Source organism: Malaya genurostris, chromosome 3 (genome assembly GCF_030247185.1).
Source record: "Malaya genurostris strain Urasoe2022 chromosome 3, Malgen_1.1, whole genome shotgun sequence".
In the NCBI taxonomy this organism is placed as follows: domain Eukaryota; kingdom Metazoa; phylum Arthropoda; class Insecta; order Diptera; family Culicidae; genus Malaya; species Malaya genurostris.
In genome coordinates this window covers 74,697,764-74,840,829 of record NC_080572.1, presented here as the reverse complement: position 1 = coordinate 74,840,829, position 143,066 = coordinate 74,697,764, and the positions used below count along the sequence as shown (strand labels likewise).

At 37.0% G+C, this 143,066-nt stretch overlaps 2 protein-coding genes and 1 long non-coding RNA gene across 7 annotated transcripts; 2 read left to right on the top strand and 1 right to left on the bottom strand.

Moving 5' to 3' along the window:
* Nucleotides 1–16,169: 16,169 nt before the first annotated feature.
* On the top strand, nt 16,170–17,391 carry LOC131437477 (uncharacterized). The gene is made up of 4 exons (XM_058606850.1): nt 16,170–16,274; nt 16,328–16,433; nt 16,493–16,706; nt 16,763–17,391. Exons 1-4 carry the CDS (start codon nt 16,257–16,259, stop codon nt 17,103–17,105), a joined length of 681 nt encoding a protein of 226 aa, XP_058462833.1. The 5' UTR covers nt 16,170–16,256; the 3' UTR covers nt 17,106–17,391.
* Nucleotides 17,392–30,379: 12,988 nt separating this feature from the next.
* On the bottom strand, nt 30,380–137,652 carry LOC131435469 (glycine receptor subunit alpha-4). Of its 4 annotated transcripts, none has more exons than XM_058603385.1 (9): nt 136,895–137,652; nt 99,219–99,867; nt 63,598–63,674; nt 62,400–62,499; nt 62,127–62,281; nt 46,942–47,019; nt 33,808–34,104; nt 33,524–33,753; nt 30,380–33,458 (listed from the first exon to the last, which is right to left on the bottom strand). In XM_058603385.1, exons 2-9 carry the CDS (start codon nt 99,275–99,277, stop codon nt 33,003–33,005), a joined length of 1,452 nt encoding a protein of 483 aa, XP_058459368.1. In that variant the 5' UTR covers nt 99,278–99,867; nt 136,895–137,652; the 3' UTR covers nt 30,380–33,002. The 4 variants fall into 4 exon arrangements, with proteins under 4 accessions (XP_058459368.1, XP_058459369.1, XP_058459370.1 ...); XM_058603386.1 differs by having other exon boundaries at nt 137,073–137,652; XM_058603387.1 differs by lacking the exon at nt 46,942–47,019.
* Nucleotides 105,108–106,483, top strand: LOC131435470 (uncharacterized). Of its 2 annotated transcripts, none has more exons than XR_009230503.1 (3): nt 105,108–105,919; nt 105,989–106,136; nt 106,201–106,483. It is a non-coding gene; the product is annotated as an uncharacterized LOC131435470 (long non-coding RNA). The 2 variants fall into 2 exon arrangements; XR_009230504.1 differs by having other exon boundaries at nt 105,110–105,919; nt 106,019–106,136.
* Nucleotides 137,653–143,066: the final 5,414 nt, after the last annotated feature.

Below are 143,066 nucleotides of genomic sequence, written 5' to 3'. Positions count from 1 at the left end.
CAAGTTAGTCAATACATAGGTACATATAACCTCATGTTAGTCATTCATAATTACTAATATATTCAAAGTGTAAAGGATTCAACAATCCATTACGTCCAGTCTTTTTTACAAGCCAACGTAACGAGAGGTAAGCCCACTGCGCTCAATCACTGAAAAAAGTTTTGGTTTCTATGAGTCGGTATTTCTTGTTATGCTTTGTGCGACGGTTCGTTAAACTGAAGCGGATGAAAAATTACTTTATGGCGCTACATTTCACCATAAGTAGCAAATGCATTTTGACATTAAACGTGTGCATTTACTTCAATTCAATTCAATAAGACAAATAATATTGTTTACATCCAGTTTTATAAAGAGTTTGATGCAATTCAATTCGCAAAAGACAATAACAATGTTCGCTATGTGGAGCACGAAAACGTTAAGTACAACATTCCAGTATATATGAAAGATAGTGCTATAGAAGTGCGTGTGCATGATCTTCCCTCAAGCGTCATCGATCCTTATATGCACAAAACTATGTCCCAATACGGAGAGATTCTCTCTATAGGTAGGGTCTAAACGATGAAAAAAAAAATCATAATTTTTGTTATTTTTTCCAGAATTATCGTTGAACAAAATAAATTCCAATGTTTTGCATGATGAAAAGCATCATTCGAACAATATTTTGTAGTATTCTTTACGTTTCGTCTTAGAATCGTCAGTGCAGAGCAGTTCAAATTAAACTGCTTATTCACGAAAAAAAAACCGCTATTTTGTAGCTGTTAAACCTCCCCAAAGTTACAAACAAAGGAAAGGAAAACGTTGGGGTCTGGTTTTTTATATGTACAAAGTGTGTGCAAAATTTGAACAAAATTGGTGCAGTAGTTTTTGAATGACGATGGACACGGACTTTCAAAACCTGCTTTCGAGAAAAACGCGTTTAAAGTTTTTTGTCTGCAAAATTAATGGAAACAATTTATTACTCCAGGGAGCCCGTAGGGTCTAACATTTTCAAAAAATCCTATTTTGTTTTTTATAATTTATTACAATGAAACATTTCAAGAATGTTTTGTCAAGTTTTGAAGTCAATCGAAGTAGTAATCTTGGGCCTGAGCGCTGAGCTCTTGCTTCTTCGCAGAATGAGATAGCCATAGATAAAGGTCCATAACTTCCAGAGTCTCGTTCCAATAGGCTTGAAAATTTCACAGGATATTCTTGAAATGTTTTACTATAAGAAAATATAAAGAAAACAATAAATGACGCCCCTTAAATATCGAAATCCGTATCGCAAATATTTACAACGATTTAATTGCATACATTTGGGATATTGAAAAGTGTCAATCATTAGAAATTTTGTTTGCCTTGTTCCACATCAATGGCTGGAACAACTCCATAACGCTGTCTTTGTAGTTTTTTTTTCGATTAATACGGTTATTTCTTAAGGCAGTTTCCATTAGTTATTCTTTGCCGTAGCATCACTTTTACATAGTATTCTTATCCTAATATAATTCTAATATAGTCACAACGATTTGAATTTAATAAAACACATTCCTCTTATTTTTAACTGCTATAAATTATAAAATAAGCTGTTATTTTTATACATTTTGTTAATAATTGCATACCCTACATCGAGTTTGTTTGTATCATTACATCATTTCATGTACAATTGCATACATTTGGGATATTGATGTAATTTCGTCGATTACAAAACAAATACAAATCAAAGCAAACAAGTTTTTTCTTGAATATCATCGAACAGAATGTTCGCTAGTGAACTTTTCATAACTGATTTTTTGCCATGCAAACTCAGTTTCAGTGAGAGTCGTCAAAAAAAATCAGTACTGAACTTTTCTGCAGTGAGTTTTCTGATCGATGATTTTTTTTGTCTAAAAAAAGAATTTGTGAAAAATTTCAGTTGCAATTTTCGAAATGTTGATTTTTTGCCAACGCTGGTTATTACTATCGTAAGAGTTATTATAAATTATGAAATTCCGATGTATATTTTTGTGGTGATGTTTAAATCAGTGCTGTAGTTGCGGTTAGTCACAGTTAGTCAGTGACTAACCAGCTCTTGAAACTAAACCGAAAAAAATTTTTTTGAAAATTTTGCAATTACTGATTCAAGTAACCTGAAGGGTGCAAAAGAAATAATAATACAATTGAAAAAGGTGATTGCTCCCAGGGCGCAGGGTGAAAGTAATCTTGATTATAGTAAAATATCCTTCTGAGGGCGCAAATCATTATTTATTTTCAATCTAAATAAATAACATATTGTATGGATAATTTGGAAGGGCGCCTTGGAAATGATTCTAAAGCGCAGATTCACGGTAGGAGAATTGGAAAAGGCGCCCACATAATTGCTTCCAGGGCGCAGAATGAATGTAATCTTGATTATAGTAAAATATCCTTCTGAGGGCGCAAATCAATATTTATTTTCAATCTAAATAAATAACATCTTGTATGGATCATTAGTAAGGGCGCCTTTGAAATGATTCCAGGGCGCAGACTCACGGTAGGAGAATTTAAAAAAGGCACCCACATAATTGCTCCCAGGGCACAGGATGAAAGTAATCTTGATTGTAGTGAAATATCCTTCTGAGGGCGCAAATCAATATTTATTTTCAATCTAAATAAATAACATCTTGTATGGATCATTAATAAGGGCGCCTTTGAAATGATTCCAGGGCGCAGACTCACGGTAGGAGAATTTGAAAATGCACCCACATAATTGCTTCCAGGGCGCAGGATGAATGTAATCTTGATTATAGTAAAATATCCTTCTGAGGGCGCAAATCATCATTTATTTTCAATCTAAATAGATATCATCTTGTAAGGATAATTTGGAAGGGCGCCTTGGAAATGATTCCAGGGCGCAGGATGAAAGTAATCTTGATTATAGTAAAATATCCTTCTGAGGGTGCAAATCAATATTTATTTTCAATCTAAATAAATAATACCTTGTATGGATAATTTGGAAGGGTGCCTTGGAAATTATTCCAGGGCGCAGACTCACGGTAGGAGAATTGGAAAAGGCGCCCACATAATTGCTTCCAGGGCGCAGGATAAAAGTAATCTTGATTATAGTAAAATATCCTTCTGAGGGCGCAAATCATCATTTATTTTCAATCTAAATAGATATCATCTTGTAAGGATAATTTGGAAGGGCGCCTTGGAAATGTTTCCAGGGCGCAGCATGAAAGTAATCTTGATTATAGTAAAATATCCTTCTGAGGGCGCAAATCATTATTAATTTCAATCTAAATAAATAACATCTTGTATGGATAATTTGGAAAGGCGCCTTGGAAATGATTTCAGGGCGCAGGATGAAAGTAATCTTGATTATAGTAAAATATCCTTCTGAGGGCGCAAATCATTATTTATTTTCAATCTAAATAAATAACATCTTGTATGGATAATTTGGAAGGGCGTTTTGGGAATGATTCCAGGGCGCAGACTCACGGTAGGAGAATTGATAAAAGGCTCCCACATAATTTCTTCCAGGGCGCAGGATGAAAGTAATCTTGATTATAGTAAAATATCCTTCTGAGGGCGCAAATCAATATTTATTTTCAATCTAAATAAATAACATCTTGTATGGATAATTTGGAAGGGCGTTTTGGGAACGATTCCAGGGCGCAGACTTACGGTAGGAGAATTGGAAAAGGCGCCCACATAATTGCTTCCAGGGCGCAGGATGAAAGTAATCTTGATTATAGTAAAATATACTTTTAATGGCGCAAATAATTATTTATTTTCAATCCAAATAAATAACATCTTGTAATGATAATTTGGAAGAGCGCAATAGGAATTATTCTAGGGCGCAGAATCACGGTAAGAGAATTGAAAAGGGAGCCCATATCATTAATTCCAGGGCGCAGGATGAAAGTATTTTAAATACATTAAATAATTGTAGTGAGGGCGCAAATTATAACTTATTTTCCAGCTAAAAAAATCTTGTAAGGATAATTTGGATGGGCGCCTTAGGAATAGTTCCAGGGCACAGAATCACGGGAGGAAAATGGAAATAGATTTCAGGGCGCATAATGAGAATATTTTTGAATACATAAAATGATTCCAGTGAGGGCGAAAGATTTTATTTCTTTTCAAGGTTAATAAATAACATCTTGTAAGAACAATTTGGAAGGGCGCACTAGGAATGATTCTAGGGTGCAAAATCACGGTAAGAGAATTGAAAAAGGCGCCCATATAATTAATTCCAGGGCGCAGGATGAAAGTAGTTTAAATACATTAAATAATCGTAAGAAGGGGGCACAAATTATTACTTATTTTCAAGCTAAAAAACAACATATCGAAGGATAATTTGGAAGATTGCCTTAGTAATAGTTCCAGGGCGCAGGAAATGGGAAAAGGGCGACCTATACAATAGATTACAGGGCGCAGAATGAAAGTATTTTTGAAAACATTAATTGATCCAACTGAGGGCGCAACTTATTACTTATTTTCAAGCTTAATACATAACATCTTGTAAAGATAATTTGGAAGTGCACCTCAGGAATTATTCCAAGGCGCAGAATCACGATAGGGAAATGAAGGAGTGAAGGATGAAAGTATTTTTAAATATATTAAATAATCCTAGTGAGGGCGCAAGTTTTTATTTGTTTTCACGCTAAATAAATAACATTTTGTAAAGATAATTTGGAAGGACGATTTAGGAATGATTCCAGGGTGCAGGGTGGAAGTATTTTAAAATACATCAAATGATCCAACTGAGGGCGCAAATCACTATCTATTTTCAAGCGAAAAAAAATCTTGTACGCCTAATTTGGAAGGATGCCTTAGGAATGTTTTAAGGGCGCACGAATCATGGTAGGAGAATTAAAAAGGGTGCTCTTAAAACTTATTCGGGCGTATGGTGGAAATCTTTTTAAATACTGTATGTAATTCTACTGAGGCGCAAATCATTATTTATTTTCAAGCTAAATATATAGCATAAGTAAGGAGTGCCTCAGGATTGACATCAGGGTGCAGAACGAATTTTTTTACCTTATACTACAAAGCTTTCGAAAGCATAAATGGAGCGCAAATTATTTCTTTGTTTGTGAGTTCTATAAATAGAATCTCGGGAGGAAGCAATGCACAAGTCAGCTTTGAGCAGTGCTGCCTTAACAACAATTTTTCTAACAGTTATTATATTCAAACATAAAATATACTAGCATTTATAACTGTTTGTAATCTTCATTAACAGCTTTTAATAGTTTTAAGTTGACTTTATTGAAAAATTTGACAATAATGAAGTTTTGAATAAGAAATGATGAATTTCAATAATTTTGAACGAGAAGAATTTATATAAATACTGGCATCTTTTCTTAAAACTCAGCCTTGTATAATGGAAGGTCGGTATAGTAGAATTAATTACCACATGAATTCAACTGATGGGGGTTTCATTAGTATTTTCCAATTTCTTATATGCTTCTGAGATGAGACTTTATGAAATTTTATCATTTTGATTAAAGACCTACTCAATACATAGTGAGGTAGTTCACCATTCGATAACATGAACAAAAGCATTAAATTCACTTGTGAAGAAGCAAATAATAGCAGACATTTTCATCATGAGGAAGACGGAAAACTTATTCTTTTTGATATATAGAAAGCTAACTAATACGGAAAGTATTATACGTTATACTTCTAATCTTTCTCATCAGCATAAAATGGCAGCTTTTCACCATGATTCATTGAATGCATAACCTAGATAATGGAGCAAATGCGGTAAGAAACGAAAAAAATACATTCTCGATATTGGAAAGCTCAATTCGAAGCAATTAATTCAAAAAAATTTTGATGAAAAGAAATACTGTTGAAAAACAATCACTTCCTACTTCAACCCAACCATCAGAAAAATTAAAAATAGTTTTAATAGATTTCAGCCATGATATTACACATCTGCCCAAAACAAAACTAAAAGGTTTTGGTCTGGATTTGGTATTCCGTAAGAATAATACTAGGATCTACATAAGACCATAGAGATACTTTGAAAAAATCCGGATCATATAAACAAATTGCACTTCGGAGAAATTAGATAAAGTTATCATTCCATTAAAATTATATGTTAAACATCTAACCGATGGAAACTAAACGTAGCTGAAAGTTTAAGAATATATGTAAATATAAACATTCCAATCGACCATTTATTTAAATGTAACTTAGCAAAATGAGTTATCTGTAAGATGTAAAATGATTCACCTGTACTAGTACAAGAGAGATAGCACCGCACTTTCCTCCCACTATTAGTATCTGTGTCTTTTACTATTTCGTGACATTAGTGGGAAATAGTTAGGAAATTTTTAATATTGTAGAAATAAATGGAATTTATTTTCTTAAAAAGCTATCCACTAAGCGCTAAAATAAACATTTTCTTCTGAATTTGATGTGATATTCGTATTTATCGGTTACTCAATTTGCTTAGTATTGGTCGCCTTAAAAGTTAAAAAATCAAAATCGAAAGCAGATAAATATTCCTATAATATCGAAAAACATACTGAAATCGAAAAGAGATATGGAATTTCTCTAGTTGATAACAAAACTTATTCTCAGTTTAATTTTACTGCCAAATAACAAAAACAAAATTGAAAAACATAATCAGTTATTGATATGCTCTGACATTACTGAAAACACCGCGAACAAAGGCTAAAAATAGAATGGGCAACTTATCTAAATCTCATCCGGGAATTTACATTTTAGTGATTTTATTCGCAACAACGAAAAAGAATTCTGTGATGGATTCATACATAACTGGTTTCGAACTTCGGATCTCCCGATTTCAGAATATCTAACTCAATTAACGCTATAGACTATGATAGCCACTTAAAGACTTCATGATTTTTTTCAATGATATGAAAAGCTGTATTAATTCGAAAAGCTGTTTGCTGGTATTTTCTGTCAATGTATACTCGTTTGTGTACAAGACGCGTAGTACGAAATTGCATACATTTAGGCAATTTGACTAAAATGGAAAATAATCAATCGCCAAAATATTGATAATGAACTAGAGTAGACTGGATTATAATATTGTGCCGCGTATACGTTAGCTGTACCCAGCATGTATTAAATGACATTTTTATGAATAAAGTTGTCAGTAGATAGATTCTACCGGCATGAGCTCCATTCGTCGTTGCCATTAGGGTATGAATAGATACTGTATTTCATGGATAGTGAGACGTGCTTTTTGTTTTTCTCATTTTGAAAACTATGCAATAATTGCATCAACCATCTTCTAAAACGAGGTTCAGTTTCATAGGGTATCTGTACCCTAATTCATCTCAGGTTTACCACTAATTTAACATTTTAGGATCATTACTAATAATGATATCTGCTGTCTTTGATTAATACATTGCACTGTGGGGAAAAAGGATGAAAAACGCGACTTTACTCAATAATTTCATAGAAATCTTTGAAAATATTTTCAAAGTAGGTTTATCTTATGTAGAATTGACCGTAGAATCGATTGATGACAATTAGAATAGCCACAAAATTCACTGTCATGGCCGTTTTGCCCAAATTTTTTCTTTTTTCCTACCTCACTAACTGTAAAACCCTGAAAAATGTATTCGGCTAATGACTCCTGACATTTTTATTAGTTTTATAAATAGATTGCTGTTTGTCAGAACGATTGCAAAACACTGTTTTCTGTCTTACTCCAAATCATTTTCTTCAATCAATTATGTTAAACCAAGATAGTTCGATGTTACGCACATAGCCCTACAAATTAATTAACAGGTAGTTTCCATGATCCCATGAATCGTGCAACATCGTTCTACCCCAATTTTCCTTCAAACTTAATTTTAAGTTCAATTCTGATTTACGATCCTGAAGCAGAATCAATGCGACCTAGCCATAGTGGTCCATATTACTTAGAAAACTTCAGTGATCTAAGTACATACAATGGGAATAACAATACTAGTTCGTTTAACCCGTTTTACTCCAATTAATTCCATAAATCGTACCATTAATTAAACTTTCTTTCACATTTCAAAAGAAGGCTTACTGCGGTTGATCAAAACCTACTGATATTGTGTAGAATACCATGAAAAGTAGATTACAAATAGATTCAATGACCGCACGAATCATGCTATACCGTGTTACTCCAATTTATCCTATCAATATTGGTGTGAAACGGTATAACATGATTTTAATTTTAAGTTCTTTCTAGTTCTTCTTTTTTTTTTGACTGATATAATTTTAATCAACCGCAATAAGAATGCGATAGTAATTTTAACCAATGATACGATTTATGAAATAAATTGGTGTAAAACGGATTAAAAGGGCTAGTACTACCAATCCTATTGTATGAACTTGGATTTCTGCAGTTTCCTACGTAATGTGAACCAATATTGATAGATCGTATTGGATCTGGTTCTGGATTGTAGATTAAAAACGGTACAACGAGTTTCCTGCTGTCATTAAAACTATATGCCAATGATTTGTCAGACCTTTTTACATCAGAAACATTCTATTCGGTCTTCTGAAACTTCTTCTGTGATATGTTATATAGTTAAACTTTATTACAATCCAGTACAAAAAGAAGGGTGGGTAATGTCAGAGACATACTGGATGACTTGAATAGGAATTAAACTGGTACACTCCCGAATATCAGTTAGTGAATCGATTATGTGAATTGTGCAAGCTTTCCCCTTCTTTACTAGAGTTTGAAACGATGCACTGCACTCAAGTACGGATTAGTTACATCAAACGTTCTGACATACAGTTCAATATTATGAAATATTTATATAGTTCTTCATGATAAAAAAGGAGGACGTATACGTTCAACTTTTTTATTCAATACGAAAAGTTTTGAAATTTATATTAATGCAAATATAATGAACATTAAAACATGTGACACTACCAAAATCCAAATAAAAAAGTCGAGAAAAAATGCGAAAATTTATCAATTAGAATCAATTAAACTGTAAACCTTCACTAAACTGGTTATATTCACTTCTGATTTGCATAGGTATTTCAACAGATAAGTATTTCTAATAGTCCTTTAGATAATATTTAAATCCATTAGAAGGGCTGATTTTGCGTAATATTCCCCATCGTTTTCCACTTATTTTGTTAGAATACAAACGATAAGCAGTAGGATGACGCAATCGATCTGCTTTGAAGGGATTAAATACTGAACGCCATTGATGAAATATCGAACTGAATTCTTGATACTTGAACCTGAGCTGAACGAAATATATCAAGTATTATCGTTTTATACCTACCCAGGTACGAGAAAAACGTCATGACTTTTCTTTCGTTTATACCAAAAATTTCAGAACACTTTAATTTTGAATTATTTGTGATTATGTCATACAACTGAAAATGTTATCATAAATTGATGATGATATTTCTGATGGCATGTAGTAAAAATTATGTTGATACGTTAGATACAACAAGAGATACTCACGATTAAAAACTTATTACTCTCTCAGAGGGGAAATTTGTAAAAGGAGCCTTGTAGTCGACGACAAAAGGGACCTTGAGGTAAAATGAACATGATAGCATTTAGTGCGGTCCTTCTAAGTACGTAGAATCGATTTTACTGACCATTTTACACCAAAAAATGCTTTGTGGTCATCTGCCTCCAAAAAGTCGTAGCGTTTTTGATCCATTTTTCCCTACTGTGCATTGGTTCAAAGAATAAGAAGAAAATATATGCATTCTGCTCCGATTTTCACGTTTTCATAACAGAAGTATAGTTCATTTTCACACTAATTTTGATTGTTAGGGCTGCTTCGGCGAAGATATTGGCTCCGAATGCATCATATGTGTGCTGAAGACCGAGTAATCGGATAAATACTGTGATGTCCTGACTAATGAGACGACTATTGGTTCAACTGCCCTATATCATTTGAATTAGTCTAGATGGCAAAATGTTCGTGTAGGTGTGTGTCAAAATATTTGACAAATTTTTCACAATAATTGCTTGGCTAATTTGCATAAATTTCAATTCAAACGAAAAGTATTATATCAGTTTAACTGAAATTTCAATTGAATTTTATCTGAATCTTACAACGGATTTCGGGATAATAGGGTGATAAGTGTTAAATATTTCAATTTCCACGAATATTTTATTTGAAAGTGACAGTGCAAAAATACGCAAAATCAATTTGCAGGTCTTGTTAGTTCATGGCTAAATACAATTCGTTGAAACAGCTGTTGCGTTCTTTATTCTTTTATTTCTGATAAATTTCCTAACCAAGAAGACTTCCGGATCCGGAAAATTTTTTACCATCACTGAAAAAAGGGCGAAAATTTTCTAATTCCACCTCAAATTTTCTCCAATTGATAGTTTTTATCAGTAGACGGTCAAACAAACCGATTTCGGTTATTCTTTCAACAATCGAAGAAAATTATTTTGAAGAATACTACAGTATTATATATGATAGTATGATTGGTATGAGAAAAGCATAATTACACCAGTAGGTGGATTAAAACAGGTTTTTGGTATCGCCATCACCGCAATCACTTTTTCAGAGATGGCCGAACCGATTTTCACTAACTTAGATTCAAATGAAAGGTCTTGTGGTCCCATAGCTTGTTATTTAATTTCATCAGGAACCGAATTTCGGAGTTACAAGGTAATATGTGAAAATGAAAAACCTAGTGCTGTAATGACGTCTTTTTCATATTACTAATATTTTCAAAAACATGACTAGAAGATTCTGTCAAATTTCTTTTTTTCAAACTTGAATAAAATCAAAAACTTTCTTCGGTATAAACTACCATCACCGTTTCAATTTGTAAACAGTTATGTCAGATTAACCAAGATCATCTTATTTAAATTAGAAATTAATCTTTAGCACGCGAGATTTATCTGGGGTAGTAGCAGATATCTTAGGCGAAAACGACATAGCAAAAAGTTTCATCGAGTTAATAACAATTGATCGCAGCCTCCACAGTTTCGCTTCTGCATTGATGAACCAATTCTTTCCAGCTTATATATCCCCCATTCTTTCAAAACCATCGTCTCCGTTAGAGGAAAGCCAGTAAGCCAGAATAGTGTCTTTTATTTTTAGCAGAAAAAACTGGTGAGTAATGTCAGACATAACTGGATGACGTAAATACGAATAAAACTGACATGCTTTTTCTACATATCTGAATATCGACAATCACACGTACTAGTTGACTTGCAAACTTCCAATGCGTCACTTGCATAATTGTAACAGTAAAATTTTACGGCGACCACATGAGAATAATATGACATTAATTACAATAACTTACTTGTCAAACCTGTTTCAAAAACACTAATTGTATAGCGAGTTGATAGAATATCCACAAACCAAAAGCCGTCATCTTGGATTTTATGAATTTTAAAATATATATTATTAATAACAACTTGTCAAGCGCGGAAAAATGCCAGTTGTAATTCCTTATAAAAAGATTTTGGGCCATGAACCGTGGAATTGAAACATATGCTTGATACAGTGAAGAACAATCCGGGACAGCTGCTAGGAATGAATGCCGTCTTCAATCTACAATTTTAAACAAACTAAGATTGAAATAAGTTTTCACAGAATTATCAAAACATGCACTATTTGATGCTTCACGCAAACTTACGTGAAAAACATGTAATGTTGTGAGTGTTGACAATTATAAAAAAATAAAAACTCATAGAGCAAACAATGGTAACTTCAACCAAGAATCATTAAATGGCAAAGTATGTCCGTTAGTTGACTGAGTCACCCAAGCCGCTGATGAGTAAATGGTTCATACAAATTTATATAGTCCCACTTGCTAACCAAGTTCAAATTACGTCAATTTTTGCGTCTTTTGACAATTTATACAGTAAAAATATCTGAAAATTTCTCAGTTCAAAAAAATCTTGTGATTTTACATCTTATAAGAAGCACATAAATGAAGCGTCATGTTTTAAACTAATTTATATGCAAGAACATGTAGAATTGTGTGATATGAAAATTAAATGGCTTGAAAACGAATGAAATAAAATACAAAATATCGATAGCAGCTGCGCGAGACTTGAACAAAAGAAGCATCAGATCTCAAAGCGCTCCAGTTAATCGACTGGGCCACAGAAGCACATATCTGCTTAGTGAATAATTGATACCTCTAAACGCATACAGCGTCACTTGGTAGCCAAGTGCAAATTACATTAGGAGCTAGTAAAATTCTGCTCGAGTGGAATATTGCGTCAATCGACATATTAAGTTGTTATGAATCGTATCGTTTGTAGAATTGTGTCACCTGTAAAATTTACAATTTTTTTCTGTGTTAATAAAATGGAATCTTAATGCTTACAAAAACAGTGAAAACGGAAATCTGCATTAGACACAATTTTCCATTAAATGTAACATAAATTTTAAAAAATTTATTCGCATATAAATATTAAATTCGTTGCCGTTAAATTTTTTATGCAGAGTAAACTTTAAAGTAGATAATTCTCCATTTTCTTTCTATCAGTTGTATTTTCCATCATGATTGATTGAAATTAACATGTTTAGCGCGTAAATTTCACTTACTTACACTTACTTACTTTTTGTTACATCTGATTCAATTCAATTTTACAGGTTTCTTCCAAACTGCGAAGTGGTATCGGTGCAAAAAGTGTAGCACAGGTTTAGTGCAATTGGCAATTGGTTTCAGTACATCCTCCACTACACACGGGGTCTTTTACGTTATCGATGAGTTCTACATCAGTTTAGGTTGCACGTTAGGCATGATCTAATATTCTCAAGTACCATGCATTTGGTGCAATATGCAATTTCAAATGGTTTTTGATGATAGACGGAAACATTAGATCACAAAGCACACCAGATAGTCGACTGAGCCACAGAAACACATATCTGCTTGGCTGTAAATTAGTAAGAATTATGTCACCTGTAAAATTCATAATTTCTTTCTGTGCAGTTTTGAAGAAGTAGATTTTGAACTTTATCTCAAAATCACACAATCGGAACTATTATTTGAAAGAATAATAAATACAGAAAGTGGAAATCTCAACACCTGGGTACTTAGAAACATTAACATTCAGATTATGATAACACTTATGTCTGTTACAAATGAGTCTTCATGGTTGATTTGTGTGGCAATTGTAGAGCTTCAGGAAACGTACAAAAGAGTTAAAAATGAGTTGTTGAGGAAAATACGGCGCCTCGCTCGCAACAAATGAGTCTGATAATAGAACTATATAACTGTTGTATACAAAAATACGAAGATGAAGAAACAGCAAACCCCGTGAGAAAATCTAACTTCAGTCAATTGCAATGCGCCCCTGTACCACGGAAATCCAGGCGCCCCATCAACAAAGTCAACGACTAACCAATTAAATTTGAACAACTACGGCACTGGTTTAAATATTATTATTTTTTCGCCTATACTCCCTGTTTAAAGACTATACTTTTTTTCAACCGTAGCACCATATTGAACCAAAATCAAGCACCGGCAACAGACGTTCGTACCACCTGGTTTCTTCAACACGGTTGGGTATTCATGCTCATTCGGGTTCGGTGCCGATGGACTCGATTGTGTTTTAAAATGCGAGCTTCGGTGTTGGTTTTCGTTTTCTTTACTGTATGTACCGAATCGAACACCGCGCGCTGTGTGCATTGTTCGTTGGCGGTGTTGTGTTTTCTTCTTCCGTACCAGCATGCAGAGATGTACATCTCCTCTGTGTGACGAAGAGCAAGAAAAATTTCTCCCCTCGCACTGACAACTTCAACGAGAGCTCTTCTCTTTCACATATACACACCACTGTTGTAGAAAGTGTGCACGCATTATGAGTGCGTTTGTTTATTTCCTTTTACCTCCTCCACTGAATCGCACCAAAGTGCTAGAGCATTAGCTAATAAATTCTCTGAGATGGATGCAGATACTTTCACAGAGGTGTACACGCCGGTGAGCACTCTGTTGTATGGTTTGCGTAGAAGAAGCGTGGGCACGCAAAATCAGCAAAATAAAACAATTTATTGTTAAATTTTCGGTTTTCAATGTAAATTTTTCATAACAAGGCCAGATCTACTCTCTATTAATTGAAGTTCACAGAAGTGTTCGCTCACCATCACGCGCCAGTGATCACTTGGGTGTATTTAGGCGAGAGCACGTGAGAGTGATTCGTGCGAAGAGAATGTTATTCTCTCGCACCAGCTTCTTTCAACACAAGCACGCACTCAAAGTCTGTCTGTCTGGACACTGAGAAGAAGTGCGCTTTCCTCTTTGTGTGGAGCGGAGCAAATGTATCCGCAGTGTATAATTGAAACCTACACCCTGGTGTATCACTCTAGTGAAATGCCATCTCTGCCAGCATGTACTAGTTTTGCTTTGCCACAATGACATACATGTCATTTTTCTGCTGAACTTGAATGGACCGAGCTCTGCCGTGCATACTAGCATAAGCATATTTAAACTTCTCTTCGCCAAGTTTGTATTCAAGTTTTGCATGCTTGCAGTTATCCTTATAGCGTTAAGTTCTCTACCATTACTTCCATTTTGCGTTTTCGATAATCAATGGAGTTTATTTTATTTAAATCAGAAATCACCTAAAATTTACGTTAGGTTAATCGCAAATTTCTCAGGTGAAAACGACATAACAAAAAATTTCATCCACACTCGCATGACACATGATCAAAACAAACCAATTAAACTTCAAATTGTTTTATAGCGCTTTGTGTCTTGTTGTCACAATCATGTCACATTTGGCTTATATTTATCGGCCTTCTAACGACAGTTCGACATGTAGATGGCGCTGTTGTACAAACGATGATGTTTTCAAATGAAGCTGTCAAAATACAAAGAAAGGTTTATTCTATTGTGAATTTTTATTTATTTGTAGTTGAAATTCGAATAATCAAAGAATATTCTATTGTAATTAGGGAAAAAATATTGATTTCTATCAATTAGAATTTCAACCAATATTTTTAATATTCCGCTTGAGAATAAATCTAAGTTTTTTGCTTTCAGAATGACCTACAGATTTATAATATTGACTTTAATTGTTGACACCGCTCTGAAATAATTGGTCTGGCCGTTTATTCCATCATTCCATTTGTTTAAACCTTTAATTTTGATTACGAAAATTGATGACGTAACCTCATTTAGCATCAATATCTAAATATAGTTAAGTATTGAAGAAATTAAAGGTTTTTTTTATGCACAAGTTGAATGAATGCAAAAGTTTTACCAATTCCGTAGGTTTGTTTAAAGAAAAATTACTATGTTAGTAACTACTTCCGCATTCAATACTCGATTCCTATATTGCTCTATGTGATAATTTGATAAAAACATCATCGTTTTCTTGGTCCATAAAGTGAAACATAGAAGGCGCGGAGTTGATTTGAGTTTAGCGTTTGAAAGCCAATAGATTTGCTTGCTTCCCTACAGCTTCGCTTTTGTATCGATTGACCAATCATAGCGATGTTTCCCAGCTGATAGATCGCTTACTCCTTCAAAACCATCGTTTCCGTAAGGGAAATCCAGTAAGCCAGCATAGCGTCTTAGATTTTTGCTAACAAAATAGGACACTGCTCGCAATTAATCAAAATTTCAATCATATATAATTGAAAAAACGTGGCTTGATACATTCAAATCGGAACTTACAAATATTTCCATTCAAATGGTGAAATAATATTAATAATTGATACAAAATTGATTGAGCTGTAAGTGTTCAAAAGCTGACCACATTTCTACGTGTATTTTCCTTGATCAAGATACTCATGAAATTGAAAAATTTTCACTTATCGCGCTGTAGTTCCGGAACAGGAAGTCAGATGTGGACCAAATATTCTAGACATTTTTGAAGAACTTTAAACCGGATCCAAATTAAATTCAATAGCAGGATCTGGGACTGTAATAACTTTTATTTAAGTCTAAGTTTGTGGAAACCGGTTCAGCTATCTACGAGAAAAGTGAGTGCATAATTTTTTTTTACATGCACAGACATTTGCTCAGCTCGTCGATCTGAGTCGAATGGTACATGACTCGGTCTTCCGAGGCTCGGTTGAAACGTTGGTTTGCACAGTAATTGCATAACCTTTCTATATGAGAAAGGTAAAAACCGCAAAACATCATTGTATTATGTTTCTAAGCTCATTATCGGCATCCTTTATCAGGTTGTTTGGTAGTTTTCTCGTGATTAACCGAAATTCCCTGTTCTGATGTATTCGGGAAATTTGTAAACGTAAACAAGTGCTCGTTATCAGCATCATAAGACAGTAGGTCACAAGTCTTGACTATCTCGTCAGGGTAAAGTCGTTCCAGTTTCCATTCAGTACTCGCCTGGAGAAGGTTTATTTCAGTAACAATTTATTTTCTAAATCAAAATGACGACTATTGTCCTAGTAAGAAAATTGTTTTCATCTAATATACTCTACTAATACTTTGTTATTTAAAGGGAATTATGCTACTTTTAGTAGCGTGTAGTGCTGACACGGATACCTTTAAAGTTAATGTGAAGGATTCGAATGCTCAAATGTATCACCAGCAAAGTGCAAGGGATGGTAAGAAGATGTCATATGGGATGAAAGTTTTATTTGATTCAATGTTTTCGATTCAACAGGTCAGTTCACCTATGGGTACAGAGTAAATGACGAAAGCAACCAATTTCAGCATAAGGTAAAAGGACCCGATGATGTAACGTACGGCTGCTATGGCTATGTGGATCCCACAAATCGCAAGCATTTAGTTTATTACGTGGCCGATGCAATGGGATATCGAATAATATTTCCAAATCGTCCGACAAAAATTTTTGTAGCGCGTATTACTGACAGCTTGTAAGTATTATGCTTTGAGTGATGTTTTACTAGTCATCGTACATAAATGATTGCAGTAACAAACTTGATGGATCCTTGAAGAGTAAACAATACGACGAGAAGGTCGTTGCCTGGAACGATCTCTATCTGCCCGAATCTTGCTTCCGTCTGGACGAAATATTGTCACAAGCAGGCTCTTCGGTGCATCCACAAGTGGTAAAACCGCCAAGAGTATCACCGACAACGCCGGTAACGGCACCAGTTTATTCACCACAACCGGAACTTCCAAGACCTACACAGTATCATATTCCACCTTTCGCGGCAAGTCAGCCGAACTACAACCCGTCCGGATCCACGCTGCAAACTACTGAAACGTATGACCAGGAATATCAAACTGGTATGTATGGTAGCATTATATGATAGTTCATTATACCATACAGTGTTGACAAATTCTTGTTAAATTTCAATTTAAAATTATCAAAGCGAAAATTTGCGATGTGAGGTCAGCAGCAGGTAGTCGTAGGAACAGGAACTTCAACCGGCGTGTGCACAATATCATGCACGTGTTTCTCGCAACGCAATTGGGTTGAGTTTTGGAGTGTGTTATCACATATCTCAAAGTAGCTTAGTTGGTGGAGCAACTCCACGTTAAGGAGAAGATTACGGGTTCGAGTCCAGCCTCTGTCGATTTTTAGGCATACATTTTCTCGCTGGCAGTTATGAAAAATAAAAAAATCCTGTTCATATTTTGGTAGAACGTGATATTTTCGATGCACGTAGGGTGGTCCAAATAGTGATTTTAGCGACGAAAGGCTCCTTCAATTCCAGCTGGTTGATTACACTGTACTATTTGCATTTAAACCCAAATGAAACGCTATTCAGCATGAATTAGAATTATAAAGGTAACAGGAGTGCAGCATTGTGCATGTCCCAAACACATAGCAGGAGCAGCGTTTGTCTGACGTGGTTGAATTGGCGTAGCGATAGCCTGCGCTCCTGTTTTTTTATGTGTATGACATTCAAGCTAAATTGGCTAATGTTTTCTAATCAACTGCAGAACATGCTTTGTGATTGTCCCTTTATTACTGTTTTTATTATCATTAAACTATTATTAATCACAGCTCTTGCTGCTTTTATTAATAACTAGCTGAATTACCCCAGTTGCTCGGAAATGTTTCGTGAAGGCAAGGCCGAAAAAAATTCTCGAAGTTATCCTGTTTAGTAAATACTCTGATTGTAGTGAAACATAACTTAGACGGAAATCCGATTGAACAATACTCCGTTCATGTTCAGATTGCGAATGATCAGTATCCCATCTCAGATCTCACAGTAATCATAATTTCCATGGTATTCTCGAAAAATTGGGTCAGTTTTATATTTGAACCCTTTTGTTAGAAACATTTAAAATACCTTTTTAGTAACATCCGAGTTTCATATGTATATGTGCTTGTAACGTACTTCCGTACTTCCTCGTCACAACCGATCTACAATACCTTTGGCTTCCATGGATATAATCACTTGCTACTCCCTCCTCTTTATAAAAATTTTTATGACATCATGAATTGCTAAAAATTTTCCATCTGATAATGATTATTTTATAACGAAAGGCTGTTTAATATCATAACTACATTCGTACTATAGAATAACGTTTTTATATAATTTATTTTACCAAGGCTTTAACCATTTTGGTCGTTCATCGGGTAGAAAAACCTATACAATAATGATTCAGCCAATACAAATGTTGTTGTAATCTTATTTTCATCATCTTGAGTCGACAGTTTTCTTAATTTACATAATAATATGCACATTGATTCTATGATTTCAACAATTCAGATCAATGTTGAGGATACTTACTCCCCCTCCCTCTTGTGAATATTTTTGTGAACCTCACTTAGTTGCTAGAAATATACTGTACTCGTAAAGAAGTACCAATTTTTCGTGAAACCCGATTCATTTTCCCTTTCACTTTCCATGTTCGGGGCACTTACTCCACTCTCTCATCCTCAAAATAACCTTATAATCTATTTTGATTTAACTTCCTTTATGTTAGTGAGCTTACTACAGATCTCCTCCATGATTATTTTTAGTAGTGTAGAAAGTATCTGTGCTTTTCAAAAAATATCGATTCCCACCTTTGGTACATGTGTCAAACTTGGTGGCGATTCGTTTAGTTGTTTCGTAGTTATGCTGAGATTTAAATACACTCGCGTTTATAGTCAGATAAAGATTATTTTCCCTTAGTTCTTTGATTTTCCCGGCAAAATGGAACCAGATCCTTTGAAATTATTTAAAGAAAATTGCGTTGCACTCGAATTAACAACAGCAATACGATCTACTACGACCTTGAAATTCTTGCCACTCTCTTGTTTTACAAAAAATGGGAGATGAAAATTTATTTTCAAAAACCTCTCCTTCTAGTCTAAGTGTCAATTCTCTTCAAATTACATGAATTTCGTCATTGACCCTCTCCCTCCATGTTAAGAACACTTGCTACACACTTTCCCCTCTAAAAATGTCATGATCATCTCTGAAGAGCATTTGATAGCAATCCGTTCAGTAGTTCCGGAGTTGTGCCGTTACAAACATTACATCCCTTTTTAGAATACCTTATAATCATATCTAAGTTGCGCAAAAAGTATCTATGGTCTTCAAAAAGTATCGATTCTCGTCAAATTAAATAATTTTTTTCATGACCCCTGTTAAGGATACTTGCTACGCTCCCTCCCCCATAAAAAAAACCCTTACAACTATCTCTGAAGAGCAAAGAGCAGCTATGCCAAGTGTGATAGCAATCCGTTCAGTGGTTTCGGAGTTATGCCGTTACATCCCCTATTTTAAAGGCACTTGCTACATCCACCCCCCCATATATATCATATCTAAGGTATGGAAAATGTGCATGATCCTCAAAAATTATCGATTCTTGTCAAATTTTATGATTTTTTCATGGCCCCTCCTGTTAATGATACTTGCTACGCTTCCTCCCCTATAAAATATCTTTATGACTATTTTTGAAGAGCAAGAAATAACTGTGCCAAAGGCTATAGCAGGATAACCATATGAAATCTGCCCCCAAAGGGAATTCATATTGTTATACCACATTCGAAAGGTCATAGACTGGAAACAATTTTCTCAAAGTTTCAACCCTTTAACTGCCATATTGACGGAGCTAGGGTGGTTCTATTGATTTTTATTTTATTTGATTTTTGAAGAAACTGCTTCTCCGAAAAATTTGAAAAAAATCAGGCATGTTTAAGGCATTATGGGGATGCTTCACAATTTTTTTCAAAATTTTTGAAGATGTATTTCTTTTATTAAAAAATACTAGAAAATTTTGAAACATATTTTTTCCCTCTTCCAATTTTTGCACCACCCTGGATTTTTTAGTGATAAATAAAGAATTTTTGGACATGTTAAAATGGTATGTTTTCATATTTTTTAAAAATGTGGACGACCAAAATATTTAATTTTTTCTAAAAAATCAACAACAGTCGACCATGCGTTCCCATCATATTCTGAGAAAAGGAAACGCATGGTGCTTTATCTTAGCAGTTTCTAGTAGTAGTCGACCATGCGTTCCCATAAAGTTCTCTTAAAACGGAAACGCATGGTGCTTTGTTCTAGTAGTTTATGATGCAACTCAAGCGCAGAGCTTAGAAATCAAAGTAACGAAAAGAAGGAAATGAGTATCAACCTTTGCATAATACATACACGATCATACTTCGGGTACAACCTAGAAAGCTACAAAGCGAGAACTTACTGGTATGTGGTTTATATATGAATGGTAGTAATATATGAACGTTGCGAGTATCACACATATGCAGTTCGGTTACGGCAGTCAAGAACTAGAGCGAGTGTCAGTTTTTTACGTGTTGCTGATGGATGTAAAGAAAGAATAATGAAAGAAAGAATGAAAATTTCATTACAGTGTCAAAAGTTATCATAAAGATATGTTATCGAGGGATGTGTACAGTTTTCTGGAAAAATGTATAATAAAGATAAAGTTGGAGTTTTGTGTTTGAAAACTTCAATCGAATATCTTTATGATGGTTTTCATGGTTTGTAGACTGAGAGCGCTGTATATTTTTTTTATTTATTCGAAAATTTAAAACAACAACAGATATAAAAAATAGTGATGCGTTATTTTTCATTTTTGAGTTATAACTTTTGCATAATTTCAAATCAAGCATTTATCGACCATGTCTATTAAAAAACTTGATTCGCTGAATCGATCTCTTTAATTTTTGGGTATATTGTGTAGAAAGCTCCATATTTTCCAGAAAATATCTGAGAATACATAATTAACTCAGTAAGTGATTTTCATTCTCAGAGGAACGCTTCCAGGTTTTTACAGGTTTAATAATTTTGTTCAAATTGCGAACGGGAAGTTCTAACAAGATAATATTATCAATCCGAGAACGAGAGCAACAAGTATCGGAATAGAAGCTTTTGAAAAGGATGTTCTGCCAAGTAATTTCGGATTTAAAGCTTTATCACGAGATGACCCAATTGAGACACACAGATCACAAACAAGCTATTCAGGCCGGTAATAAGTCTCATTTTTAAAAGCTTACAAGTACTATATCGAGTACACTACAAATTCGACTGGATATTTGGGAATCCAGCGCCGTTGCTGTGAATGCGTTTTTGGCAATAGAACTGTTGGTTGCTGTTCACACGAGGCCGCCATTATTCACTACCTTTCCTTATGCTCGGTTTTTATCCAGAATTGTGAGACCGGCGAAAATATTGTCAGAAATGCTTAAATCAGAACAGCTACCAAATGACGATGATAATTCTATAGAATGAACGAAAAGAATCAGAAAGAAAATGTGTGCATTGAAACAGCAATGTATTTTTATAACATTTTTATCCCATTTCCTATTTAAATGAAAAATACAGTCAATAATTTACAGAAATTTTTTAGTGACCTTTCTTACATGAAACTTCTTAATCATTTCATAAAGACAATTGAAGTTTCAATTTAATAATTGACCCTTTTGAGTCTTAGTTCTGACTCCTACTGCGTCCATTAGTTCATCCAATAGCAAAATTTTATTAAAAATGATGTGCCGATAAAAAAAATCTCCAAGTGGGTTATGAAATCAACCACAAAATGTATAAAAATTTCAGCTTATTTTAAAATTTGTAGCAGTTCATCGTTCATATGCTTTATTAAACTCAAATTGATGTGACTATATTAGTATTATATTATGATAAGAATTCTATGTAAAAGTGATGCTACGGCGAAGAACAACTTATGTAAATTGCCTTAAGAAATAAACGTATTTATGGAAAAACAATTCTAAGAAATCAATTCCAACCTTCATCAGTGGCCACTTTTGTTTGACACCAATATAAAAAAGAAAAAATTATATTCACTGCTGTTTCAACTCGCTATGTATTTAGTGAAATGTACAGAGCTGGCAAAAAGAAAACCGCGTTGTACGAGACCCAACAGTGCAAATCGATTTGACCTTTTCATGAAACACTATCGAATCATCGAATTATATACAGTCACTCGCTCTAGTTCTTGACTGCCGTAACCGAACTGCATATGTGTGATACTCGCAACGTTCATATATTACTACCATTCATATATAAACCACATACCAGTAAGTTCTTGCTTTGTAGCTTTCTAGGTTGTACCCGAAGTATGATCGTGTATGTATTATGCAAAGGTTGATACTCATTTCCTTCTTTTCGTTACTTTGATTTCTAAGCCCTGCGCTTGAGTTGCATCATAAACTACTAGAACAAAGCACCATGCGTTTCCCTTTTAAGAGAACTTTATGGGAACGCATGGTCGACTACTACTAGAAACTGCTAAGATAAAGCACCATGCGTTTCCTTTTCTCAGAATATGATGGGAACGCATGGTCGACTGTTGTTGATTTTTTAGAAAAAATTAAATATTTTGGTCGTCCACATTTTTAAAAAATATGAAAACATACCATTTTAACATGTCCAAAAATTCTTTATTTATCACTAAAAAATCCAGGGTGGTGCAAAAATTGGAAGAGGGAAAAAATATGTTTCAAAATTTTCTAGTATTTTTTAATAAAAGAAATACATCTTCAAAAATTTTGAAAAAAATTGTGAAGCATCCCCATAATGCCTTAAACATGCCTGATTTTTTTCAAATTTTTCGGAGAAGCAGTTTCTTCAAAAATCAAATAAAATAAAAATCAATAGAACCACCCTAGCTCCGTCAATATGGCAGTTAAAGGGTTGAAACTTTGAGAAAATTGTTTCCAGTCTATGACCTTTCGAATGTGGTATAACAATATGAATTCCCTTTGGGGGCAGATTTCATATGGTTATCCTGCTATAGCCTTTATGATTCCAGTTTTTAAATGAAATTTACGTAGGAGAGGATGGTTCAGAGAATTTTTTTTCTTTTGATTAAAGCTTATATCTAACGTCATAAGCTCCACGAGTCGTAAAAAGTAAACGTATTTTAGAAATAACTAGTCAGCTTAAATTTGCTAATACTGGAAACAGCTTACGCATGTTTTAGTCACAGATATATAGGCTCGAACAAAATTTTTCAAAATTCGGTGTAAATTTCAAATTTGCTATACGTTGGAAACACTACTACCACCTACTCGGCTATTCGCCACGATGTTTCAAAACGTTCCACTACGTTTCGGAACAAATACAAAATCCTCCTGCCTGTTATATAAATAGTCCAACTACAACAATTTTAACACTTATCACACAATTTCCCTAAGTGTTAAAAACAAATTTATTTCCATGTCGCATAAATCATATAAGAATTCGACAAAAATAAACTTGCAATTTTAACCAACAGCAAAACAAAAATCTAGCGTGAAGTGAATGTTACACCCAAAATTGTAGCACATGTGAGCTGCACCCAAATCTTGTTGGCACCTCGTGTCGATCGTGGTGACATCTGCAAGTGTTCGCCACGCTGCTTGAGCAAATTTTACAAAAAAGTCCATATGTGAGAATGAGTATCTATTATCTGTGTTTTAGTGTTCCTTCAAATCCCGGATTCCAAAATGAAACAATTTTTCAGGATTACAAAATTGTTATAAAACGTAAGCTATGGAATTCGTTCAAACTTTTTTTTGTGAAGTTCCTGATTCGTCTATAGATAACCTTAAGCGAATGACTTGCTAAATTTCCTTTTTGTATTACAAGGCAAACACATAAAATTCATTTGTAATTCTTATGTCTGAAAGTATTTATAATTCTTATGTCTGAAAGTCATAATCACTTATTGTCCGAGTGAATGAAACAATTAATTTACTAAATAGTGAACAGTTATCGAATGTTACTCTAATTGAACCATTCATGAACTGTAGCAGAAACAATGATTTGAACTTTTATATACAAGATAAATTTCAGTAGTTTTGACTAGTGATCCTATGACCAGAGATCAGCGGAGAGAAAAACCACAGATCTGGTAACAAGATAAACATAACCAAAATTCTGGCACCGCTTGCACTTATCTTTGTGTGCGAGAAACTTTTTGTATATTCGAGTTTGTTTTCTCGTAAAGTATCACACTTATAGCAAAAAAAAATCAATTGTATCCATCAGTTTTGCTCAAATTCAGAGATAAAAAACATTTGTAAATTGTTTCACGATTCTTTCAAATATCATATACTTACTATTTCTTCACTTTTGTGTGGGGTCACCTCATTTGAGATGACACCGATTGATGGCACAGTAACTTAGCTATTAGGTTTTGCACGAACATGTCATAACCTCACAAAATGAACTTTTTTTGACAGTCGACGTGTATTTATTTACAGTTTAAAAGTTCATCAGAGGTTCATCGTTCGAATGTAAAAATTGCAAGTCGCCTCACACTCAACAGATTCATTAATATATCGCTCCTTGATGCTGGAAACACATACAGGGCAATCTTTTTAGTTCTTTTCACTTTGGAATACGTTTTTAACAGGTACTTTTTCGTCATTTTTCAATTTTTAACTTGCAGTCGCAAAACAAAACAAGTACACGGCAACTGTCAAAGATGAACTTGATTCATCGGCAGTTCATTTGTGTCGTCATCGTGCAAAACCTAATACTGCCAGTTGATTTTCGTTTATAGTCCAATGAACTTTCTTTTCACTGAACTACAAGTGAAAACCTTGCTGAGAGACAACGTGGAGTCGCCAAAATAGGGATGAAAATCCTATCTTTCTCGTGAAATACTTAAATTTTCACCGCACTAACATGATACAACATGCTCACTCGTTGAGGGTTTCACCGGAAGTGACTATTTGGTATCAATACTTCCCAGTGATGGTGAATAACGAGCAACAAGACGATTGTAAACAAGCCGATTGGAAACGCTTTTGACAGCTCAATTGGAATCATAACAGAGAGTTTTAACATGGAAAGAAGCAGGGTTCGATCGATAGTGTGCGTCAGAATAAAGATAACGACAATTCTTTAAAGACGTTCTTTTGACAGGAATGATCTATTCACAGCACTTAAGTGGTACTCCTTTCACTATCCTGGTTAACATCTTTTCATGAACTAGCTAAATTAATTTATCACATTCTGGCTTATGAACTACTATATATACCTAGGCGTTTTGTTTTGTTTTGAGTAAAATAGTCTGATTTCAAAATTGTCCTAAACGACAAACCTACTTAAAGCTATAGCCTTTTAATTTGAGTTTCAATAGCTAAAGTTATTATTTGGGTTCGAAAGCCATCTTTGCGCAATTTCGTTTGTGTTGGTTTTTTGTTGTTTTTCTTGTATGTGTGCACCGCAAGATTTTGTGAACGTAAAAGGCACAGCGTTCGATGATCTGTTGAATTTAGTATTGTTTGCGTGGCTTATCTTATTCTGTTTAATCTAAAGAGTATTGTATTGTGCTGAACTAGTTTTGTGTGGTATGAATGTTGGTTTTAATTTTAGTTCTGCTATCCCAGCGACTGGAATGTGTAACCCTTTTTTATATTTTAGTGATGTAAGGTACTTATTGCTTTCACAGCGTTGTTCGAATATTCAGACAGAAGAATCCTTTTTTTCATAAGCGTCTAACCAGAGTTTTCGCAGATCTTTAGGGCCAGGATCAAGTTACTACACGAATTGATTGATAAAGTAATACCCTAGATAAGACGATGTTTAAATTTTACTATTACATTGTTTGAACTTATGCAACGTAAAATTTATTCCCATCTTTTCCATCCGGTTAAGTATTAGGACAGCTTCGTGCAGGGACGCTACTATTCTTTCATTTGTATTCAATGCGTGTATTCACACTTAGTCGGCTTAGTACTGACACGAAACGATGCGGGGCTGGATTGGAATGTGTTTTTACCTTAAATCGCAACTGTCTTTGGCCGTGACTTCGATCATCAGGAAATATTCCCTGTTACACCACTTTCGCTACATTCATTGCATTGCTCCTGTTTTGAGTTACTCCCACATTATCGAAATGACGGAATGAGCAATGAATTCTTATTCGACTGCATGATTTTTCAGTGCTCGATCGGTTCAGTGCTAGAATTTTCGCCTGAGTTGGCTGCTCGATCAACCTGATTGACAGTGACATTATAAATGTCATTGAATATTCGCTCATTTTATGAATGTGTTAGTGTGAAATTTAAGCGACTTAAGCCATTTCACTACACTCCAGCTAGAGGAATGGATGATGCTGACTAAGGTAGGCCGTTTTGTTAATTTCCAGCGAATTTCAATAGTTTATGTTGGGATTCTAAGAAGAACTGGTTATTTACTAGTTCTGTATATCCGAAAAACATGAAGATTTAAATTTGTATATTCAGTTATATAATGTTTTCGTTTAAAAATAAAGTGAAAATCAGCACGAAAAAGTGCAAAATCAGGAAAGAAGAAGAAGAAGACGAATTGACTATTCAGTCCGCATCTTCTCACTCAATTCCGAATGATTTCCGAATCAACCGGTTGTAGGCGAACCGGTTCATTCGGAATCGGTTGTTGCACTGCAGTTGGAATTGATTCGGAATCCATTATGATTTCCACATGAAATTCCGAATGAAAATTTCTCGCCGATTCGGAATTGATTCGGAATCCATTCGGAATTCATTCGGATCTGATAATGTGGGCTGGATTGACACAAGCGATACTAGTTCGAATATTATTTAAGAAAAAAGACGACAATGGTAGGAAAGTGGCAAAAATTCCACACTTATGTTAATAATGTAAGGGCATATTCAGTAGTGTTCTAGTTCTAGATGCATAATTTATGTCAGTTACAAAATTTAAATCTGAAATTTTATAACAAGAAAAACTGGTAGTCCCAGCAGTGTTTTACTCGTATTTAAAATATACAAAAAAGACCAGTTTTAAATTTGACAGAAGTACTGGTCGAATCAATAAAACTAGAATGGCTTGCTGGGGATACGTTTGTTCCAGCTTCTGCTCTATTATAGATCATCCAAATAGAAAACGAATTGACAATTCAGTCCGCATCTTCTCACTCAATTCCGACAGATTTCCGAAGCAACCGATTGTAGGCGAAATTCATTCGGAATCGGTTGTTGTACACCCAAACCTCCGTTTACGTAAACTTTTTTTACGTTACCTCTTTTTACGTAACTCTTTTTACGACATAAATCCCAAATAACGTAAACTTTTTTTACGTTGAAAATACTTCGTAAAAAGAGGCTTTTGCATACAATGAAAATCGTTTCCAGCTCATTTATATTCCATGGAAATCAGTACAATATAGGTATTTTCGGAACGGGTTTGATGAGTAGATGTCGGAAAACGATGTTTGAGGTGGTTTTGGATACCAAGATGGCGACTTCCGGTTTATTGATATTCCTCAAAAACCCTTTCAATATGGGTATTTTCGGAACGGGTTTGATCAGTAGATGTCGGAAAACGATGTTTGAGGTGGTTCTGAATTCCAAGATGGCGACTTCCGGTTCATTGATATTCCATGAAAACCCTTACAATATGGGTATTTTCGGAACGGGTTTGATGAGTAGATGTCGGAAAACGATGTTTGAGGTGGTTCTGGATACCAAGATGGCGACTTCCGGTTCATTGATATTCCTTAAAACCCCTTAGATGGCGACTTCCGGTTTATTGATATTTCTTGAAACCCCTTACAATATGGGTATTTTTGGAGTTGGTTTAGTGCATATTACGTAGAAAATAATGTTTGAATATTAGTGGATTTCTGATCGTATCCTATATTGTATTAATATTTTCGAAATGGGAAGAGTCGCTTAAAACAAACTATATTGTGCCTCTAAAAATCACGTGATATACTGTGAGTCCAAGTGTTTCACTCTGTACTCCAGTACTTTCACACTTGATGAATAAAAAATTTATTGTAATCCGTCCAATGTAATGTAAAATTATATTGGCTATATTTTGCAAATGTTATTTAATTTAATTCTTGAAACCCCTTATTTTAATTCTCAATTTATTGAATAACTAAGGTTTTCATTGCTTAAGTCATAGTCCTCCATTGATACCTTCCACTATCTATATATGTAAGACATGGTGACTGGTAATAGGTGTTACACCCGAAAAGAGGTGATAGTAAACCTTTCATATAGCCAAAATTTGTACAGGAAGGTGGGTCCAAAAATCATCCTCAATGAGTTTTTGCCAAAATCAATTTGATTATTGTGTTTACTCTCTAATATGGTCGTCAACGTTTCAAACATATACCGAACGCTTTTGGATGGAAAACTGTGGTTATTTAAAAATAGAACTAAAATGTCTTAGTTCATCATTCATCGAGCTGAGTTGAATGATATATAACGATAAGTGTCACCGAGCTTTAAACAAATTTTTATTTTCATTCAAATCTATATTCTTTCTATAGAGAAATGCAAAAATAATGGAATGTACACGACTCAACAGTGATCAAAATCGAAATAGATGTTGAATATGGTTGACAGTGCTAAACCATATGATGTACGTTTTCTTAAATCGGTCAGTCTAAACCGGAGCTTTATTGTTTAAGTGTAGGAAATGTACTTGTGAGATTGTTTTATGCCTCACCGCCTTTATAACAGGAATTCGAGTCAAAATTTAGAAAAAAATATTGAAAAGTACACTTTTTGTGTACTATTAAATCCGTAAAGAATATTGAAACATTTGCAAAAAACCTGCCGGTTGAGTAAAATATGCAGCTAAAAAATAGAAAACTTTAGAATTGAAAACAGTTTTGTTAAATGTGTTTTGCCTTTCTCGTATAAAAAGGTTATGCAAACCGACTTTCTAACCGAGGCCCGGAGGGCCGAGTGTCATATGCCATTCGACTGAGTTCGTCGAGTACGCAAAATGTCTGTGTGTATGTGCGCATGTGTATGTAACGTTTTATTACACTGAATTTTATAGGAGATGGCTGCACCGATTTTCACACTCTTAGATTCAAATGAAAGGTCTTGAGGTCTCATACAAAATGTGAAAATAAGTACACCTTATCTCCGGAACTTTTTCCGGAGTTGAATAAACCGATTTTAACACACTTGGATCAGTTAAAAAAAACTCTTCAGGTCTGATACAAATTCCTGAATTTTGTTTGGATCTGACTACTGGTTCCGGAGTTATGAGTTAAATGTGCAAAAAAAAAAATAACAGTTCAGGTATTGAAATCAGTCAACGAAAACGAAAACAATATTAAATTGAATTTGGAATAAAATTCCTGAAGTTTAGTTCAAACAACTTTGTTCCTAATATTGACTCGTAAAATCCATTCCAAAAGTAACAATATTATAAAAGATTCGACAGTACGTCATAATTACTCAAACAACGTTTAATAAGAACTGTTATTGAAACTTGTTCCGAAAACATTCGATTTGCTACGGGTTTCGAGAAACACCATCATGGATTTTGAAATGACTTTAAACATCATTTTCTGACATCTACTCACCATACCCGTTCCGAAAATACCCATATTGTAAGGATTTTCAAGGAATACCAATAAACCGGAAGTCGCCATCTTGGAATTCAGAACCATCTTAAACAGCATTTTCCGACACCTATTCATCAAATCCGTTCCGAAAATCTCCATATTGTAAAAGTTTCCAAGGAACATCAATGAACCGGAAGTCGTCATCTTGGAATTCAAAACCACCTCAAACATCATTTTCCGACACCTATTCATCAAACCCGTACCGAAAATACCCATATTGTAAGGGTTTTCAAGGAATATCAATGAACCGGAAGTCGCCATCTTGGAATTCAGAACCACCTCAAACATCATTTTCCGACACCTATTCATCGAACCCGTTCCGAAAATACTCATATTGTAAGGATTTTCAAGGAATATCAATAAACCGGAAGTCGCCATCTTGGAATTCAGAACCACCTTAAACATCATTTTCCGACACCTATTCATCAAATCCGTTCCGAAAATCCCCATATTGTAAGAGTTTTCAAGGAACATCAATAAACCGGAAGTCGCCATCTTAGAAATTTATGCTGCTTAGAACATCCTTTTCCTGTAAATACTCGTAATTTTTGTTCCATAACTATCCAATATATTATACATATCTAATACATATTATACATATCTAACACATAAGGAAAACTTTTTTTACGTTGAAAATTCCAAATAACGTAAACTTTTTTTACGTCGAAAATTCCAAATAACGTAAACTTTTTTTACGTCGAAAATTCCAAATAACGTAAACTTTTTTTACGTCATAATTCGATTTACGTAGTCCCGATTATTACGTAAATGGAGGTTTGGGTGTACTGGAGTTGAAATTTTTTCGGAATTCATCATGATTTCCACATGGAATTCCGAATGAAAAAAAAAAATCGAAATCGATTCGGATCTGATAATGTGGGACAGCGCAACATGATATTTTGAATGTGATGCCGTGCGATGGCGTTGCTGAACTGAAGATTAATATTCGCTTCAAGCTGACAGGGTCTGGTACAGGCCAGCAATCGCTTATGCCGACTGGTACGCGACCGACACATTTCCCTCCAGACGACGGGCTATATCTGCCAGGAAATTTTTCGGCATTCTATTAGAATTCCGGCAAGGAACTGGCAACAAAGCAAAAACCTTTTTCCAGCAGAGAATTTTGCCTAGCGGTTATTAACGGTTTTGTTTCTGCCAGAATCTTGCCATAGAAGACTGGCAGAACCGTTTTGAATCGGTTCTACAGTTCTAGCTTCTTATTTCAACCTCATTTACTTGAGATCAAGTTATTATTAGATGCGTAGAAATATATCCAACCAATAAGTTTAAAAATATTACTAACGATATCGATTGAACAGTAAGTGTTCAAAAAATGACAACTTTTTTATACTTTTACTTGCTTGAATTTTTAATATACCCCTTATAAAGAAAACCAAATTGTGTTCCTCACCAAAAAAGAATAAAAAGGTTTCTTCAACAAATTTTCCGATGTCAAACACTGTTGAGTGAAACTGGGCCTGGTTTTACAATATTACTTGTCAAGATTCTGGACCCGAAACTGGGCCCATCATATGCTAATTCCATATCCAGATACGGTTTCAGTTTCAGCATCTGGCCCCGGACCGGTAATATAGTAAGTCCAATTCCAGGTTCAGGATTTGGAACTTACAGGTAACATGCCAAATCCAAGATTAGGATCTGAACTGCATCAGTGCTATGGTAAGCCTGAGTCCAACGTAGAACAGGATTAGTAATATTCATGATTCATGAATGGATGGATGGACTTGAATCTGGATCCTATACCAGATTTTTTGACCTGGACCAGGATTTCGCTTTTGGAACGGAATTTTGAGCCTGGCTTCGGGATTTGAATTTTGAACTTGGTCCTGTATTTTGAACCTGAATTTTGGACCTAGACATGAATTGTGAACCTGGATCCGAGTACTCCACCTGGATCTGAACCATGATTCTGGATTCTGGATTCTAACTTCACTTTTTGGGCCTGGGTTTAGGACTCGGCTAATAATATGTCCCTCATTACATAAAAACCATCGTTAGAGCACGGCAAACGCAAGCAATTTACTTTGAGTACAACAAGAGATGTTCCCGGTCAAAAACTTTTGACTTTCTCACAGAGATAGTTTTGAAAATGCGAATTAGTAAAGTAAGGCTACTGTTAAAGTGCGAGCGTCACGCGAAGTGATAACGGTACATCGCATTGAACCACTTCGCTTCAGTCCAAAATTCATGAAAATATACAATAAAGAAAAGTCCTGGCAATACAATGCATCTAAATGCACATCAAAACGATAAGATATATCGTTACCTCTAGATTCAGTATGAATTTAATATGAATGACACATTGTTTTCCATATAGATTTCAAACGAAACACTGATAACCTAATCAAGCATTTTGCATATACGATCGTGCAATTTTTTTTTATCAGTGTAGCCACTTTAGGTTGCTGTCAGAATTAAAGCGATTTGCGATGCGATGTCAAATTCGTGCGTGCCAAAATAGTAGCACTGCGCCTTCATATAATTGACATTATATATTGAAAGTGATGCCGTGCGATGGCGAAGCTGAACTGATTGATTGAAAGCCGAGTAATTGGCAAACAAATATTGCGACTCTAGAAATGAGATGACTATTGGTGCCATGACCCAATATTTGATCAAAACAGACCTGTCAGAGTGAATGCGATGCGTTATCACTTTGTTCCGTACCGCGTTCCGCTCTCATTTTGACAGCATCCTTAGGTTGCTGTCAGAGTGAAAGCGTCACGCGAAGCGTCTGGAAGCGCGTGTGAGCTAGTTACATTTGATCAAAGCAAACCTGTCAGAGTGAATGCGATGTGAAAACAGTACATCGCATTGAATCGCTTCGCTTCGGTCCGCGTTCCGCGCAAACTCTGATATCAACCTTAGGTTGCTGTCAGAGTGAGCACGGAACGCGAAGCGATGAGCTGTTATTGCATTCATTCTGACTGGTTTGCTTTGATCAAATGTAATTAGCTCGTATGCGCGTCCTGACGTTTCGCGTGACATTTGCATTCAGACATTTTGTTTGGATTTATGACCATTGTAGAAGTCCAAAAAAACTCAAGTTTTAGGGATTAATTTACCATAAAATTAAAATATTCAGATTTGTGCGTGGACTAAATGTGAATACATTTGCCAGTGAACCTCATTCCATATTTATACTATTGATTTTGACTAATTCGTTGCAAAAAGGAAAACAATTAAGATTTGTCATTTCCGATCTGAGTTCTTAGGAGTGTTTTAAGCCATACTTTATCGTTGAATATTGTGATGGAGACCTAAAATAGACCTTTTAGTAGATAGTATAAAATATAGTGTGCAAAGTGTGCTACAGGAGTTTCGTTGGATAAGTAGGGATGTTGAAAATATAAAAAGAGCATAGTTACTTTCTACCACTCCCCAGTCGATCAAGATGTTTTGAAAATTAGTATTGGCCAGTAAAGTACGACAAAAACGAGAAATAATCCGGGAAATACTACTCGCGACATTTTGTCAATCTCACGCCACATAATCTTCTCGATGCCTGTGTCCGTATCGGTCCAAGCTACGGAGAGAATACTTTGCCTCCGTGTTGGTTGTTTGGCCATCGGAGGTTGCGGTCCTCCGTTGCCCTGCAGCGATACCTGACCAGGGGTAGTAGGCGTTTGTGTTGGCTTTCGTGGTCGAACGCTGACCGCACCGCCTTCCCAGTTCGCAACCGTCGCGCACTGGCCCTTTTCCATTGCACTAATTCGCATTGGCAATACCTTCGGTACTTTGTTTACCTGATACTGGTACTGCACATCCAACACCTTCACAACCACAAACTCAGCAAGCGCAGAGAACACAAACATCATGCAACCAGCCATCCAGAGATCCAGTGCCTTCAATGTGATAAAGATTTGAATTGGTTAAAAATATATCCAACATAAATTTTTTGTTGACTTACCTTGACGTAGGCAACAGGAGGAATATCTGCCCGCATTCCAGTAAACATTGTCACCAGTGTTAGCATGCAGGTAACTAATAAAGTCACTCGACCTGGGATTGCATCCAAACCAAGCCAAAAACTAAACCATGAAAGCATAACTACCAAGGTTGAGGGTGCAAAGGTCTGTATCAAATGATGACCAATTTGCCGCTCAAATCGGAAATATACTGCCAGGCGAGAAAAATTTCCTAAAATTTAGATCCTTAAAATCGTGAAACTTTTCAAGTTCGCCAAGTAGTTACCGTATTTCTCCGGCATGTAACCGTCAGTCTCCTCTAACTGTAATGGTTGGCCAAGGTTGTACTGTAGCAATTTGAGCTCAGGATTCAGGGTGACACCGTTGTCGGCCCACTTGAGCCGAATCTTTTGATTGTGATAGGAAAAACTCTCGATGTAGATCGGACAGATCTGGATGTCCATTGGGTACAGTTGAAACTCCATCTGGCAGGCGATGATGGCATGCATCATACACGCGTAACGCACGGTTGAGTTTTTGTACAGGGTTACCGATGAGAATTTGTGCGTCAGTGTTGCGATTTCTGAAAGTAAAGATAGAGTGACACCATCAGCAACAGGTTTATGGCTAGCAAGAAGAATTGCATTGTGATATTGTGACTCTACATGTGAAGCAGTTGTCCGATGCAATTAATTTATATACTACTAGCTTGATTACATGACTGTCAGACTGTGAGTGCTCGTACAAAGTTACGGTGATATAAGAGTTTCCAGTTCAAAAAAATTGGTAATAGAACTTCAGAGATGGTTCCGAGTTCCATCAGGAAAATCTGAGTCGAGTTCAAACCATATCGACAGCTCTAGTCGGTGGAGAGAATACTACATAGTTCATCGTTATCAATAGATTAAACAAACAAATGAGGTGAAGAGGCTGTTTCGATCTTTTCTGTCTTCGATAATTGTTGCGACACTTTCTACTGCATTAACTTTTCCATACTTACCTTATATTTAGCAGCTATAGGTCTGGGATATCCTTTACCATATTGACCATACATTTCCAATTAACTCAGTCTATGCTTGCTCGTCTCTTGCCACTCAAGGCTCGAATATTTCGTAGATCTCCTTCGACTGGATCGATCTATTCTTCCTATTGTTCTTTATTCATCCGTATCAGATTCAAGAACCATTTTTACTGGGCTATCCTCAGGAATTCCGGAGATATGCCCAGCGCATCGCAGTCGTTTGCGGTGCGTTAGGGTGGGACAAAATATTGAATTCAGCTCCACTAAACTTTTCGTGTTTCTTTTGGGTTCCTTAACCACCATGCAAAATTTTAGCTCACTCGATGAAACTTCCGCAGAAATCACCTCTGTCTAGTGTCTGGATTACCCAAAGCTAGGAGCTATAATCCCATACAAACTTAAAACCTCGGGCACGAAAATATAGTTTTACCGATCGAGTTAAAATTTTGCATAGTTCTTCAATTTTTTTCCATACAACCTTGTCCCACCGTACTGTGCGTACTTATGGTTCTGAAAGTAGCTATTTCAATTCATAATTTATATACCGTTTCCAAGTTTTGTTTTCCATTTGAACTCCACCATACATAGTCTGCAGCACCTTTTTTTAGAAAACAGAAAGGGCAGGCTAGTCCGCTGCCAATATAGTCCAGATATCTTGGACATAGATATCAACCGATCTAGTTAGTGTTTCGTATATTTCTCGATTAAAGAGTTTTGTTGAGTCGTGCAATTTCTTGCTAAAATACGCCTCTGTTTTTCTCTGCAAGTGTCGTTCTTGGTGGTTACCAGTGAGTTCAAATGTACGAATTCGTCAACTAACTCGATATCGTCTCCGTCTATCAATATTCGTGTTAGGAGACGTAACGTTTATTCTCTAGAGTCTCATGCAACTTGTTCCCGATGCATTTATAGTTTGTCCGATTCACCAGACTTTTAGTCTAATGTATGTTTCCATCATGATCTCGAATTTGAGTGTCGCACTGCCAACGTCGTGAACGAAACCGAATAGATTTTTTTTTTGGAAAATTGCACTACTTGTTCCATACTTCTCTCTATTCGTATCCGTTTCCGAAACTCGAAAGGATGCGAAAGCATCCTTGATACTCCCAATTGTGTTATCTTATCCGGAAAACCGTTTTCGTCTATAATCTGCCATATCTGATATTGATCGATAGTATGGTATGCTGCAGCTTATCGCCCATTTTGTAGATAGGATGTCATCCATACATGCGGTAGAATCTCCTAATCCCAAACCTTAAAAAACTATCTGCGCTTTAGCAAACACCTCTCCTTTATGTTTAAAAACACGCCTGACAATTGATCAATGCAGCAGATATTTTGTTCCTTTTTTAAATAAATATCTATTCAAATATGAGTTAAAATTAAATTTTTAATATTCAAATTGGGTGTTCAGCCACTAGTGGTGACTTTTTAGCATTATTATATACATGATTTGGTTATTACCATGAAGACATCATTTGCTTCCGCAATTCTTTGATTTTCGTGTGAAGAAAATTGTAAACCTACGTGTATTGTGTAATCAGGAAAAGGAACTTATATACTAACTTACTAACTAATACAGAGAGCGAATCGATTCAATTGAAGATTGCATCGATTTTTGTCGGAATATTATTTTGTTCCTTAGTTTACTAATCTCTTCACTTATAACCGAAAGATTAGATGCTGAGAATCTTTCGTCGATTGAATGCGCACCCATATTGATTCCAGTGTCGTTCTGAATCTTGTGTTTCGACATTCGTAGTACTACTTTCATCTATCGAACACCTCACACTCGTTATTATGTATTCCAGGGCTGGGAAAATGAAGATTGAAAAATCGTCAAATCGAGATCAGTGCCGAAGAAGATCACTTGTGATCTTTAAATTACATCGATCAAAATCGGTACTGACCTTCCGTCACACAAAATCGGTAGTGATTTTGAGCTCAAATGATTCTTGATTTATCAGGTGTACAACTTTGCTTCCGCCGTTTTCCGATAGGTGGCTGTACCGGCTGAGGCTGGTCAAAACACATAGATGATAATGCCTTTAAAGTGAGTGTGTACAGTGCCTAACGAATTGTCATCGCCGTTTCAGTGACAGTTGTTCTTGTTTTCGTATTATTCACGCTCGAAAAGGCCTGTTTATGTACCCAATTTTCGCCATTTGCGGGAAGTTTTACTTTTCTGTTACAATTCGAAAAAAATGCAACTGAAGCGCATCGAATGCTTTTAGAAGCTTACGGTGATGCTGCTCTGAGTAAAAGAACGTGTCGGGAGTGGTTTCAACGTTTTAAAAATGGTGATTTCGATGTCGAAGACAAACATGATGGTGGAAGAGAAAAAACCTTCAAAGATGAAACCATCACAGGAGATCGCTACCGAACGCTACTGATGCGCTTTAGTCGCGCGCTAAAAGAAAAGCGGCCACAGTATCAAGAGCAACATGGCAAAGTCATCCTCCAACACGACAATGCTCGGCCTCACGTCGCAAAAGTGGTCAAAAAGTACCTGGAAACGCTGAAATGGGAAGTCTTGCCCCACCCGCCGTATTCTCCAGATGTCGCCCCTTCTGACTTCCACCTATTCCGTTCGATGGCACACGGCCTGGCTGATCAACATTTTCAATCCTTCGAAGAGTTGGATATATGGATTGCTTCATGGATAGCGTCAAAAAAGGACTCCTTTTTTCGAGCCGGGATCCGAAAATTTCCGGAAAGATGGGAGAAAGTTGTCACTAGCGACGGACAATACTTTGAATAGATGTAGATCTATAAGCACTTTTTCGCAATAAAGCTTTAAATTTTGAAAAAAAGAAACGGCGGAAGCAAAGTTGTACACCTAATATGTAAAATCAATCATTGGATGATTCGATCAGCCTTGAGCGTTGTGGTATAAAATCACATACGAGCAATTTGAGCACATATGAGCAAATCGTTGAGGGGTATGAAAATAAGTTACAACAGTAATCCTACAGAATTTTATAACTAAGGATAACGCATGTCAATTAGACTTTTAAACTAGATTTGGGAAAAAAATACCGGTTTCGTTACGGCGCGATTTACGTAGTCTCAACATATGTTCTCGTTTGATGTACCCCGTGTTTGATTTCGCAACCGGTTGTTTGATTCACAATAAAATGAATACTAGATGAAAGGAAATGAATGCTGTATGAAGGTTTCATGAAAAAAATAATCAGTTTGGATCGTAATCACATTGATATTGTAAATTTGACAGCTTTCACGACGCAAATTTCTATAAATTGTTCAATTGAATTTGAATTTTGATAGCTTTAAATCCAGATATGATAGTCTTGTTTTTAGCTAAGGTACACAATATTGGCGATCCGAAAACTTTTCTAAAAGACGATTGCACAAATGAATTTGATTAGATGATTGTGCAAGCTCAATCAAGAACATTGAATAGAACGCATTCAAAAGCAATGGAAGAACACATTTATTAACAGCCAGGAGAAACGTTCGCTGCTGCAATAGATATTATCCATTAGAAATTGTTATAGTACTTTAAGCAAAATGTAAGAATGAATAAATCAACCCATATTTCAAGTCATTATACCAAATATTCCTGAAGTAAGCGCATTAATCTATACCGTAGGGAATACCAATGGGAAATTTTCTTAATTACCTTACCCGGTGAACGACCGCAACTAGGTTAAAACCGGGTATAAATAAACGATATAATGATAATAATAATTAATTACCTTGTGCGAAAATTGTGTTGAAAATTGTTTGTTATGGTTGTTGAACAAGTTCATAAGATACCAAATCAATCAAATGGTTATGGTGTATTCTTAGCAAGTACCGAATTCTTGCCGCATGTTGATGCTACAAAGAAAATCGCCGACCACTCCATCAAGAGTTTATCTATGTTTATCCACGTCTCTTTTCTTTAATGTTTATTAAAGAAATTGAACAATTAATATATACAGAAAACTGTCCAATTTCTTCTCATTTATCTTAACTTGATTTGAACATGGAGGACTGAATTTTAGCCCATAATGTTTTTTAATTGACGTATTAGGAAATTTCAGTGAATACATATTATTGTTCCTTGTTCGTAGAATATTTGCAAGAAACGGCATCCCTGAGTGAAAATAAAACGGCTTATTAATAAAGTCTCATTAAATCTATAGATGAAGGATAGGTGCAAGTATGGAAATACGTATGATAGTTCGCGTATACATTGCTCAGTGAGCTTTAGATTAGGTTAGGTGACAGATTCTCTTTGTTTACTTTCTTTCTTTCGATTATTACGATAGCAATCTTTCTCTCTAACAATTTGCAGAGAATAACAACTAAAACTATCATTTTTTTATTTTATAATAATTGAAAGAGAAAGTTAACAAAGAGAAACTGCCATTTGCACTTAAATCCTAATCTAATGTTCATCGATTTCTGTCGTCCCACGACAAAAAGCCCTAACAGCAAATAAGAGCCTCTCTTTGTTTACTTTCTCTTTCAATTATTACGGAGTCAATATAGAAATTTCTTTAGAGCTTCCAATCAAGGATGTGTAATGCGTTCACGAACGGTCCTAAAGAACTAGTTCTTCTCGAAGAATGAGTGAACTAGTGTTCTTTATTAAAGAGTGATAGTTCTTCCACAGACTAACAGACATGACACTATGAGTAAATTCTAATAAAAATAATGTGTAGTATAATGTATAGTTTCGATGTAATGTAAATCATATTTAATACCAATCTTATGCAGTTAGAATTAGAGTGTAGGATGTACTGTTATGTTACCTGTTTGCAGTCAGCGTGTATGAAAAGCTGACCTTCCTAGCAACACTGTACCCCGGAAGTGGTGTTTACGAGGAAGTCAGAGAAAATCATTGTACAGTTAACCTCGATCGCGTACGCACGTAAAATAAAGTCCGTGCGAACACCACGTGTCCGTATTTAATTCTCTCTGCTACAACTTCAGAAGTGGGATCGATAAAATGGCCAACCGGCTAACCAAAGACGAATTGATGGAATGGCTGCAAGAGCGGAACATCGAATTTCCAGCTTCGGCGACCGTCCGGCTTCTACGTACATTGTATGAGAGCCACATGCCTCGTGCAGAGATGGAGGAGGAGCAAGAAGATGACGAGGAACAGGAAGCCAGATTGGACGAGCAGATCCGGATTCTGGAAAAGAAAAAACAGCTCGCAGAGTTAAGAAGAGAGCTGGCAGTATGTGAAACTCAAGTCGTTCGACCGGCTGAATTCCAGGATGTGAAATGTGTGATACCGATGTTCACTGGCAGTGATTTGTGTGTTCCGGAAAAGTGGATTTCGGACTTCGAGAGGGCTTGTGATGCCGTTCGAAGAGATGGAGAATTCCGTCTGAAAAGTGTACGGAGACTCATGGAACCGGGAACGGAGGCAGAATGGTTTCTGCGAGTTGACCGTTCACACTCATACGAAGTTCCGTGAACACTTCTTAGGATGTTTTGGACATCGACTTTCTATGTCAGAAGTTATCGATAAGCTACGGAGAACCACTTTCAGCACCTGCAAAACAACTGTAGTGGGCTACATTCTTAGAATGCAAGAGATCGCTTCATGTGCCGATATTGATGAAGCGCTTACAGTCCAAATGATAGTCGACGGATTTCAGGATCGTACCGCTGATATTTCGGTCTTGTATCCAGCAACCAACTTATGCATTTAGCAAGACGATACGCCCAGCTCCGAGAATTACGACCCAGCTCCGCTCGTATTACTTCAACGTGTTCATCGAAGAAACCAAAGCCTAAAGACGATTCCGAATTAGGACTTCGGTGTTATAACTGTTCGGGTGAAGGACACATCTCCGCTCGCTGTCCAGAACCTCGACGAGAGCGAGGATTCTGCTTCCGGTGTGGATCTCAGCAACACGTCATCAGGAATTGCCCTCGTCCCGCGCCACAAAATAAAAACAAAATGGCACTCGTCGACGACTTCCGTCAGAACTGCCAGCCTGATGCTATCGGGGAACAACTGGGCGGCGAAATCGCCCAAATTAATCGGGTAAGTGTCACTTTCTTATCTGGGGGGAAAGTACATCCGTTAATTCTCGTCTCGCTTTTCGACACTGGCAGTCCGATCAATCTGGCTAAACGTTCGGTTATCCCGCATATTTTTACGCTGAAGGAAGAAAAATATAGTGGATTCCGCAGTGTGGGGAACTTTCCGCTCTGCGCTTACGGCATCGTTTCGGGTCGTGTTACTTACGCCAATCAATCTGAAATACTGGATTTTTTCATTGTCCCAGATCATTTTATTACCTACCCCCTACTACTAGGGAGAACCTTTTTGAAAGCCTTTGGAATTGCTTTATTTAACAAACGAGTTCACAAACCAACAGTTGAATTGAAGAATAAAAATTAAATTCGAATTTCCGACAGTTTATTGCATTGTATGTTTGATTTATCGCAACCGAATTCCGAAAGAATTAATGACGACTGCCCCAGGTGTTCTAATTTCCCCCCGGAGGCGTTGACTGCTTATGCATTGCCAGCAGCTTATGCATTGCCAGATATTTACGCTATCGAGCTAGGTGATGAATTAGGTATTGATCTATTAAGGAAAATTACTTAGACACACCATGCATTCCGGAAACAAAACACGCTTACGAAATGAGACTGAAGTTAACTTCCGATATTCCGATCAGCTTTGGACCCAGGCGGCTATCATACAGCGACAGAGTCGAAGTAGACCGAATAGTTGATGAACTGTTGGCCGCCGGCACTATACGACCAAGTAATTCTCCGTATTCGTTTCCGATTGTACTTCAAACTAAGAAATCAGGGGAGCGACGGATGTGTGTAGATTATCGAGCCTTGAATAAGATTACTGTGCGTGACAGCTATCCGATTCCGCTTATCGACGATTGCTTAGAACGGGTTGAGAGGAAAAAATACTTTTCGGTTTTGGATCTGAAGAATGGTTTTCACCAAGTGAATATGAGTCCGGAGTCAGTTCCGTACACAGCATTTGTTACTCCCGGTGGGCAATACGAATATGTAAAAATGCCTTTTGGATTACGAAATGCCCCAGCAGTCTTCCAGAGATTTCTCAATATGGTACTTGATGAATTCATTAGAGAGGGTTCCACTGTAGTCTATATGGATGACGTAACGATAGCTACCAACACCATCTCCGAACATTTCGATCTTCTGGGACGCGTCCTCAGAAGATTAGCAGAATTCCGCTTAGAAATAAAAATGGAAAAGTGCCAGTTTTGCTTCACTGAAATTGAGTTTTTAGGATTTACAGTGAATAACCAGGGAGTGAGACCAAATAATTCACATTTGGAGGTTATGAGGAATTTGCCATTTCCGTCGGATGTCAAGCAGTTAAGCAAATGTCTTGGGCTATTTTCGTACTTCCGCCGATTTGTTCCGTCATTTTCAACCATTGCAATTCCGCTACGCGCTCTTACGAACCCCGGAGTCAAGTTTACTTTTGATGAAAAGTGCAAGGAAGCATTCGAAAATACGTAATACGTAATAAGCTGGTCTCTTCCCCTGTGCTGGCCCTGTACAATCCGAATCGTGACACAGAGTTGCACTGCGATGCGAGTAGTGAAGGTTTTGGTGGCATATTGATGCAAAGACAGGACGATCTTAAGTTCCACCCCGTTGGATATTTCTCTAAGAGGGCAACTACCGCCGAATCTCGCTATCATAGCTTCGAGCTCGAAACCTTAGCAATTATATACTCACTTCGGAAGTTCCGAATCTACTTGGAAGGTATTCCGTTCCGCATCGTGACAGATTTTAATTCGCTTACGATGACTTTGAATAAGAAGAGCATTAATGCTAGGATTGCTCGATGGGCTTTAGAGTTAGAAAACTATCATTACAGTATACAGCATCGCCATGGCAGGTTCATGAATCATGTCGATGCTCTCAGTCGCCTCCCTTCCATTGCTGATCCAACTGTTTCCGCCATTAATCCCGATGACATCTACTTCCAGCTGCAAGTTGCACAGAGCCGTGATGCAACGATTGTTAGACTCCGAGAAGAGTTGGAAAGGGGACCAGTTAAGAAATTCTCGTTAGATGATGGGTTGGTATACCGATGCACTCCAGGGGGTACTACGCTGTTTTACGTCCCTAGTAGAATGGAAAATAGCATCATCCGTCATGCGTACGAGTGGCAAGAAAGGATGAAGGAGCTAAGCCATAAGTGACGGTACGCAACTCGTACGTTTGAATGAGGTTGTCAGGAGAGAATCTCCATAAAATACGTTGGAATGGGGCATCGATGGGGTGTACAAGCACTTGTCGGTACATTTTCTCTACGTCTCCAACTAGGGCGATTGGGTAGCTACGGAAACGAAGAATTATGGTAAGTAGATCGTCTTGAACAACTGGTCCAACGCAGAGAGCATCATTCAAGGAGTATCCGGAAGAGGTTTTTGCCGAGCCGTCAAACACAACACGAACTCTGGTAGAAGTGCTTGATTCCTTTATTACCGGATGGTGGGGTAAATAATACGCCTTGCAGCAATTATCATCATTGGGTTCTACTAACTGCATATGACCCAGACTGAGGTATTCCTTCATGAATTGATGGTATTCAAATTTCAAATTGAAATTACGCTCTAAGCGTGCTTCTAAATAGGTAAATCTACGTAAAGCGTTCGCTTTGGACTTGCCTAACAAAACATCGAAATCTGGCTTTCGAGGTAAGCGTACAATATATCTTCCTTCATGGTTTCTTGCAACTGTTGTTTGATAGAGAGACTCACAATGGCGTTCTTCCACAGAGAAATTATCCTTAGTTGTCAGATCCTCCATTTTCCAAAACTGTTCCAACGTTTCCTCCAGGGTAATCATGGACAATGCTACTACGTTGCAAGTTGGTGCTGTATTTCGCTTATATGAGCCTTCGGTTGCAGAACCTGCCACAATCCATCCAAATACACTGTCTATCAGAAGCGGTAGATCATTATGAAGTTGCATGCGAGCTGCTGTCGGAAACAGCGCGTAAAAATGCTTGGCACCGATAACCAAATCGATCGGTTGGCATTTATTGAACGATGGGTCTGCTAGAAATACGTCCTTTGGAATCATCCATCCAGCTGTGTTTACATTTTGGGCTGGAAGATCAGCAGTGACTTTATCCATTACAAGAAACTCAATTCCGAAAGAAAAGTTCTCCTTTCTGGACGCGATATGTGTGAAAACTGATTCGCGTATTGGTTTACACATTTGTCCAGCTCCTTGAATAGTAACGTTAACGGGATTTCTTTTCAGACGAAGTATTCGTGCCATACGCTCTGACATTAAATTTGGCTGCGATGCACTATCCAGCAATGCGCGCGCCGGATGTGCTTGACCGTATGTATCCATCACGTTTACGATGGCAGTGAGTAAAAATACATTTTCTCGAGGGTGTTGAACTGAGGCACTCGTTTCAGCCGAAAGTACCAATTCCGTAGCAGCAACACTAGCTTGTTCACATGGTTCTGTAGCGATCATTTTAGTGGAAAGGGTAATATTTCTCGCACGTGAAGAACCATCATTGCTTGTTCTTTGGTTATTGCTGGTTTGTTGGTCTAAGTGCCAAAGAGTATGATGGCGCTGATTGCACTTCTTGCAATTCACATCACACGGGCAGTTGCGCACAAAATGATTTCCTTTCATGCAGTTGTGACAAAGCCGCTTAGAGTTGACCAGTTTCTGGCGTTCAGTCATCGACAGTTGGATAAATTTTTCACATCTAGGCAGGGAATGCGATTGGTTGCAAACGGGACATTTGATAGATGAACTGGCGGTAGAAGCGTAGGAAGACATGCGAAACTGTGGATGTCTTTTGAAATGATTAGATGATATACTGTCACTATTGTTAGACGTATTTGAAATAGGGTGCTGATTGACAGAAATGGACTCTAGAACTCGGGTTTTTCTTTGCAAAAATTCTATTAAACACGCATAGTTTGGATTTTCGACAGTCGAAGCGTGGTCTTCCCAGGCTTTGAGGGAATCATCATGGAGACGAGTACATAGCAGATGCTCGAGAATGGTACTCCATTAGCCTGTTGGTTCTCCTAGTTGGTGCAGAATTTTCGTGTGTCGCTCGAATTCATCTACTAATCCATGTAAGGTAACTGCGTTTTCTTTTTTCATACGTGGGACGTCGAAAAGTGCTTGCAAATGTCGCTTTTTCAAAAGATAATCATTTGAGTACCGTCCTTCGAGTGGTTCCCAAGCCAGATGGTAGTTGGCAGAACAAATGGCGATGGACTCAATCAGAGAGGCAGCCTCCCCCTTGACGGCGGCTTTCAAGTAGTGAAATTTTTGAATTGGCGGAACGTCAGCATTATTGTGGATCAGTGCTAAGAAGGTGTCATGGAAGGTAAGCCACTGTTCATAATTTCCATCGAACTCCGGAAGCGAAATGGTAGGAAGTTTGATACCAGAGAGAGCGGAAGTTTGAGGGCTACTAGTGGTAGGAAGCGGAGTCAATTTAGTAAGAAACGAAGCTTTCATTGTAAACAGCCTTGGCTCGAAATTGGCACGAATGGATGCATGTTGCGCCTTACCTCCTTCGTCGGTAGTTTCATCTTCCAGTTGAGCTTGAATTTCCTCCAGGGTAGTCCACATATTGTTAAGATACTCAAGCCTCAATGGCACCTGTGCCGCATCCCGGTGCTCATCATAATTTTCCAGAAAAGCCTCAGCCCGACCCAACGCATCCATCATGGTGGCTCTCCTTGAATGTAGTTGAGCCAATCTTTGTTCGTCGGCCATTTTGATCGGAGCAGGTTTTCAGGAACAACGAGATCGTCGTACTGTATGAATGGCGATGTTGATCTACAGAAAAAGACCGCAGTAGACCCGGAGGAGAAAATTGAAAAGCTTGGAAAGGTACTCACCTTTTCCAAGGCAAGTAATGCCTTGAATTTATTATCAAATTCAGGAACAACAAAAGATGGTAATGCCAGCGATGAATAGTTTGTAGTCCGTTAGGTCCACTCAGAAATCTGATGAACTGCGAGTCAAATCGAGATGACGGTGGTGTAGATTGCAGGTACCAAACGAACTCCGAAATTTTAAACAAAGATAATCGCGGAAATAAAACAGGAATACGAATATTGCTTTCCGTTATCGAGATCGTCGAAGCAGGAAACTTGTACATGTAAAACCAGAAAAACAGAAACGGAAATCTAGAGCGCACCTGATGGCATCTATTAAAATTTGGACAGAAACTAACCTTCTGCCTGATTATATCAGGCCTTGCAAATATTTTCCAAAGAAATACGTCCAAATTTATGATGGCGACGCTCACTGATTCTCAGACGCTGAACGGCGTTGGTAAGATGGCGTTCCTATGTGCATCAAGCGTAATTGTCGCTCAGTGAATCGGCAATGGCGACCGTTTGTAACTAGATCCTGGTCACGGCACCAACTATGATCGCGCAATCGACCCTACGTTGTGTTTTCTCCTATCGATTCACCGATCCACTTCAGCGGAATAAGGATATTTCATATATCGAGACGATGTTCACCGCTTGACGGCCAAAAAACTAATAAACTTTATTCCAATCGCATCTAATTAATTTACCTACTAAGCATCTAACTCGAGTAACAGTGTATGTGCGGAACAGCTGAAAATGGAATACAATGTTTATGGCAACTTATCGTTTTACTGGTATTACTACAGAAACATCTTGATTTACTATCAAATTCAACAAGTAGTCAAGTGTGCATGTACCATAGTTCAAACTATTTCAGGGAATAACGACAGTACGGAAAGTTTATTAAATTTACTCTAAATTTTATCTCGGATGTTTTTAATTGATATTTCCGATAGATACTCTTATAATTCCAGAAGGTGAAGATAAAAAACTGCTCAGCCCGCTTTCCACACTTTCATCGACACGAATTTGATTTGAAATTTTATAAAGTTGAATTTATTCGAGAGTTCATAATTTTGATCGTTTTTCGTTGACTCTCACGTTAAACAGATAGAAAAAATCGATTTATGCATTCACTTAATTGAAATTTAACCGTGAAAGTACACAAGCACCGCTAAGCACATTCCACCTGGGTTTTTTCACCTGCAACCGGTATAAACAATGCAATTTACAACCGGTGACGTGCGACCGCGTGCAAATTCTTTTACCGGAAACAGTTATAAACCAAACGATTGCAGAACCACAACGCCCACAAATATATACAAAAATAAAAAAATGAAAACAACTGGAACCGGGTAAAGGACATGAAACATGTCGTGAAAAATGACGTGATTTTTGCAGCCAGAGCAGTTTTGGAGCAAAGAAGAAATATGAGGGAACAAAATCAAAACTCTGTGGAGGTGTTGGTGGTGGTGGTGTTGGTGGTAGTAGTGTTGGAGGCCCAAAATCAATAGCTGACACTCAAAAATATACTGTTTCTACTCACCTTGCTGTCGCATCGATGTCATACAACTGATTTTGCCACATAAAACCCTATTAATACCTTGATTTACAAAAGATTGACCTGCAAAAATGGTTCATTTTGGATTTGAATTTGATTGTTACATGTTTGTCGCGCGATTGATTGGTGGTGGCTGATTGCATTTCTGGAATATGGCGCACATTGTCGGTAGGTGGAGGTGGTGTTCGGTGAGTGTAATTTACGCTTATTATTACTAGTATTGATGTTTTGAAAGTTGGTGCCAATTGCTTCGGATGGATTGCGCTCATGTTTCTGCATGGAAGGACGAATGAATCAACGAATGAAAGGGCGAGTTAGGAAGTAAAAACTAATCAGACTTTTCAATGTTGCGCTGCCATGCAGGTATCTCAACAATAAGCTTTTCTTCTCGGGATTAATTTAACATTTCGTTGAATTTTCGGCGGAATGATGTGGCTTGATTTTTTGAATAACAAAGCTAAGTTATGTTGTATCAAAACGTATGTAATATGTATTCGAAAAAATATAAGTCTTCCTTTTGTGTGTAACTTTTCACTGCATCGGTAAAAGTCAGTCCCCTCCCCCAAATTTCTGAATACGCCTCTGGTAAAAGTTATAGGATTTTAGAGTAAAACTTACTTAGAATGTAATGTTTATATGTGTAAAACTTCATCACAACCTGCCAAGTGGTTATCGAGCGGACTTCTAAGCAACAACAGACAGACGAGCTGGTAGCGTAAAAAAATTAAAGAAATGCAACCCCGTGAACGCAAGGTAGTGTGAGGAATTACTTCATAGAGTAGAAAAATTCTGGACGATTCGGAGTCTTCAAAAACGACAAGGATTTAAAGAAAGAGTGTAAGAAAGGAGACATAAGTTTGGCACAGAATTTGATGGATAGTGGGTATTTTGCCAATTTGATTCCGATTGTATTAAAATTGAACGGCTAAATGCAAAAGTCGGATAAGTGCAGCTTAGTTAGGTCAGCCCGTATAAGTATTTGTGAAAGCAAAACAAAAACGATAAAAACATTGAGTGCAAAAACCGGACCATTCAATAATCATTTATGAACATCCTATTTGCAAGAACTTTGAAGGTCGTCAAATGGTGAGATAACTAAGTCCTCACAAGTTCCTATCTCATGCCTCCCCGTGTGTCTATGATGACATTTGGTCAATAGAACGGCGTCGACTGCATGCTATCGCCTTCTACGTTAGTAGCAGAATGAGAGGGTGCGAATTGACTCATAAGTTAAAGCCAATCCTAAAGTGCAATGTTTATCATAGTATATTACAACATATAATTCTGTTGTTTATTACATCATGTATTATTTGTATTATTTTTATTATTATTATTATTATTATTAGAAGAGCGTAACTTACACTGCGACATTAACTGTTATATTGTATCATAGCATATTATTTCATATATTATCGTCTTACATTATTTTATGTTATTATATAATATGTTGTATGGTATTATACTGCATTGCATTATATCATATTAAATTGTATTATATTATATTATAGGGTTTATTATGAGTAGTACTACGTACCTCTGCCCATAATATAAATTTGTTTTCCTTATAAATTATCATTTTTAAAGTAACCATTTAACTAACTGGTTCCTGTTTCATGCTTACACGTGTGTCTGTGGTGATAATTGGTCGATGGAATGCGTTGATAGCAGAATGAGAGGATGAGAAATGACATATAAATTCCAGTAATATCATAGCTTATCGCAACATATCATTTTATTCATTCTATTATTTATTATATATTTCATATTGTTATTAGAAGAGAAATATTCTACTTCCTGCAGTATTGCGAAGATAGAAGAGCATAACTGACACTCTACATTAACTGTTATTTTATATATTGTTTTATAATATATTATATTATATTATATTATATTGTATGACATTGTATTATATTATAATTAATTAAATTACATTATATTATATTATGTTATATTATATTATTTTGTAATCAATTATATCATTTTATGTTATATTAATTTCATTACACTATGTTTCATTGTATTTATCAATATAAAACATTTATCACGGGGGCGTAAAGGGGATGAAGCATCAGGACATCGGACGAATTGATGACTGGACGAGGGATTTGGGATAGCCAGCCCAAGTCACTTGAAGGAAACTTGTTTCCTTCTGAAGGTTGGACATGAGTCTGACGCGCCCTTCTCAAACAACTTCTCAAACTTAATCCAACTATGTTTGTGAACGAAGCATGGTTTGCTTGTATGTTACGGGCACTCTGATCTATGCTGTGTTCACATAATCGCAGTCGGTAAAAACTTTAAATGCAACAAACAGATAAAACATTTGTTTTGGAAGAACCGGTTAAGTTTTTGTCCGGTTTTTACATGCAAAGTTTTTATGTCCGGTTCTTGGAAAAAAATATGATCTTAAATCATTCTTGCATTGCATTTTCCGTTTTGGGTTTTGGGTTTTTGCTCTTAATATTTTTCTCCAATTTTTGTTTTCAAAAATATTTCAACGCGTGTTACAAACAAAGTATCACTTATCCGATTTTTGCTTTCATTATCCAACTTAAAACTATTTTCGTCAGTTTTGGTGATCATTCTTTTCAGTCTTTATATGGTCTTTGTGACTTAACATGGTATGAACATTCTCGTAAATGAGTAAAATTTTCAACGTCCATGTGCTGCGAAACAACATCGTTTAAAAGGAGTCATATACTTATTCGTAGTAAGAGTTCCGGTAGATTGATTGCAAAGCAAAGTATCACATTCCAAGGCTGAATCTGGCAAGAGTAAATTCCCTAACAAATATAAAATATATGGTTTTGCTTTTCTACAGGGCGAACACGAAATTATTGCAACACATACAACTGGTTGTAACATTTTCCCACTTTACGGTATAACTGGTCGGCTTACTGCCCCGTTAATAAGTAGGTGATTTATGCGCCACTCTCTGGTTGAGAGATCACCCGCCAATTCTTGTTTGCCCGGCTTGAGACCTTAAAGGGGAAAGGTTCATTCTATCCCTAATCAGGGAAGGGAAGCGAGCTAGCTGACTCAAACGGCTCTTGAAACAGAGAAAGGATCTAACCGCAACCTGAGATCTCCCGCGCGCTCAACGCAATCGTCTATGCCGGGGAAATTATCATCATAGGTAAACCTCGGAATCCTCAATCTAGGCGGAGGAGCAGAAAGATTCGGGATTCGTTCGGATCGATTTCGGAGTCGACCTCTCCAGTAAACAAACAATCAACAATCTAGAACGCCAAACGCTAACATGAAATTACTTCTCCAGCAAACTAAAGACGGGACGACTTCATATAGAGCAAATCTATCTAATCAAATTTAAGCTTTATTGTATCCCATTATCGTGCAAGTTGAAAGGCTTTTAGGGTTTATTTTACAATTACATTTATTCGTGTCTACGCTTTCCGCGGTCTTGCATTCATGCCTAGGCCTAGTCTTAGTCCCTTTCCTTTCCCTTTTCCACATTCATCTCCTACATGTATCTACTGTACGGAATCTCCGTGATCACTAAGATGCTTTGTTTCGTGTGTCTCGTGTGCTGATTCACTGTGCTTTGTCTCGGTCTGCCGTGCGGCTGGCAGCCGTTGCTTATAAAGGGTTCACTTAAATATATCGAGGGTAGTGACCCTAGTTTGAGTCACATGCGCATGGACACTCACAAACAGAACGTGCAAATTGTTTTACTCACGACCTAGGTTTTACGTGGTTCTGCAGATGGCGGTAACAACGGATGACATTAGTTTCTCCTTCTGCTGCTGCTGTGTGCGACCGCCTTCGATCACACCGAACCGGCGCTGAAGTCCTTACCGCAGATTCGCACGGCGTGGTACGAACGCCGCAAATTCCGGCCGTAACCGAAATGAAAGTTGTCGACGATGACGTGATTGCTGGTCTGTCCTTCTAAGGGTGCGATGATGACGTCAGCGACCCTCTTCTGGCCACATGTACCGCCGGGAAAACCTTGCGAGCTGACGGTGGGGTCAGAAGTTGTCTCTAACGAGATTTGGTGGTGTGCCGGACGTCGGACCGTTGCGAATCTATAGAAATTAAACATTACACGCCATATGGCGAATAAGCACCTTCTACATAGCACATAGTGTGAGAACACGAGGCTTACCCTTTTGACTTTTGTTCCACACACGACACTGCCTACGCTAACTGCCACTGTATCGACAATATAAGCTATCTGTTTGGGAAAGGAAAACTAAACTTTAGCTAACTGCGTGAAGTCTTTTCATGTTACTTATAACCTGATCAAACACACCACGTCGCGAATAACAAATGACGGACAACTCCTGCCTCTTCCACTAGTCAGACCAAAGTGAGAAATCGAGGTCTGGAAATCCTCAGACTACCCGGGCATTTGGTAATCTTCGTTACCGGAACTTGCAAGGCGAAGTTTGTTAATTGCGTTTAAACGCACGGAAACCCAAATTTCAGCAATGGTTATCCTTTTCTAGCGAACCGTCTTAACCATACTAACCAGATCCCCCTCGCGTATTAAAGCGAAACGAACATTTTCCTACACATTTAGCCAAGGGTCATTGGCCGCATTCGGCTGTAAAGCTATTATCATGTGAACGAGAGTGTCACAGAAGCTATTATCATGTAAACGAGAGAGTCACAGAAGCTATTATCATGTCCGCGAGTGAGTCACCGAATCACGAAGCGCCAGTGCCATGGGTAACTCAGTTGGGTGTTATAGCAAACCTTCCATTGAATGCAGTTCATTTGCGGTGCTTCAAGTTGTTGATTTGCGTCGGATAATTTATGAGATAAATAATCGATAAATTAGATATTACTTATGACATTCATTTAATATTTTGGTACTGACGATAAACTAACTAGATATTTTTACAGATAAGTCTGCAATAACTATTTTACGAATATGTACTTGTTACAACGGAAATAAACCAAATGTTTTCATTGTTCCTATCGATAGATAATGAAACTTGAATTATTGCTAGACACAATTTTTAATAATCGGTGAGTCATCAGTAATTTGACGTAAAAAGGATTTTGCTTTATTACTATGTGAAAATGATGAAAACAAAATTTTGGATTGGAAAAGGTATATAATAATAATCAAATAATCTAAAATAAAAAAACCGCTTTTTTAATCAATCTAGTGGTGTGATAATGCCTCTCTTTTGCCATTCAAGAAGTTTCATTTTCAACATTTATACGATTATACCTTCAGAACAAGAAGTGTTCGTCATTCGTATTGTGAACTGATCAAATAACTTTAAAGTTGCTTTAAAAGGAGTCTAGGATTTTCGATATCGGCATCTCCTAGAAAATTTAGAGTATTGAAAAACACTAAGATTTGTCGTTAAGGCACCGTTGTAATCTTACAATCTGCTAAAAGGGAAATATTCGCCGAAACCTTATAAACTAGATCAGTGACCTAGTAGTTTTTAATAATCTTAAGTTTGTTCAAAATTCATTGATCCATCTTCGGAAAAAAACTGAGACGATAGAAAAAAGTGCGGTTTGTCGGTTACGTCACTTATATCATTACATCCCGAAGGTGTCCGCCATTTGACTTTCGAACTCGATCGATGACACAATAGATGAATTTTACCTCAAATTGTATTCAGAGTTGGCAGCACCCTTTTAGACTTTAATAAAACATTTTGGGCATGTAGATTTTGTCACAAAAAGTCACTTTGCACATTTCTGAATAAACATATTGGAAAAATACTAATCGAATTATACACTGAAAAGAAATTGAATTTAAAAATATAAGGCCGGAAATACAGTGTGAAGATTGTTAAAATGTGTATGCCGTCACTAAATGCGGAGAAGTGAAAAACGTAAAATAATTTCAAATTATTCCAATCGGTAGTCATTGTCAGCAGACAGCCAAACAAATTAATTTCGGCCTTCCAGGTTCCCGGTTTTCGAACAATTATACCGGTTCCTGGATTCCGGTTTCGGAAGTACCTGCAATAGTGGGACTCACTTCGTTTTCTCAGATATGGCCTAACCGATCTGAGTACTGATTCACTCTGTAGGTTATACTAGTTTAAGGAGAATCTTTTTTTCAAGAATCAAAGAAAATTATTTTGTGGATTACCACACATTTGTATATGAGAAAATATAAGATATTGCACTAAGCAAAGCATTGGTATTACATTCCTCTAGTGGAATTTAACCTTCTGTTTCAACAGACTTCGCAGCCGATTCAGTATGTAGAGAACCATTGCAAAGCTGATGCTACGATTCTACTGACACTATGAATCCTTTCTGGTCGGGGCTCCACCAGTGCCCTATACTTTGAACCGCCAACCCGGGACTAAAAAATATATAAAAACCATTAAACCACTAGGTGGATTAAAACAGGTTTTTATATCAATCCGCATGTATTTTTTCCATGAATATACTTCGATATTTTTAGTTTTCATGAAATTATCTTAATGACCATCGTTTTAACTGAATTTTAAAAAAAATGTTCAACTGCAAGACGAATCGAAGATAGAAATTGTATGAAACCTTGAAATTATTCCTTTCAATCTAAACGTGTGACTTAATCGATTAAGCATTCCATGATATGTAGAAATAAGTTCCTCTTTAAATTTTTTGTCATTTTTTATGGTACTTCCAGAAATGGTATTCAGAGACCAGCATAACCCAAACTAGTTCGTATCTCCATGATTTAGTATGACGAATAAATTGAAATAGTTTTGAGCCCAACTTTGAAGATTTGTTGTTATCATCATCTTCTATGACGGTATCGATATCTCCGTTAAAAATGAATGGATTTGAATTCAAACATATTCTGTTTTCAAACTCAATTGTGACAGATATTGCCAAAAAGTTTTATTGACATAAAACTTCGTATAACTCAAAAAGTAAACATCCGATCTCAAAAACGTTCAATAGCGTTCAGAGCAACGGGAAGACCTTAATTTGCGACTAGTTTGATCAAAATCGGTCCAGTCATCTCTGAGATCTCGACCTATTTGTTGACAACACACATACATACACGGACATTTGCTCAGTTTGTCGAGCTGAGTCGATTGGCATATGACACTCGGCCCTGCGGACCTCGGGAATTTTTTCTAAAGTTTGAGTGAATTCTATACCTTTTTTTATATTTATAAAAAAGCTAAAAAGCTTTGCTAATCAAAACTTTTACATGTCCAGTTTCTTTAAATCTGAGGATGTTGTAAACATTGTTCGAGTAGGTGCGTAATTCGTCAATGATAGCTGACAACCATTAGATCTTAAAACTTCATCAATGAATCAATAGTAGCTTTCAAACGAGCCAAGCACATAACACAAGGCGCATGGGCAAGGCTGCCAGATGACTGACTAAACGCTGCCAGCGGGCAAAATATGGCTGACAGCCATTCTGGTGACCGACTGCCTCACCGCTGTCAGACATATGTTACACCTCAAACGATACAACCGTATCCAGCAGGATTTTTCCACATGGCACATTTTTTTCCACATCTTTGACATTTTCAGCGAAGGTGAAAAGATGAAAACGCTCGTCTAACTAAGATACAGACGACTATGTTTTGTCAAATTGGATTTGACAGCCGTCACTGAATCAATTTTGATAGCCGTCGGGTGGTCATGGCTGCCCAGGTAACCAAAAGGCCGAGCGAGAACCCGCTTATGCATGGCTGCCAGATGGCTGGCTAAACGCTGCCAGCTGGAAAAATATAGCTGGCAGACATTCTGGTGACCGACTGCCTCACTGCTGCCAGGAATACAACTCAAACGATACACCCGTATCCACCAGGATTTTTCCACATTGAAATCTTTGACATTTCCAGCGAAGGTGAGAAGATGAAAACGCTCGGCTAACTTAGATACAGGCGACTTTGTTTTGTCAAATTGGATTTGACAACCGTCACTGAATCAATTTTGGTAGCCATCTGGTGGCCATGGCTGCCCAGGTAGCCAAAACGCTATGCGGGAAGGGGTGTCCGGGACTCCGATCAAAAGCCGTTTTTTTCAGTGTCTCGTCGAAGAAATGCTGAGATTTCCGCCGTGTATGCTTGGCAATTGTGTGATTTCAGAGTTCCTGTAATCTCCAATAAGGCCAGTCCAACACGAAAACGTTCTTTCTCTACTGTGTCCAATAATGATAAATGTTTAAGATGTCAAACGTCGCATACGTTTGCTGTGATGAAGATGTGCTGGTAGCTAATGGTCACAGAATGAGGTGAAACGTAGCAACTAAGTTCTGGTCTAGAACCACACATCCTTCCCCATCTCCAAATCAAGTAGATGCTCAGGATAATTATTTTTTTAGAAAATTAATTATAAATTTAATTTTATTATATTTATTTAAAACCAAAAATTTAATACTTATTTAGCGGACGTCTCCACCCGCACTGCAATTCCTTACGGCCGTCCCGATACGTGTCCAAATTTTTCTCAGCGGTCGTCTCGATCCGCACTAAAACTCCTCACGGCCGTCCCGGTCCGTGTAAAGTTTTTTCTCAGCGGTCGTCCCGATCCGCACTTAAACTCCTCACGGCCGTCCCTGTCCGCGTAAAAAATTTCTCAGCGGTCGTCCCGATCCGTACTAAAACTCCTCACGGCCGTCCCGGTCCGTGTAAAGTTTTTTCTCAGCGATCGTCCCGATCCGCACTTAAACTCCTCACGGCCGTCCCTGTCCGCGTAAAAAATTTCTCAGCGGTCGTCCCGATCCGTACTAAAACTCCTCACGGCCGTCCCGGTCCGTGTAAAGTTTTTTCTCAGCGATCGTCCCGATCCGCACTAAAACTCCTCACGGCCGTCCCGGTCCGCGTAAAAAATTTCTCAGCGGTCGTCCCGATCCGCACTAAAACTCCTCACGGCCGTCCCGGTCCGCGTAAAATTTTTCTCAGCGGTCGTCCCGATCCGCACTAAAACTCCTTACAGCCGTCCCGGTCCGTGTAAAGGTTTTTCTCAGCGGTCGTCCCGATTCGCACTAAAACTCCTCGAGACCGTCCCGGTCCGCGTAAAAATTTTTCTCAGCGGTCGTCCCGATCCGCATTAAAACTCTTCACGGCCGTCTCGGTCCGCGTCCAAGTTTTTCTCAGCGGTCGTCCCGATCCGCTATAAAATGTCTTCCAAATCGAGGTCGTCATTTAAAATGACCAACTATGCTCGTTTTGTTTTCCCATGTATAATTAAGTTACATTCATTTTCTTACCTATTCTGTTTTTGTGCTAGATGCTGCGTTTTTCTTAAGAAAATTTTTCGTCAACTTGCTATGATGATCAAACTAACTTTCGTCTTCTGGCAGGATCGCCATTGTGTGATTTCAGAGTTCCTGTAATCTCCAATAAGGCCAGTCCAACACGAAAACGTTCTTTCTCTACTGTGTCCAATAATGATAAATGTTTAAGATGTCAAACGTCGCATACGTTTGCTGTGATGAAGATGTGCTGGTAGCTAATGGTCACAGAATGAGGTGAAACGTAGCAACTAAGTTCTGGTCTAGAACCACACATCGGCCGTGAGGAGTTTAAGTGCGGATCGGGACGACCGCTGAGAAAAAACTTTACACGGACCGGGACGGCCGTGAGGAGTTATAGTGCGGATCGAGACGACCGCTGAGAAAAATTTGGACGCGGACCGAGACGGCCGTGAAGAGTTTTAATGCGGATCGGGACGACCGCTGAGAAAAATTTTTACGCGGACCGGGACGGTCTCGAGGAGTTTTAGTGCGGATCGGGACGACCGCTGAGAAAAACCTTTACACGGACCGGGACGGCTGTAAGGAGTTTTAGTGCGGATCGGGACGACCGCTGAGAAAAATTTTACGCGGACCGGGACGGCCGTGAGGAGTTTTAGTGCGGATCGGGACGACCGCTGAGAAATTTTTTACGCGGACCGGGACGGCCGTGAGGAGTTTTAGTGCGGATCGGGACGATCGCTGAGAAAAAAATTTACACGGACCGGGACGGCCGTGAGGAGTTTTAGTACGGATCGGGACGACCGCTGAGAAATTTTTTACGCGGACAGGGACGGCCGTGAGGAGTTTAAGTGCGGATCGGGACGATCGCTGAGAAAAAACTTTACACGGACCGGGACGGCCGTGAGGAGTTTTAGTACGGATCGGGACGACCGCTGAGAAATTTTTTACGCGGACAGGGACGGCCGTGAGGAGTTTAAGTGCGGATCGGGACGACCGCTGAGAAAAAACTTTACACGGACCGGGACGGCCGTGAGGAGTTTTAGTGCGGATCGAGACGACCGCTGAGAAAAATTTGGACACGTATCGGGACGGCCGTAAGGAATTGCAGTGCGGGTGGAGACGTCCGCTAAATAAGTATTAAATTTTTGGTTTTAAATAAATATAATAAAATCAAATTTATAATTAATTTTCTAAAAAAAAATTATCCTGAGCATCTACTTGATTTGGAGATGGGGAAGGATGTGTGGTTCTAGACCAGAACTTAGTTGCTACGTTTCACCTCATTCTGTGACCATTAGCTACCAGCACATCTTCATCACAGCAAACGTATGCGACGTTTGACATCTAAAACATTTATCATTATTGGACACAGTAGAGAAAGAACGTTTTCGTGTTGGACTGGCCTTATTAGAGATTACAGGAACTCTGAAATCACACAGCAATCGTCTCAGCAATCCTGAATTTGGTAATTGTCGAAATTGTCAGTAAAATTTTCACGGTTAGTTCGGCAAAAGCACGCAGAAATAAATCATGAATTGTCTTGTTATCAGTAACTGAGCGTACAAAGGATACAAAGTAATTGAATGTACAAAGGATACAAATATTTGGATTATGAACAATCGATATTCTTTTCTCACAAGCGTATGTATTACTGTGGCTTTTTTTAAAATACTTTTCCTTGACTCTTGAATGAAAATTATTTCCTGAAGATAACATCATCATATACTATGTCGAGCATGAAAACATCAAGAACAATATACGGTGCATGTGTGTGGGGAGGATCATGTCATAGAAGTACGTTTGCATGATCTTCTCTCAGCAATTCCCGACCTCATTGTGGCAGGAGAGATCGTTGTTGTGTTCAATGTCGTATATTTGTTACGCATGCATGGTTATTCCTTCTTATGCGACCATCGAACAGAAAACAAGTATTTCATGTAAATCGCTTGTCACATACGACCATCAGATGGTTACATGTGAATATTGTCAGAAAACCCTGTGAGAAACTGGAAGACATCTTGCTCCGACAGTCAAGCCAGAAGCAATCCAAGGAAACAAAAACTAACAACAATATAACACTAGCATTATCTAAAAAATCATCTGCCTTCAATGTACAACAAGGTACGTTTGCTTCAGCTAACAACAGAGGCGTCAATAGTACAGCAAACGATATTTCCAACGACAACGAGAACGACACATCAATAGACGATATACGTGAACTTACAAAACTGTCATCTCTGTTAGGAGAAACCATAATAATGGGTAGGAAAAGGAAAATTTAGATATTGCTCGTTGTTAATTGAAGTTTCGACCGTCAATTATCCAAAAAATATGATTTTATTTACTAAAATTAATGCGTAGAAATATTCCCAAGTATGTAGTAGGTGTAGTGATATCGATAATATATGGTATTTCCGATATCGAAAAAAAAATTTTGATGCCAAAAGCCTTAGAATTGCATGAACGTCGAGATGTGGTGTTATCTTGAAATTTTTTTTCGAAGAATCGACTTTTTTGGGACTTAGAAAATCACTACACCTACTACTTGGGAATATTTCTACATATTAATTTCAGTATATAAAATTACATATTTTAAGACGTTTGACACAAAAAAAAATTTCAATTTTGGGACTCCCCCCTATGGTGATTTTTCAAGAACGAAAATTTTCAAGCCTTAACCGCCTTAACCTTACCCATACACAAATTTTGCATGGGGACTTTTTTCGAGATGCTTAAACTTTTGAACATACCGCTTTACGAAATTAGAGGTGATCCCAAAATATTGACACCCTTACTTACATTAGAGCGGTAAAAACAACGTGTTTTGTCGGTTACATCACTTATATCATTATATCTCCGGAACCAAAAGTCACAGCCATTTGATCTTCAAATTTGATCAATGACCTAACAATAGCTTTCAAATGGGCCTAAGCTTGTTAAAATCTGTTTGGTAATCTCCGAGAAACTTGCGCGGTAAAAACACAACGCGTTTTGTCGGTTATGTCACTTATACCATCATATATCCGGAACCAAAAGTCACAGCCATTTGATCTTCGAACTTGATCAATAGTAATTGAGCGGTAAAAATACAGTTTGTCTGTTACGTTACTTATACAATCATATCTCTGGAACCAAAAGTCACAGCCATTTAATCTTTTAACTTTATCACTGGTCCGACAGTAGCTTTCAAACGAGCCTAAATTTTTAAAATCGGTTCTGCCATCTCTGAGAAAATGTAGCGGTAAAAATATCTTCGAAGCACACACATACACACATAGACATTTTTTGATCTTGTTGAACTGAGTCAAATGGTATATAACACTATGAATCTTCGAGGCTCCGTTCGAAAGTCGGGTTTTCCAGCAATTCCAATCAATAGAGAAAGGCAAAAACAAAGTAGTCCTGCTTCAAAAATATATGACATAATTTATAAAGAATTCTGTTACGATATGAAACAAGCTGCAAAAATGAAACAAACAAAAAGCCAGTTTTTTATTAAAATACGGAATTTTGCCTTTCTCATATAGAAAAACAATACAACCACTGCAAAAACCGACTTTTGAACCGAGGCCCGGAGGGCCGAATGTCATATACTTTTCGACTCAGCTCGACGTGTGTGTGACAAATATTGTCACTCACTTTTCTCGGAGATGGCTGAACCGACTTTCACAAACTTAGATTCAAATAAAAGGCCTTATGGTCTCATACAAAGTTCCGGAATTTCGTTTGGATCCGACTTCCAGTTCCTTAATTACAGGATGATATGCAACAAAATTGTGGAAATATTAAACCGAAATTGTGAAAATAATGTTACTCACTTTCCCAGGAGATCGCAGAATCGATTTTCACAAACTCAAATTCAAATGAAAGGATTTACGGTCCCATACAAAATTCCTGAATATCATTTGGATCCGACTTCCGCTTCCGGAATTACAGGGTGATCCCCCAAACTGATATGCACCAAAAATGTGAAATAATGTCACTCACTTTTCTCGAAGATGGCTAAACCGATTTCTACAAACTTCGATTTAAATGAAAGGTCTCAAGATACCATAAGAATATTCCAATTTTCATTCGGCTTAAACCCCTACTTCCGGAGGTAAGGTGCTTAGTGTGAGAATGTCAGTTTCAAGAATATCTTTTTTCATAAGCTTCCTTTTTATATTTGCTATTTAATTGCTCTAGTTTGCAGACCATGAGAGTCTGTAACCAAATAAACCAACCATTGATAATCCCATAAAAGATCTGCTGAATTTTATTCAAGTCCGAATACCGGTACATTTTTTTCCAAAAATCAAATCTTCGTAGAGAGTCGTAAAAAAATGTGTAGGTCATATTAGTGTAAGGTTGAATGAACCGAATGTCACTATGCCGATATCCAGCTTTTGGTTGCGGAAGTACCAACCATAGTAATCAAATGTAATAGGGTAACAGAGGTATTTTGGACACTTCATATATTTTGGCCCACCTAACAAACTTTATGGATTTAATCGATGTTAAGTAGCCCATGTTGCATCAATTTGAAGCTAATCACATTATCATTCCGTTTTGAAATTGTAGTATTTCGGGGAATTTCTGCTAAAATATACAGGAGAAAATGAAAATGAAAAAGGCATTATTACACCATTAAGTGGATTAAAACAATTTTTTTTAAAGAAATTACACTTTATATCCACTAAAAAAAATCGACCTTGAAGGCTTCATGAAAACTTTTAATAGTTAAAATGCAGTATATTTCCCTAATTGTTCCAAAAACTGCATCATTTATTTTGAGGCTCCAAAAATTCCTATAAAACATTGCAAAAGTTTTGTGAATGGGTAATAAACGAACGGAAATTCAAAAGAACTTTGCCAAGGTAATGGTTATCGATGGCATTCATCGGTTTTGCTCAGGAACTCATTGACTTTGAGCGACCGACATCAAGTTTAAACTTATGTATTTATATACATACGATTCATGGTCGGTAGCGATTGCTTACGATGGCATAACATTACACAGAGAGTTAGAGACAAACATAACCTTTCTATATGAGAAAGGCAAAAACAATACAATCTGTTCTATTTCAATGAAACCCTACTGACATTATTTCGGTAGCTCATGGGCACATACCTATTCCCTAAGAAATAACATTTGCATAAATCTAGGAAAAATATAACTGAATCCATGTAATTTATTAACGTTCTTCTGTTTAATTTATTCGACCCTACACAAACTCCTAACAGTAGACCTAACTGACAATAGCGTCTGAAATCTAGTCCACGGTCAACGTCTGTTTGTCTGTGAACAAGGCAAGTGCAGCATGGAGTTTTTGAGCATTAACTACTACTGCGCCCACGGCCTCGTCTAGAAAACATGACCGAGAACTACTAGTGGCTAGTCTTCGTGGCTTGTTTATTTTTGACTTCTCTCGATAGCAAACCCTTCCGGTTTGTTATGGCTGATCCGATAGGTGGAAAACTATTTCTTTCGTAGACCGAATAGATTGGCTGCATCTAATCACGATAACAACTCCATACACACAGGAAACGCAACAAAAACACGAGAGAGAAATGCACTGCTAACAAAGCTAGTGCAGTTACTGTAGAATGATGAAAAATATCTTTCAGTTAAGTTTACATGATTTTTTTTAAACTCTAAAATTACAGAGTAATTAAACATGCTAATTAAATAACTTGACACAATCTAATTAGGGATAGCTCTTTGTATAAATTGTTTCACAACCTTTACTCTATATTGTAATGAACTCTTTTTATTGTTAGGTTCGTAATATGAACTCAATACAAAAAGCATGGTGTCGCGATTACACTGAACAAATTCTTATAAAAAAAATTGAAAGCTAAGCTGCAAGACAATTGTAATTCAACGAAGACTGTGTACTTTAGGCATGAACTTTAGTAAACATTTTCCACAGAATGAAACACGTGCATATTTACCATTGAAAAAAGAAAAAAAATCATGAAATGCTAATCTGAAAGTTGGGTGAAATGTGCGTCAAAACGATTGTCAACACATTACCTGAAATTTTCGAATTCAGAAAGTACGGATCCGGCTGCCAAAGGTTATCGAAAAACTCTGGCGGAAGAATAACGTGATCGTCGCCATCCTCGAAGATGTCGTCGTGCAAATCCAGTCGCGATTCGACCCACTTCTGATGAACAAACATATCTACTCTGCAGGAACGTACGTCGTTTGACAGCAGAAGAGAGCAAAATTCATGCAAGACAATGTTATTATTACATACTTATTGAACACAACGGTTTTCAGATAGCAAATAAAATAAGCTTTTACCTGAAATCCATGTCTTCTACGTTGATCGAATTGATGTCCACGACGAATATACTGAATTCTACGATCACGGGTGTACCTTTTTTTGAGGGAGGCCTCACCTCTGTGAGAATAAAGAAAAGATAAATGAAGTAGGAATTAATCTTTTTGGTATATAAGATGAACGTGTATGAGAGTTATAATTTATGTATGGAAAAGTTCATTGAATTTATTCAGTTTTAGGAACAAACTTAAATTTCAATGTTCAGTTGAAAAAACACTTTCATTTAATCAGTATTAGTAATCTTTTGAAAATACGCATATTTCATTACCCCGAGACAAACAATATTGTGCTTACAGAAAAAAAACCGGAACCGATATCTCTCTCGCTTCGCTATGTTCCTCCTGCGAAGTTCTAGGCGGAAAACGAGAAAAGAAAATTGATTCTGCGCGATGCCGTGATTGGTTAGGAAGGTTAAAAGCCAAGTAGAGCGTCGGATTGGTTGCTAAATTGGAAGAAGTCGAGACCAATCACATTTGAATTTTATTCCTGAATCTCGAAACACTTGAGTTTTATTCCTGAATTGACAAGATTACCACAGCCGAGTGCTCGGTAACTGTCTCGGCAAAATGTATAATTACTGAAAGTCTCGGCAATCCTATCTGTCAATTATTACCGACAAAAATTTTGCTGTTGGCTTGCAAAAAGCTACCAGAGTTGAATCATGAATTGCCGAATCATCATTAATTTAGCGTAGGAAATATTTTGTTTTATTGTTCTATGAAATAATTATCACCAAAGCTAAGGTTGGGGAAAGCCCGTATTTTGATGGACGATCATTCCAAACATTTAAGAAAACTTCAACTTTGAGTTATTTGTGGTTATCTCATGCTGATGAAAATTGTATCATAAATTGATTAACAAGACTATTCACTATTCACAAGACTAAGTTCTAACCATCCTTTTACTGAGTAAATTTCGATAAATAAAGTAGGACGTGTTCACGTCAAAATGCGTTTTACCGAAATATAAGGATATTAATTCAACGAATTTCGGAAGAGAGCATGTTGTTTCAGCTTCCTGAAAGAAGTAAAACTTCGTGATGCTGATCAATTTCGGCATTTTATCATGCTGAGCTCGAGAGTCGGTTAGTGTAAAAGTTTTAAACCATTTTCAACAATATTAAGACTTATTGATTGGCGTAAACTGTTACTGTATTACCTTTTACGTAATCGTCGGGAAGAACAACTCGTGGTTTCAAAGTGTAGTTTTTTGCAGCAATAACATCCTTCAGGAAGCTGAAACAATATGAGATATAAAGATATTTTCAGTATAATTATTATTTCAGTTTATCATGTATATATATATATATATATATATATATATATATATATATATATATATATATATATATATATATATATATATATATATATATATATATATATATATATATATATATATATATATATATATATATATATAGGGTCCGCCATATAACTTTTTTTTAAACATGCAATAAAACACAAACATTTCAAAACTTATTTTTTTATATTAAAATACGATCGACGACACGACCAGGCACTCCGAAGAAAAATCGGAATAAAAAGTGTCTGTGAGTGATTTCCCGTCAGTTACCACCACCCCTTTATAATGATCAAATTAATCTTTTTAGGCAACACTGTTCTGGTTGCTATGCGTTATTTGTCAAGGAACCGCAATTATAGAATTAAACAAACAAATAGGAAAAGTATCCCGATCCATTGTCAGTAGCCACGATAATGCAAGAAAAAAGGATTAAGTCCGAAATAAAGCGATATATACTTTTGTGTGCTAATAATCAAGTAAAATTATTGTTTCAAGAACTCGAAAAAAGTGGAGTAGGATGTTTATTTCGTCTATTATGCATTCAATTAAGACCAAAAGCATTATTTCGTAACACAAGAAGAACCCTCACAGAAGTTTAAATCATTGAGAAAAGAATGATTATGAAATTGCTGCGTTCTGTGATGTCGATTTGAAACACCATTATTATATTTAAACTATTTTCAAAGATCCTTTATACATTGAGTCAGTAACAAAAAATGCATTATTTATGTTATATCTCTGCTAAATCATGCTAAAAAGCTTGATTGTTATCCATGAAGATCTTTATTGAAGATGCGTTTCAAGTCTTCTCAAGAGAATTTTCCAAGAATTATTCAGATGTCATACTAAAACTATTCTAGGGTTAGCAAAAGTCATAAAACAAAAGTTTGCCTCAATGGCGCGAAAAAATAGTAATGCTGATGATCTACTTAGAAGAAATTCTTAGTCGCGTAATTTGAATATATTTTGAAAACTATGCAATAGTTTCAATACATTATTGAATTTTTCTAATAGAGATGGTGTGAGATGCTGATGTAGTTGATTGGTAACTATGCTATCAAATTTCCGGTGCATTTAATTACTGGTGGTGCAAATAAAATGATATAACATATCGGTATCGCATAACGCTTCACCTAACTTTTAAGGGCCGATTCTTGTTCTTAAGTACAGTGGTGAAATTCGCGACTGGTATATCGATTCGGTGTTAGTTTTGTTTATCTACATAAACATGTCTTTGAACAACAGTATCCAAGGTATCTGCTATTCGAAATCAATAATTTATCAAATCGAGTTGCCAGATCAAAAATTTTCAAGCAATTTCGTTTTGACATTTCGAGTTACTGATGGGTAGTCAGATTTGCGATACAGTTTTAATAGACGAGTGGCAGGTCGTGTTGTCGGTACAATCCTTCCTGTTAATTGTGGATTATAACTACACGCTCTTTGAACATAACTCATGGTTGGAGTTGCGATTACTCAAATTCATAAACTGGAAAATTTGAGTAAAATAAACTCGTTGCCATGAGTTCTCTCGCATTTTTTCATACATTAGAGTAAGCGTTGAGTTTTTAAACGTTTGAGTGAAAAAAATACTTGCAGTTCAGTGCGTTTTCATTCTCGGAATATTCTTATCGAAATAAAGAATGCAGGAATACGTCGTTTTCCATTGCCGTTTCTAGATCCGGTTTTGAAAACATGAATCAACGTCAATCATAGATGTTTTGTGGTTTCAATTATGCTTAGTGAAAAGCGCAACATAAGGATATCAAAATAATTCAATTTTGACTCCAAACCTTTCAAAAGGAAACGGTTTTGAATAACCATTTTGCGCATTCAAAAGAAAGAAGATTAGCTTTCTATATGAAAATTTACGAAGCTAAATTTCTTCATTTTGAGAGCAAGAAACTCAAATTTTGAGTTGAACTTACTCAAATTTTGGAAAAAATATTTTTTTCTTACTTTCAGTAAAAATTACTCAAGTTTTGACAATTTCGTCCCTTAACGTGCACTTTTTATGAATTTGAGTGATGTGTCACTCAATTTTGAGTTATATTCAATGAGAGTGTACTGACACTGAGAACTCCTTTTAGGTCGGGACTCGAACATACGACCACTGTCCGCACGGCATTTTGGCTACCTGTGCAGCCATGGCCACCAGACGGCCTCCAAACTTGATTCAGTGACGGCTGTCAAATCCAATTTGGCAAAACATAGTCGCCTGTATCTTAGTTAGCCGAACGTTTTCATCCTTTCACCTTCGCTGAAAATGTCAAAAATTTCGATGTGGAAAAATCCTGGTGGATACGGTTGTATCGTTTGAGGTGTATGTCTGGCAGTGGTGAGGACACCAGAATGGCTGCCAGCCATATTTTGCCCGCTGACAGCGTTTAGTTAGCCGTCTGGCAGCCATGTATATGCAAGTGGCTAGCATAACCAGCGCCCTATGCATTGAACCACCAACCTGAGCTATATTTTTACCTACAACACTTGTTTCCCTTTTTCACATTATAAAACATATGAATTAATTTGAATCAATAATAGAGATGTATATAAATTGATGATTGTAAATAAATAAGTAACTAAGTGAATAAACAAACAGTATAAAAGTAAATAATGAATATGAAAATAATATAATAAATGTAAATAAATATGTGATGAATAAATAAATAAATAAATAAATTGATTAGACAACGAAACCCTACGTTTGACACCAACCTCTGCTATTAAGCAGAACTTAAACGTGACTCAAACGAGGAAGCACGAAGTATGACCTCAATTGACGTCTGAATTCTACGTAGGCATTTGCTGACAATTAAAATAAACAAAAATATACAATATTCAGAAAATATGTACAAGCTGGACTCGGTTTTCACGAAAACTTCTCTTACATAAAAGCAGTCTTATATCAGGTTTTTGCAAGGAACAAATTAGCTCCTGGGTTATTCAAATCAAAGATGTAAATTGAACATGTCTTGCAAGTACCGTTGTAAACGTTGTAAAATTTAAAAAGGTATTGAAGCGTTTCTGTAGTAGCGTACTCGGATTGGAATTTTCTCGAGTTAATTTACCATCCCAGAAGCAGTGGCCAGAATACCTCTGTTACCCTAATACTGGCATGACTAAAAGTCAAAGTCTTGGCATTACATTCCTTTTGTGGAATTTGGCCTTTCTGTTTCAACAGACTTCGCAGCCGATTCTTAGTGTACAGAATCATTGCATGGCTAGTACTATGGATTCTACTGACACTAAGAATCCTTCCAGGTCGGGGCTCGAACATATGACAACTGGCTTGTAAGACCAGCGTCCTATGCATTGAACCGCCAACCCGGGACATGACTAAACTGGTACGAAATTGAACTATTTGCGATGTTTTATCGCCTTTAGTGCAACGCACATATTAATTTGGCTAAGTGACTGACATAGGTAGCATTCGATTATTATAGATACTTGTTGTTTTGAAAACTTGTTGTAAAACCAGAACTATTTTTGTCCTTTGACCACAACATTGCGTTACTCATTAGGCATGCAAAAATAAAATGTATTAGGCTATTAATACACAATTCTCCCGAGTCACATTTGAACATCACCGAGGCAATTTCTAGTTCGTGATGAAGGTTTCGCGTTTGTGTGCTCTTTTCCGGCCGCTATTGTGCGGCTAAACAATTTCACCACTATATACTTGCAACTAACCATTTCTGCTTATCACAGGCCTGCTTATCTCATTTGACAATGGAACATTCGTGGTCATTGCATTGAATCGATTCGACCATGCCGACAAGCGTGAAACTTCATCAGATAATACCCAATAGCAATGGCGATAATGCCGCACACCACGGCGCCCTCGAGACTGATATTTCGATTTTCCGTGCGGGTGGAAAGGGAATGAAAAAGTACTAAACTGCCCTTCCCGCATTCATCAACTGCAATACTTCAGGGACTGCCTGAGATATTTACAAATGAATTATCAAGGTTATTGAAGAAACCTAAATGATTTCGTCGTGGATATCAGTATCAAAGAAGACCTATTGAACGGTTAGACTTTAAGTAGGGGAGACCGTTGTAAAAGTGCCCACGTTTTAGGAAACATATTTTTCAACAAAATAGTAATGAACCTTGAATCCCAAAAAGCAGATGAGAATTGTTGAATTTCAAGATGCTGAAGAATTGCTGCAGAATTGGCAACTTATTGCTGTTGGGATCACAGAAATTCTGCAAAAATATTCACACTATCAGGTCAGAGGGAAGTAATGGTAACAATTGTGAAACTTACGATAGTATGATAAGTCCCACACAATCTATGTCGAAACGGTATGAAATCGCTTTTTAAAATGATGCTCTTTTCATGAAACAAAATTGAATAATATTACTGTACTGTGTCGAATTATGTTATGCAGTTAAGTGTCGAATTTTTAAAACAATCTGTCATTTAACTTAAGAACACAACAATATTCGGTATAGTGGGTGTGAATATATTCAGCTTTCTGTGAATCAGTGAGTGATGACATTGGTCAATAAAGCTTGCTTCATTTAGAATTGGAACAAACTTTTGCTCATATTGTGGCGCTCCTGGTGGACGGATTTGGAAGTTCTTGGCGCCCGCGTGTCGGAAATTTTGCCAGCTTCACGCATGATTTTTGGCATTCCTCAAATCCACTGTACTTTGTAAACAATCAACATGGAAGCCGAAAGAAGGGAAAAAATTGTGCACAGATATTTGGAAAATCCATTGTGGTCTGCATCTATGTTAGGCTAGCTAAACAGCTGAAATTGCCCAGAAATACCGTATGGCGCGTTATCAAACGGTAAAAGGAAACATTGATGACGATTCGGAAGCCTCAAGCCAATCGTCGGAGTGGAACTGTCGACCGAAAACTGCGTGGTAAGATTTTGAAAACGATTAAGAGAAATCCTAATCTATCGGACCGTGATTTGGCCAGAAAATTCGGTGCTGCCCATAGTACCGTAAGAAGAACTCGACTCCGGGAAGGAATCAAGTCATATCGAGCTAACAAACAGCCAAATCGGACCATAAAACAGAATAGTGTGGTCAAAATTCGTGTTCGGAAACTATATGACCAGGTGCTGACCAAGCTCGACGGGTGTCTTCTGATGGACGATGAAACCTATGTCAAGACTGACTTCGGGCAAATCCCAGGTCAAAAATTTTACTTGGCAATGGCTCGGGGGGATGTTCCAGCTAAATTTATGATTTGGCAGGGCATTCGCAGCTGTGGTAAAAAAACGAAAGTTTTCGTTACAAATATGACAATGACATCGGAACTATACCAAAAAGAGTGTCTCCAAAAACGAATTTTGCCGTTCATTCGATCCTACGACCATCCCGTAATGTTTTGGCCAGATTCGGCAAGCTGTCATTACAGCAAAGTCGTTCAAGAATGGTATGCAGAGAAAGGGGTCCAGTTTGTTCCGAAAAACCTTAACCCACCCAACTGCCCCCAGTTACGCTCTATTGAGAAATACTGGGCAATCATGAAGAGGAGACACAAGGCAAAGGGAAAGGATGTCAAAGACATCAATCAGATAACGACCTGGTGGAATGAGATAGCTTAAACGATGGACAAAGAAGGTGTGCGCCGCCTAATAAGCCGTGTTACAGGAAAAATTCGAGAATTCCTTCGAAACCGTGACGAAAAATTTCATCCGTATTTTTTCTTCAAAGTATGAAAAAAACGCTACATTTGTATAACAAAAGATCTTGAATTCAATAATAAATAACTGAAATACAGACAATTGTCTTTGTTCCAATTCTATCTGAAGCAAGCTTTAGAACGGCGTCGACTGGGTGCTATCGCCTTCTGCGTTAGTAGAAGAATGAAAGGGTGTGACTTGGTTTGTATGTAATAATTCATTTGAAACGAGAAAATTATTGAAAATCATTCAAATAGCTCGCCTTGACGTCCTATTGCTGAAATGCATTTAAACCCTTAATGTGAATTTAAATTGTGACTTGTTTTCATGAAAAACGTTTGCAGCATTCCTTGCAACTCATAAGTTAGCATTTTGCATATCATTCTTAAATAATTTGACGCATGAAGCAAAATTAAGACGTGAGAACAACTTTTTATATACAAATTATTATTGTATTATTATAAGTATTTTATGTAGGAGCGTCTATAGAAAAAAATATTAGGAAGTGTGCAATCTCATACTATGTTCCAAGGATGTAATTGGTTGGCTCAGAAGACTGAAGGTTTGGTAGGTTTCGATACAGCAAGAAATGAAACAATTAATGCAATCTCGAGTATTGGTAAGATTGGAAAAAATTAACTATTTCTATAAAATTGAATAACATTAACCAAATAGGCGTCGATTGCTTGTCAATTGCAAGGGATCGAAAGTCTTTCTGTAATGTTTGAATCCGTTTGATGCCATTCTTCTCTATGTAATTTGCAAATATTTTGCAGACAAATGTTTCAACCTTCTGCATCAGAAACTTCTCTAGATCATCCACTCCAGAAGACTTCTCGACGAAAAAGTCCAGGCCGGAGATTTGATTGGTATCCGCTTTTATATACACCTCGTCTCTCATTAGGTCGCATTAAGGTTGTAGCAACCCCTCGCGGTACAGGTTAGGTCAGGTTAACTTATGTTCACTTATGAAGTCAATATTTTCATACTTGATAAGTAGGGTAACGGCTCCCTATTGCATTCCATTTGTAGAGACGTTACCTCGAAAACCTGATAGAGCCTCTAAAATCACTATAATTATGTAATATTTCTGCTTAATTCGCCTTGCTTTACATTGAAACTGATTCACATTCTTTGAAAATTGAACTAATATTTAAAAAATGCTTCTGATGATGCATAGCTTAATGCTTCTGATAAAGACTGTCTCAGAAAGTATGGACGCACTTTGATTTCGCTGTAAATAATTCACAAGTGTTAGATATTCAAATTTTATTCGATATACTGATAATATTAGACTACAACAACAGAATATTACTATGTCTTTTGGGACGAAAGTGACATTTTTGGTAGTATACCATTCTACCGTTGATTTCGAGTAGTGGCAAGAAGCAAGATCTGGCCAGAAGACAACAGGATCCTTGTGGCTTCGAATCATGGGTAAAAGTCGTTTTTGTAAACATTCCTTGATGTATATTTCGCTGTTCATTGAAGGTGATAAAGGGTTTCGAAATCTTACCGCAGCTACAAATTGCTTGCCAAACCATAGCTTTCTTACCAAATTTTTCGACTTCAATCGATGTCTCGGACTGGTTTAACACTTGCCCTTCTCGTCCATGATTATGCAGTTCAAATTTCCAGCAAGAATCGTATTGTACAGCTTTCGAACCCTCGGCCTGATCGATGCTTCTTGTTTCGGACTACGTTGTGGTTGTTTCTGCTTCTTATAGATTCGAAGATTCGAACGTTCTTTAGCACGAAGAACATTTGACTTCGAAGTGCCCACCTTTTCGGCCACATCCCGAACTGAAACCTCCTTCTTTTACTCGAACGCCTTCAGTATACGTTTATCCAACTGAGGGTTAGCAGGACCTTTTTTTCGACCGTTTTCGGTTTATCCTCAAAGGTGTTATCGTCACCGAACTTCCTGATTACATTTCGCACGGCTTTTTCATTTACTCCTTACATTTTTGCTATCTTTCTCAGTGACAGTCCGCGTTCTGTGCACCATTTGTACACAATTTTTCGACGTTGTTCTGCTAAAAATCCACGCATTTCGAAACAAACTAATGAAAACGAATAAACAACTGCACAATTGGTTAGAGAAGAGTGTAAACAACAGGACGCAGCCATAAAAATTGACAGATTCTGAACCATTGCGAAATGGCAGCGGTTTTTGGTTGCGTCCATGCTTTCTGGGACAGTCTTTATGTTCACTAAACTGTTTCTTATTTCATTCGCAATGGATTTTTATTCATCCTTGTTATGTTTATATCACTATTGTTAGTTCACATTAAGAGTGTATGCGATGATATATGCTCGCACGAAAAGAGCGTACTCGAATTTAGGAAACGGTTCAGGTCGTTCAGTTTGAAGTCAGTCGTGAATGTTAGCGGAAGCATAGCTCTTCCATGTATATTATCTTTAAAGTGATTCAGTTATAAGTGAAAACCAATGTACAGATTTAAGAATATACTTTATTAACGTTACAAGAGTGTGTTGTATAATTTTCTAACTTGAGGCAATCCTTGCTGTTGTGAGATATATCAATCCTATCTTTGGTCCTGTGTTCATCCTATTAATTAGCGAATGTGATAGCAATCAAAGCAAAATATTGCGAATTCTTCTTAAAAGGGCCTTATGCCAACAGTGAGACAAAACTAGAACCTGTTTGAAATCTATTCAACTTACAAACATTATTAAGTCGTTGTTATTCGGTTTACATTGAAATATTCACTGTAAGTTTAATCGGGATTGGACCTTTCAAAAATATGGAAATATCAGATGCTCAGCCAATGACACACATTTAATAGCGTTATGTTGACATATATCGGAATAAAATTAGTGCTACCAGATTTGCTATAATGGTTATTTCATTAGTATTTTACACGTACTTTCTGAATCTATAAATAAAAATATCAAAAGTATAGTTAATCTAATGTCACGGACAGTAAAGTAAACAATCATTCAATTCAATTGAAACCAAATGTGGAACTTCTCTTGCCGTGCCGAACGGGAAATTTAGTTCTTTATTCTCTATCTCTTTCAATAGTGCGAGAGCAGCTTTCAAATGAGGTTCATGTAAACATTCGAATTGGTTCAAGATAATAGATGAAAATGCAAACTAGTCATGATAGCTGAAATATCAATTACAGAATAACCATGCATTACTTTGGAATACATTTCATTAAATTTCAAACATTTTAAAACTATCGGTTTAAACTTGCTGGTGATAATCCAAAACTCAAATGAAAACCGCTACCCTCTATTTATAATTCTAGCCGGAGAGAATTTCTGATATTGTGTTGATGCCTATTCATTCGAACTTGCTCCCTACCAACAGCGAAGACAATGAAGCAGCTAGACTATTTAGTACTTGAAACTGAGCAAGCAAAATTTCAAATGACTAGGTACGATTATTCAATTATAGATGAATTCTTGGATCTTCGCTGAATATGGTAACAAAAGCGAAATGAATATGAAGGTACATGCTGACAGTCAGTGATCATACATTTCACTTTCATCTTATATTATTCGATTGAAAATGAAATTTTACCGCATTGGTCATGGATACCAAAAAAAAAAACAAAACATTTTCATAACATTATGAGTCGCTTGACAACCTTGCTGTATGAAATAAGATGAAAACAAGGTGTGAATGAGGTGCAAATTTTCATCTCATATTTTTGAGGAATTTTATTTCATTTTTTTATATGTAATTTTATAACTTAAACAAGTGAAAAGTGAATATTACTGATTATGAAGTCATCCAACATTGAATGGTGGTGTAATTATGTGAAATAATGATCACGTTTTGTGACGAATCAATTAGTAAATATTCAGAAACATCACGAACTGTAAAATTTGAGACGAAAATGTTTACTAAATTGGCAAGTAAATTTATTTTCCAATAGAAAAAAACGGTCGCTGAAGGATTTTGAACCATTTTTGAAAAGGAAAGTGTGACAAAGATTTAAAGCAAAGTCTTGGCATTACATTCCTTTTGTGGAATTTGGCCTTTCTGTTTCAACATAGCTAGTACTAAGGATCCTACTGACACTAAGAATCCTTCCAGGCCGGGGCTCAAACATACGACAACTGGCTTGTCAGACCAGCGCCCTATACATTGAACCGCCAACCCGGGACGTTGACAAAGATTTAAATAAACATTTTAAAAAAATTCCACAATTTGGATCAGGCACGTTGAGAGATATGATTCATGTTCAATGTTATGAGATGAAGGAATGAGATGAAAATAGGAGCTCTGATGAAATAGAGAGTTGTCACCCTATATAGAATTACAATTCAATTATTGTTGATGCAAGAACCTATTAAATTTCGTCGTTGAATATTCCTGTGAGCGCGGCAATGACTTCTGAAGATATGAAGAATTGTATAAATTTCATTTTATTAATGAATACAGTTAAAAACAATTTTTCTCTGCTCACAGGACTTGGTCGAATTGTTGATTACCAACTGTTTCGCTATCCACCTGTGGGACTGTCCTGAATTTTTCATGACCGCGCACAAAATTTTAGTCAAAGAAGTTGCTTGGAAGCCACCTCGATAGCCACTAGACAGGTTGCAATGAAATTTTTATATGCAAACCAAGGGTGGAAATAAGCAAAGTTTTTGATTCACAGTAAATAAAAATAGTTAGTATTATTATTTCATATCACATATTTATTGTAGATATTATAATGAATTCTGCAACGAATTATTTTTGATAAGATAAATTTTGATTTTACTTCGATTTTATAAATGTCTTCATCGTTATCAGTATTACTGTCTGATTCGGAATCAACATTTCAACAATGTTCGGTTCGTTTTAATGCTACTCTGTATTCATTAAACAGGTTTGAAGTTCAAATGGCTGTCACTTACAGTTCCTGTGATGTAGTGGTATAAGTGACGTCAACGTCAAAACTGATTACCGCTCAATTTTCTCGGATATGGATTATCCGATATCAATAATTTTAGGCTCGTTAAGTGAGTTTATTTCGTCGGTCGCATCGAAGTTCCATGTTTCGTGATGAATTTGAAATTTTTCCAGTAATACCGTCGTGGTGGAGTAATATCATTAATAAAAACAGCGAATAATATTTACATACATGCTGCGATGAATAATAATTATAACTATAAGAAAAACATGTCAAAGCGTCACAAAGCGTGCTATGGAGTTGATTAATATTACCCTATTTAGCTTGAATATCATACACAGAAGTAACAGGAGTGCAGGATTTGACTACGCCAATTCAAACGCACCATTGAAACGCTGCGTCAAATGCTGCGCTCCAGTTACCTCTTTAAATCAAATTCATGTCGAATAACGTTTCATTGGGTTTAATCTAGATAGTGCATGAACATCATCATCAGCATCAACCAGCTGGAAATAAAACAAAGTCTTTTGTCGCTATAACCACAATTTGGGGAGGTATATTTTTTTAATAGTTTTGCATTGCGTGTTGATATTACGCAGCAAAAGCTGTAAAATTAACATTATCAATTTATTTTTTTCATAAAACCTCCATCTAGCAGGTTACGAAAAAGAATACGGTTTGTATCAAAAGAGAACATGTGTTGAAACTTCGTATACCGTGCCGTAACGAAACCGGCATTTTTCCCAACTCTGGTGATAGAGACTATTAAACGAGCATTCCTGAAAGTTACAAATTTGAGCACCCTCATGCATATAAATCGACAAAAATCATTGATGTACAAACTCCTTTAATATTCCTTATCACCCATCACTAAACTTCCCAAAGATGCAAAATTTGAAATTTTCCACGATTTTAAAAGTCTGATTGACACGCGTTATCCTTAGTTAAAAGTTACTGTAGGACTACTGTTGTCACTAATTTTCACGCCCCTCATTGGGATCAACGATTTTAGATGTAAATCTATCGGCACTCATGTCTGATTTTTCTCGTATGTGATTTTCTTCCAAAATGCTCATAGCTGATCGAATCGTCCAGTACTTTGATCATACACGAACCAGTGATAATAGTAGCTCAAAATTCTAATTATTAACAATTGTACCGTACGCCAAGGAAAGTAATTGAACAAGTCTCAGAAAACACAATTGCCAAAAAAATAGGGTTTAATATTATTACAACATTGTATGAATATTACATTGTGAACGGGCACTTGTCAGAGAATTAATTAGTTGCTATACCTGTTCTCATGCGAATGGAGCACTCGAACTCTTAACAGTTCCCACCATTTAAAAACTAATCGCCATTTTAGTTTTGTTCCGTTTTTCCTGGGCAAAATAAAACAGTGCCTGAACGACATATTGAACAATAATTATCTAATCACTATAGTCTGGGTCCCGGCTCATTGCTCCATTCCTGGCAATGAAAGAGCCGATATTTTAGCCAAACGTGGTGCTATTGAGGGTGAAATTTATGAGAGACCAATTGCTTTCAACGAATTCTATAGCTCGTCTCGCCAAAGAACACTTGCCAGCTGGCAAGCTTCTTGGGATAAAGATGATCTGGGTCGGTGGATGCACTCAATTATTCCGAAAATATCGACAAAGGCATGGTTCAGGGGACTGGATGTGAGTAGAGATTTCATTCGTGTGATGTCTAGACTCATGTCCAATCACTACACGTTAGATGCACATCTCCTTCGAATTGGGCTCTCCGAGACTAATCATTGTGCTTGTGGCGAAGGTTATCGAGATATTGATCATGTCGTTTGGACATGCGTGGAGTATCGTGATGTCAGATCTCAACTAATAAATTCTTTGCGTACCCAAGGTAGACTATCCAATATCCCAGTTCGAGACATTCTTGCTTGTCGTGACCTTTCATACATGAAACTTATTTATCATTTCATAAAGAAAACTGGAGTTTCAATTTAATAAAGGCCCCTTTCAAGACTTAGTTCTGATCCCAGCTGCGTCCATGAGTTCAGCCAATAGCTAAATTAGAATAAAAATAATGTAATGATACAAACAAACTCGAAACAGTTTATGAAATTATTAACAAAATGTCTGAAAATAACAGCTTATTTTATAATTTATAGAAGTTAATCGTTTGGTTCAAATAATATTTCCGAGTAGATTTCATAATTAATGACGAGTTACCTAAGATGATATTTAAGTAATAAGAGAATATGTTTTAATAAATGCAAAACGTTGTGACTATGTTAGAATTAAATTAGGATAAGAATATTATGTAAAAGTGATGCTACGGCGAAGAAAAACTTATGTAAACTGCCTTAAGAAATAAACGTATTTATGAAAAAAAAAATTTTAGTTTTGTTACCCAATTTTTTAATTCACGGTGTTCGGTTTTCTGATTCACAATAGGAAATCTTGATTCACATTTACGTAAATTTCCTTCAATTTTTATCCATGCAATAAAAAATTATACACGAGAGAAAGAGTTGCAATTTTTTCGAGTACAGTCTTTATAACAGTGCCCCTAGTGGACGGTTTCGGAGACCTTTGAAAGTTAGCAATAGCAATGCATAGAATTTAAGAGGAGCGTGGGAAAAATATTCATCGTAATTCTCATCTAAGGTATTGATTCTTCCTAAGGGATAAATCACTGTAAACTTTGCCTGAATCCACAAAAGGTATAATGGGATCAGAACAGTTTAGCAGTGATTGCACGGAAACAGAAAAGTTTAGGGCGGATTGCGCAGGAATACCGAATTTAGAAAAGTTAAACAAGGATTCAAAAAGATTAGGAGGGACTGGGAACGAGATTGGGTGAAATTATTTTGAATAAGATAATTTTTTTAAGTTGAGTTAATTTTATGGCATCATGTTTTTTGCTAGAAAAACCGTAGTGAAACTGCTCCATAGAAAAATCATCAGGTCAATCAGAAGACATTCAGGTATGTGCGATCGCGAATTGAACAAAAAGTATGGTGTGACCCGAAGTGCTGTTCTACAAATATATCATGCCAGAAGGCATCCTAATCGATAACTCTAACAAAATACCTTAGTTAAAATCTGCATTCAAAAACTGTATGACAACCTGTTTATCAAGTCCGGTGGATGCATGTTCATAAATATTCTACTAAACACTCAGATCCTGCTAATCAGTATAACTTGCTCTTCAGAGATTGTCATAAGAGTATTTTTCAATGGAAGGAAGTGTCCCTAGCATGGCGATATAAGATAAAACTAAGCAAATTTGGTAAATATCATCTAACAACTAGTTTTGCTCTGACAGTTTTGAAACCATTAATATTTTCCTAATTCAAAAAACAAAGCTATGTTTGCCGAGAAGATTTCTGAGAAATTTTGTTTAAAGATAGAAAAGATTATACAAAAAGATGAAGAAAACTCAGGTGAAAAGATTTTTTGATTGATAGTAATTTCTCATAAAAATATTATAGGTTGCCGCTTATTCTAACTATGTGCATATAACCTTTGTATGTCTGTAAAAGCTTGCGATTCTCTCTTGCTAAATTCCACACAGTGCCGATCATTGCAAAACTGTATCTATTTTGGTAAGGGTCGTGAAATACTCAGAGCATGAAGTGGAGGGAATAAATGTAGAAAAATTCATTGAGAGGCAGCGAGTTCTTGTAGCATCGTCTACCACAATGACGATATTGTATACAATGTAGATGAATATCGAGCCGCTCTCTGCCAAATTATCGGCAATGTCCAACACTGGTGGTCAATGGAGTGAAAACCGTTTTCGAATCCGGTTATTTAAATTCAATATAGACGCTAATACTGATGATGTTTCATCATCAAGTTGGTCGTGCTTCAGTTGAAAACGAAAATATCAAACAGATGATGACGCAAGGGGCTAAGTTCACTTAAAAAAATAGTCTGTTTTAGACATTCCTAATTACCAAGCGCTAGGTCGAGCACAATAAACAAGTTAATTGCGTTTGATAGCACTAGTTCAGGTTTTGTCGCAGTGTTCGGATGTATTAGCGACATTAATTCAGTACCTCTTCCATTCATAGTTCTAGCGCAGACAAGCAAGTTTGAGCCTTCACACAGCAAGTTTGAATGTTTATTTCCACACTATACTCACGTGCATACTGAAAGAAGTGTTCAGGTAAAATGGTAAAATCCATTCTCTATCCCGTGGACTAGACCCGCTAAACGTAGCTGATTAATAATTCATGAGCTATTTACACTCTTCCTTGAAACAGGCAGTGCATAGTTAGAGCATTTAGTCGTCCTCAAGAATAGGGGACACGGGTTTCAATCTCAATGAATCGAGGACGTTTGAAAGTTTACAGTATTACGAGGAGTAGTGTTACCGAATGAAATGCGTAGGTCGGGTGTTGTCGTAGGTTGCACTCTGCACTCAGATCAAATGTAACTCAAAATACTATTCGCACGAAACGAACCAGAGGTCAAATACTGCAGTACCAGCGGTGGCTCGGGGCCATAAAACGGGAACACATTAAGCACGCTTCACTTCCTGTATTATGGCCGGAAGGAAAAAACTGTTTCGTATGGTGCAACAATCAAGGAATGCATATTCAGGAAACGGTGGCGGAGAAGGTGGCAAAAGGGTGCCGTCCTTGAGATATTGAAATTAAGAAGTATATTGGGAAAATGCCAATTGCTTATTCCTTTTCTTAGCCGATATCTTTTCGATGCGCTGTGGGATAGAATCTGCTTTAGCAGCAATCCGCAATTTCATTCATGAAACTTTATTTCATTGCCTTAGAGCTCGTTATCACTTAACTTAGTAATTTGAGTTGAATTGTGTTGATTGCTTCAAATCGATGTTATTTTTGAAATTGCATTCCCTCTCGAAAGGAAGCGGACATAAGTATAATTTCATTCCTAAATTGCTTGTTTCGTTTTAATAGGACTTACGAAGTTTCTACTTGAAGTTCAGTTTTAATAATCAATAGCCCGAAACGGTTCAGATTCATTTCACCGGAATCCGTTTCACCGAAAGGGTCATCTCACCGATGGTCCAAATATCGTATCGAAATTGATTTCAAATAGAGGAAAATGAAAGATAGTGTTCAAACCCGTTTTGTTGGTCCAAAATCGCACATCTGAAATATTGTCTATTTCAAATAATGGCTAAAGTCATTTTCCCGGGTATTTTTCTGAACGAATACTCATTTGATTGAGCTTCTCAGATTGTTTCATAATCTTCAGAATAGAAATTCCTGGTAAACTAGTTGTCCTTATTAACTACTAAACACCAAACCGATTTCTTTGGGGTATACATCGACATATTTGTGCAGTACTTTTCCGTTGACTGATCGCAAGCGAAAAAATGACTAATGAGGCTTCATCACATAGTTTTTGTTTGAGTGCTGTCCGATCTCGCTGTTAGTCGTTCAACTCTAACTCAGGCAAAGAAACCTAGCTTTGAGTAGACGGGTAAACGCGGCAGTTACTGGTTTGTATGTGAAGGTTTCGGTTTTCGATGGTGGATCGGCGGCTTTGTGCCACCAAGTCATATTGGTTTTGGTTATATTATGTTCTATTGTATAAAGCTTGCTTCATTTAGAATTGGAACAAACTTTTGCTCATGTTGTGGCGCTCCTGGTGGACGGATTTGAAAGTTCCTGACGCCCACGTGTCGGGAATTTTATCAGCTTCAAGTATGATTTTTGACATTCCGCAAATCGACTGTACTTTGTAAACAATCAACATGGAAGCCGAAAGAAGGAAAAAAAAACTCCACTCCGGGAATGAAGCAAGTCGTATCTAGTTAGCAAACAGCCAAATCGGACCATAAAACAGAAAAATGTGGTCAAAATTCGTGCTCGGAAACTATATGATCAGGTGCTGACCAAGTTCGACGGGTGTCTTCTAATGGACGATGAAACCTATGTCAAGGTTGACTTCGGGCAAATCCCAGGTCAAAAATTTTACTTGGCAACGGCTCGGGGGGATGTTCCAGCCAAATTTAAATTTGTTTTTGCCGACAAATTTGCAAGAAAATTTATGATTTGGCAGGGCATTTGCAGCTGTGGCAAAAAACGAAAGTTTTCGGTACAAATAAGACAATAACATCGGAACTATACCAAAAATCTCCAAAAACGAATTTTGCCGTTCATTCGATCCCACGACCATCCCGTAATGTTTTGGCCAGATTTGGCAAGCTGTCATTACAGCAAAGTCGTTCAAGAATGTATGCAGAGAAAGGGGTCCAGTTTGTTCCGAAAAACTTCAAACCACCCAACTGCCCCCAGTTCCGCCCTATTGAGAAATACTGGGCAATCATGAAGAGGAGACTCAAGGTAAAGGGAAAGGTTGTTAAAGACATCAATCAGATGACGACTTGGTGGAATAAGATAGTTAAAACGATGGACGAAGAAGGTGTGCGCCGCCTAATGAGCCGTGTTACAGGAAAAATTCGAGAATTCCTTCGAAACCGTGACGAATAATTTTATCCGTATTTTTTCTTAAATGTATGAAGAAAACGCTACATTGCCATCAAAAAGATCTTGAATTCAATAATAAATAACTAAAATACAAGAAATTGTCTCTGTTCCAATTCTATCTGAAGCAAGCTTTAATATAAGTAAAACGTTCATTATATGTCGCGAAACAATCAATAAAAAGACTCAGAAGTTAATTTCAACATAAATTATTTGGTATTTTAGTCGAGCAGGATTACGCCTCGCGAAATGCTGAAACCTACAGAGAATCCGTTCGAATATGGTTTCTTTTTTCTCGCGCTCATTAGGCTATCTTGAAATTTGGCGCCCTACAGTATTCGATGTTAATTATTGTATGAAATTGTATTGTCCGATTTAGCCTCATAGGGAGTCCGGTTTAACCCCGCGTTTTCTGAAATTTTTCAATTTTGGGTTTCTGAGATTTTCGATTTTGGGTTTCTGAAATTATCGAGATTATACGAACACTGATGCATATTTTTCCAAACCACAAATTGGGAATTGAAACTGATGGTTGAATCTACATAACGGTATATTTATACCTTGAGTAAAAACATAGTTGTAGTGGATGGTTATGCAATCACTGTGTCACTGTGAAAACCGACTTTTGAACCGAAGCCCGGAAGGCCGAGTGTCAAATATCATTATACCCAGCTCATTGAGTACGCAAAATGTTTGTGTGTATGTGTATGTGTGTGTATGTGCGTATGTGTGTATGTAACGTTTTTACCTTTTTTATAAATATGAAAAACAGGTATATAATTCGCTCAAACTTTAGAAAAAACTTCCGAGGTCCGGAGGGCCGAGTGTCATATACCAATCGATTCAGCTCGACGAACTGAGAAAATGTCCGTGTGTGTGTCTGTATGTGTGTTGTCAACTAAGAGGTCGAGATCTCAGAGATGGCTGGACCGATTTTGATCAAACTAGTCGCAAATTAAAGGTCTCCCCATCACCCTGAACGCTATTGGATGTTTTTGAGATCGAATGTTTACTTTTTGAGTTATACGAAGTTTTATATCAAAATTTTCAGTTTTTTGACAATATCTGTCACAATTGACCATGAAAACAGAATATGTTTTCGGACTTAGATTCCGCAAGGTAATAGCTATCCAACAAGCTATAGATTGTTTAAATCCGTCCATTTTTAACGGAAATATCGATTTTTGTGTAAGCGACTTTTCCCCCTATTCCAAAAGTAGGAGTTTTTGAGTGCTGTATGACAAACCAATGCTTAGGAGCAACGTGAAACACGATTTTTTTAATGCAAAATATAATTATTTCTGAGTACCAAAAAGACTGCGTACAGCATCTTTTTTCATGACTTTTTGCCTCGGACCGATTTTAGCATGGTTCATTTTTGGCAACATAATCGTTCAAATGTGACATGTAAACAATAATGTAAATATGACAAGATGATGGCAGCATTTTTGCGTTGAAAGAAGTTCCATAGTTATATTCATTTCAACTACTTACAGCAATAAATGCTCGAAAACCATAACACCTATACACCATTCGAATCGAATTCGAATCAGTTCGTCGAAATCAGCAAATGCGTGTGTGACAAATAATTTGACTCATTTTATTTTTGGAAATGACTCAACCGTTTTCTCCAAACTAAGGTTCATATGAAAAGTCGTATACACACAAACAAGGTTCCTGAATTACGTTTGGATCCGACTTCTGATAGCGGAACCACAGGATGATATGTAAAACAAAATTAAAATAATGCAACTCGTAGATGGCTGAACCGATCTAAGATTCAAATGAAATCTAAGAACCATCTAAGATTCAAATGAAAAGTCTTAAAATCATAAAAAAACATCTTGCTTTTCAGTCAGATCCAACTTCCGGTTTAGAAAATACAGGGTGATTAGTATAGAAAGGTCCATTTCACATAAATTAATCAGGTTTATCGGGTTGGCAGATTTTGATAGTGGATTACAAAATAAATTTATTTCAGTTTAAGCGGTATTCAGTTTCGATTCGGGAAGTACCCAACAATTTAATTCGCGCTACAATTTCTCAAAGATGTCTACACACTCAGGTCAATTTAACTGATTTCGGCTACACCGATTTTAGAACTTCGTATCCAGTATCGAATCGTTTCTCAAAACTCAATCATTTTCTCAAAAAGTCCAAATCGAACTTCAAAAACAAAAATTCAAATTAAAGGACTTATGGTCCCATACAAAATTGGTGAATTTTATCCGATTCTGGAATTACAGGATGATGAGTTTTGAAAATTTATACAGATATAGAAGATGTAAATTGTTTGGCGTATTAATTTATGGCCATACGAATCATTTTTGGTTATGCTAGTTCCTGAATACCGGTTCTGGGAGTACCGTAAATAATGGCGAAAAACTCTAAAGTGCACACTTAAAAAATTTTACATCTTATAAGATGCACTTAAATGGAGCGTCGCAATTCACGCAAATTTACGTGGAGGAACATTTAATATTGTGTCTAAAACTCCATGACATGAAATTCATTGAAATAAAAAAAAAATTGTGGCAACCTACCGTGACTTGAACCTAGAATCATCGGATCGCAAGTACGTCTGTTAATCGACTGAGCCACAGAAGCATGCATCTGCTTGGCCGGTAAAAGGTGCATTTAAATTCATACAGTCGCACCTTCTAGTAGAACGCAAGTTACAGTCGAAACCAGTAAAATTCAAGCTCATCTAACATTAAGTCATTACAAATAAAATTTTCCGTCATTTGACAAATTAGGTCTTTATGAATTACATCGTATGAGGGATTAAGTCACCTGTAAAATTCAAATTTTTTTAGAGTGTGGAATTTACTTCAACATCTCATGAAATGTTCAAACGTTTGTCACACGCTTAGAATCAATCAAATTTGATCCGATTTACGATTGAAATCTCAAACTGCCGCTTAAAACGACGGTCATTAAAATAATGTCATGAGAACGAAAACACCGAAGAGTATCCATGCAAAAAACACATGCGGATTGATAAAAAAAGGTATCATCTCACTGCTAGGTGGATTATTCACGTTTTTTGCACTAACTTTTCTCGGAGATGGCTGAACCGATTTTCACAAACTCAGATTCAAATGAAATCTGAAAACCCATACAAAATTCCTGAACATTAGTTGGTTCCGACTTCCGGTTTCGGAATTATGGGGAAAATGTGCAAAAAATTGTGAAAATAAGTGCACTAACTTTTTTTTTTGAGATAGCTGAACCGATTTTTAAAATTTTCATTGAACAAATGAAAGGACTTGTGGTCCCATACGTAATTCCTGAATTTCATCCGGAACCGACTTCCGGATCCGGAAATATACACTCCAAATACAGGTGACTTAATTCCTCATACGATGTAATTCATAAAGACCTAATCTGTCAAACGACGGAAAATTTCATTTGTAATGACTTAATGTTAGATTAGCTTGAATTTTACTGGTTTCGTCTGTAACTTGCATTCTGCTAGCAGGTGTGACTATATGCATTTAAATTATCCTTTTACCAGCCATGCAGATGTGTGCTTCTGTGGCTCAGTCGATTAACAGACGTACTTGCGATCCAATGATTCTCGGTTCAAGTCGCGGCGGTTGCTATCAGTGTTCTGTTTTTTATTTCAACGAATTTCATGTCATGGAGTTTTAGACACAATATTAACATAAATGTTCTTCGACGTAAATTTGCGTTAACTGCGACGCTCCATTTATGTGCATCTAACAAGATGTAAAATCACAGGGATTTTTTTAAGTGTGTAGGGTAAAGTGTGTTAAAAATTTTATACCATCACTGAAAAGGACGAAAACCCGTAAAAAAATTCTAAATCGACCTCAAATCTTTTCCAATTCATAGTTTTTATCAGTAGACGGTCAAACAAACTGATTTCGATTATTCTTTTAAGAATCGAAGAAAATTATTTTGAAGAATTCCTCAGTATAATATATAATAGTATGATTGATATGAGGAAGGTATCATAGCACCACTAGGAGGATTAAAACAGGTTTTTTTTTTTAATTTGCAAAATGTGTCCGGCTTGAACTTGGTCCTGGTGATACTAATTAAGATTCCATAATAAATAATTTTCTGAATTTGACAGAAAAACACTTTAAATCCACAAAGTTCGTGTTTTCTGGGGCGATAAGAAATAAAAAACAAGCGGCCTGCTATGTTAATTGAGTTGACGCCGAAAACCGATGAGCAGCAGTGAAAAGGGATAAACGCGGTCAATGTAAATAACCATAGCCATCAAATGTCCAAGTGAATGAGTTAACAGACGAAGGATGGCTCGGTAGGATAACAAACCACAGCCATGGCGGCGGATCATAAAATGTCAACGACAATCGAGGAAAAATCAATAGCTTGGGGCAGGAAGGGGCCAGGCATCGTCCAGCTTGAGGTAGACTAAAATGAATCCCTTTGCGCTGTCCTGCTGTTTACACAGTAAATGCAGTAAATCGTGAGAGGGTGCTATTCAACGTTTGTTCTTCAGGATTAACAACCACTTCTGTTTGGGGTGAAAAGGAAAGAAGAACTGCGGTCTTATGGGGAATTATTCGACACTAATTGGTACTCTGGAATAAGCAATTAGGAGTCCTCTCTCTTCAGTTACACAATCAAACTCGTTAGGCGACTTGTAAAGGCTATTCAGTCAGGTTATTCAGTAAATTGGAGAAAGATGCAACATCATAATTGGAATTGACCATGGACTTGGGAGTTTTCTTGTAGCGATATTGTATAAAATGTTCCAACATTAATTTCTTACACATGCGGTAATTCTGTGCTAATTAATATAAAACTGGTTCTTATAAACCTTGGCTAATCTAGACCTAAAACGTGCAGAAGTTTTCTTACATTAGTACTTGTATTTCCAACTCATTCGGTTCTGTTATTGTTTCAACTTAAGGTTTCGGTTTGTGACTGAAAAAAAAACCAAATAAATTGTAGTTGCTCTATTCACCATTACAACTGTTTGCACATGGTGATCCCATTTGTGCTTCGAAATAAAATTCATTTTAATGGCAGGATAATCACACCTTCTCACGTGAACCTCGGAATGGTGGCAAAAATGCACTCGAAAAAACTTTCTTCCACTGGGCCGACGACGTTAGTAGGTTTTTCTTCGATGAGTTTTCCCCCGATGCACTGTTAGGGGTAGAGTAGCATAGAATTTGGATGTCTACCGTTTTATTTTCATTTGGAACATGACAGGCCAGCTGTTCGTACATGACCGTGGGCTAGCAACCGCGCCAGCACTAGCGAAGTTTTCTGTTGGGGACACCGGAAGGACATCGCGGTCGACGGGGTGGAATGTGCGGAATGAAAACCTAGTTAGGATAATTTTCCCTTCCACTGAAATTGGGCTCTACGTCCTTTATGGTTACCTCCGTTTGCGATGATGCATGAGGTTTTTGCATGCATCCGCTCGCTCGTCCGTCAAATTGGCATCGGTTGGAAAAATGTGCTGAACAATTCGGTGTGTGTGGTTGAGAAGGGCGCAACCACGATCGGAACTTCTTTGTAGGTTTGTGAAAATGCATTAGCGTGATTGAGAATTTCTGAAGAACATTTCACATATAACTGAATTTTGCGTAGTCTAGCGCACTAGTTTCGGTAACCACAAATGGATTTAGTTATCCACATTGGTTTTGTTGTGAAGAGATAACCGAAAAATATATAGCAAGTTTCTCAATTCTCTATTTCGATTAGGTGATTGAGAGGTAGGTTTAAATCGGGGACAATGGCAAAGCAGGTTTTGTATGCTATCTTTTCTGGATTTTGGTGAGCAATTTCACGCCAAGTCGCCCAGAAATGGCTAAATTCTGACACGACCCCCTTTGATATGCATGAGACTTTACATGTGTGATCGGTATAGCTAATGAAGTATTTTTCACTGCTCTAGAGATTTGTTCAACTCAAGACTTATTTTTGAAAAAGGCGTATGTGTTTTTAGCCCCATTATTTTTAACAAATATAACTAGAAATCTATAGCTTCCACAAAAAATATGTCTAAGAAGAAGTTGCAGGTAATCAATCAAAATATACACTGAAAAAAAATCTTACGATTTTTCGTGAAATCGAAAATAATTTTTTTTTCAAAATTCTCAGTTATTTTACCGTACGAATTTTTAAATTTATGATGTTTTTAAATATCTAAGTAATGAAATAATATTCTTCAAACTACGTTCTTTGAAAAAACTCATATGAAGCTACTTCCTAAATGCAATCATTGTAGAAATATATGAGGAACTAAATCGAGAAAATTGATATTCCATGAGAATACGCCCTTTTTAGAATTAGTCTGCGTTCTGCATTGCAAATTTATTATTTTTGTAATCCTCATGAAACTTTGAAGATGACATCAAGACGATGCGAGTAGCGTTTTTCGAGATATTTTGAAAACAAAATCGAAGAAAAATCGTTTTGGTGGTTTTTAAAAATACACATTTTTTCTGAATTATATTGAAGATATTATTTGAGAAAAATAATTAGACAATTGTCGATTTGCATACTAACTTCATTATTTCCCATCGGCACCAATACTAATTACAGTTTTCATGTTTTGAATATCTTAATAACAATAGACTTTAACTTTAATTTACACCATTAAGCTTTATTTTTTTTCAGATTTATATATAACATGATAGCTCATTTCTGTGTCTGTTGAAAATAATTTCGCAGCAATCTTATTTTCTGTTACTGGAATGAAGCAATGATATTTTTGTGTACCTTGAATCATTTTTGTTTGTTGATAAATTTTTTTCCATTCTACAGCACCATCGCCATATTCCTCTCGTGACATATAACAAAACGAGATTGCTGTGAAATTATCTTGATTCCTTTTCGAAACCCAATCGTATAAATCTTTCGCATTTGTTATTGGATGTTCATGTTCTCTTGCTCTTGTTGCCATTCGTTTCAATGTTCCACCGATTGCATCACATGGTCCCTTACCGTGCGAGGTTGCGAAGAAATGCCACTCCAAATCAATGTTGTATTTTTGATACAAAAATTGCATTTTTTATATTCATTCGTTGTTTTAGAAACTTTATTAATTAATTAATTTGTAAATGAAAACTTGCACAGCAATTGTGTCATGCTTCAAGACTTCTGATATTATAACGAAACTCATTTTTTCAATCGTGGCTGATTCAGTATAATATATTAAAAATGGACGAATTGTTGCTTGATCATTGTTCCAATGATGACTTTGAACAGCAAGGAAGTAATAATTTTTAAAGCAGTTGACGTATTTAAACTGTCTGCTCTATTGAAATCGTTCTTATTATGCGATACTATAGTAAGTACTTTCATAGGATAGGTAGGTTATGAATTATGTATGTACAGGGAACTTACATTTGAATTCATTCCAGAGAACGGTTTCACAGTAGAGCTTTAGAAAATTATTGAACGAAAGAAAGTAGAGGAGTCGAATCCGCAACCGTACTTAGCTGAGCACACAAAATGCATTCTACAATAAATATAAGTTTAATTTTCAATAATTAGTCAAAAAATCTTTTTCCCCGGTGAACGACCAAAATGGTTAAAGCCGATGTAAAATAAATGATATAAAAAGAAATTCTTTTTAAATAACAATTTATTGAATTTAAAAAGAAAATACATCATTAAACCTACACACAATCACACGGAAGCCTGATTGTAGAAACAAAACTAATTTGCTTTGAATCAAATAGCAATTGTATTTGATTCCAAGTGAAATGAAATTAGATCCAGGTGAAAATGAAATATATTTGAATTCAAAGCACAATATATCATGGTCCGAGAGCTTTTGACCATGGTGTATAATCTTAACATGAAAATAGACTCTTTTTCTGAGATTATGACTAATTTAGCCAATTTGCAAAATTGAAATTTGGTCCGTGTTATATTTATAGTTTCAAAATATATTATATAAATAGTTGAAAATATTTACAAATTGTAATCAATTATAAACCTGAGTCACTTAATGAAGTGTGTATTACGATCAATCATAATTTTAAACATTCTATTTACCAAAAGAGATATTTGTTATTTCGTTCGTTGCTCGTTAGTAGTGATATGTATAAACCTAAGTTCGAGACTGCTTTATATCTTAAGGGGCGGGTAGGGTCTAACACTTTTGATTTCTTTTTGTATTTTCTTATAGTGAAACATTCGAAGGTATAAGCTCGGCGTACAGCGTTCTACTTCGATTGACTCGAAAATTTGACATAGAATTTTATTTTAATTTAATTTACATCGTTTATTTATACCCGGTTTTAACCTGGTACGGTCGTTCACCGGGTTTACAACAAAGAGTTCTAGAAAAGTTTTATTATAACAAAATACAAAGAAAACATATGATTTTTCAAAAGTGTTAGACCCTATGCGCCCCTGGAAAAATAAATTATTTCCTTCGATTTTCAACTTTAAACACGTTTTGAAAGTTCCAAAAATTAAAAAATAAAATTAAATGATAAAACAAAAACATTGGGTTCTAGAAAAACATTTACTATAACTATGCTGCTTTGATTCATTAACTTCTGATTAGTCTGCGCTGAGATACAGTGGACACAGTGAATCATGATTTCTAGGAAGCGTCCTCCAAAATACTCCTTCACCGGCTTTTTCATCCGTTAGACCCTACCCCTTTTCTTAACACAGGTACTCGATCATTTCATATCGTGTAATGAATTATCTCTGATAATGCCAAAGCGACAGTTAGAAAGCGTACATAACGGTTAAACTTGTGGAGAAAAAAAGGCCAAGACAATATATGCAATTTGGTTACGACACGATTAAGATCAATCGTTTTTCTTTTTGTGTGGCTGTTCGGTTGCGGCCGTAGCATGTCTAAAAATAACATTGCAACTTTCATGGTCAAAGCATTCGACAATGAATGCTCTAGCAGTTTGCACGAATTTGTCAAACCAACCAAGGAACGACCCAGCGCTGAACCACATTCGATCCGTCGCTCCCTGTGTCAGCCCGGTTTCCGGTGAGCTCTCGTTTGTTGGTTCCTGTTTGGCTTCCTGAGCTATCGCGTGATTAAGCATAAATTCCGTGCGGGATCGTGCTTCGTGCACAAAACTGGCCTTTGAAGAAGCCAAGTTTGACCAGATTGGTTGATTGTCATACTTTATTTCACTAGGACGTCCAGCAAAATAATCTGTCTCATTACAACTTCACATCATGATGTAACACAGGGTGATTATCAAAGGCAAACCAATTTGTTACATTTGCAAGAAAATCGTATTCCTATTCGGTATGCTTTCATTTGTTGGTTACGGTGTAGACTCTTATTATGATTTCATACGTAATGAAGACTTACTTGATACATTTGTTCTGTTACTAGTTGGATTGTTAATTGCAAGTGATATGACCCGATGCGGAAAATGCTTCTTTATATTGATTGAAACAGTTTAAATAGAGTGTTTTTATTGCGAAACCATAGGCATACGAAAAAATTGGATACATTGACGCCAGTCGAAGGACCAATGGTATCATCAGCCTTACTGTATTAATTAATAGTCAATTAGTTTACTTCAGATACGTAATAGTGGACAGTAGAAAAGACAGAAGTGGGTTCACTGACTTGTCTCAACGACAACAATATGCAATATGGAACATTCCTGTCGGATTGTTAAAAAAATCGAATTCTTTCTCAAATTCACACAGAACATATTACCGGCAGAAACAATAGTTCGGAAATTGTGCAATACTGCTGTAATAGCGACGTGAGAACTCGAAGCACCGGTTTTTATCTTACCTTTAAAGTAAATCTATCGCACAGTTATAGCAGATCTCACTCTAACTAATGGCTTTTGTATATGAAATAAGTAGAACTAAGATGAAAGAAGGTACCGTTACCCTATCACAAATGTGTATCCGTACCAAGTATGTTTTGTACGTATCCTTATGATCAAAAAAGAACCGGAATTTTATTAAAAAACGTGTTTAATCCACCTATCAGTGAGATGATACCTTTTTTTATCAATCCGCATGTGTTTTTTTCATGAATATTCTTCGGTTTTCATGACATTATTTTAATGACCGTCGTTTTAAGCTGCAATTTGACATTTTAATCACTCATTACTCTATCTAAAAAGGTTACAATCGATTAAACTTTTCATGATATGTCGAAGTGAGTTCCACTTTAGAATTTACGGTAATTTAAGGTACTTCCAGAGCCGGTATTCAGGAACCAGCATAAACCAAACCGATTCGTATGGCCATATGACGAATAAATTGCAATAGTTTTGAGTCCAACTTTCAAGCTTTTCGGGATTATCATCTTCTATATCGGTTTGAATTTAAAAAATTCATCCTTCTGTAATTCCAGAATCGGAAGTCAGCATTGAATAAAATTAATTAATTTTGTATGGGACTATAAGTTTATTTTAATTTGAATTTTTTTCTGAAATTCGATTTGGCTTTATTTGAGAAAACGATTAAGCTTTGAGAAACGATTCGATACTGGAGCCGGAATTCGAAAATCGGTGTAGCCGAAGTCAGACAAATTCACCTGATTAGTTTACATTTGTTTCAATATGTTTAAAAATCAGTATAGGAGCTGTGCGCCGATCAAAAATGTCAACATCGGCGGCTGAAACGTCTTTTTGACCAGCGGCGCCGGCGAATCGGCGTGACGCTGTTTCCTGAAAACATCGGCGGCGGAGGCGGCGCGATTCGGCGTAATCAATTATAAACATATTAAAAATTTTAATATTGATTCACACAGGACAATTTCTCTATCTTATTGTTTTGTCGACCTACAACCAAAGATCCTAATGTTTATGTGATCCATTAAAGCCAACGTAGTGAATAGAGATGGTAAATGGTTTCGAATGCATCGAATTAGAAGAGAAATTGAGATGAGTATAAGTGCGATTATTGGGAGATGGTTGACTATTGTTTAAATAAATATTTCATTCATATACAAAGGGTTTTTTTTTATTATGAGCAAGAAATATGAAGTTTTATTCGGAACTATTTTTTCAAATCGCTTTTTACATAGTTGATAATTATCATGTATAAAAATCGTTTTATCAACTCAAAAAATAAGTATATCTTTTTCGTACGTATGTAATTAACATAAAATCGATTTGGCGTTCAAATTCATTCAGATATCAAAAATAATATCAAATTAACAAATTTTAATTACTTCACATTTGTAACGATTTCTTATAAAAACGGGTAAATTCATTTGAAAAGTCATAGTAGAAGTAGAAGAAAATGTTTTTACTTTGAGTTGGTAACGTTGATCTTAATTTATTGTGCGAAAACTAACGTTTATTTAGAATGGAGCATGAAACTTTGTTCAATACCATTTTTCAAATGCCCGGAAATAACAAATAAAGTATCCAAAATAAATGGACCTCGATCGCTAAACATTCTAGTACCCGAGAAATCAACACTACACCGGTTTCTAAAAAAAATGTTAATCCGAAAAAACCTAACATTATTTTTTTTTCGGAAGAACCCTCCTTTTCTTGGTTCCATTTTTCATTTTCAGATGTCGCGACCGATAATGTTGCGATAATGTGCCAATAGCTCAAAGCCTTTTAAATAAAGACAGAAAATAGACTTTGAATCAAATGACATTGGCTTCGGTTGACAACGGTAGTACTGAGTTTCAGTATAAGTAGGAGGAAAGTGACTGTACTGTAATTTTCAATGAATTTTCATGAAAACTGTAAACAATTTTCCACATTGACAAAATCATTTTTTCGGCTGATGTAATATTATCGGCGGCACGATTAAAAAGGGATAACCGGCGCGCTGATCATATTTTTCTTAAATTGGCGGCGTGTCGAAATTATCGGCGGCGGCGGCGTGGCGCGGCGGCGCACAGCTCTAGTATAGACATCTTTGAGAAATCGTAGTACGAGTTAAATGGTTGGGTGCCTTCCGAATCGAAAACTGAATACCACTAAAACTGAAATAAGTTTATTTGGTTGTCGACTATTCAAATCAGCAAATCTTAGATGATTCTTAGATATCATTTGAATCTTAGATCGGTTCAGCCATCTACGAGGAAAATAAGTTACACAATTTTAATTTCGTTTCACATATCATCCTGTAGTTCCGGAACCAGAAGTCGGATCCAAACATAATTCAGGAACCTTGTTTAGGAGCATACGAATTTTCATATGAATCTGAGTTTGTAGAAAACGGTTGAGTCATCTTCGAAAATAAGGTAAAAAATTGAGTGAAATTATTTGTCACATACGCATTTGCTGATCTCGACGAACTGATTCAAATGGTATATGGGTGTTTTGTTCTTCCAGCATTTATTGCTGTAAGCAGTTTAAATCAATATAATTATGAAATTGTTCAGAATTCGGAAGTACTGCCATCTTTCCAATATGTCATATTCGAACGATTATGTTGCCAAAAACGAACCGTGCTAAAATTGGTCCGAGGCAAAATGTCATGAAAAATAATGCTTTTCACAGTCTTTTTGGTACTTAGAAACTATTGTATGTAACAGTATAAAAAATCGTGTTTTACGTTGCTCCCAAGCCTTTCTTTGCCATACAGCGCTCAGAACTTCTACTGCTGGAATATGGGGAAAAAGTCGCTTACACAAAAAATTCGATATCTCCGTTAAAAATGGACGGATTTTAACAATCTGTGGCTTGTTGGATAGCTATTACCGTGCGGAATCTAAGTCTGAAAACATATTTTGTTTTCAAGGTCAATTGTGACAGATATTGTCAAAAAACTGAAAATTTTGACATAAAACTTCGTATAATCTTAAAAAGTAAACATCCGATCTCAAAACCATTCAATAGCGTTTTGGGTGACGGGGAGACCTTTCATTTGAGACTAGTTTCACCAAATTTTGGCTAGCCATCTCTGAGATCTCGACCTCTTAGTTGACAACACACATACAGACACACACACACACACACACACAGACATTTGCTCAGTTCGTCGAGCTGAATCGATTGGTATATGACATTCGGCCCTCCGGGCCTCGGAAAATTTTTCGAAAGTTTGAGCGAATTCTATACCTATTTTTTATATATATAAAAAAAGGTAAAACGCAAAATTTCAATTTTTAGTAAATTTCTTTATTATCGCCTTCAAAGTACTCTCCTCCTGCGGCAAGACATGCATGCCAACGCTTGATCCAATTTTCCATACAAGTTTTATAGGCCGCCGAAGGTATGACCTTTAGTTCACGCAGCGAATTCTCTTTTATGGTCTCTATGGTCTCAAAACGCGTTCTCCGCAATGGCAATTTGAGTCTGGGGAAGAGGAAAAAGTCACACGGGGCCATATCTGGAGAGTACGGTGCTTGGTTGATGATATTGGTTGAGTTTCTGGACAAAAACTGCGACACAACCAACGTTGTGTGAGCCGGGGCATTATCGTGAAATTCAGCTTTTTTGGCACCAGCCGAAAAGCAACGCGTTTCAAACCCAATGTGTTCGGCTGATCCATAAGAGATGCCCAACAACACAGCAATCTTTCTAATCGGTACAGAACGATTTTGCAACACGATTTGCTTCGCCGATTCAATGTTTTCTTCAGTAACAGATGTTGTTGGGCGGCCATGGATCTCATCATGATCCTAGCTTGTACGACCACCTTTGAAGCATTTGTGCCACTCGTATGCCTGTGTTTTTCCTAGACACGATTCATCAAAGGCCTTTTCTAACATTTTCAACGTTTCGGAACACTCAAATCCATTTGCAACACAAAATTTGATGCACGCACGTTGTTCTAAATTTTCATCCATTATAAAAATCGCCACACGAAAATTTTTCAACTTCTTTGTATAGACGCCAAACAAAAACTAGTCCTACGATATGCGTCAAAATTTGACAGAATATGTATAAAAGTGTTGCCAACGTTGAGAGAATAAAAGTTTACCGATTGGACAAGCGCGGGAATTTTAAAATGAAAATTCCGGTTCTTTTTTTATCATAAGGTATACGTAAAAAAACGTAACCGACAAAATGCACGATGGCTGAACCAATTTCAACAAACGTAGGCTCGTTTGAAAGTTATTATTAGGTCTTTGAGCGAGTTCGAAGATCAAATGGGTATCATTTCTGATTTCGGGGAAATAATGGTGTACGCGACGTAAACGACCAATCTTATTTTCTCTCTATTTTATCGGATATGGAAAAACCGATTTCAATCATTTTACGCTCGTTCGAGACTAAAAATGGGTTGTGGATCGATTTTGAAGATCATATGGCTGAAATTTCAAGTTTTGGAGATATAATCGTACAAGTGACGTAATCGATATATCTATTTTTTCTCTATCTGCATAATTATTTCAGAAAGTGACCTATGATCACGTTCAAATGTATTATTACTGATACACTTGGTTTGGAAAATGTTGTGAGTATGTAACTTAAACATTGAAGTATGCTTTTGTGAATAACCCAAATTTCCCTGAATTAATTGGTATCAAAAATAAGCCCAAATTAGTTTCAGAAATTATCCTTATAAAAAAGGCAAAAAATGCTTTAATGAGACTGTATCGATGACAAGAAAAAGACATTATCACACCACTGGGTGGATTGTGAATGGGTGTATATAAATTTTTAGTCAGTCTTCAAAGTAATAGTGGAAAAGGTTAGAAATGGGGCAAACTGGGCATAGAAGTGAGTTTAGTTGCCTTTTTTCTCCCGTGGGTGGAGAAAAAAAGTCTTCGAAATAGGGCTAAAAACTGTTCCAATTTGTATGTCTGTATTTAACACGTCGGTTTTGCCCCGATTAGGCAAAAAAGTTTTCTACAAATTTCGATTTTACTCATCAAGGTGTTTTCCTTGAAGAGCAGTAAACATTCCTTAGTCTAAAAAAAACGCTTTAGTCTCAGCAATTAACTCATCATTCGATGCATATAACAGTCCAGCTAACTTATTTCTTCAATTTAGGAACAGAAAATAGTCACTTTGGGCTAAATCTGGCAAATATGATGGATGCGATAGTACTCGGATTTCTGTTCATGGGATTTAGCCACTGTAGCGATTAGTTGTTCTTGACCAGTAGTAAAAAAACGCGACACCGACTTTGCAAACATTTTTTTCATGTTCAAGTGCTCATGCAATATGTTATCAGTTTTCCCCTGTAACTTCACTTTTCGATTTTACATTGCGATGAAATGAACTTTTGAGACGATTTTCGAAATAGCAATCTCATTTGGATCATCGGTGTTGGCACGACCACGTTTAAATACAGGAGGACAGTCAAATGTCATATGCCATTCGACTCAGTTCGTCGAACAATATGTGTGTGTGTGTATATTTCCGGTTACGGAAGCACTGGAAATGGTCATATATTTCCAAATGAATCTCATTCACTTTGCTCAGAGATGGTTTTACCGATTTCCATAAACATAGGTTCAAATTAAAGGTCTTATGGTCTCATATGGAATTTTTGCAATTCAAGACTTCCGGTTCCGGAATTATAGTGGAAAGTTTGTTAAAACGTGTATACCATGTAAGATTTAGATAATTCTAATTGATGAATTCGAATAAAAAAAACTGGGTGGGTAATGTCAGAGACAAAGCTGGATGTCGTGAATATGAATAAAACTGACACGGTTCCGAATATCAGTCAGTTGATCGATTGTTAGAATTGTACAAGCATTCCTTTTTTTCACTATTAGATACCGCTGACTGACGTCATCTATTTCCAAGCTGACCGGTTGTCCGTTGATGAGATACTGATATAGTTGGCGTAGATATACCATGCTAGTGAGCGAACACTTCTGTAATTTAATTATTAAATTTATAGAAGGTAGCGATGGCCTTGCTATGACAATCTTTTTCGCAGTAAGAAAAAACTAAATTTTAACGATAAATTGCGCTTTTTCTGAATATGCGTGCCCCACGCTTCTCTTAAGGAGTGTATCGAAAATAAGCTATCTACATTCATTTGTGTTGTACGCATGTATTTGTGATGGGTTTTTATACTCAGATCACAGCATGCTGTGCGTTTGGCTGTCAGCTTTCGTTTGTTTACTTGTTTGTGCGTTTGAAATTATGCGTTTCCAAAATGTCTCGTATTGAAAAGGAAGTGAAAATTAAGGACACATGGCTGAGTGAAAAGGGTATTACTATACGAAAATTAGCGAAGCGGTTTAGAATTCATCATGCCAGTGTTAAAACCATCATTAATAAGTTTGGAGAATACTATTCTTTGGATGAGCTAACAGGAAGAGGCAGAAAACTCGGCTCTTCCAACCCGAAACTGGACAAGAAAGTGGTATCTCTAATCATAAAGAACAAATCAATGTCAATACGTGATTTGGTCAAAAAAGCAGAACAAGTGTCGGAATGATTCAGCGAATCAAGAGGCGAAATCACCTGAAGACCTACAAGAAGCAGAAAATCTCGAAACAAAGTGTAGAACAGAAGAAGCGAGCAGCAACAAGGGCCCGGAAATTGTATTCTTTTGCAGTGTCCGGATGCATGCGTTTTAATGGACGATGAGACATATGTAAAGGAGGACTCAAAAACCCTTCCAGGTCCACAATACTTTACTGTTGTCGTTGGGGAGGATATGAGCGATGCGGACAGGTCGATTCAAGTGGAGAAATTCGGTCGAAAGGTACTGGTATGGCAAGCAATATGTTCCTGTGGTTTGAAGTCAACCATTTTTCACACTACCGGAACTATAAATACAGAAATCTATCGATCTGAGTGTCTTCAGAATAGATTGCTGCCTTTATATAAGAAGCATAGTACACCTCCAGTTTTTTGGCTGGATTTAGCGTCGGCTCACTATGCCAAAACCACTATCAATTGGCTTGCGGAAAAGGATATACATTTCGTTGAGAAAAATATCAATCCACCAAATTGGCCTCAGCTTCGACCCATCGAACGTTACTGGGCAGTCGTGAAGAGGGTCTTCAAGAAGACTGGGCACATGCAGGAGTTCAAAAAAATTTGGGCTCAAGTGTCCAAAAAATGCGATGCAACACTTGTCCGGAACTCGATGAAGAGCGTTCGAAAATTCGTGAAGGAATAACTTAAATTTCATCCGGTTTTCATTATGCTCAAGTTTAACCTCGTACAATAACGGATCAATTTTAAGTTTGAATAAAATATCGTTTTTAATCATAATTTGAAAGAAAAATGTGTGGATAGCTTATTTTCGATACACTCCTTATGCGAACCGTACACCAGAGTCCTCACCGGCGTGCACACTTCGGAGAAAATATCTTCATCCATCTCAGAGAATTTCAGAGCTCTGCTCTAGTAATTTGGTGTAATCCAGTGCTAGAGTTGAGAGAGAATAAACACTCGCTCTCATGATGCGTGCACACTTTATATAACATTGGTGATATGTGATATGTGTGAAATAGAAGAGCTCTCGTTGAAGTTGTCAGTGCGAGGGGAGAAATTTTTCTTGCTCTTCGTCACACAGAGGAGATGGACATATCTGCCAGCAGCTCTGTATGACGCAATCGCTTTTGTTTGAACGAACCGCAACACATCCGCCTCATTGGTTAAAGATGCCAAACTGAATCAATTTTGCTTAAGAGGTTTCTTTTTACGTGATTTCGTTTGAAGCTTTTTCACAAATAGGCGGTTCCAACGGACACATACATAGGCATTTATAGAATGATCGATTTTTTTTTACTCCAAGCGAAAGTGAAGAGTTTTCCGCGTTGTTACAAGTCGAGATATTCACGATTAAGTTTTGCCCATTCTTCCATATGGCTAATTTTGAAAATGCGCCCCATACTAAAGTAAGTCGTATTCACGACAATAATAATATCGGTAATCAATCATATTCCACAACAAGTAACCTAAGTCACATGTGAAGAACCAACACCTGAAGTCATACTGCACAGAAGGACGTAGGGAATCATTACAAAAACAAGTCTCAAATTATACCAACCAATGTATGATGCGCTACGCATAGTAGGTCCAATAATGACAAAATAGTTTATAATATTATGATTTTGTTTTCATGGTGTATTTTCATACAAATAACCATGTACCATAAAAGCTCATTCGTAGATTCGAAATTGTATCCAACTGTGGGAAATTATGTTCGGCAGTGTTAGGAATCTCATATAAGTTGTATAATTTTTCCTAGTAGTTATATGAAACCATAAGTTAAAATTTTTGTTTTCGTGCTAAAATAAGAAATTCTTAGAAAAATTCTAAACCAAAACAATCAACAAATAAAACTTTGCACAAAATCGCTGAATGACATTTTTCAATAGGCTGTATTTTTATTCTGCATTGCAATCACTGTAAGTAGTTTCGTCTGCAGTTCATTCAAACGATATGCATAGCTTCTTGAAATTGAGCCAATAAATGTTTCTATGCACTCGGCAGCCAATCTGTTAATCGTACTACATCCATAATTTGGATAGAGCAAACCAACTCTAACCGGATCGCGATACACATTGAACCCGTACCCGCATTTTTACATGCTTGATAGATTGGCTATCCGCAGTCTTTGGCGGTATTTAATCATGACAAAGAATAAACAATCGTGTAATTAAGCCGTGAACTTACCCCAATAGCAGCAGAACGACTCCGAAAATAACCGACGTACTCCTGGTAGTGGCGGCCATCCTGTTTCTCCTGCTGCCGAGGCACCGAAAGAGGATGTCGTTGTAGTTGCCGTCGTCGTCGTTGTCGTCGCTGCCGCCAAACAGCGATGTCTGGTGTTGGGGGGAACGGTTTTGGAATCAACGAAACTGGACACGTTGGATGTTATGGTATTAGCCGCTGTGGACGAAGTCGTCGCACTAGCGCGAATGATCATTGCATAATGGTTTGATTAATTAACAGCTGGGTTACAGTTTTGCTTCAATTTTCTGCTACCTTCACACCGGATCCCGAGCATACGACCGGTTGGTCGCTTTTCCAAAAGGGAATTCAATTCACTCGAGGCAGTTTTGTTCCGCTTGGTAGCCGTTGCTGGCGATAATGGTGTTTGTTCATGTTTGCTATTTTTCTTCGCTGCTTTCAAGTATTTCACTTTGAATTCGTTGTCACCGAGTTTAATCGGAAGCAATATATTTCACTTCGAATATCACATACTTGAATGCGGTTTCGGTTCATATCCTGCTGACTGCTAGTAAATGTTTTTCGTTAGGAACGTTTTTTTTTCAAGAGAGTGAAAAATCATTGCTACGCTACACGTGTTTTTGTAGTTGATCTGAAAATAATGGAGGAAAGATTACATTCGAAACATGTTTACAACTCTTTTGCAATAGAAAATTACAAATGCTGCATAATTATGTACCAATAAGTTTTAAAGATTTAAGATAGAGATAGGAGAAAAGAGAGAAAATGTGAGAGTTAGATTTCATTGAAATGAAGTTCAATTATTTTATTGAGTAGTAATCTGACTCAGTTCTCATGGTCATATAGACATTAAAAGGCCTTCTAAAGGCTCTTTTTTGTATCTCTAATTAAATAAAAAACTACAAAAGACGTCCTTCGAATTCAAATGAAATTGTTCTATGAGTTAACGGTGATAGTCACTTAGCCACTTGCACTGGATAAGATTTCAGCGCATTTCGACAGCATTGCAATTAAGAAAACTACGGATCGTAAAATACCCTGCCCACGTTAACTTACTTTTCTTATGGTGGCTCTATAAATTGACTTGACAGTATTGAACACAATGTATATACCGGATTGTGGAAGCATGTATGCATTCATTCGGCGCCCTACTTAATTGAGCATGTAGTTCGGTATAGTAAAGCACATGGAACAAGTTGACTCAGTGAAATTTCCACACAAAAAAAAAGTGTGCTCGTTGCGCACACGAATTTATTAATGATCTAGTATTCATGGTTCGCTCTCCAGATCGTCAAAATGTGAGATAACTAAGTGCTCACAAGTTCCTATCTAATGCCTCCCCGTGTGTCTACGATGACATTTGGTCAATAGAATGACGTCGACTGGGTGCTGTTGCCTTCTGCGTTAGTAGCAAAATGAGAGGTTACGAATTGGTTTGCATGTACAAATTCATTGGAATCGCGAAAATCATTGAAAATCATTCGAATAGTTCAAGTATTTCGATTGTTCGCTGGCAGTGTGACACGTAGCTCCGTCCTATTGAAAGCAAACATTTTTCATAAATGAATTTCATGAATCAATCTTTCAAATAAATGGGGAGACCGGGGTTAGTCCAGACATGGGGCTAAACCGAATAGCTTAAATATCTTCTAACCCAGCAAATATTTCGATCCATGGATGGACTTTCTAAACGCGCTTTGTATTCGACAAACAGACGTCAGTTAGTTGGATGACGCTTAGTTAATGGCGTGAATTTGTTCGAGTCTAAAAGTGTACGTTAAAATGTACGAAAGATTGAAATCCAATAGACAACCCATTATAACATGGTTCCATTTTCTTTTCACTCATCAAGGTATTAGCAGTTTTGATGCCCTACCGTATTCCTTTGTCTTTTTTGTATTAAACATTATAGTCCGGTGGTTTAGCCCCGCGGTTCCTATATAACAGATCGGCTGAAAAGTTCGTATCGTTTCTATGAGAGGGCGCCACTAGAATTATTTCCATACCATTTTCAGTTAGTACCAACCTTCAAAAGATACGTGTATAAATTTGACAGCTGTCTGATTATTAGTTTGTGAGATATTGCATTTTGAGTGAAGCTACGTTTGTTATTGTGAAAAAAAATGGAAAAAAGGAATTTCGTGTGTTGATGAAACACTACTTTTTGATGAAAAAAAGTGCCGCCGATACCAAAAAATGGCTTGATGAGTGTTATCCAGAGACTCTGCACCGGGCGAAGCAACAATTCGTAAGTGGTTTGCAAAATTTCGTACTGGTCATATGAGCACCGAAGACGATGAACGCAGTGGACGTCCAAAAGAGGCTGTTACCGATGAAAACGTGAAAAAAATCCACAAAATGACTTTCAATGACCGTAAAGTGAAGTTGATCGAGATAGCTGACACCCTAAAGATATCAAAGGAACGTGTTGGACATATTATTCACGAATATTTGGATATGAGAAAGCTTTGTGCAAAATGGGTGCCGCGTGAGCTCACAATCGATCAAAAACAACAACGAAAAACCATGCTGAAATTGAACGAATTGCTCCCTCATCCACCTTATTCTCCAGATTTCGCCCCCAGTGACTTTTTCCTGTTCTCAGACCTCAAGAGAATGCTCGCTGGTAAAAAATTTAGAAGCAATGAAGAGGTAATCGCTGAAACTGAGGCCTATTTTGAGGCAAAGGACAAATCGTACTACAAAAATGGTATCGAAAAGTTGGAAGATCGCTATAATCGCTGTATCGCCTCTGATGGCAATTATGTTGAATAATAAAAACGAATTTTGGCAAAAAAATGTGTGTTTCTATTAAACGATACGAACTTTTCAGCCGAACTGTTATTGGATTTTTGGTTGATCACTTAACGATGATTTGGTACAAAAATCAATGAATGTTTTTCCAAATCACAAATTGGGAGTCGTAGCAGAAAGTTTAAGCTACACTACTGTATAGATAATTTGGGTAAAACTTAGGTATAATAGGTTTTTATTCACATCTCAAGAAGTGTCCGGTTTTGCCCCGCAGTTTCTGAAATTTTGAGTTGATTACTTCATCGCAACTTTTTACAGTAATCAATGCATATTTTTCCAAACCACAAGTTGAGAATTGGAGCTGAAGGTTTAAGCTTCACAATGCTATTGATAATTTGGGTAGAAACCAAATTTAATTATTAATTATTTTGCTAAGGTCCCATTTTGGTTTAGTTCTAAAAATAAGGTCCTGCAAACAGCACCCTCAACATAAAGGGTATGTACAGACTCTGTACAACACACTCAATAATAAAAACTTTTATATTATTAACTATAGGAATATTCATTGAGTACCATTTACCATATTACCCCACAAAATATCTTTCAGAATATCACCCCTACGAAAAACAAATTAGGATTTTACTCGATTAATAATGCTCGAGTGTTTGTTTATCTTATTTTGAGCGAAGTTTTCGGTTACCGGAACCCTTTTCTTTTTAGCTCATAACTTTTAACTTAGTGCACATTATGCGGACATCTATACATCAATGAAAAGCTAAAGTCCCTGGCTAACAACTGATTAAGAAACTAAGTTGATTCATTTGATTGAAAAAAAAAATTGTTATCAATTTAGTAAAGCGATAAATTTTGGCCATTTTAAAAAAGGTGTTCGATTACCGGCACCCCAAGAAATTTCGCTAAAAATGGAAATATATAAGTAAAGACTGCAGCTATTCAAAGAAAAAAACATAACTTATTCTTTTTGGAAGCGTTGCTAACAAAAGTCTTCATTGTCTGATTGTTACTTCGATTGTTAGGCGCGAACGAGTTTTTGTGAGAGCAGCTAAAGTTCTTCGCCTGCGCATGGTTGTCTTCTGAGAATGAGAACAAATTTGTCTCAGCGCAATAAAAAGAGCGCATAAGGTCTGCTGCTACTCAGTGTAATATACAATTCCCACAATTTAAAAAAATAATCTCAATTTTAGCTTTGTTACCCAATTTTTTAATTCACAGTGTTCGGTTTTTTGATTCGCAATCCGAAATCTTGATTCACATTCTCGTGCGCAAAATAAGCTTATTTCCACCTCTGCTTTAAAGATAATATGAGCTCTTGATTTGTGAAAATCGGTTAAAGCATCACAGAGAAATCGAAGTTAATTCTATTTTTGGAGTTTTTCTTCACCACTTTCGATGCTTCCGAAACAGGAAAAAAGAGGACCTGTAGTACCGAATTAAGTTTTTATGCTCACAAACTAAGAAACTCTGCAAACTAGAAGAATTTATCAGACAGTTTTATTGGATTTGAACTTGTTTTTGACCATCGTTCGTGAAAAAATACTAATGAAATTGGCAATTTTCCACTTATCACGCTTTAGTTCCGGAACCGGAAGTTGGATCCGGATAAAATTTTCAAGAAATTTTTAGGAAATTATAAGACCTTTGATTTGAATCTAAGTTTGTGAAAATCGGTTAAGCCGTTTCAGAGAAAATTGAGTCCATACTTTTCCTCTAATTTTCACATATTACCATGTAACTCCGAAACCAGAAGTCGGATCCAAATGAAACCCAATAGCAGGCTCTGGGACCATAAGAACTTTTATTTGAATCTTAGTTCGTTAAAATCGCTTCACCATCTCTGAAAAAAAGTGAGAGCATATTTTTTTCCAGTTTGGTACATACCATCCTTTGTCTCCGGAACCGGAAGTCGGATCGGGATGAAATTCAATAACAGGCTATGGAACTATGATACCTTTCATTTGAATCTTAGTCGGTTCAGCCATCTCCGAGAAAAGTGAGTGCATATTTTTGTTACATACATACACACATACACATTGATACACTCATCACATTCGGCCCTCCGGGCCTCGGTTAAAAAGTCGGGTTTCATAGTGATTGCATAGCCTTTCTATATGAGAAAGTCAAAAATCATAGTACAAGCAATAGATTTTTATCCGTGTAAGAATGTTGTTTTGCTATTTGAACGATCAGGCGGTCAGTTTGGGCGAACGTTATTCGTTTTCTACTCTTCCTTAATTGTTTGCCAATGTAATGCATTGTTCATTGTGTTAGCCGCAAAATTAACAATTTTTTGTATTCTACGCTTTTTTTGTATCCTAACAGTTAGCCGTTTTATCCCATCTTTCCGGATCAGTGAAAGTTGTCTAAAAATTACTGGTTAATGCCAAATATAAGAAAACCACATAAAAAATTATACACCAATTGAACGAAGTATCTTCATAACTTTACTGGCTTAAAAAATCCGTGATAGCGGCTAGCGCTACTATTTAATAGAACAGCTTAAAATCATCTTTCTTCCTAATCAACTTCCACTTAAGCTCAGTAGACAATAATCAACAGAAATGACCGAGGATTTCATTAATTTATCATTCATTAAAAACGTAACCATAAACAAAAAGTTGACGAAAAGCATACCGATACAAGTACATACCACGTTATTTGAAAATACACGAGCGCTGCTATTATTCCGAACAGCACTGTAAGAGCTTCAAACATGTATCTACATTGTGACGTTTGTTATACTTGATCAAAATACAATGCCGTTACAGTAAAATAGTAGAATTCAAATTACATAACGAAATATTTCGAAGCACACGCACAACACCTGATACTGGAAGCAAAAATTTTGGAATCACTGTTACATTGATTTGAGAGCTATATTTTGTACATTAGTTTTTATATTTGTTACCTATTGAAAAGTTACTCAATACATCTCAAAAGAGCATCTACAATTTTCTTATCCTAAAACTCTACCTATGTCACTATGCAATTGCAGTAAGGCTAGCAATTACAGCTTTTTGTAGCTAATAAAGCACATAAATCAAGTTGCGTATTCAAGATTTGCATCCGTCTGCTTCGTCAATCGGTCAGCAGGAGTGATGGGTAAATAAATGCAGCGGGCTTGTTTATCACTTGTCGTTCCATTCAGCTGATAATAATCATAACATATGAGCATTCGGAACTATTCATTCACACACTCGAGCTGACTGGATGGTCAGTTTAACTGGAAGGCATCTTCTGTCAGTTGTAGCGAAAAAAAGTGCGGCAAGATTTGCATAATTTAGCAAATGATTGTGCGACGTCTGTTGCTCGATTTGAGAGCTTCACCGGACAGAATTGCACCAGTTGCATCCTAGCTGTGCTGTATCTCGATAGTAGCAATCGTATTATTTAGTTGCAGTGTGCTAGTTTAATACGTGAAGAGGTTTTATTTACGACTTGAATGTTATGATGAGCTTTTTCCTACCGGTGCGGTCCGTCCTCCCACATTGGCTGACGATTGAGTGTCGGAAGGTTCAAGTGCAAGAACGACACTGTTCACGACTTTGCACAGTTCAGTGCATTTGCCAAACACGAAACATTAATTTATTCGTTAATTATTTGTTCATAACAGCTGTGGAAAGTGTTGTTTTATTTGTATCTTGGATGTTTTATAGTCGGTTCGTTGGCACGTGATAAAATTTCTGATAATCTTTCATGACACTTTGTTAATAACACTTTCGCCACGGCACTGTTGCTTTTTCAAGATCGACGACAGACGATGCTTGTCGCCGCATCTCCGTATTATTGGAATATTTTGATTGAAAACTATGAAATTAAAAAGCAGTGAATTTCCATATGCAAAGATGTGAGTTCAATTAAACGGAAACTCCGTATAGCGTTAATTGCGGAATGTATTTCGTTCGATACTGGTAACTTCAATTTACTTTCCGGATGTCACATTGAATCCACTTGAAATAATTGTTTGTGCCTTTGCTTAGAGCTAATAATTTATAACAATAAAACTTTAGAGTTGAAGGATGTCTTTTGTCGTAAAATCCAACGAGATGTACACGCGCTTTGTTTAATCGGATGATGTCTGAGATTTGGTTTCCTTAGAGCAAATTCAGCAGCTGGAAGTTTTATACGGTAAATCTATAATAGAATCAAAGTACACCAGCTGCAGTTAACAGCTTACCATCCAATCAACCAGCAACTGCAAACAATGTACAACAAAGCGCATCTACAGCAACTAGCAACGAAATCAACAACAATACCACCGATGCGGCAATGGATGACGAGACGAACCACGAACGAAGTGCCCCTCAATCCTCGCAGGAGGAAAATGGAAGCTCCTTTCCCCCTAGAAAAAGGGTGACAACGAGATCCAATACAAAAAAAAATCTTTTATTTAAAAACTCAGCTAAATCGGCCACGTAAAGCTTGTACGCAAATAGGCCTGAATAAAATATCTTTTAAATAAAAAAAAAAATAGAACATAACACAGCAAGCCGTTTAAGTTTTATTTGTCCGAACAATTTACTGTCAACTTTATAACTGGCCTACGCGGCCGTTCTATAAACTAGTTTTTCTTGTTAGAGCAAATTCAGCAGCTACAAGTTCTATATGGAAGATCTATAATAGAGCAGAAACTGGAACAAACGCATCCCCAGCAAGTCGTTCTAGTTTTATTTATTCGACCAGTTCTTACGTCAAATTTAAAACTGATCTACGATGCCGTTTTATTTTTTGTATATTTGAAACACGAGTAAAATACTGCTGAGACTGCCAGTTTTTCTTGTTATAAAATTCAGATTTAAATTTTGTAACTGACATAAATTATGCATCTAGAACTAGAACACTACTGAATATGCCTTTATGATTTCCGGATTCAAATTTAATACTGACTAAAAACATCTAGAACTAGAATATAACAGTTTCACTGATTGGACAAAGTTTACAGGTTCGAGTCGCATTTCAGCCATTACAGAACGTTATTCAGATGAGATATCTCTGAGAAAGGCAGGATACGTTCGGAAGATGATGGGTTGCTATCTTTCTTTTTCTTTCAACCTTCTCTGAGACCTTTGAGAAAATTGAATTTTACTAGTCAGCAGTTTTAAAAAATGTCTCACAAAAAAACAGAGTGGCCCCACCACAATGATGCATTGTGCCCCTGGAAATGTCAAAATAGAAAAAAAGAAATATCAATTGAAACAAAAATAATTTCGTAATCAAGTAATAGCAAATGCGAACTAATATTCTGTTTTGGGGCAATTTACAATCTTAGAAAAACAATCATTGTTACAGAACATATAAACCGTTGTTGTTGAGTGGAAATTCAAAAGATAAATATCAGTTCATTTAGTTCATTTATCTAAATAAAATGATGTTTTTTCACGAAGATTTATCTAGTGGTAGCGAAGAAAACTACTCTTGCGTGTTTCAATGATGGCTGTTTTCCTAAAATTGTAAGCAGAATCATAATAATCGTTAAAAATCTATAAAATAATATCTTAAAACGAAGCATACTGCTGAATCGGGAGTAAAGTGGAGCATTATGGAGTGACTGTAATGAATAAACTAATATATCAATAACTAGCTGACCCGTCGAACTTCGTCTCGCCTAAAATTATTTTTGCCTTTCTCATATAAAGGTTATGCAATCACTTGAAAAACCGACCAGTAAAAATTGGCTCGGATGGCCAAGTGTCATATACCATTCGACTCAGTTCATCGAGCTGAGCAATCTCTCTCTCTCTCTCTCTCTCTCTCTCTCTCTCTCTCTCTCACAGTGTGTTAAATGTGGTATACCGTCACTTAAATCGACGAAACAAAATACGTAAAAAAATCTAAACCGGTCTCAAAACTACCAAAATCTATAATCATTTTCAGTAAGCCACTAAACAAACCGATTCCGGCTATCCTGGTTCCCGGTATCCGGTTCCGGAGGTACCGGAAATAGTGGTCATATATACCAAAATAGATCTCACTCACTTTTCTCAGCGATGGTTTGACCGATTTCCACAAACTTAGATTCAAATGAAAGTACTTAGAAACTAGTACTGAAAGAATTCCTGAATTTCATCCCGATCCGACTTCCGATTCCGGAGTTATAGGATAAAGTGTATTCAATATTGTACACCGTCATTTAAACCGGTAAAACAAAAACCGTAAAAAATTTCCTAAACTGGTCTCAAAACTACACAAATCGATAGCTATTATCAGTAGACAACTAAACAAACCAATTCCGGCTATCCTGGTTCCCGGTCTCCGGTTCCGGAAGCACCGGAAATAGTGGTCATATACTCCAAAATGGATCTCACTCGCTTTTCTCAGTGATGGTTTGACCGATTTTCACAAACGTAGATTCAAATGAAAGGTTTTACGGTCCCATACGGAATTCCTGAATCTCATCTAGATTCGACTTCCGGTTCCGGAGTTATAGGGTAAAGTGTGTTCAATGTTGTACACCGTCACTTAAATCGGCGAAGCGAAATACATACAATATACATACATATAATACACAGAAAGAAAAGATGAAACTTACACGACATGTAAACCGATAGTACTATGAAATAGACATCAGTTGAAACGAAAATCTGATTTGAAACTATGATTGATGTAAAATTACATCAAAATTCATTTATTTTTTCATTAAACAAGACTGTATATTTACAAACCGCTTTGTTTTGTAATGCAAATTTCCATTCAATTGCCTGCTCCAAATATGTGCATGAAAATAAATGTAAAATCACAAAATATTTTTATCTGTGTAGTACATATAATAGTGAACCCGCTTCGTTTTCTAATGGAGGGCCTAACCAATCAGTAAACTGTTTCATTCTGTATGTTTTTTTTTATTCAATATTATAATATAATTTTAAGGCACACTGCTCAAGCTCTAAGATGCCAAGGGTATTTACTAATCTTAATTACGACTAACTTAAAACTAGAATAGTATCATTATGTAATGTAGCGGTAGCGGATTCTCGAGAAGCGATCGGTAGTGGCCGGTGAATTGAATATTGCATGAGGGTCTTCCATATGCCGTTGGTGAAGATCCATGTTGGCCGCATCATTCGGTCCGTGTGGGTCCGCGGGAAACACCCCCAGGCTACGAAGGCCCGACGGGTGGCCCGCGTGCTGGTTTTCGACTGGGGCGGCCTTCCGTGGACGATGATGGTGATGTTACGGAAGAGAATGAAAAAAAAAGTAAATATTGTGGAAACGGGGTAGAAAGGGGATGTGGGAACAAAATGTTTGAAAACGATAAAGATCTAATTAGTTGCCATCGAGATGGTGAAGAGACAGGGAAGGGGTAACGAAAAAGTTAGTGACAAAAAAAGATCTTGTTAGTTCCAATGAAGATGGTGGACAGGGACGGGGATCGAGAGAATCGGGCGGATGTTAGTGTCGAAGCTGTAGGTGGAGTTTATACTTTCTGAGCGAGGGATAACACATTACACTTGTATATCAATGTGTTTAAGGTACTGGTATATGAGAAGCATATATAAACTATCCCGACTCGCCAACACATCCCGAACCAAAACCTCAGGCGGTCTACCTCGGGCCCTAAGGGATTCCAGTAGCTTCGACCTGGCGTCACGATACTCTACGCACGACCACACGACATGCTCGATGTCCTGATAACCGTCGCCACAGGTGCAGAGACCGCTCTCCGCAAGCCCAACACGCCGGAGATGTGCGTTGAAAGTGTAGTGATTTGACATGAGCCGCGACATAACACGAATGAAATCGCGACTCACGTTCATCCCCCTGAACCAAGGTTTCGTCGATACCCTAGGGATAATGGAATGTAGCCATCGTCCCAGTTCGCCATTGCTCCATGAAGTTTGCCAACTTTCGAGAGTTTTCTGACGAGAGATACTGAAAAATTCATTGAAGCAGATTGGTCTTTCATAAATATCACCTTCTAATGCGCCCACCTTAGCCAATGAGTCTGCCTTTTCATTGCCTGGAATGGAACAATGCGAAGGGACCCAGACTAACGATATTAAATAAGACCGTTCAGATAAAGTTCGCAAGTGTTCCCGTATTTTCCCCAGGAAATATGGGGGATACTTTCCTGGCTTCATTGCCCGGAGAGCTTCTATTGAGCTTAGACTGTCCGTGACAATGTAGTAATGGTCTTTGGGCAAGGTTTCAATGATCCCAAGGGTGTACTGAATAGCAGCTAATTCTGCGACGTAAACTGAAGCCGGATCATTGAGTTTGTGAGAAGCGGTGATGTTTTGATTGAAGATGCCGAAGCCTGTGGACCTGTTGATGTTTGAACCGTCAGTGTAAAACACCTTTTCACAGTTGACTGTTCTAAATTTATTATAAAAAATATTTGGGGCCACTTGAGGGCGCACGTGATCCGGGATTCCACGAATTTCTTCTCTCATGGATGTGTCGAAAAACACAATAGAATCAGAAGTATCCAAGAAATGAGCACGATTGGAAACAAACGAAGAAGGATTAATATTCTGAGCCATGTAATCAAAATACAAGGACATAAAACGAGTCTGAGAATTGAGCTCGACAAGCCTTTCGAAGTTTTCAATCACCATCGGATTCAAGATGTCGCATCGGATTAGCAATCGATATGAGAGATCCCAGAATCGGTTTTTCAACGGTAAGACGCCCGCGAGCACTTCGAGACTCATCGTATGAGTCGACTGCATGCAACCTAAGGCAATACGCAAACAACGATACTGAATTCTTTCCAGCTTGATGAAATGAGTGTTCGCCGCGGATCGGAAGCAAAAGCATCCGTATTCCATCACGGACAATATCGTTGTTTGGTATAACCTGATCAGGTCTCCTGGGTGGGCACCCCACCATGATCCGGTTATTGTACGAAGAAAATTGATTCTCTGTTGGCATTTTTGTTTCAGATACCTAATGTGACATCCCCAGGTGCCTTTGGAGTCGAACCAGACCCCGAGATATTTAAATGTGAAGACCTGAGCTATGGTTTCACCCCCTAGTTGAAGCTGTAATTGTGCTGGTTCTCGCTTCCTTGAAAATACAACCAGCTCAGTTTTCTCCGTGGAGAACTCGATACCCATTTGAAGAGCCCATGTCGACAAGTTGTCGAGGGTATCTTGCAATGGTCCTTGGAGATCGGCAGCTTTGGGTCCTATAATAGACACAACGCTGTCGTCGGCAAGTTGTCTTAGCGTGCAAGATGTGTTGATACATTCATCAATGTTGTTCACGTAAAAGTTGTATAAAAGGGGGCTTAAGCATGAGCCCTGAGGAAGACCCATGTAACTGAATCGTATTGTCGACAAATCACCATGCGCGAAATACATGTATTTCTCGGACAACAGATTATACAAAAAGTTATTCAAAATTGGTGAAAGACCATGCTGATGCAACTTCTCAGATAGGATGTTTATGGAAACTGAATCAAAAGCCCCCTTGATGTCTAGGAAAACTGACGCCATTTGTTCTTTACGAGCAAATGCCATTTGAATTTCGGTTGAGAGCAACGCAAGACAATCGTTCGTTCCTTTGCCCCTGCGGAAGCCGAATTGTGTATCTGAAAGTAAGCCATTAGTCTCGACCCAATTGTCTAGACGAAACAGAATCATTTTTTCGAACAATTTCCGGATACAGGAAAGCATAGCAATCGGCCGATACGAATTGTGATCGGAGGCTGGTTTCCCTGGTTTTTGAATGGCAATAACTCTTACTTGTCTCCAGTCATGTGGGACAATATTATCCTCAAGAAGCCTATTGAATGAATTCAATAAGCGCCTTTTGGCAGAGTCAGGCAAATTTTTCAACAAGTTGAATTTGATTTTGTCTAACCCCGGAGATTTATTGTTACACGATAAAAGCGCAAGTGAGAACTCGACCATCGAAAAAGGTGTTTCGTTTCTGTTTGATGAAGCGACGCGCATGATTGTCTGTTCCGGAACAGAGTCAGGACATACTTTTTTAGCGAAATCGAATATCCAGCGGTTAGAATATTCCTCGCTTTCGTTTGTGGTGTTTTTGTTGCGCATTCGTCGGGCTGTGTTCCAAAGAGTGCTCATTGATGTTTCTCTCGATAATCCGTCTACGAATCGACGCCAATAACCGCTTTTCTTCGCTTTAATCAAGCTTTTCATTTTAGCGTCTAATGCCGCGTAGTTTCTAAAATTATCAGGTGTTCCGTTTTTCCTAAACTCGACAAATGATGAAGTTCTCTCCGCGTTTAATTCTGAGCACTCTTTGTCCCACCACGGGTTGGGGGGACGGATGTTAGTTTTCGCGCCGGGTACACGTTTCGTCTGAGCTTGAGTCGCGGTGTCGAGAATCAAGCCAGCCAAAAACGTGTACTCTTCCTCCGGAGGAAGTTCTTGTGTTGTTTCTAGATTCTCAGATATCAAATTTGCGTAGCATTTCCAATCAATGTTTCGTGTGAGGTCATACGAAACATTGATTGTTTCCGATGGTCTTAATCCGGTGGCGATTGAAATTACGATAGGCAGATGATCGCTACCGTGGGGATCAGGGATTACCTTCCACGTGCAATCCAACCGTAGCGATGTCGAGCAAAGGGATAAGTCTAGCGCACGTGGTCTTGCTGGTGGTGCAGGAATTCGTGTCATTTCTCCCGTATTCAAGATTGTCATATTGAAGTTGTCGCAGATATCATGGATCATAGTTGATCTGTTATCGTCGTGAAGACAGCCCCATCCCGTACCGTGTGAGTTAAAGTCTCCTAAAACCAACGTCGGTGCGGGAAGAAGCTCTATGATATCATTGAGCCGCCGATGCCCAACCGAGGCTCTTGGGGGAATGTAGATGGAAGCAATGCAAAGGTCCTTGCCTTTGATTGTAACATGACATGCGACAACTTCAATACCTGGTATCGAGGGGAGGTTAATGCGATAGAAAGAATAGCACTTTTTGATCCCCAAAAGTACTCCTCCATAGGAATCATCTCGATCCAGACGAATAATGTTAAAATCGTGGAGGTTTAAGGGTATTTCAGAAGTTAGCCAAGTTTCGCACAATGCAAATGCGTCACATTTCAGATTATTTACTAGAAATTTGAAAGGATCTATTTTTAGGATGATACTTCTACAATTCCACTGTATAACAGTGATTGTATCCGTGACCTCGGTGGGTGTCTTAGCCATCGAAGGATACGATCGCTGAAAGAAGGGGCCATTTTGCAGTCAACTGCTTCAAGAATGTTTTAACTGTAGGAATAAAAGCCATTATCAGGCTTTTAAGAGGTTCAGAAATATTGAAAGTAGACATGATCCAGTCCACAATATCAGAGAATTTAACAAACCCAGTATTTGGTAAATTTTCTGACTGATCTTTAGGGACTTTCGGGGGTTTTGAAGTCCCAGGAAGTGATGGAAATTCTTGCTCGGAATTTAATTTTCCAAGGCCTGGAGCTTTTCTCTCTGGTTTTTTGCCATCACTACCAGTTGTTGTAATTTTTCGAGACCCATCAGAGGACATCTTCGAACCCTTACTAGGGAGCTTTTGAAAAGATTTATTTCTTCTCTTTCTGTATGATGAGCTAAGAGAGGACAGCCGAAGATGTACCTTCGAGGGGGTCATCATATTCGCTCTCGTCAGTTGCCAAACAAGCGTACAGGTTTACTGGAGGCGTAGCACTCTTCAACATTTCAGCAAAAGAACGCTTTGAATGTTGCTTAAGTGAACGCCTCATCTTATCCTGGCGCAATTTGTACGCGGGACAATCAGAGAGGTCATGCGGTCCCTCCTTACAGTAGAGACACTTTTCATTGTCTCCACTGCAGGAGTTATCCGCATGACTCCCTCCACACTTTATACACCGGGATTTATTGCAACAATGGGATGCTGTATGTCCCAATTGTTTGCAATTAGTGCAGTTCATGATCCGCGGCACAAAAAGGCGAACAGGTAAACGAATTCGGTCCAGGAGGACGTAGTTAGGCAAAGCCGAGCCAACGAAAGTCACCCGATACGAGTCTGATGGGATATAGGACTTAGTGCCATCCTCAGCGGTCGATACTGAACGCAATTGCTTGCAGTCCAGTATCTTAACGTTCTTGAGTAAGGGGTTTTTAAAACCGCCTGCCCCATGCTTAAGAACGTCCTCGCAAGTCAGACTCGGATCGGTGATCACGCCGTCTATCTCGACTTCGCGAGCTGGTACGTATACGCGATACTCCCGCGTGAAATGCTCATTTTGAACGATCTCATTGCACTGGCTAACAAGACCCTAAGCTTGTCCGGGCGTACTTTCTCAATTTTTTGTACAGTATTGTATCGCGAGGACAGGTCTTCAGAAAGTCTTAGAAGATTCAATTTTTTACCGTTGGCTTTGGTCCGGATGTAAACCGCATACGGTCCGGCCGGGAGTGCAAGTCCATCGGGATAATTTTTTACACGAGATATTTGGCTATAAGATGATTCCATTTTGTCATCTGGAGGGAGGTCAGGCAATTCTGTGCCTTCTGTCATGGCACGGAAATGTGTCCGTGCGGGTAAATATTGGAGGACAAATGTAGTGGTATTGAAGAACAGGGGGAAAAAAGAAAAAGGCAAAAATACTTAGCTTTAGCTCTCAAAGGGTGAACGGCAGACAAGGCCCGGTCCTAGGCAATCGGTGGATATTCCTGATCAATAAAGTGCAAAAAACCTCCTAGAGGAAAAAGCACTTTTTTGCAGTCTCTTTCTGCACTGTACAATGGAATCTTATACGTTTTTTCACTATACACTGTCCAATGTATTTGTTAACAATATAGCAGCAGCGCCCAGCTGGGCGCTGGCTAACGGTACCACACAGTGCTTCTTTACACAACTCACAATTGACCTTGAAGACGGATTAATTCGAACTATCACTCGACCGCACTGATTCAGACAATAGAATACGAAATGACCTTGAAAGCGGAATAAAACAATTTACCGCACCACTGGAGAAACACGAACTTGCGTCCGATCAGCCCGATAGTTGCAGTGGAACTGGGGATTCTGTATGTTATTAATGCACAAACAATCCCTAGTTAATGCACAAACAATCCCTTGGTTTCTTTCAAAAATCGAAGAGAAACATTTTGAATAGAATACCACAATATTATATAAGAGAAAGGCATCATTACATTAGGCAGACATCACTTTTTAAAGATATTGAACGAAAAGTTAAGTTCATCATAGTTACTCCCATACACTCCAAAAAATTTGAATTTCACAGGTGACTTAATCCCTCATACGATGTAATTCGTAAAGACCTAATTTGTCAAATGACGGAAAATTTTATTTGTTATGACTTAATGTTAGATGAGCTTGAATTTTACTGGTTTCGACTGTAACTTGCGTTCTGCTAGCAGGTGCGACTGTATGAATTTAAATGCACCTTTTACCAACCAAGCAAATGCATGCTTCTGTGGCTCAGTCGATTAACAGACGTACTTTGTGATCCAATGACACTCGGTTCGAGTCGTGACGGTTGCTATCAGTTTTCTTTTTTTTTTATTTCAATGAATTTCATGTCAAGGAGTTTTAGACACAATATTAAATGTTCTTCGACGTAAATTTGCGTGAACTGCGACGCACCATTTATGTGCATCTAATAGGATGTAAAATCACAAGGTTTTTTAAGTGTGTAGTTAAATATTACCGCTTGGGCAACTTGTTTTTGCAACTCCAGCACATGGGCTTACCAAAATAATACCTACAGTGCGTATCACAAGAGTCGGTGTTACTTTCCCAAATAACGTGTTTAAATTTAATCCGGATCCAACTTTCGTTAGATTTAGAGTTTCAAAGCGATATGCGCAAAAAAATGCAAAACATATGCACTTAATTTTCTCAGAGCTCACGAAGCTAATTTCAACAAACATAGATTCAAACGATAGGCCTTGTAATTCTATGTATAGCTATTGAATTTCATCATAATACGACTGCCGGTTCCGAAATAAAACGGTGATAAGTAAAAATAAACTCAATTTCAAGACCATATTTAGACGAATTATTTTCTTATACTCTGTATGTTTTGTTAGTTGATGTAAAAAAAGGTTTTGGATATATCGGTTCCCAGCTTCCGATCGTGTTCAAAAACTCTGAAGCGAAACTCACTTTATTTTTTCGGTATGCCGGCCCCGATTGTTATTGAAATTTATGTAGAACAGGCCTCCGTTTCTGCAATTACAGGGTGAAATCTCATACCGTCATTTTAAGCGACGATGTAAAAAAAACGGGAAAAAATCTTCTGAATTTGACTCAAATCTAATTAAGCTTGAAAAAGCTATACTTGTTTATGTCCAAATTTTTTTTTGGTTTTCTTTCAATGAAAAGGTTTTGAAAAATACCTTAGTAAAATTTATGAAAATAAGAGTAATGTGAGGAAGGCATCTTTACACCATTAAGTGGATTTAAACAGGTATTTTTATGTATAGCACAGTAATAACTAACATCTCAAGAACTCTAACCGATTCTTTCAGGCTTCATTTTACGTGGGATTTGAATTGACAATGTACTAAAGACTGTCTCAGAAAGTATGGACGCAACCGAAAACCGCTGCCATTTCGCAATGGTTCAGAATCTGTCAATTTTTATGGCTGCGTTCTGTTGTTTACACTCTTCTCTAACCACTTGTGCAGTTGTTTATTCGTTTTCATTAGTTTGTTTCGAAGTGCGTTCAGCAGAACAACGTCGAAAAATTGTGTACAAATAGTGCACAGAACGCGGACTGTCACTGAGAAAGATAGCAAAAAGGGAAGGAGTAAGTGAAAAAGCCGTGCGAAATGCAATCAGGAAGTTTGTTGAGGATAACACCTTAGAGGATAAACCGAAAACGGGCCGAAAAAAGGTCCTGCTAACTCTCAGTTGGATAAACGTATACTGAAGGCGTTCGAGCAAAAGAAGGAGGTTTCAGTTCGGGATGTGGCCAAAAAAGTGGGCACTTCGAAGTCAAATGTTCTTCGTGCTAAAGAACGTTTTAATCTTCGAACCTATAAGAAGCAGAAACAACCAAAACGTAATCCGAAACAAGAAGCATCGATCAGGCCGAGGGTTCGAAAGCTGTACAATACGATTCTTGCTGGAAATTTCAACTGCATAATCATGGACGACGAAACCTACGTGAAACTCGATTACAAGTCCTTGCCGGGACCACAATATTATACGGTGCGAGAAAAGCAAGTGTTAAACCAGTCCGAGACATCGATTGAAGTCGAAAAAATTGGTAAGAAAGCTATGATCTGGCAAGAAATTTCTAGCTGCGGTAAGATTTCGAAACCCTTCATCACCACTGTTTCAATGAACAGCGAAATATACATCAAAGAATGTTTACAAAAACGACTTCTACCCATGATTCGAAGCCACAAGGATCCTGTTGTCCTCTGGCCAGATCTTGCTTCTTGCCACTACTCGAAATCAACGGTGGAGTGGTATACTACGAAAAATGTCACTTTCGTCCCAAAAGACATTAATCCACCAAATTGCCCACAACTTCGACCAATTGAGGAATTTTTGGCATTAACGAAGGCACATCTTAGGAAACATGTCTCGGCAGCCGAAACCATTCAACAGTTCGAAAAAGATTGGAAAAAAGTGTCAAAATTTGTCGCCAAGAATTCTGTACGGAATTTAATGAGGAACGTTCGCAAGAAGGTGCGCCAACTAGTCTACAATGGCTAAATAGCAAATGTTGAGAATAATATTCTGTTGTTGTAGTCTAATATTATCAGTATATCGAATAAAATTTGAATATCTAACACTTGTGAATTATTTACAGCGAAATCAAAGTGCGTCCATACTTTCTGGGACAGTCTTTATCTAAAACTATCAACAGAAACCAGTGAGGAAATATTCAGCAGAGTTCATGGGAATCATGGGTGCCATTATAGCTACTCCACAAATATCGATTGATGATGGCGCCTTCATCGAGGTAGCCAAGTTGGGACTTATGTGGCTATGACATCAGAAGAGGGATTCCGAAATGTATTTTGACTATAAATTACACCTTTTCCGGATGCTAACTACAGTTCAGTCAAATTGATCACGTAATTATCCCCAGCCATCAACAGTTCCGAAGTTTGCAGATAAAAGATTTTCGGAGAATCAAAAATGAGCGTTATCGAAATTGTGTTTTACTCAATTAAATTGTGCATTGCACACAAGATACATTAACAATTGAGAAAGCAATTGTTGTAAATATAGAGTTGGCATATAACCTACATAGAATACAATTTCCAGGAATACAGAAACACATCAGGTTTAAATGTCAAGGCTGTGAAGGGGTTCGGTAAATATTGTAAATATTTTATCACATCAATGGAAAAGTCATACGGAATTCTCCTCAATCGCAGTGCTGAATGAGTGGGGATTGCTAAATCATCAAACACAATAGTGAAAGTAAGCATCAACATCTAGCAGTGGTAACTGAGTAACAGATCAAATGCTACCGAATTGATTTCCACTATCCTCATCGACGCACTGAACACGGGGGCCAAAACATCAATATGTCCACTAATAGCCACTGTAGCAAACATCATAAATTTAACCATTTCTCTACTCGCTTCAAAATACTGTAAAACTGTTGGACGTCATTCTAGAGCAAATTCAATTTTCGAGCGAATTTTATATGAGCCCGAATCGATCGTAGCCCGTCTGTCTAAGCGTAAGCGGGCACATGCGACGGTTGTAGCATATGTGTTGCAGTTGTATTTGAAACGGGAGATTCCACGAAATGGAGCGTCCGGGGAATGATGCGGACCTTCTGCCACCATCGCCGAGCGGAGGCTTGTTATTTTCCGCTAGATGACACCTACAGGGCTCCCGTTCCAGGCATACAACAAGTGCAGTCCATTTTACCGACCCTCCAGCAGATATTTTGCCACAATTCCGGGAGTAATGCCACACGGGAATATATTAAATTGAAATGTGAGTGAACTCTCTAGGCTCTGTGGTCTAATGGAAGGCCCTTGAGTAGGTTTCACAAAAACGAAGTTGTAAATGCAGTTTTAACCAGATTGAGCGACTGCATATTGAGGAAACAGTCGAGGATTACATAATATCACATTAACTCTTATTTGAGCATTTTTCAATCAATATTTTTGTAGATTCATTGGTTTGACATATGGTAACCAGTTCGTTTTTCTTATGAACTATTTTTTCACGAACCGAATATTTTAAAAATTCGCTGATCACTTAATAACATCAATGATCACTTTAATTCGCTGTGTCATATGAATTCATGCGGTAGTTTATTTCTGTGTAGACTGGTTTTACTATTGCTGCTTCTCGAATTTTCGGTACACTAACACGAGAAGTCATGCTCGTTTGTTGAGAGTTTCACCGTAAGTGAATTAATCACATTAAGCACAACAGAATTTATGAGAGTGAAATTACAAAATTTTTAACTATTAAGTCTTGAAGCTTGTTTTTTTCCAAACTTCGAGACTTCTTTGTGAAAAACTGTTCCCATATTTTTAACCTTCTTTATTGCTTTTAGGAAACTACAATTCATACTCATCACCAGTTACTTTAGTACTGAACGTCCCTTTGTTAGTAATAAAATAAATCTTCTCGAGCAACACTGTTCCTATCGCTACGGGCTGGTTGCCAAGAATAGTTTGAATGCGTTAACGACGTTAGAGTTAGAGAAAAGGAGTCTCTATTGAAGGGACATTATGGGGAAACGTAGAAAAGATGGTCAATTTTCTTTATTTTGCTATACAGAAACAGAAAAAGTAGGAAAAATCCTTCTAGAGTATCAGTAAATGCATGTTTGAAGATTGGGAAAACAGTTTCGATGAATCCTAAAATGTTGCGGTAGTCGTTCATTTCGCCGAGTACCATTTGACTGAAAGTCGTTTAGCCGAATGGCACTACGCCGAATGGGCCATGTCGCTAAAAGAGTCATTTCGGCCGTCAGCCGAGTTGGCCCCGACCCGCCATCGGAGGCGGCGGCCTCTAGCATATCAACCTGTAATAGCCTCGTTTACCCAAATCTACTCAAAGCTAGGTTTCATTGCTTTGGTTAGGCCCGAACCGGTAGCGAAGTTGGACAGCACACGAACAAAAACGATGTGGCGAAGCCGCATTAGATAATTTTTCATTTGCAATCAGTTTAAGGAATATACCGCTAACATGTGCCTGGTAGACACACCAAAGTAAATGCTTTGAAGCTTAGTAACTTTAAAAGTCCGCAATTTTTTTTTTTGGGAATCCCGTTCTGAGGATCTTGAATCAATCTAAAAAATATATTCAAGAGAGTAACATTTCTTGATTAACCGCAAGGTAATGAATTTGTCCGGTACTTTAAATATGAGATATTCATAAGTACGATTGTAAATCAAAGATATAAATATCCCTCACAAAGTTCATGTATGTCGATCCGACATCCAGTTCAGAAATTACAGGGTGATTTGTGCAAAAAATACATAAACAAATTATTTGGTTTTTCTGGTTCTCGGTTTTCGATTACGGACAGAGATTTTAGCTATAGACTCAAAAACGGATCCCAGTCACTTCTCTCGAACCGACTTCGATTAGACCGGTTCCCGGTAGTACCTACAATAGTTGAACTCACTTCGTTTTCTCGAAGATGGCCTAACCGATCTGAATACTGTTTCACTCTGTAGGTTATAGTAGTTTATGGACAAACCTTTGTGTTTTTCAAGTGGTAAAGTATACTTTTTTGTAGAATACCACACACTTATATATGATGATATGAGAGATATGAGAAAGGCATCATTACACCACTAGATGGATTAAAACAGGTTTTTAACATGTGAACAGGTTATTTATCGTGCGAGTGGCTGTGTGTGTTTAAGCACTTAGGGACCGTTCATAACCTTCCTAGAAAATCTACGCTGACTTTTCTTTGCCACAAAACAATTTTTTTAATCATTTTTCATTGAAAGGTTTCTAAGTCTGATAGATTCTTATAGTTTACATTTTGTAATAAGATTAAATAAAATCTGATCCAGTACCGTTGTCATAAAGTCTTAGTTATTAAAGATATTCACGAGGTAAAGATATACAATAAATCTCAAACAGCTTCTCTGGATGAACGTTGAGAAAGCAAATGTGATTAAAATAACATATTATTTAAGCAACTGTTCGTGGGCATACGATTTTTGACGAGAAACGATAAGATAATGAGTTTACACACAGTTTTAATTTTTTTTTCGTAATATCTTTCATAACCAATAAACTTACAGTTTCCCTTGAAAAAGACCATAACCATTGGTCGAAACGTCGGGAAGTATATAACAGCCGTTCTTATTTAACAGATCGGTGAAACCGAAACCATTATTATTGCAAATTAAAATCAACAATTTTATGGGTGGAAACAGTTAATTGGTTCGATTTCAACTTCTGTGATGTATTTTTAGGTGAATGTTTACTTTCGAAATTCCAATCATTATGATTTTTCAAATCCGTTTTTGGTTGGAAGAAACCACACTGACAACTACTTCACGTCAGAACAAAAATATGAATAACTTTTCAGACTTCCTCGCAATTTGGTATTTTCATAATTAATTTCTTTTTCTTATTCGTGATCGGCTATAGATGAGTGATAATTTTTTTTTTTTTGTTTCAATTATAGAGGCTTTAACATCTTAGGTCATTCACCTCTTCGGACCAGAAAATCTTTCTGACCCTATGTGCGGGGTTGGGAATCGAACCCAGGCGGGCTGCGTGAAAGGCATCGACTATCCCATCACGCTATACCCGTCCCCAACAAGTGATAAATTTTGATCCTTTTGTCACCCTACTAACATCGGTCCTTTACCGATTTCTAAAATTCTCTGTGCATTTTACTCGCCAGAACGCTCATGGATTGCAGAAGCAATTGACATTCTCTTCATTTCTCCTTCCACTGCTTGATTACGATGTGACTAAATAATAATCCGAAAGCATAAAAATTGAAATTTATTCATTCGATGACTTTTTGCAAAGAATAATTAGCTTTTTCAATTTGTGTTAATGTTAGTACTCTCTTTTATTTTTTCACTTCGATAGGGAATTTTTTTTTCCATAAATACGCTTATTTCTTAAGGCAGTTTACATAAGTTTTTCTTCGCCGTAGCATCACTTTTACATAATATTCTTATCCTAATTTAATTCTAACATAGTCACAACGTTTTGAATTTATTAAAACATATTCTCTTATAGCTTAAATATCATCTTAGGTAACTCGTCATTAATTATGAAATCTACTCGGAAATATTATTTGAACCAAACGATTAACTTCTATAAATTATAAAATATGCTGTTATTTTCAGACATTTTGTTGATAATTTCATAAACTGTTTCGAGTTTGTTTGTATCATTACATAATTTTTATTCTAATTTAGCTATTGGTTGAACTCATGGACGCAGCTGGGATCAGAACTAAGTCTTAAAAGGGGCCTTTATTAAATTGAAACTCCAATTTTCTTTATGAAATGATAAATAAGTTTCATGTATGAAAGGTCACGACAAGCAAGAATGTCTCGAACTGGGATATTGGATAGTTTACCTTGGGTACGCAAAGAATTTATTAGTTGAGATCTGACATCACGATACTCCACGCATGTCCAAACGACATGATCAATATCCCGATAACCTTCTCCGCAAGCACAATGATTAGTCTCGGAGAGCCCAATTCGAAGGAGATGTGCATCTAACGTGTAGTGATTGGACATGAGTCTGGACATCACACGAATGAAATCCCTACTCACATCCAGTCCCCTGAACCATGCCTTTGTCGATATTTTCGGAATAATTGAGTGCATCCACCGACCCAGATCATCTCTATCCCAAGATGCTTGCCAGCTGGCAAGTGTTCTTTGGCGAGACGAACTATAGAATTCGTTGAAAGCAATCGGTCGCTCATAAATTTCACCCTCAATAGCATCACGTTTGGCTAAATTATCGGCTCTTTCATTGCCTGGAATGGAGCAATGAGCCGGGACCCAGACTATAGTGATTAGATAATTATTATTCAATATGTCGTTCAGACACTGTTTTATTTTACCCAAGAAAAACGGTTCATTTTTGCCAGCAGCGATTGAGCGAATGGCTTCAATTGCACTCAGACTATCTGTGAAGAGGAAATAATGGTTTGGAGATAATGTGACGATTACACTCAAACTATAATGAACTGCTGCTAGCTCTGCTATATAAACAGATGCAGGTTCTTGAAGCCTAAATGAGGCCGAAACATTATTGTTGAACATACCAAACCCAGTCGCTTCTTCAATTCGCGATCCGTCTGTGTAAAACATTTTCTCAGAGTCAATATGCCTGAACTTACTTGAAAATATTTTTGGGATTTCCGTCGAGCGTAGATGATCCGGGATTCCACGCACTTCACGCTGCATGGATGTGTCGAAAAATAAAGTTGAGTCAGGGGCACTTAGGATGCTGACACGGATAGGAATATATCTTGAAGGGTTGATTTCCTGTGACATATGGTTAAAATATACTGTCATAAATTTTGTTTGAGATCGAAGCTCGACTAGTCGTTCGAAATTATTAATTACCATGGGATTCAGCACCTCACATCTTATTAGCAGGCGTGATGAAAGCTCCCAAAATCGATCTTTTAATGGAAGAACTCCCGCCAGAACTTCAAGACTCATTGTATGTGTCGAGTGCATGCAGCCTAAGGCAATTCGCAAACAACGGTACTGAATTCGCTCAAGTTTGATAAAATGAGAGTTTGCAGCGGAACGAAAACAAACGCATCCATATTCCATCACTGAAAGTATCGTTGTTTGATACAATTTTATTAGATCTTGCGGATGAGAACCCCACCAAGATCCTGTTATTGTTCGAAGAAAATTTACTCTTTGTTGGCATTTCGTTATCAGATACCTAATGTGTCCTCCCCACGTGCATTTGGAATCGAACCACACCCCGAGGTATTTAAAAGTTAAAACCTGTTGGATCATTCTTCCCATCATATGGAGCTGAAGCTGCGCGGGATCATGCTTTCTTGAAAAGACGACTAACTCTGTTTTCTCCGCAGAGAATTCGATACCAAGATGAACAGCCCAAACGGACAAGTTATCTAAGGTATCTTGCAATGGTTTATGCATATCAATAGCTTTGGGCCCAGTAACTGAAACCACGCCATCATCTGCCAATTGCCTTGATGTATATGGGGTTACTAGACAGCTGTCAATGTCATTCACGTAAAAATTATAGAGGAGCGGACTGAGGCATGAGCCTTGCGGGAGACCCATGTAGCTAATTCTGAATGTTGCCAAATCGCCATGTGAAAAATACATGCACTTCTCTGACAAAAGGTTGTGCAAATAATTATTTATAACCGCTGGAAGTCCATGTTGGTGGAGCTTGTCTGAAAGAACATCAATGGAAACTGAATCAAATGCTCCTTTAATGTCTAAAAATACAGATGCCATTTGTTGCTTTTGAGCGAAGGCAATTTGGATGTCAGACGAAAGTAATGCAAGGCAATCATTCGTCCCTTTATTTCTACGGAAGCCAAACTGAGTATCTGACAACAAACCGTTCGTCTCGACCCAAGTGTCGAGACGTCGTAGAATAATTTTTTCGAACAATTTTCTGATGCAGGACAACATCGCAATGGGTCTATATGAGTTGTGATTGGAAGCTGGTTTCCCCGGCTTTTGAATGGCGATAACTTTCACTTGTCTCCAGTCAGGCGGAACAATATTTTGCTCAAGAAACTTGTTGAACAATTCCAACAAACGTCTTTTTGCGAGGTCGGGCAGATTCTTCACCAAGTTGAATTTAATTCTGTCCAACCCAGGGGCGTTATTGTTACAAGACAAGAGTGCTATAGAAAATTCCATCATTGAAAATGGGTTATTAATAAAACCATTATTTGGAGGAGATTCCCGTATAATGCTTTGCGTAGGAACAGAATCTGGGCAAACTTTCCTAGCAAAGTCAAATATCCATCGGTTCGAGTATTCATCACTCTCATTGCCCACGTTACGATTCCTCATTCGTCTGGCCGTATTCCAAAGAGTGCTCATTGAGGTTTCTCTTGACAAACCTTCGACAAAATGTCTCCAATAGCTACATTTTTTGGCTCGAAGTATGCTCTTGTACTTGGTTTCTAAAACCATAAGTTTTTCAAAATTCTGAGGAGTTCCTCCTCCCCGTTTTAGAAACGTCTTGCAAGCATTTTGTTTTGCGAGTTTAGCCTCTGAGCACTCTTTGTCCCACCAGGGGTTGGGAGGCCTTCTGTTAGTCGTTGGCCCAGGAAAGCGTTTAGTTTGGGATTGTTCTGCTGCCTCCAGAATCGAACAAATGAGGAAGTCATCACTAAATTTTTGTTTGAGCTGTTAGTAGAATGTTGTCACTAATAGTACTGTTGTTGTACCGTTGAATTCCACTATGTTATATCACGTCATTACACTCTCACAAAGTCACTATTTTCACAGTCACTATTTTTCCGAAAGTGTATAAAACGTTATAATACAGATACGTATTTCGGAGTGCTATTTGCATCCTTCTTCAGTGTATCGGTTTTCTATCGGTATAAAACCGATACACTGAAGAAGGATGCAAATAGCACTCCGAAATACGTATCTGTATTATAACGTTTTATACACTTTCGGAAAAATAGTGACTGTGAAAATAGTGACTTTGTGAGAGTGTAATGACGTGATATAACATAGTGGAATTCAACGGTACAACAACAGTACTATTAGTGAGGAAGTCATATTCTTCAAGTGGAGTGAGCTCTTCCATTGAATTCAAAATACTAGAGATTCTACTTTGGTATTTAATCCAGTCGATATTTTTTGTCAAATCATATGGAATACTAGCTGAATTAGCAATACATTTGTTACAGCTAATTGAGATGATGATTGGTAAATGATCGCTACCGTGTAAATCAGGCAATATTTTCCAGGTGCAATCTAGTCGAATTGATGTTGAGCAAAGAGATAGATCTAATGCACTTGGGCGTGCAGGAGGTCTTGGGATCCGTGTCATGCTACCCATATTTAATACCGTCATGCTAAAATTGTCACAAATGTTTTGTATTAAATAAATCCCCCAGAATCAATCGTGTAGCAGGAAGGGCTTCAACCATTTCATTAAGCTGTCGCTGTCCAACTTGTGCTTTTGGAGGAATATAAACCGAAGCTATGCAAATATCTTTGCCTTTAATGTTTATTTGGCAAGCAACAACTTCTATACTAGAAGTTGAAGAGATGTTTAATCTATAAAAGGAACAGCATTTCTTAATTCCCAAAAGCACTCCACCATACGGAGAGTCTCTATCGAGACGTATAATGTTAAAATCATTAAAATTTAAAGCTATGTTTGAAGTAAGCCATGTTTCGCATAAAGCAAATACATCACATTTTTGAGTATGCAATAAAATTTTAAATGAATCAAGTTTTGGCATGATGCTTCGACAATTCCACTGCAGGACAGTGATTGTATCTTTTGCGGCGGGTGATAAATTATCCATCAAAAGATACAAAACCTGAGACAATTGGCCATTGAGCTGATAACTGCTTCAAAAAATTTCTAGCTATTGGAAGGAATGCCATTATGAGGGTCTTTAAGGGTTCAGATATATTGAATGCTGAGAAAATCCATTCAACAATTTCCGAAAACTTCAGTAATCCTGTTGGTGGCTGTGAAATGGAGCCCACAGGATTATTACCTTTTTCTGTGCTAGATCCTGGATTGGTTTGTGAATTTGACAAACCAGGAGGCACAGTCTTTGGTTTTGACTTTTTTTGTTTAACACGGGGATCTTTTTTTGAAGATGAAACTTTAGGTGTCTTTTTTGGTAATTTGGAAGAAGACTTCTTTCTCTTAACTGACCCTTGGGTAGTGATAAACGAATTACCTTCACTATTTTCGTCAGAGTCAGAGTCCTCTGTTTCCTCTAGATTTGAAAACCCGTTTTCGGTTTCCAAAGGGGGGACATCAATGACCGTTTTAAGCATTTCTGCATATGTGCGCTTAGACCGTGCTTTTAAAGAAAGCTTAATTTTGTCTTTGTGCACTTTAAATGCAGTGCATACTGAAATATCATCATGAGGACTATTCCCACAATAAATACATTTTTCAATTTCCTTGTTGCAATCATTATCTTTATGAGGCCCTTCACACTTAATACATTTTGGTTTATTACTACAGTAAGTAGCTGTGTGGCCGAATTTTTTGCAGTTCGTACAATTCATTACATTTGGAACAAAAAGCCGAACAGGGAGGCGAATTTTATCGACATAGACATGGGACGGCAACGCAGACCCGGCAAATGTCACTCGAAACGAGTCTGATGGGCGATAAACTTTTTTTTCCTCTTCATGAACTACTGAGTACAGTTGTTTGCACTCCAGTATTTTCACACCCTCAAGCATAGAGTTCTTGAAACGACCAACACCATGCTTGAGTAAATCATCTACCGAAAGACTCGCTTCGGTAACAACACCGTCAATTTCGACATCTTTGGAGGGTATGTAAACTTTATACTCTTTATTGAAATGTTCCGAAGAGACAATATCATTCGCGTGTTTCAAATTATTTACCACAACACGAATTTTATCGTTATTTACTTTTATGATCTCTTTGATTGAAGAGTATCGTGATGTCAAACCTTTAGAAATTTGGTAAATGTTTAATGGCTTTGATATACGTCTAAAAAAGACTATCCAAGGCCCAGAAGAGCTCTCCTGATATTTTTTCGTTCGTGGGGGTATAGGATTCATGCTAGGATTTACGTCCATGGATTCATCCATCACATTAAAATTTTTAATCAAACTTTAAAATAAAAAATGAAACCAACACTACACAGTACTCAATCAAAAGGAAAAGAAAAAACTTCTACCTTGAAATTGTTGTCTATCTCCGTTGCACTGCCGTGTAGATCCTCGTTGCTCTAGATGTTCTTGTTGGTTGCTGATTGTTGGATGTGATGCTACTGCTACCTGACATCCAGCACCACTCGATTTCCGATTTACTTTTGTCTTCGCCAGCTGTAACCAGCGCAGGTCACCGGTGTATACCTGCGTGTTGTATGGCAGTGGAAAGACCGAGTTGTCTTGTCTCCTTCTTCCTTGTGCTCCGCACCGATATGCTTCTGCACCGAAGTGCCTTCGCACCGGTGTGCTTTTGCACTCTCCTGCTTCTGTGTGCCTTTGCACTCTTCTTCTTCAATGTGCCTTTGCACTCTCCTGCTCAGCACTTGTGGCTGTATATTGTGGCCTGAGAAGAGCTTGGGAAACGCCCTTTGTTGTTTCCTTCACCAGCTTGGCCCAGCACTAGGGCTCTCTTATGCAGCACGATTTTACGTTTTAACGGCTGCTGCCAACAGGTCTCTACCTGTAGTTCAACCGTTGTCGTATTTAACGCGTGTAAACTAACCAGCGTTATTAAACTGTACGCTTCTATACACAACCTTCTCGGTTGAACGGCTATTACTGAAATGATCGATAGGGAATAGAAGAATGAAAAAAAAAAAACAATAGAGTCGCCTGTCTATGAGTATACTTCTACTTGGTCATAGAACTACGGAGTATCTCATTGGATAATCACTTTAACAGTACAGTTACAGTCAACGATGTTTTTAGTCAGTCTGTCAAGGTTACTCGACGTGACAAATTGCAATTCTGCTCTCAAGCATCATGCATTTGGTTGAATACGCAATTTCAACTGTCTTTTTGATCAATCGAAGGAAATTAGCCGGCCATTAAACTAAGTAAATTGCTTAAAAATTAAAAAAAAAATGAGACTACGTTGACTTTGGGTAAACTCCCCCCCCCCCCCCCCCCCCTTCACCCTTCGTAGACAAACTTAGACTTTTGTCAGAACCCCCCCCCCCCCCCCTCGCCCCAGTGAGTCTACGTGGTTTATGGATGGTCCCTTATAAGGTATGGTTTGGTAAAAATAAATTCAAAGAACTATATCTCAAAAAATATTCGTAGTTCGACTTTGAAACTTTAAAATTTTGTTTTTAGATAACATCTATTGATTAGAGAAATTGACAAATTACGGTTATAATTAACCCTTTTCTAGCATGTGCCGAACACTCAATAACTGCTCCAATGTTTTCGATTTCCATCTATCTTGTAATGCAATTGAACTTGTTTTATTCTTTTGTCAGATTTGCCTTAGAATTAGTGTTAGCTGGTAAGTGAAAATGGATTATTCGATTTATTATTTAAGTTTATGATATATGTATCATTTGTATGTGAACAATCTGTTGGTACAAAAGATGAGGAGGTTTTATGCCTGTTGGAAACAGAGATCAAATAAGTTTCATCTCCAGCGGGTATCTACAATGACCGTCGTCGTAAATAATCTGCTTCTGCAAATCAATTATAAAGGGGGTTAGATTCAAGGCAAGCATAGGTGCCAAAGGTTTTGAGATTTGATTTTTAAATTTTTAAACTTTGATTTTTCCTTGGTCAAAAGGATGTAAGCCTCACAAACATGTAAAGGATTTTTCCCTGTTTGTCCTTTCAGTTTAGATTTTTCTGTGCGGCTGGGATAAATGGACGAGTATGATCAATTTTAAAGATTGATGTGTGCAAAAACGTACACACCGGTGACTTTCAATGACTTTCGTTTTGTATACTTTGCACAGCTTTTCAAAGGAAGTTTGTTCTAGCTTCGATGCCTGTTCTCTGCGGTAAGGATATACCTCCGACGTTATTCAACATTTTTCTAATAACATTCACGATCTTATAGAATCTGAATGTAAAAATAAAAGACAACGGACGGATTTCCCTTCCGTTGATCCTATGCCGTCTAACAATATTTACGAGATTCTTCCTGAATCCGATTGTAGCGACATAGAAGAAAATTCTTCAAAAATTCCCAAAATGGACGCTTGTCGTTCTGGGAAGAAACATCAATCTATGCCACCAGTGACGGTGATGATTTCCGACTTCAAAGCATTCCGTACTGAGCTTTCTACTTTTCTCCCGGAAGTAAAAGTCTCATTTCAAATCGAACGAAGAGGAGAATGTCGAGTCTTGGTTGATGGATTGGAAGATTACGAACGTCTTATTCGATATTTGTCCGAGAAACTTCATAAATTTTATTCATATGATATAAAATCAGACAGACTCTTCAAGGCTGTCTTGAAAGGCTTATCAAATGATCAAAGTATTGATGAAATTAAAAATGAACTAAATGAATTGCTTGGTTTTGCCCTTCCCAAGTAATACTTATGAAAAAAAGAACGAATGGTACTTCTAAACCACGCCCTGGAATTTCCCATGAACTTTACCTAATACACTTCAATTGATGTGATGTAAACAATTTGAAAACTATAGAAAAAGTACGTATCATTTCCCACATTAAAATTCATTGGAAACATTATAAACGGCATAATCGTATTGCGAACTTAACGCAATGTCGTCGTTGCCAAGGCTTCGGTCATGGAACCAAAAATTGTCATATGGATATACGGTGTTTGAATTGTGGTCAATTGCATTCGAAAGACGTTTGTCCAATGAGTGAAACCACTGATAAATTTTCATGTTCAAATTGCAATGGAAATCATAAATCGAATTATTTGAAATGTCCTGTCAGGGAAAAAATTTTAAACGCTCGTTCGCTTAGACAACAAGTCAAATCAACGACCTTAAATTTACAGAACATACCTGAAAATCAAAAAACCGTTACAAATGCCACGCCTAATTCTTCTAAGGCACTGATTTCTTCGAAACAAAAAACAGGTACGCCTGCCAATTCGTCTTCTAACGAAAACAATTTATTGACAGGTAGATCGACCTCGTCATCATCTTCTTCTAATGTCAGTTATGCTGGTATATTAGGTAGAATCTACCACCTCTTTCTTCTAATGTAAATAATCAAAACACAGGACCGCCTTGCAGTTCATCTTCTAACGGAAACAATTTATTAATAGGTAGAGCGGCCAAATCATCTTCTTCTAATGGCAGTCTACCTACAAATATTCCTTCAATGCCATTCGCTTCTTTAAATGAAGTCGATTTAGGCGATATAACGGAAAATAAAATGATCTACCTACAAGATAAACTTTTTCAAATGATCATCCAAATGAATTCGACGTCATCACTTGTTGAAGCATTTCAAATCGGATGGAAATTTGCAAAAAATATTATAATGAATTCAATAATTATTTGAATATTTTAAGTTGGAATGCTCGATCTTTGAAATCGAGTGAAGATGAATTTTATAATTTTCTCGAAGTTCACAAAATCCATATTGCCATTGTGACAGAAACTTTTCTTAAACCAAATGTCAAATTGAAAAGTAATCCACATTATGTGGTTCATCGATTTGACAGGTTTACTGGAATGGGTGGTGGAGTTGCCATTTTTGTACAACGGCAAATTAAACATCGAATTTTACCTTCTTTCAATACTAAAGTTATTTAAAGCTTGGGAATCGAAGTTGAAACCATTCATGGAATTTATTTCATCGCTGGAGCATATTTGCCATTCCAAAGCACCGGCGAACAATTAAATTTCTTTAAAGGCGATTTGCAAAAACTTACAAGATATCGATCGAAATTTTTCGTAATAGGGGACTTAAATGCTAAGCATGTCCAGTGGAATTGTAGGCAAAATAACAGTAATGGTAAAATACTTCATAATCAACTCTCAGCTGGTTACTTCACAGTTCTTCATCCCAGTAATCCTACTTGTTTTTCTTCCGTGAAAACCCCGTCTACAATTGATCTGGTTTTAACGGATCAAAGTCACATTTGTAGTGAACCGATTACACATGCTGACTTTGACTCAGATCATCTTCCTGTAACATTCAGACTTTCCAACGAAGCTATAATTAATCCTATTAGTTCTATATTCAAATATCATAGAGCTAATTGGATGGATTACAGATCTCACATTGAAAATCATGTGGATCATGAAACTATTTTAGAAAATTCTGCGGACATCGACACAGCAATTGATAATTTGAATCATTACATTATCGAAGCTAGAAATCTTTCAGTTCCCAAAGCTCCAACTAAATTAAATTCTTCTATCATCGATGACAATCTTCAACTGCTCATTCGGTTGAAGAATGTTCGTCGACGACAATATCAACGTTCTCGTGATCCTGCTATGAAAAACATAGTTAAGGATTTACAAAAAGAAATTAAACATAGATTTACTCTTTTGCGAAATGAAAATTTCGCTCATGAAGTTGAACAAATTAAACCATATTCTAAACCTTTCTGGAAACTTTCTAAAACCTCAGAAACCAATTCCTGGTCTCAAGGAAGGAAATCAAATACTTCTTACAAATGGCGAAAAAGCTCAAAAACTAGCTCAGCAGTTCGAGAGTGTACACAATTTTAATTAGAACGTTGTGAGTCCTATTGAATATGAGGTCTGACTGAAATATGAGCATATTTCAACCCAAGTGTTATCACACGATGACATTATTGAGACGAATTTTGACGAAATTAAATCAATTATTTGGAAACTCAAAAACATGAAGGCTCCTGGTAATGATGGAATTTTTAATATTCTTATTAAAAATCTTCCCGATGTTGCCTTGAGACTCCTGGTTAAAATTTTCAACAAGTGTTTTTCATTAGCTTACTTCCCAAAAAGATGGAAAAACGCTAAGTAATTCCTATTCTGAAACCTGATAGAAATCCAGCAGAAACATCAAGTTATCGACCAATTAGCTTACTTTCTTCTATCAGTAAACTTTTTGAAAAAATTATCTTGTTGAGAATGATGACTCATATAAAGGAGAATTCAATTTTTTTACCAGAGCAGTTTGGATTTCGTCATGAACATTCAACTACTCATCAACTTGTCAGAGTAACGAACATGATAAAAGAAAATAAATCTTCTGGGTTATCCACTGGAGTTGCTCTTCTAGACATAGAAAAAGCATTCGACAGTGTTTGGCACAAAGGTTTAATAGCAAAAATGTCTGATTTCCAGTTTCCTATTTATTTGATCATAATGATTCAAAATTATTTAACTGATCGTACTCTTCAGGTTAGCTATCAGAATTGTAAATCTGAATTGCTACCCGTACGAGCCGGTGTTCCGCAGGGTTCGAGCGTAGCTCTAATCTTGTATAATATTTTCACTTCTGATCTTCCAAATCTACCCGTTGGTTGTCAGAAATCGCTATTCTGTGACGACACAAGTCTGTTAGCCACAGGTAAAAAACTAAGAGTGATCTGCAGTCGCCTACAAAGAAGTTTAAATATTTTTCGTGATTATCTGTCAAAATGGAAAATTAAATCAAATGCAGCAAAAACGCAATTAATTATCTTTCCTCATAACCCAAGAGCTTCTTTTCTTAAACCAAACAATAATAACATTCTCGAATTGAATGGCTTGGAATTGACATGGTCTGATCAAGCTAAATACTTAGGGCATATTCAGGAGTGTTCTAGTTCTAGATGCATAATTTATGTCAGTTTTAAAATTTAAATCTAGAAATTATAACAAAATAAACTGGCAGCCCCAGCAGCGTTTTATCTGTGTTTCAAATATAGAAAAAATAGAACGGCAATGTATACCAGTTTTATATTTGACAGTAGAACTGGTCGAATAATTAAAACTAAAACGGATTGCTGGGGATACGTTTGTTTCAGTTTCATTTACATTATAGACCACCCATATGAATCTTGCAGCTGCTGAAGTTGCTCTTAGGTTTAACATATGACAAAAAACTCACTTTCAAGGATCACATTGAAGGAATCCAGGCAAAGTGTAATAAATATATTAAATGTTTATATCCTCTTATAAACAGAAATTCTAAGCTCTGTCTAAAAACAAATTGTTAATTTATAAACAAATTTTCAGACCAGTCATGCTTTATGCAGTACCAATTTGGTCAAGTTGTTGTTCCACCAGGAAGAAAACGCTTCAAAGGATTCAAAATAAAATTCTGAAAATGATTTTGAAGCGTCCTCCCTGGTTTAGTACAAATGAGTTACACAGATTCACAAATATAGAACCATTAGATGTAATGTCACATAATATTATAAGCAAATTCCGACAAAAATCGATGCAATCTTCAATTGAATCGATTCGCTCTCTGTATTAGTTAGTAAGTTAGTATATAAGTTCCTTTTCCCCATTACACAATACAAGTAGGCTTAGAATTTTCCCTACACAAAAATCTCAGAATGCGGAAGCATATGATGTCCTCATGGTAACAACCAAATCATATATATATATAATAGGGCTGAAAAGTCACCACTTGTGGCTGAACACCCAATTTAAATCTTAATAATTTAATTTTAACTCATATTCCAATAAATAGTTATTTAAAAAAAAACTACAGAGCGGGAGGGGCCTGCTGTCAAAATTACCCAGGCGAAATTGCGTCATTCTCTCTGGCAATCCTGCATGAATCAGGTTATATGGTGATGAGAAAGTTATGTTATTGCCCTTCATATATACTTCTTATAGAAAAAATATAACCAAAGGCGCTATAAATGGAGAACCGATTCAAAACGGTTCTGCCAATCTTATATGGCAAGAAACCGGCAGAAGCAGAACCGTTAATAACCTCTAGACGAAATTCTCTGCCGGTTGTTGCATTGTTGCCAGACTTTTGCCGGAATTCTGGCAGACATAGCCAGTTGTCTGGGGAGAAATTTTCCCACCGCGTGTGAGTGGGAGACAGCTGGCTTCTTTTTACTCCTTTTTATTTTAAATTTCTAATAATTTGCAGTTTTCAGGATGAAGAAAATAAGAAGTGTTATAGCCAGCAAGTCCTACCAGGCTCCAGTTATTGAGTAAAATTCACTGCTGCTCAAAAACAGTTAACAAATTACCAGAATACTTGATGAATCGTTGAGAGCACGCACAGAGTTACAACAGAACGAAAGTATAGAAGTAATAGAACTATCGAAATAATAATTTTCTTTTATTGGAAATGCTGAGAAATCTAATACTCTAGCGCTTAAAATTTTGACAGAAAGATATGTTAGTACAAGCTGCTTTAATGGCAGTAGAAAAGATCATTGTAATTAGCTACCCGAAAGGTACGCAAATTTCAAAAATGTCTATCTAACATTTGAGAATAAGTGAATCTGCTGGTCAAATCAATGTACTGAGAGAACCGAACTGTGCAAATACTTTTTCGCAGGAGTCTAATAGAGCATAAAATGCGCCAGAATTTCCTGTGATACTATTGAAAAGCAACATACATTCATTTTTAAATAATGGGTACTTTTCACTTAAAAACAAAAGAGACTTAATTGCAAAAACATATTTACCCATATTTGCGTAGTACCCATTCTTCTCAATTTTGAATAGGTATGGTTTTCGCAAAATTGTGTGACTTTTGATTCAACTTTGAGTAGCCATTGCTTACCATTGCTTCTTGATCAAAGAAATACTGTACAAGATCAGCAAAAGCTTCAAAAGGACTCTGCTCTTTTTGATGATGGTAAACGGTCTGGTCGTCCAATTGTGGTGGTTGCTCCAGAACACATAAAAAGTCCACAAATTGGTTATACATCTAATCGTAAATTGAAATTGCGTGAGATAGCTTAGGTCGTAAAGATATCAGAAGGCAGTGTGTTTACAATTATTGATGAACATTTGACCATGAGAAAACTCGTTTAGAAGTGGGTCACACAGTCTATCAAAGCCAACAACGTACTGATGATTCAGATCAGTGTTTGGTTATGTGACAGTGGATGAAACATAGATCCATCACTTCACTCCGAAATCAAAACGATCATCATCTAAGTGTGCTGTAGCCGGAGAACCACATCCGAAATGTCCAAAGCCACAACAGCCCTTCATCGATTATCTTGAAAAAGAAAAAAACAATGAATAGCGAATACTACATAGCGTTGTTAGATCGTTTGACTCCCAAAATCAAGGAAAAACGATCTCATATGTCGAAGAAAAGACACTGTTCTACGAAGACTACACACCGATACACAAGTCGATGGCAACGATGGTTAAAATCAACGAATTACACTTCGACAAGCTTCCTCATGCACCGCATAGTCCAGATCTGGCCCCCAGGGACTACTGGCTATTCGCAGATCTCTAAAAAAATTTCGCCAGTTAAAAATTCAACTCAAAGACGCTTCGGAATGATTGTATTGCACTTGAAAAAGATTACATTGATGAATAAAATCGATTTTAGGCTACAAAATGAGTTTTTCTTAGTTAATGACACGACTTATTGGGTCATGTATTATCAGTATTATACTCCGTAGTTTTTAGAAAAACATGTACCATTAAGTCGTTTATTTAATCTTAGTTTCGAATATTTTCAATGCTTAACGCAAAGTACCTAACAAGCATGTTAAACAAAAAAAAAGCACATCCAATCATCTCGATTCAAAGCTGCATTTGAACGTATGTTAGTATCGCAGTTGAATGATAAGCGCTAATAAGCCGTTTATTTAGATCGTGATCATCAATTCCAACGGGCATGATGACGCACCTGCATCAAATTCATCAAATGCAACATTCCTCACAGTATTCAACTAACACTATAATTTTAGGAATCAGGCATGCTCTATTGAAGATATGTAATTTCAAGGAAAATGTGAGAAACTTTAGGTACCCTATATGTTGTTCTCATACATGTATCATACATGGGTGGAAATAGATTTTTCTTTTGATAAGAGTAATTTGGAAATTTGTTAAACCGTTCTTCAAACGATGCCATGTTTAGGATCAAAAATCGTTTCATAGTTCTGCAAACTAGTATCAAACGAAGGGTCATATGCTCTCCACGACGAATCATGGAAATGTAATATTCTAACTTTGACAAAGTCCAACTTAAACGTATTTCACCAATCCCTCAGACCTTAGCCAATAAAATCCGAAGTAACTCCTTTGAACAAACGCAAACAATCAGCAGAATTTCATTATTCATGGAACCAATTATTGATATGAAAACACGACATGCCCGTCTGCCGCACAACTAATTTCGCTAATAACATGCTGAACAATTACGGAGAGCATCCGTCTTCGTTCGACAATTTTACTCACGATCGTGATACGAAGCGGGGAACACATACATTTCACACCATGATAGCTCTATGTTGGTCTACAATTAACCAACGTAATCGCGGGTTGTAGATCTGATTACTTCTCTATCTCTCTCTTTCTCTCTTTCTTAATCTCTGCTCCATTTTCCAATTTATCGTAGGTTTTAATTAACCAGTACCGCTTATCGCCACGAGCACAAGTATTTTTTTTTCTAAAGGCACACCACAGTCACAAAATCACTCCACCGTAATCCATAGAAGTTCGATCCAGTCGTACATTATCTTGAAAAAAAACTCCCGATTCACATTTTCCAACAATCAATGTATTCAATTATTAAAATTTCCCGCCAAACACTATCAATCGAGTGACAATCACCGTTTTGCCATTCCCACAATGCAACCACAATGAGCACGCTTTTCTCCTTTAAGGCACCACGTGTTAATAATTAAACCATTCACCCGTTCCGTAATCCTTGCACTTTCTCATACACACTCCCGAACAGCAGGACGGATGGCCGCGAACTGAGAGCTTCCAATTTTCCACCCAACAGTCAAAGGGCACACGTTGGAGTGCTCCGAATCTAGCCAATCTCAAGGTGGGAAGTCGACAAGCAAACAAATAGCAGCCAGAATAGGAGGAACCGAAGTGTACGGATTTTATGTTTATTGTATTAAAGGTTGTCCGTCGATTCGATGCCGGTTCACCGCGAAATCAGATGGGGTACTGGTGGACCGATGGAAAAACCCGTAACGCACGCGGTCAGGTCTGAATGGGAACTGAACACAACAAACCGAACGGGAAAATCAAACTTTCTTTTCGTCGAAGGTCTGGAACATTGTTCCGCTCTCGTCTCGACCGACGACGCGGCGACTGGCAACACGGTCTGTTCGTGATGTGTACGATCGATGCATGATTGCAACAGTCATTTCGTTACTGCACGTAGATGCTAGGGTTGCCAGATTTGTTGAACACATATGAATTCGAACAAACAAATAATTCATTCGTGAAAACACCCGGTGAATCAATGCGCTTGTAAAAATTTGACTAAGAAAATATCGTAAATAATCGTATATTTCGAATTGAAGAATATTGCTACTATTATACAAATTGCACACTGTGTGTGGCGTCTAATCAGAGCTTAGTTAAACTACTTCTCAGAGCTAATCGAATAAAAATTCAAATGAAAAGTGCTATGGTCTGGTTAACTGAATTCTGGAATAAAAAGGCTAGTGGTTGATACCAGAGACAAAACGGGTTGGAGATTACCGGAGATTTAGGCTCGAACTTTATCAGTGCTCGTAATAGTTAAATTTTTTTTCAAACCTGAAAACTTTTTTTGTCGTGAATACGACTTTCTTAACTAACGAACATCTTTTTAAAATTTTCCCTCTTCCTAGAATGAGTAGAACTTAATCGTGAATATCTCTTGTTGTATTTATAGCAGCGACATAATTTTTTCTCCATATTATCGGATAGATTATCAGCTAATTATGATAACAATTTTCAATAGTATGAGATAACCGCAAATAACTCTAAATTGAAGTTCTCTATAATGTTTGGTATGATCGAGCATTGGGGTGAAATTCAGTGTCAAAATAAGGCGCGAAAAATTTCAACCGCATGCATTGAACGAATCGTCGCACGAAGCGTATCGTGCAAAACCAACACATAGAAATACTGAATATTTTCTGTAGAGTAAAACAGACACTGTATGCTTTTGAATTGCAAGTATTTTTAATTGACTAATATAAGAAATACGCTTTCATGCATATTGTTTAAGATGGTCAATTTAGTCAATCAATTTATAATCGAAATGCACTTATAATTGATTTGTTGAATACTATAAATTGGCTGATTTTTATACTTTGTTCTGAAATCTATTTTTCAACTGCTAAAAGTTCGTTTACAATATAAATATGGTATTCACAACAATCTAAGAACATTTTGCTCTAGATTGATGTAAAATATATAAATATACCCAAAAACAATATTTGCGATTGGAAAAAAAATCCAGAGCAATTTCGCTACAATTCCGATTGCCAAAATTCAAAATGGCACCCCGTTATGGAAAAGAAAACATGTGTACTCGTTTGAAAATATTAAATCGTGTTTGTTTTTCAAATTTAATTCGATCAGAATGAAGAAAATATCACTCAAGCGTCCTTTGTAGCATAATTCCTCATATTATCATATATTTAAACTGGTTTAACTGTAATTCAAGTAAAACGCACTTTAAACTGATGGATATAGTTTTAGGTTTATTTATGTTGTAATGATTATAGTTACAGAACAATCTCTGGTTTTAGGTCTAACACATGGATCAATAAGTCCCGAGACTAAAGCAGAGATGGCGCTCGTAGTAAACCAGTAACCACGTCTTTCTAGAGTACTAACCTTTGCTAGAAACGGGTCAAAATTTTAAGTCGATCCGACCAGAAACAGCTGAGTTATCGAGGTTGGAGAAAAATTCGTTTTGTAGTTTGTTTAAAAAATGGAAAAAAAACGAGTTTCGTGATTTGATAAAACATTGTTTTTTAATGGGTAAAAACACCGCGCAAGCGAAACAATGGAATGAAAAATGTTATCCGGACTCTTGTCCATCAAAAGCAACGATTTGTCGGTGGTTCGCCGAGTTTAAACGTGGTCGTACCGACACAAATGACGCGCAACGCTCGGGTAGACCTGTGGAAGCCGTTACACCGGAAAATGTGAGTGAAGTGACAAAAATTATAATGAAAGATCGTAAAGTGAAGCTCCGTGAGATTGCTGAGATGACACAGATATCATATGGAAGTGTATTTACTATCCTTCATGGAAAATTGAGCATGAAAAAGGTTTTTTCCAAGTGGTTGCCGCGATTGCTTTCGATGGAACAAAAACAGCAACGAGTCGATGATTCAGAAAGCAGTTTATCGAAAAAAAACGTTGGAACCATTGTATCACCCTAAAACGTGATTATGTCGATGAATTAAAAAAAATTTTTGCGAAAAAAATGTTGTTTCCATTGTTAGTCTCGGGACTTATTGATCCATGTGTTAGATGTATGGAATAATTTCAAATTTTGATTGCTATACCTTCAAAAATAGTGAATAGCAAAAATGGAATCTCTTCTCATTTTCACAAAGAATTCAATTAATTTTTTTTTCTTAAATACGTTTATTTCTTAAGGTAATTTACATAAGTTTTTCTTCGCCGTATCATCTCTTTTACATAGAATTCTTAACCTAATATAATACTAATATAGTCACAGCGATTTGAGTTTAATAAAACATATTACTCTTATTTTTTAAATATCATATTGGCTATTTCGTTATTTATTATTAAATCTACTTAAGAACAATATTTGAACCAAGCAATTAACTGCTATAAATTATAAGATAAGCTTAAATTTTTATACATTTTGTTGTTGATTTCGTAACCTATTTTGAGTTTGTTTGTATCAGCACATCATTTTAATTAAAATTTTGCTATTGGATGAAGTAGGAGTCAGAACTAACCCTCAAAAGGGTCAATTATTAAATTGAAACTTCAATTGTCTTTATGAAATGATAAAGAAGTTTCATGTAAGAAAGGTCACGACAAGCAAGAATGTCTCGAACTGGAACATTGGATAGTCTACCTTGGGTACGCAAGGAATTTATTAGTTGAGATCTGACATCACGATACTCCACGCATGTCCAAACGACATGATCAATATCGCGATAGCCTTTGCCACAAGCACAATGATTAGTTTCGGAAAGTCCAATTCGAAGGAGATGTGCATCTAAGGTGTAGTGATTGGACATGAGTCTGGACATCAAACGAATGAAGTCCCTACTCACATTCAGCCCCTTGAACCATGCCTTTGTCGATATTTTCGGAATAATTGAGTGCATCCACCGACCCAGATCATCTTTATTCCAAGAAGCTTGCCAGCTGGCAAGTGTTCTTTGGCGAGACGCGCTATAGAATTCGTTGAAAGCAATCGGTCGCTCATAAATTTCACCTTCTATAGCACCACGTTTGGCAAAACTATCGGCTCTTTCATTTCCTGGAATGGAGCAATGAGCCGGGACCCAGACTATTGTGATTTGATAATTATTATTCAATATGTCGTTCAGACACTGTTTTATTTTGCCCAAGAAAAATGGTTCATTTTTGCAAGCAGCGTTTGAGCGAATGGCTTCAATTGCACTCAGACTATCTGTGAAGAGGAAATAATGGTTTGGAGATAATGTGACGATTACATTCAATCTATAATGAACTGCTGCTAACTCTGCTATATAAACAGATGCAGGTTCTTGAAGCTTGAATGAGGCCGAAACATTGTTGTTGAACATACCAAACCCTGTCGCTTCTTCAATTCGCGATCCGTCCGTGTAAAACATTTTCTCAGAGTCAATATGCCTGAACTTACTTGAAAATATTTTTGGGATTTCCATAGAGCGTAGGTGATCCGGGATTCCACGCATTTCGCGCTGCATGGATGTGTCGAAAAATAAAGTTGAGTCAGGGACATTTAGGAGGCTGACACGGATAGGAATATATCTTGAAGGGTTGATTTCCTGTGACATATGGTTAAAATATACAGTCATGAATCTTGTTTGAGATTGAAGCTCAACTAGCCTTTCGAAGTTATTAATAACTAGGGGATTCAGTACCTCGCATCTTATTAGCAGTCGCGACGAAAGCTCCCAAAAACGATCCTTCAATGGAAGAACTCCTGCCAGAACTTCAAGACTCATTGTATGTGTCGATTGCATGCAGCCTGAAACAATTCGCAAACAACGATACTGAATTCGCTCCAGTTTGATAATATGAGAATTTGCAGCGGAACGAAAGCAAATTTTCAATTAATTTGAACAATTCTTATTTATAAAAAATAAAATATTGCATTTATTGCGTTCACTGCTCTGGCTATGCTTTGGTATTTAAAAAAACAAGCAGCGTGGAAAAACGTGTGAATCGAATCTCGTCTCATTTTGTGATATGATGTGATGTGAAACCAGCATCAGTTCAAGGACTTCCCAGTGGATGCGAGTAGACTTACAGTAGCCCCGATATGACTCATCCATTCACCTTCTTACTATAGCTGTTACCGGAAAGCGAACAAAAAGGGTTGGGTGGTTATGTAAGCTGAGTCACTTACTCGTATTCCGTGTGAAATAAAAGATGCTCTTACAACCATAATATCCAGTGCATGGATGAAACATATCGCTATGCATGCTTGAACCGGTAGTATGGTTTGTTTGAGAAGGGCGCGTCAGACGCATTTCAAACCTTCAGAAGGAAACAAGATTTCTTCAAGTGACTTGGACTGGCTATCCACAATCCCTCGCCGAGTCATTAATTCGTCCTATGCCCTGATGCATTTCTTCCATAATATAATATAATATAATATAATATAATATAATATAATATAATATAATATAATATAATATAATATAATATAATATAATATAATATAATATAATATAATATAATATAATAATTATATTATTTTATATTATATTATATAATACACTTACTAAAAAGTAACCCATGTAACTCTCTGACCAAAAAATAGCGCGTGAAACGTTTCGTAACACCAACAGCCTACGGAAAAGTAACGCATGTAATGTCTCGTAACACCTATAGCTTACAAGAAGTAACGCATATAACACTTCGAACGCCTATATCTGACGAAAAAAGTAACGCAAGTAACGCTTCGAAAACACCTATAGCTTACGAAAAGTAACACATGTACAAATTCGTAACGCATCGTAACGTCTATAGCTTACAATTCAGTATGATATAATATAATATAATATAATATAATATAATATAATATAATATAATATAATATAATATAATATAATATAATATAATATAATATAATATAATATAATATAATATAATATAATATAATATAATATAATATAATATAATATAATATAATATAATATAATATAATATTACACTGAAGTCTTTTTTATGCAAGTTTACATTAGTTATACCTGTAACATTTTATAACGCATATAACTTGCAAAGTGACACATGTTACGTTTAGTAACGCCTACAGCTGCTAAAAAAGTAACGCATGTAAAGCTTCGTAACGCTTTTAGCTTACAAACAGTTATGCATGCAACGTTTTAAAACGCATATCACTTGCAAAAAAGTGAGTGTGACACATGTTACGTTTCGTAACGCCTAC

Coding starts and splice junctions, on each gene's coding strand:
- LOC131437477 (XM_058606850.1), top strand. Junction 16,434..16,492: donor CCAGCAAAGTGCAAGGGATG/GTAAGAAGATGT, acceptor TCGATTCAACAG/GTCAGTTCACCTATGGGTAC. Junction 16,707..16,762: donor GCGCGTATTACTGACAGCTT/GTAAGTATTATG, acceptor AAATGATTGCAG/TAACAAACTTGATGGATCCT.
- LOC131435469 (XM_058603385.1), bottom strand. CDS start 99,277: ATGGCCGCCACTACCAGGAGTACGTCGGTTATTTTCGGAGTCGTTCTG. Junction 33,754..33,807: donor TTACATGCCGGAGAAATACG/GTAACTACTTGG, acceptor TCTAAATTTTAG/GAAATTTTTCTCGCCTGGCA. Junction 33,459..33,523: donor CTCCTGTTGCCTACGTCAAG/GTAAGTCAACAA, acceptor ATCACATTGAAG/GCACTGGATCTCTGGATGGC.